Source organism: Tubulanus polymorphus, chromosome 11 (genome assembly GCF_964204645.1).
Source record: "Tubulanus polymorphus chromosome 11, tnTubPoly1.2, whole genome shotgun sequence".
NCBI lineage: Eukaryota > Metazoa > Nemertea > Palaeonemertea > Tubulaniformes > Tubulanidae > Tubulanus > Tubulanus polymorphus.
In genome coordinates, this window is record NC_134035.1 from 9,933,278 (window position 1) to 10,073,884 (window position 140,607).

The 140,607-nt window shown below is 38.3% G+C and overlaps 16 protein-coding genes and 1 long non-coding RNA gene across 26 annotated transcripts in view; 9 read left to right on the plus strand and 8 right to left on the minus strand.

Annotated features, from left to right (window-relative positions):
• Positions 1-915: 915 nt before the first annotated feature.
• LOC141913054 (monocarboxylate transporter 13-like) lies at positions 916-13,364 on the minus strand. The gene is made up of 7 exons (XM_074804492.1): positions 12,959-13,364; positions 3,284-3,586; positions 2,590-2,903; positions 2,200-2,305; positions 1,950-2,069; positions 1,310-1,456; positions 916-1,199 (listed from the first exon to the last, which is right to left on the minus strand). Exons 1-7 carry the CDS (start codon positions 13,119-13,121, stop codon positions 916-918), a joined length of 1,437 nt encoding a protein of 478 aa, XP_074660593.1. The 5' UTR covers positions 13,122-13,364.
• Positions 13,365-15,601: 2,237 nt separating this feature from the next.
• LOC141912770 (uncharacterized) lies at positions 15,602-20,672 on the plus strand. The gene is made up of 5 exons (XM_074804157.1): positions 15,602-15,707; positions 15,949-17,366; positions 17,569-19,010; positions 19,367-19,424; positions 20,172-20,672. The coding sequence occupies exons 2-4, from the start codon at positions 15,954-15,956 to the stop codon at positions 19,389-19,391; spliced, it is 2,880 nt and encodes a 959-aa protein (XP_074660258.1). The 5' UTR covers positions 15,602-15,707; positions 15,949-15,953; the 3' UTR covers positions 19,392-19,424; positions 20,172-20,672.
• A 3,751-nt stretch (positions 20,673-24,423) lies between these two features.
• On the plus strand, positions 24,424-30,569 carry LOC141913056 (uncharacterized). Its single transcript, XM_074804495.1, has 12 exons — positions 24,424-24,610; positions 24,701-24,868; positions 25,174-25,392; positions 25,803-26,053; positions 26,149-26,435; positions 26,519-26,780; positions 28,165-28,360; positions 28,553-28,720; positions 29,006-29,224; positions 29,314-29,564; positions 29,651-29,937; positions 30,016-30,569. The coding sequence occupies exons 1-12, from the start codon at positions 24,439-24,441 to the stop codon at positions 30,296-30,298; spliced, it is 2,763 nt and encodes a 920-aa protein (XP_074660596.1). The 5' UTR covers positions 24,424-24,438; the 3' UTR covers positions 30,299-30,569.
• Positions 30,570-30,830: 261 nt separating this feature from the next.
• On the plus strand, positions 30,831-34,008 carry LOC141912848 (trimethylamine monooxygenase-like). Its single transcript, XM_074804265.1, has 7 exons — positions 30,831-31,069; positions 31,367-31,559; positions 31,706-31,873; positions 32,239-32,457; positions 32,539-32,789; positions 32,885-33,171; positions 33,252-34,008. Exons 2-7 carry the CDS (start codon positions 31,388-31,390, stop codon positions 33,532-33,534), a joined length of 1,380 nt encoding a protein of 459 aa, XP_074660366.1. The 5' UTR covers positions 30,831-31,069; positions 31,367-31,387; the 3' UTR covers positions 33,535-34,008.
• A 692-nt stretch (positions 34,009-34,700) lies between these two features.
• LOC141913320 (trimethylamine monooxygenase-like) lies at positions 34,701-37,019 on the plus strand. Its single transcript, XM_074804824.1, has 6 exons — positions 34,701-34,872; positions 35,290-35,457; positions 35,732-35,950; positions 36,042-36,292; positions 36,377-36,663; positions 36,737-37,019. Exons 1-6 carry the CDS (start codon positions 34,701-34,703, stop codon positions 37,017-37,019), a joined length of 1,380 nt encoding a protein of 459 aa, XP_074660925.1.
• Positions 37,020-40,880: 3,861 nt separating this feature from the next.
• LOC141913174 (trimethylamine monooxygenase-like) lies at positions 40,881-44,151 on the plus strand. Its single transcript, XM_074804641.1, has 7 exons — positions 40,881-40,896; positions 41,257-41,407; positions 42,183-42,350; positions 42,735-42,953; positions 43,033-43,283; positions 43,379-43,665; positions 43,740-44,151. The coding sequence occupies exons 2-7, from the start codon at positions 41,278-41,280 to the stop codon at positions 44,020-44,022; spliced, it is 1,338 nt and encodes a 445-aa protein (XP_074660742.1). The 5' UTR covers positions 40,881-40,896; positions 41,257-41,277; the 3' UTR covers positions 44,023-44,151.
• A 2,808-nt stretch (positions 44,152-46,959) lies between these two features.
• LOC141913321 (trimethylamine monooxygenase-like) lies at positions 46,960-47,917 on the plus strand. The gene is made up of 3 exons (XM_074804825.1): positions 46,960-47,178; positions 47,265-47,551; positions 47,635-47,917. The coding sequence occupies exons 1-3, from the start codon at positions 46,960-46,962 to the stop codon at positions 47,915-47,917; spliced, it is 789 nt and encodes a 262-aa protein (XP_074660926.1).
• A 6,697-nt stretch (positions 47,918-54,614) lies between these two features.
• Positions 54,615-58,539, minus strand: LOC141913322 (tubulin beta-4B chain-like). Its single transcript, XM_074804826.1, has 8 exons — positions 58,483-58,539; positions 57,791-57,899; positions 56,939-57,049; positions 56,470-56,714; positions 55,748-55,955; positions 55,367-55,609; positions 55,069-55,254; positions 54,615-54,808 (listed from the first exon to the last, which is right to left on the minus strand). Exons 1-8 carry the CDS (start codon positions 58,537-58,539, stop codon positions 54,615-54,617), a joined length of 1,353 nt encoding a protein of 450 aa, XP_074660927.1.
• Positions 58,540-61,557: 3,018 nt separating this feature from the next.
• On the minus strand, positions 61,558-64,046 carry LOC141912709 (protein BTG2-like). Its single transcript, XM_074804056.1, has one exon. The coding sequence runs from the start codon at positions 63,803-63,805 to the stop codon at positions 63,272-63,274; it is 534 nt and encodes a 177-aa protein (XP_074660157.1). The 5' UTR covers positions 63,806-64,046; the 3' UTR covers positions 61,558-63,271.
• Positions 64,047-66,660: 2,614 nt separating this feature from the next.
• Positions 66,661-69,600, plus strand: LOC141912746 (uncharacterized). The gene is made up of 3 exons (XM_074804119.1): positions 66,661-66,859; positions 68,092-68,213; positions 68,315-69,600. Exons 1-3 carry the CDS (start codon positions 66,808-66,810, stop codon positions 68,561-68,563), a joined length of 423 nt encoding a protein of 140 aa, XP_074660220.1. The 5' UTR covers positions 66,661-66,807; the 3' UTR covers positions 68,564-69,600.
• Positions 69,601-73,193: 3,593 nt separating this feature from the next.
• Positions 73,194-87,178, minus strand: LOC141912539 (uncharacterized). 6 transcript variants are annotated; one of them, XM_074803801.1, is made up of 16 exons: positions 87,043-87,174; positions 83,914-83,959; positions 83,405-83,443; positions 82,097-82,126; positions 81,469-81,501; positions 80,183-80,206; positions 77,424-77,472; positions 77,164-77,280; positions 76,910-76,996; positions 76,615-76,761; positions 75,093-75,305; positions 74,823-74,863; positions 74,585-74,623; positions 74,449-74,485; positions 74,048-74,257; positions 73,194-73,622 (listed from the first exon to the last, which is right to left on the minus strand). In XM_074803801.1, exons 2-15 carry the CDS (start codon positions 83,937-83,939, stop codon positions 74,051-74,053), a joined length of 1,089 nt encoding a protein of 362 aa, XP_074659902.1. In that variant the 5' UTR covers positions 83,940-83,959; positions 87,043-87,174; the 3' UTR covers positions 73,194-73,622; positions 74,048-74,050. The 6 variants fall into 6 exon arrangements, with proteins under 6 accessions (XP_074659902.1, XP_074659903.1, XP_074659904.1 ...); XM_074803802.1 differs by lacking the exon at positions 81,469-81,501; XM_074803803.1 differs by lacking the exon at positions 83,405-83,443 and having other exon boundaries at positions 87,043-87,170.
• Positions 87,179-88,788: 1,610 nt separating this feature from the next.
• On the minus strand, positions 88,789-89,254 carry LOC141912451 (uncharacterized). The gene is made up of 3 exons (XR_012620172.1): positions 89,217-89,254; positions 88,908-88,988; positions 88,789-88,819 (listed from the first exon to the last, which is right to left on the minus strand). It is a non-coding gene; the product is annotated as an uncharacterized LOC141912451 (long non-coding RNA).
• Positions 89,255-99,750: 10,496 nt separating this feature from the next.
• On the plus strand, positions 99,751-111,641 carry LOC141912683 (secreted frizzled-related protein 5-like). 2 transcript variants are annotated; one of them, XM_074804013.1, is made up of 3 exons: positions 99,751-100,655; positions 103,943-104,020; positions 109,609-111,641. In XM_074804013.1, the coding sequence occupies exons 1-3, from the start codon at positions 100,097-100,099 to the stop codon at positions 110,325-110,327; spliced, it is 1,356 nt and encodes a 451-aa protein (XP_074660114.1). In that variant the 5' UTR covers positions 99,751-100,096; the 3' UTR covers positions 110,328-111,641. The 2 variants fall into 2 exon arrangements, with proteins under 2 accessions (XP_074660114.1, XP_074660115.1); XM_074804014.1 differs by having other exon boundaries at positions 99,751-100,637.
• A 1,669-nt stretch (positions 111,642-113,310) lies between these two features.
• Positions 113,311-116,241, minus strand: LOC141912908 (glycerol-3-phosphate phosphatase-like). 2 transcript variants are annotated; one of them, XR_012620208.1, is made up of 8 exons: positions 116,132-116,241; positions 115,746-115,813; positions 115,567-115,659; positions 115,309-115,452; positions 114,759-114,972; positions 114,406-114,547; positions 114,116-114,182; positions 113,846-113,881 (listed from the first exon to the last, which is right to left on the minus strand). XR_012620208.1 is itself a non-coding variant. In XM_074804335.1 (7 exons), the coding sequence occupies exons 1-7, from the start codon at positions 116,235-116,237 to the stop codon at positions 113,701-113,703; spliced, it is 948 nt and encodes a 315-aa protein (XP_074660436.1). In that variant the 5' UTR covers positions 116,238-116,241; the 3' UTR covers positions 113,311-113,700. The 2 variants fall into 2 exon arrangements, 1 of the variants encoding a protein (XP_074660436.1); XM_074804335.1 differs by lacking the exon at positions 114,116-114,182 and having other exon boundaries at positions 113,311-113,881.
• A 509-nt stretch (positions 116,242-116,750) lies between these two features.
• Positions 116,751-122,443, minus strand: LOC141913323 (uncharacterized). Its single transcript, XM_074804828.1, has 14 exons — positions 122,335-122,443; positions 121,989-122,056; positions 121,813-121,905; positions 121,565-121,708; positions 120,972-121,185; positions 120,560-120,692; positions 119,778-119,904; positions 119,097-119,172; positions 118,631-118,698; positions 118,468-118,560; positions 118,247-118,390; positions 117,729-117,942; positions 117,375-117,516; positions 116,751-116,991 (listed from the first exon to the last, which is right to left on the minus strand). Exons 1-14 carry the CDS (start codon positions 122,423-122,425, stop codon positions 116,811-116,813), a joined length of 1,788 nt encoding a protein of 595 aa, XP_074660929.1. The 5' UTR covers positions 122,426-122,443; the 3' UTR covers positions 116,751-116,810.
• Positions 122,444-123,096: 653 nt separating this feature from the next.
• Positions 123,097-128,409, minus strand: LOC141912707 (protein arginine N-methyltransferase 1-B-like). 2 transcript variants are annotated; one of them, XM_074804053.1, is made up of 10 exons: positions 128,348-128,399; positions 127,412-127,564; positions 126,887-127,042; positions 126,345-126,408; positions 126,022-126,170; positions 125,617-125,704; positions 125,408-125,523; positions 124,658-124,808; positions 124,188-124,309; positions 123,097-123,791 (listed from the first exon to the last, which is right to left on the minus strand). In XM_074804053.1, exons 1-10 carry the CDS (start codon positions 128,384-128,386, stop codon positions 123,708-123,710), a joined length of 1,122 nt encoding a protein of 373 aa, XP_074660154.1. In that variant the 5' UTR covers positions 128,387-128,399; the 3' UTR covers positions 123,097-123,707. The 2 variants fall into 2 exon arrangements, with proteins under 2 accessions (XP_074660154.1, XP_074660153.1); XM_074804052.1 differs by having other exon boundaries at positions 123,098-123,791; positions 127,412-127,567; positions 128,348-128,409.
• A 663-nt stretch (positions 128,410-129,072) lies between these two features.
• LOC141912562 (rho family-interacting cell polarization regulator 2-like) overlaps positions 129,073-140,607 on the plus strand; it is a 19,384-nt gene continuing 7,849 nt past the window's right edge. Inside the window, exons 1-12 of one of the 2 annotated variants that reach the window (XM_074803843.1) lie at positions 129,073-129,249; positions 130,216-130,434; positions 133,489-133,561; positions 134,671-134,773; positions 135,123-135,284; positions 135,886-136,055; positions 136,715-136,863; positions 137,337-137,469; positions 138,113-138,565; positions 139,056-139,207; positions 139,692-139,893; positions 140,393-140,525. In XM_074803843.1, coding sequence (XP_074659944.1) covers positions 130,217-130,434; positions 133,489-133,561; positions 134,671-134,773; positions 135,123-135,284; positions 135,886-136,055; positions 136,715-136,863; positions 137,337-137,469; positions 138,113-138,565; positions 139,056-139,207; positions 139,692-139,893; positions 140,393-140,525 — 1,948 coding nt within the window. In that variant the 5' untranslated portion in view covers positions 129,073-129,249; position 130,216. Of the gene's footprint in view, positions 129,250-129,463; positions 129,521-130,215; positions 130,435-133,488; positions 133,562-134,670; positions 134,774-135,122; positions 135,285-135,885; positions 136,056-136,714; positions 136,864-137,336; positions 137,470-138,112; positions 138,566-139,055; positions 139,208-139,691; positions 139,894-140,392; positions 140,526-140,607 lie in introns of those variants that run through there. The other variant, XM_074803844.1, reaches the window with a different exon arrangement.

Below are 140,607 nucleotides of genomic sequence, written 5' to 3' on the forward strand. Positions count from 1 at the left end.
ATTTTGAGGAATAGTGATTCCCCAGAAGCGACGTAGCTGTATGGAAATTGTCTTTCTATATATGGAAGTGGATAGTGACGTCAATGACCAATCGACCAATCAGAATTTACGCCAGGTCTCATTCGAGAGGGTTTCGCTCTGATCATGGCATATAATTGTTCACATACGCTCGAATGCGATTTAATTTTCATAGTGGAAATATTTTTACTCATGAATATTTCGAAGGCGATTTATTTTCACATAACAAAACTATTTCTAGGTAATGAACCCGATTCTTTTTTCATAGCGGAACTATTTTCACTTATATTTTTCGATGGAAATCCATTTTTTTATGACGAAATAATTTTTTGTCAAGAAATATGGCTTGACCAAATATTAAAAGGCGAACTTCTGTTCGTTTTCAGTGGTCGGAACTAATAACCGAACCGAACGCACTATAGTTCGATCGTAACACATTTCACCGTGTCGGCCATCTTGGTACTAGGTGTGATATTCTACAACTACAGTACAATGCCATGATCGCTTTTTCCGGACCACAGTTCTAACTAACACTCGGTTTCACATATAAATAATCGACTTAATCCGATAACCAAGAAAGTTCGCCCGAGTCACCAGACGGCTTTGGCAGCCGATATGGACGCCGTCACATTCTAGTTCTCTGAACGAAAATAGCAGGGCACAGTTTCATAAAAAAGTGAAACTCAAATTTTTGCTGTAATTACCATTGGTTACTTCATGTTTTCAATGTGGACAATAATTCAAACTTGACCGTCTTAAGCTTACACTTGTTCCTGAAACCGGCTTCTGGACCCTCAAATAAATACAAAAACCGATGAATTTCAGATAAACTCAACCACGGAAAAACGGAGTATTATTGAGAAAGAATTACAATTACAAGTATACATTATAACGATGCTATGATTCACTTTCAAGAGTTGTAACTACCGAATCGGTCTCGGTCTTGTCCGTCTGCGATTGGTCATTTGTTTCGATGTCGTCGTTTTGTTTTTCGCCAGCGTCTGCGGGTGCTGTATTAGCGGTCGGCGATTCCGGGTCGGCGCCGGAAGTCGTTGTTTGTTGTCGCCGTTTGACCAGATATCCGATGAAGACGATGACGATTAGGATTAGAGCGATGAGGAACAACACGGAAGCCACGATGAAAGTTGGACGGTAAGATTTCAGCTGGTCGTACATCATACCTATGAAATATATATTTCAGAATTTACAGAATGACAAAAAATGTTATTCGAATAACATAGATACCCGATCTATTTTCTTTTGTTAAGAATATCGTGTAATTTTCATGTACCCGTCATTGGTAAGCCGATTAGCTGACCCATTCCGATAGCGAATTGAGTCATTCCGTAAACGTAGGGTTTGTGTTCGTTCATCTCCACGACCGAAGATATAACAGGATAGGTGAGAGTCATAAGAAAACCGTCCATAGCTCCGTGAACTGAAATCAAGCATACCATGAAAAAAAAAAATTAAAAAAATTTGATTTACAAAATATTCAAAATATGTGTTAATTATGAACATTAGTTAGAACATTTTATTAATATGTTAGTTGATAAAATAAAGATCATACTATGAAAATATTATAATAAGATTATCAGAAGAATCAAATCACAAAATGCCGAGCATTTTACCTAATCTTTAGAGCGTAGGTACAGAGCTTCTATAAATCAATAGATGAAGTCAACTACGGAAACGAGGATATCTAAAAAGTCTATTTATACTCTCGACATATCTCGAAAGAAAAATGATTTAAACAAAACAAAATTGGAAATGAACTAATACTACTGGCGTACGCTCAAAATGTGAACCATTTTTGAAGAACGTTTGTTCTCGGGTTTTCGCGTGATTCAACTGCAAGATGTGTTGTTCGTTGAAGGGACGTAGAAGATACCGTGATTTAATGGAAATTCCTTCATGCTGCAATAACTTACCGATGCAATAAATAGTAACTTGATAAAGTTGACTCGCCAGACTGAGTAAACCGTTAGCCACAGCAAGTGTTCCAGCTCCAAATATATAAAACCACAATAATTTCGATGACATCAATGTACCTAAAAAAGAATATTTCTTAGAAGTTTTTACGCCGATGCGGCTATCGATAGATGGCGCAAGAGTTGCTAATAAAATAATCCAACATTACGATTTCAACATTTGCTTCAACGTATCCGATAGTCAACTAACCTAATATAGAAACAACAAAAGTAGCTAGGGTTTCAGCTATTCCTTCGTAACTGAGAACCATTGAAGCTGTTTTATCGTCGATCCCCAATGTTCCCATGTATTTTATCTGAAAATGAAATATATACACTAATACGGAATACGACATCGGCAAAAGGTGCGTTGATTCGGGAAAATGTGTATGCGTAGTTAAAAAGTGTTGACGAGGCAAAATTGTTTTAAATCTGAGTTGAGTATTGATATATTCTTGTTCACCAATCTGTAAAGGATAACGGTGCCTGTTTTGGCAGATGTCGAGTCATCCGTCAATATATCATTTTTGGATCCATCAAACGTTTTGAAATTTATTCTAGCGCTGGGATAATAAACCTTGATTCGTTGGGCGTAACTTACAAAATGTATTTTCGGTATGAATATACCGTAGCTAATCAACAAAATGGCGAGTATCCAAGGCGATGTCAGACCACTGAGTGAGTTCACATAATTTCCGATGTTCTCAAGGCACGTTGGATTCTTTTTCTGGGCAGACGCTTCGCCGTCGAGATCTTCGTAGTCGCGCTGTTTTTTGCCGCCAGAGCGGCGCATTATGATCGCCGGCAAGATACCGACGACGCCGATGATCACCGCGAATATGCGGTAGGTGTCGCGCCAGTCGGCCGTCTCGTGTTGGTCGAGATACACGGCGACTGGGTTCACGACCAACACCCCTAGAAAAATGCGAAAAAAATATAACGTATTTCATTCGAAAATTTAGATGTATTTCTATTCATTTTTATATATTTAAGTTAATAAGTAGTGAAAAATTGTTGTTTTGGGCGTAAGTTGCTAGAATCAAAGGTTACTTATGGTACGGAGCCTCGGTAGGTGATATGGTGAAAAATATCCTTTTTTCTTGAGGTAACGAAATAATCGATTATGGCACCACGTCGCACGCGACCAAAAACATTTCGTTCCCACGAGAAAAATCGTCGTCTCGTAAAGAAAAATCAGTTCGAGCGAAAAGTTTTTCGTTTTTCCCACGGAATGAAAAATAGAAAATAAAAAAAAAGTTCGATGATTGGGAATTCGACGTATTTTTTTGACGTACCTATCGGAGGACCGATTGTCACGAAACTCGTGGCCAGCACGTGATGCGGGTGAGTTTCGGGGAAGTAGCTCTCGATGACACCGAACGGAATGTACATCACGAAACTGGAACCGATGCCGTACAGAACGCAATAAGTGAAAAACATCCAACTCAACCCGTGCAGGTATGACGTCGACACGAGGCTAACCGTGCATATCAGTATGCCGATAATGAACGGCCATCGGTCGCCCATTTTCTTCTGGGTTCGAATCACGATCGGTGTCATCAGCAGATTCAGCGCGTACGGTAGAGCGGCCATCCATCCTGAAAAGGCAATTTGAATTAGATTAACTACGAAAACATTTAGAATCGTCTGTTGAGATTGAGGTATACTAGTTTGTTCTAATGTGAGATAGCTTCTTAGAATGTTATGTGTAATGAATAAACGTAATGTCGTTATTGTGTTAGTTGTTGAACTCGAGATCTATCGAGATGGTGTCGTGTGGAAAACCGACTTAACAAATTGAATTAAGCTCGATTCGGAGCTTTGGAGATCATTCCGTTCATAAAAAATAAATAAATATGTCGCTCCCTCGAAGATTAAGTACATGTTCTTTATCGCGCAAGACCCAAAAGGTTTATTCATGTTTAGTTTCTGCATTGACTAATCAACTAAGTTAGTTTATAGGTCCATGATTATAGCTGATAGCTGATAGCTGTTGTAATATTCACATTTATCGCTGTTTAATATTCGAATCGTTCTGATATTAGACGTAATACGATATTATTGTATGTTATGCATGGATGTTCATTAATGGTTTCAGGCGATCATTAATTACCCGATTTGCTTCGAATTTATACATACATTTCTGCGTGCGCACACACACGTGTTTTTCAAGCACGCTCGTTCGCAGCTGATGCTGTTTGACCGATATGTTATAGAGAACCGTGATTTATTCAATGAATGAATCGAGCTGACAAAGAGATTTTTGTGTGCAAAATTTGGTATGATATATATCCTAACTATTTTTGCTGGCCCTCGCTTCACACAAGCTACTTTATATATCGATACATATGAATATATATGTGAACATGAAATGTAAAAAGTTTTAGGCTTTTAGCTTGATTGTTTTGTAATGGATATGAATTAAAATCCATTTCATCTATGTTGGATAATGGACTCGATGGACTTGAAATAATTGTGGAGGGGAATTTAAAAAAAAATATCATGAAAATATCTTGAAACATTTAATTCGTTACTAATTAAGTGATCGGGGGAGGGGAATTTGAAAAAAAAAAACTTTATTTCGGAGATCTTTTTGGTTAATAATACTCGAATATAGTCTATTGCTCCCTACACACCTAACTGACGCCGCCATTTTTGCTAGTCATGCTATTTATTGAATTTACTGACAAACACATCCATTAGAACACTAGCCATGGCGAATGTTTTTGTGTATGATATCAAAAGATGATCTAGCAGTGAAAAAAAACTATATATGATTATTTCTATTTTCATATCTATGCTTAGAAATAAGGTGGGGGAGCAGGAAAAAGAATAGAAATATGTTTTTTTAATCCCAGATATAGGAAAAGTTCGTTGGCGGATCCGTAATACAACTACCGGTGATAAAAGAATCCGCCTTACTGGAAAAAAGAAACGATAGAACATTAACGTCAATACGATCAACTAGACCGGGAAATCTCGTATGTAACATTCGCTACCACGATGTTTTATCGGGTGCAACAACTTTGTTATCGTTTGCCGTGCTATAAATTATTTAAACTCAGTCGTCGTTTTATTCGACATAATGTTGTTTAAGTGTCAGGTCGTAATACGACGGACGACGACGTTTCAGCGCTCTCTACCAGAATATTGCCCAGTCGTCTGTACATACATAAGCCATGAGATCATGAAATACCTCGATTTTGCAGGGGTGGATCCAGGTAGGAGCACAAGGAGCACGTGCCCTTTTGAAAATGCGATGGTAATTCTTTCACGGCACAATTCCACCTCCAACTAATGGAATAGCGACTCGCAGCACAAAATTCAGCTTATATTCTCTTTAAAGGACATATGCTATCTGAATAGAACATTGTGAAAAAAAGTTTTTTTTGCTAATATCAAATGCTACCGGTTCGAATTTTATTTTAGCTATTATTGAGAAAAATGACTCTCAAGTGCCCAGAAATTGCACGAAAATTCACTGAAATTCAAAAACTTTCCACACCCTTGTTTTGGTTTGACGCTCGCTCGGCGTGGAATTGTCCATTTTAACTGTATGCTTGTGTTCCTGTCCCTGTATCCGCCCCTGATCCAACGAAATGAAAGACTCCCCTAGCGCTTGTCGTTGATATCGAGCGCACTATGGTAAATTTTCAAAAAGCTGTGCATATTATCGTGTAATCACCCTGTAGGGAGTAACCAACAAACGGCTCGAATTCACCCCTGAAGTAGAACTTCTGCTTGTTTATATGTTCCACGTGTATCAGCACTAATTTCGTCTTGTTTTATTGATACGCGGAATGACACATTTGAGTAAGGCTACAATTTCTGTGTATGAACGCGACTATTAATAACTTAGTTTAAAAAATTTACGAAAAACGATGAAATGATATTATGAAAAGCAGGTGTTCCATTAGGGATGATACGACGATTACTGTGAATAACGACATAATATTCTGGATCCAATCTGTCCGGAAGAAATTATCTCCTCAAAAGTTTCCCAAGTCGTTTCTTCAAGTAGGGCACTTTAGGTTTTTTAAATTCTGGATCCAATTCCACAGTCGTGAGTTAGAGTTAACTCTGAGTTTAAGTCAGTTCACTTGAGTTAACTCAAATCTGATCTCGGTGGAACTGGGTCCTGGATGAGTACCAAAATAACGTTTTTCTAATCGTGGTCGAGCCCCCATTTCTTTCTTCAGCGAAAACATGGCATATGGATTTTCTTTTTTCTTTGCTGACATTTTTCCGATCTTCTTAAAATCAGTTGCAGCTGAATTCGATTCGTTGAGCGATACTGTTTCCGACAAGTGAACGCTAATCGATTTCATTCGAAAACAGCTGGACCACGTCGTATTCAGCTATTTACATAAGAATTATTTGAAATTACGCCTACACAAGAATATATCGCTTGAATTCAGCAGTAAATTAACTTTCTAATTGACGCATGGTGTTAATAATGTATTCCGGTTCGATTAGATAGAGTTATAATAATCCGAACGAGGTTGATTTCAATTTTCAAAACAGCTACGAAAGAAAGGGAAATAAATTAAATTGAGCAATTACGTAAAAACGATTAATTTCAATTTCCGAAATTCTCGACGGGAAAGAAATGAATCTGTCGATGTTTGATAACGAGGTGACGTTAACGACCTTGTAGATATCGACACAAAGACGTTTACTAAAAGCTCATTTCCCTCGTGGTTGTACACAGCTTAATAATCAAATCGTATATCGAATACGCGATGGTTTTAAATAATTCATAAACAGCAATAATAGAAGGGGATAGAAGGAGAAATATGATGGTCGAGTCACGCCATGTCAGTCGCGTTTACAGCGAGAACTTCTCCATTACATCGTTGACGAGCAATTTAGTCGTTGGGAATTTCTCTTTGAGTCACTATATACGTGTCTCTAGAGGTTGACAATGATTTGATAGTATAAGTTGAGTACTTTATCTCGAAGCGTATATGCATATTTTGATATCTTAGCGGATCGGCTGGATAGTAAGAATAGTGGAGGAAAGTCTGCAATTCGATGGGTATTTGACGTGTTGAATAAAGGTTGATACCTACGAAAACTATGGCCTAAATTTCAGATTACTGGTTCAAATGTAGAAAATGTGCATTTTCAAGTAATGCGTTTTAGATATTTCCTTTTCCAATTCTCCACGATGTGAGTTTTCATCCTAAGTGTATCAAAGGCACTCGAAAGTCTGGAATTTGATACGTGGACTGAATTAAGGTTGATGACCACGAAACTTTTGGCCAAAAATCAGATGGGATTGTGCCAAGACATTTCCTCCTCCACTTTTCTGAGATGTATGTTTTTCACATCTAAATGCACTTGAAAATCTACAGGACTACGGAATTTCACATATCAACCAAGGGATGAGTTCCCGAAAAAATGGACCAGGTTGTTGCTTGAATTTAGATATAGAATCCGATCGTTTTGATGGCGATACACAGAGATAGACCATGGAACCTGACCCTCTCTCGCTCTCTCTCTCTCTATTCTTACAAAACCTACGAATCATTAATTAAATTCTATCGTCAACATTTCCCATGTGAAAACCGAGTCGTGTGTTACATGTCCGCGATAATTTGATTGATAAATCGCTTCGTGTTTTCGGTAAACATTTCGTCGACATAAATTACTCATAAAACGCAAATGCGAACCGCGTATGGAAAACGCGCACCGTTCAGTCATACGTCCTCCGCATAAATCCATTACGTAGACACCGATTTTTTCTTTAAGTCAGCCGGTACCAAATTTATGTATCAGTCGGTATTTGTCCAGTTTTGTGGGGTTTTTCTGCGCGAGAAGATACGCGAGTTCACTGGGCGGTGTCTATATCGCCGTGGCGTAAATGATGTATTGATTTTTTTCGTAGGCAGACGAAAGCCGCAAAACGCGGTTGATGTTCGACGATATCAAACGACCCGACGATACAGTCGTTATTGTTTTTTTTTCTGTGTGATAATGAACATTTTTGGGTGGATACTGGGCGGTGGCTATAATGAGTTTTATATATCTATAATATCATGGACGTATAAACTAGATTTATACATTTTATACGTATATTTTTCTAGTTTTTACGTCCATGATTGTATCTATCAAATTCAACGTAACACATGTTTGGTGGTATTTCAAATGACTCCAAACGTGGACTAGCTGAAGTCGCCGCGGTACCATATGCAATTTTCGACTCCGGGATACTGACATTGTATTGTATGATTAGTATGATTGCATACATAACGAGATTGTGACATCAAAGTATACATATAGCTCTTGAATAGTTAATGAACGACAGAAGTGTAGTATACCAGAAGTCACTAGGGTCATTAGCGGAGTGTCAAGATAACTCAATGATTTCATTTCAGTCATTGGAAATAAACCGGCCGCTTAAAGTAGGCCTACGAGGTTATAAGCTATGAATAAAGAGCTTTACAGTAATGTTATATATATTTTCGTACATCTATATATTTTCGCCGATAGACAGGGCTGGATCCGGGGTTCAGTTTTGACAACTTCTGGCCAATGAAAAAGGGCAGGTGTTTAAAAAATTGCACATTAGGGAATCAACAACCCGAATTCACGGGAATACAGACTGCTCATTCAGGTTCCCGAAGGGGTACAGCGGGATACCCTCAACCCACACCCAAAACACATCGGATCATGTGTGTTCCTTGAAATCTACTCCGGAAGAAATTATCTCCTCAAAAGTTTCCCAAGTCGTTTCTTCAAGTAGGGCATTTTAGATTTTTTGACGAGTACTTCGCATGAGGCATGTGAGGCATCATGAATCAACCCCTGTTAGATTTTTTCTCAATAATCCTCTGCAGTTTATTATTGTAAAAATTACCACCGCACCTGTTCGTGAAAATAATCTCCATCGATATATTGAATTCCACTGTTATTTCATCATTCTTTATATATATAATACCGTGTATGTATGTAACATTCGATGTCAATACGTTGCATTTCGGAGATGTAACGCAAGGGGGAGAGGGATTTTCAGGTTGATATCCACATCAAAAAATATCTTTTTCTTGCAACACTGCTATTCCAAATGGTTCTTAAAAAAGCAGTAGTAACTCCTTCGTCACTGATTGTGAAATTTCAGAAAATGCATCTGGAGGCTTCAATTTTTCGTAGAAAAATAATTTCGCACTTGGCACTTGCTACACTGCTGATAATCTTAACCTTTGAATCCCCCCCCCCCCCATGTCTAAACCCGGATCAGCCCCTGTAATGGTAATGTGTTTGCGGTTCTATCCTCAAAATGGCTACGATTGCATTCGAAATGGTTTGAATTTCAATAATCATCGCCCATTTTACCGCGAAACGTAAAATGATCGTACTAGATGAATACGACTTTACATTAAAAATTTATCAGTAAAGAGAAAACCGACGCGGTGTAGTTCATTTGTAGTTCATTTTTTCACGATGCGTCATTGCTTGTAATCGATAATATCTAGAATTTCAAGTACTCTTAATTGAAACCAACCAGCACGAATACAACTAGTTGCACTCTATCTGAGGACGATGATAATAACGGGAACAAAGCTGTAGCTATATAGAAACCGGTTAAAATGATGACTAGTTTGGAGAGATTGAAATGAACGTAGATACCGTTTATTTCCAATTGCATTTGTTGTCATTCATAGCAGAACGAACTAATCGGGGTCTGTCGTATAGAATATGGGTAAATCATAAAGGTACTTCAAAGAGATTGAAGCATAGTTCTCTCAATTAAATCATACACGGGAAATACCAATCAGTCGTAATTTCTATGAGTTTGTATGAGCTTAATTCTACGCTTTCCACGGAAATGTCACAGGCATCAAGGGATAAGCCCTCCGTTCCTCATTTCCCCCATTCCGACATAAAAACCATCGCGACCACGATACTCAGTCAATGAACTCAGTGAATTCATGATGCCGACCAACCACTCATCCAGCACACCAACAGTAGTTTTTACGCAGATTTTGGGGGTAAAAATCATCGAATTTAAGCAGACATCTAAACGCGACGAAATTCGCTTTTCTCTTGCACCTGAACAAATACGACATATTGTCGTATATACATTTGTATGATATCGATTCAGCGTTTTGGAGACTACTATAGTAGTACATGAGTACATATGTAAACGATATATCAGTCCACATTTTCATCGACATTTCATCAATACAAATATTTGACAATGTATTTTCCGATATTGTCTCGTTCACCGATACTTGCTTACCGCCTTCTACACCGCAGTACCGCCACTGAATTCATTTTCACGATATAATTAGTATTCGCTTTCTTTAAAAACGATTTCAAATGTTATACGTAACGTAACGTTTTTACCCAGTCCCTATATACGATGATTTGGCAATATTCGAACTTTCAAATTTATGATGTCGATTAAGTATCGAATTTGTCAATTGTAAACTGTATATTTATTCAATAGTATTCGTCAGGCATATGCCTCGATTTTCACGCCAAATCATCGCCGATGCTCCGGGCGGATGTCGGGTTGTAATGTATACATATACTTCATTTATAATACATTTAATATGTTTTGCCTCGATTGAATTTTTAGGGGGCACTCCCCGAGTTGAATTATCTCCTAGTATGAATAGAGTTTACACTAAGGGATAATTCATTTTCTAGTTATGAGTGCCTACAGGTTATTTCTATCTTAAGAAAATAGAAAAAAATGAAAATATTGGTACAAACAAAATATTTTTCAAACAGAAACGAGAAAACTAACTAGAAAGATTGTCGCCTTGAAAAATAATATATAAATATTGTTTAATTATTGTCGCGATAGTTTAGATTATATACTATTAAGGATCAATAAACTTATTTCGGATTTGAATAAATCAATAATTGAATTGACCGGAAATCATGACGTAGTGCACCTCAACCTCTCAATCCTCTCAAATATAATCATCAAGATTTATCAAAAATAAAATAAGAGTTATGAAATATATTCAATTACAAGATAAGCGCCTAATTCACAGTTTTAGTTGTTATTTTGAAACGCCAAAATTGATGACGTAGTGCGCATCGACTATCACAGAACCCCTTAAATAACGCATACTAGCTATCAATATATGTATATACCAACATTATTGTAACGGTTTTTACGGAGTCAAGAAAACTTCGTATCAAAATTTATCGGTGATGTAACGCTGGATCTTCAATTCTTTTTTAAAAATATAAAACTTTGTTACATTTCCTTAGGGTCTGTGAAGACTTTCGCTTTCGTTTGCGACCATATTTTCTAATGCGTCGTATATTACGTAAGTGCACAGTGTTTAAGATAACGCAGGTGCCAGCGACAGCGCTCAGGTCGTTGTTGTTGATGTAATCCGGTAAAACGCGAGAGTGCACACATCTTACTTTCCTTGTCTACGAATGAATGTTGGGCAAACATTTCGCCCACAGTAACGCTATCGTTGATGTGTGTTTTTTTCTGTTGCTGCAGCGATGAGTCAGAGTTACATGTGTTATCCGCTGTTTTGTGTTTTCATTTGACGACTCAATATACCCCATGGCGGTATTTGGCTCGTGACGGAGCTCAGGAACACAATTTACCGCCGTATTTTATTTGTGTGTTAATTTCGTTCATAATTGTGTTTACCCCACACAGATATCTTTGATTCAATTGCAAAACCATATCCGATTTTTCTGTTATATATAGAATTTTTTCGAATGATTTTAAGAAACGGTCGTGGGTATTGCTTATTCAATTCACTTTAATTCAATCCAATATTCACTTCACGGAAAAGGAGTTTAATAAAATCAGGAGAAGAATAAACAACGAAAGAAAAGCCATTTTACGTTGTTAACGCAGTACCAAAATGAAAGAGAGATAATTCAAAAAAATATCCCAGAAGTATTCATCGTATTGAAAAATGAAAAATATGAAGATGATGTTATCATTGCCTATTTCGTTCTCGGCAGGTGTGGTAGGTTTGTGAGGGACACCATAACAAAAAGACAATCAAACGCAATCTACCAATCAAATAAGAACAGGGTCAATCCCTATTTTAGAATTTAAAAAAAAGATCGTTCGAACTATTGTTCGAGTGTAGATTTTGGCTTTCGCTCCATACAGAATCGAGAACAGATCAAAGAACGGTGCTCGTTTCATCAAACAGATCACGTTATCAGCGAATGGTCATTAAAGCCTCCCCTATTTCGAGAACAGATGCGTAACATGAAGAGCGACGCATTAAACGATAATTCCATAGTCAATATACCATATAGTAGGGAGAGGGTATCAGCGATATCAAAGTAGCATTTCTATCGACATTTCAAAGTCGTTCTCGAAGTATCACCCGAACACCGGTAGTAAAATCGAAACCCCTGTTTCGCTCCCGTCAGATGTGGTGGTGGTTTTGAAAGGGACACCAAATAAAGACAAATCAAACGAAATCTACCAATCGAATAAATAACAGGGACAATCCCTATGTTCAGATCAAAAATAGTGAAAATCAAACAATTCGTCGTTATAACCCACAACTGTTGTAACAACTACTGTTCAATTGATAAGATTTTGAAAATGGCTCATAGATTTGTGTCGAACATCAGATTCTCTCCTAGTTTTTCCTATCTTACTGCGGGTTTATAGTTTCACTTTATAGTTGTTATATTGTTTACTTCACGTTTTAATCAAGCCAAGCAATCGAAACTTTATGCCGTTCAGTCGCTGATAAAACTAGCACGAGCATGATAATAATTTTTATCAATTTTCATCCGTAGCAATTATTGGATCAAATCATTAATTCGATGAAATATGGATTGTTCAAATATTGTTACAGCCGCGGTTACGATATAAATGCATTCTTATCAATGACAACGTTTGCTTGAATTACAAATTACAAATATCCCTGTTTTTTTTCAAAACGTATTATTAGCACGTACTATACCGCACAGACGAGATATAAAACGATACATAAAGTTTTAAAACGTACCTAAAAGTTGTAGGCAATCCCCCGGGCAGAATAGATCATCAAAACGTTTGACGAACACGCCGAAACTTTGCAGGAACCCGGCGACTGGGATGTTGATCAGAGTCGTACAGAACACGACCACCCAGCCGATGATGGCGTCCGTGTTCAGGTCGCTAAACAGCATATTTACACCTGTCTGTTCTTCGCCGATTTCTTTTAATTCTCGTTCTTCTCTATTAAGATCGGTCGACTTGCCGATTATCCATGATGGGTATTATGATTGTTGTTGTCATTGCAAACAGTTCCAGCGCTGCCCGCTATCACCAGGTCGCTCACAGTCAACTGTTTTTATGCGTTGAATGTAACGCGGCGGCCAACAACGTGTTCACTTAATAAGAATAGATGTTACTAATCGTAACGATTTACCATAAATCTGCCGCACGTTCGCACATTGTGCACCAACTGCGCTTGGTTTTTGAAAGGTCGACATCGCCGTCGCCGTCGCGAATACGTGACGTCATATTGGCCGTCAGTTTTATAGAATATTTCGAATCTATAATATTTCTTCGACAGCGTAACACCCGCCAGTTATAACAGCTTCCTTTTTACGATACGTATACGAAATACCGCTTCATTCGTTTTACTGGTTTTTTTTTTCGAATTCGCCAAATAAAGATATAGTTAATTCGCTGTTAATAAAAACCGGCTATATACACGCCTTAATACGAAATCGAAGTTAAATCCAAATGTTCGTGTAATGTATATGTATAAAACAGAGCGAACATCCATTAAACCAGCTGTTTCTCGGCGCGTAGTTCAGGGCAATCATGCGCGTTTTCAATATTTTGGTCGATACTCGGGCGACTTTTACGACTAAGAGACGACCGGAGGTTTCTGTCGCGTCGTATCAGCGCAGACCTTTTACGTGGTGTCACGCTTGGGTTTGCAGGTGGCCGTTATTCATTTCCTGCGGTTTTCTATCGATTCGCGCGGCGGCGCTTTTAATCATTGTTATATATATTCACGAAAATACGCACCACTTTATCATCATCTTCCTCATCATCATCACGGCGGATCTATACGAGAATATAGTCGTTGTTTTTCTATACCCCGCAGCCGGTGACGACTGTGCCGTGAACTCGACGACGCGAAACGACAACGTTTTATTTTGCCAACTGTTAATTCGTTCAAAGCATCGACCGCGCGATTTGAAGATGACGATGATTATTGACATCAGGATTTGGCAACGGGTTCAACATAACCACGAGGGCGGGCGGGGTCTCGTTGAACTTCGTAAACAATAATAATCTACAAATGGTCTTGCATCGGTGATACGATGGCGTTTGATTAGAGAAACAGAATTAAAGAAAAAAAATTGGGTGGAGCCGGGTGAAAAGTGTAGCATTTCACCGATACTTCAATCATTTTTCTGCGAAATATTTTTGTTGAATATTGAATCAACCACACGCTGGCGAAGTTATGACTGATTATATCGTCATTATCCTCACCGTATAGAGAATGCCGCACTAATAAGACGAGGAAATCCGATAAGTTTCGTTTAAGCTAATATTGACCCGACGTTTCGACTATAATTAATAGTCATCTTCAGGAAAAACAATAACCCAATATAATAGCCGTCTTTATTCCTGGAGATGACTTTTTATTAGGTTATAGTCGAAACGCCGAATCAATATTAGCTTAAAGGGAACTTTTCGGACTTAATCTTTCTCGTATTATTACAGTGGGATTCTCGTCACAACAAGGACATAACGCGTCGTCATCAACGGTCATCATCTTTATCGTTTTTACATAATTTCTATCAGACATTTTTCACCGAAAACTCGTTAATCTCTTTGTGTTTCCTCGAAATGAACCCACGAGTTTCTTTTATCGTAGTCGTTCGTCGGTAACAATCATATATTCATAAGTTATTTCCGAGATTTTCCTATTTTGCGTGTATGCAGAAAAAGTGATAGTTAAGTGCTGATGAATATTGATGTTATTGTTATGTCCTTTGACTTGCTTATGACGATGTGAAACCGGATCTCGCACTGATCATCGACGTATTGTATCAGCGCGAACCAAATTACAAACTTGAAGCCATGCCGTGTCGAATCTTACGCCATCTCTCGTTGGTGAGTTTACTCATAACCGATGCAATAACACAATGTATTTCTCTCCAAGGGACGTAAGACGCGACGGCTTGTCATAAACTCAGAAAAAATCAGAACACTCCTTTTTATCCTTTGCGGATGAGCACGATTGTTTCCAAAACATTCTACTCGGAATAATCATTTCTTTTTCAAAAAATTATATAATCATTGGCCCTGCTAATCTTATGCTTGAACTATGCCTCAAGGGCAGCCGCGGTCATTAACAAGACCTCACCACCGAAGCAAGAAAGTCATGTTTACGTTAAACCCCTCTTTATCCCCCGTGAAAGCCGTAGCCATAGTCGGAAAGCTAACACAATCAGACACCTAATTTAGTACGCCGTCTTATGTTCGATCTTGTCCTGCTGTATTACTGGTTTATTTTGGCGATCCCGTACGTATATGTGCGTTCGGCAAACAAAACGCCGTGTCATCGACGTTTTGAATGGAGCGTTTTTATTACATTCAACTACAGGTTTTAGGTGAACTCGATCAATTATATGATCAGTAGGGCAAACTGGTGGTGAGATCATGGGAATTCGTCTTCGTCGTCAACGCCTTGTAGAAAATGTCGTTATCGGGGATAGTCAGACGGATATATAGATAGGAAGTGAACGGTAAGTTGTGTAATCGGGTTATTCTTTCAACTAAAGATTCACCGATCGTTATATGTCGTGAAATGTTTGATAGCGTTCCAAAAAACCGTACAAGAACTCTGGAATTTACGCGAATGTGTGAAGACTTAACAGTGATTTTCAATAAAGGCCTTCCTTCATCATCCGAGGCGGACATTTTCATACTCGCTCATTCAGACTATAGATACAGACATTTTGATAATCGATTAGCATATCATTTCAGGCAAAATGGGCAACAACCTCGGACCAGGAGAGCACAGTCCCGAGTTTGAATTCTCCAGCAGGACGCGGGCTCCTCCGGCCCCGCCCGCTCCACCCGCCTACAAGATTCCCAGCAATCTCGTTTTGCCGAGCGAGATACCGACGAAACCGCTGAAACGCGTGCAAAAACCGAGGACGATCAGCGAGGCGGACGGCTGGATGACCGACGAAGAGCTACAAAACGTGTACGATGGCAAGAATATAGATGCCTACAGGGACGTATACTTCCAGAAGGTTTATCAGACCTACCGGCAAAATGGCGGTGAACCGCAAGCTGACGTTAAGTTCGCCGCCGATTCGACGGGTATTTCGAGAAACGCGAATGGCGCGATAAGAGCGAGGGGTGAAGCGAATGTCGCTGGCAGAAAGAAATATCGGGCACCCCCTCCACCTAGCGGTAAAAGCCCCGCTCCCAAGCGACCACCCCCTCCGCGGGCTAATAGTCGAACGTATGAAAATCCGACGCTACTGAAAGAAAACGTCGCTACTTCGTCGAATTTGAAAAATGTTGAACGGTTAAAAGACTACGGATACGAAACACCGAATAGAGATTACTTTCGACCAGAGACTGCGCATAATCGATCTGATATACGGCAGAATGTCCAACCTGTACCGAGGCCTCCGCCTTTGGATGGGCCTACAGCGGCGCAATTACAAAATCATAACGTTTTTCAATCACCGCAAAGCTTTACCGTCAACAACGAAAGCCCGAAAATAAATTCGACGACGAATAAATCGCGCGATTCGCGAAAATTAAGCGCGGATTTACAATCGGAGATACTCGAAGCGGTGAAGACACGAAGCAGACGACCATCGGTTGTAGTCGCTCCGAAACCGAAGGTATCCACCGATCCGCACGATCTGTTCCGTGAGGAGCTGGCGCAGGCCTGCCGCGGAAAAGATAAACGCAAAAGCAGCGACCAAATCGACGACCACGTTAAATTGTTCAAAAACAAAACATTGATCGAAAAACTCGAGACGGTGAAGCAACAACTCGCCGAAATAAAAGGGAAACGCGCCGAAAAATCGTCCGAAAAAACGCCAGGAGATATTCACGATGCCAATAACGTAGAAATGAACGGAAAGCATGAACAACGAAAGCAGAATCTGATTTCGGAAACGCCAAAAGATGCGGAGGTGACATCATCCAAAACCAGCAGCGCAGACAACGGGGAATTAGGCACGGTTATCAATTTGATAGACATTGCGAAACCAGCCGCGAAGCCAACAGTAACCGATCATCGAGATGAACCAGACAACGACTGGACACCGGATGACGTACTTCAGAAACTCGATGATGATATATCGTACGGCGAAGAAAGGGCGGATTATGAAAGATACAGTCAACCGCATACACCACGCTCCAATTCCGTCGAAGAAGTAAGTACAAAACTAAATGTACTAATAGCGTATTAGTAAACATTATAAGAATACAATGGCGAAGACCAGTCGAGCAAAGTTTTGTTTGTTTCTGCCCAAATGAATCTTTAAGGGTAGAACTGTCTTTATGATTTATTTGTCAGGTAATAGTTGTCCAGTTAAGTAAACTAATGCTAATGTTAATGTGTCGTTTTGTTGTCAGGTAATGTACACTCCCGGTGTTAAGATAAAGACCGCAGAGGCTAGTTTCGGCAGTTTACGTCATTGTCGCAGTAAAAGCCAAGAAAGCATGGTTTCGGAGGGCGGCGCTTCGACGACCAGCAAACGGAAATCCAGCGTCTCGAAAGCCGCTTCGAGTCTCCGCGCGTTGAAACGGTCGGTGAAGAACGCGTTCAACTCCCTCGGTAAAGGAACTCTCGGCTCGAAAGAGAGGAGATCGGTACGCGGGGTTTTTAGCAGCGGCGACGGTAGCGACAGCGAGAGCCGGAGTCGAAGAGTCCAGTTCGCGACGCCTCACGACCATCGCTATCACCCGCATTCAGACGTGGACAACTACTACTACAACCACAGAGCAATTCCCGCTCATGTACCGGGCGTCATGATCGACAAGATATACAAATCCATACCGGTTCATTTGGCCAACGAAGGTCAAGTGATTTACGGGCAACCTCCGCGACCGGTTATGTACCCGATGACCTCGGATTATCCGTACGAATATTTCCTACCGCCCGCTGCGGCTGTACAGTACGGGCACAGACCGTACGTGAACGCGAATCGACAGTTCATAATGCCCGCTGAAGACGGTGGCAGGTCCGACCGTCATAGGAGGCGCCACCGACGAAAACCCGACGATCAAGAAATTTATCACCGTAAGATGAAAAGTCGCAGCGATCCGAATTACGTGCACAACTGGAACTCACTGAAACACGATATACAATACGATAGAGGATTTCCTTCTAGTAGAATTTCATCGTTCTCGTCCGGTTCCGAAGAGTACGAGGAATACTTGACCGACCGCGCAGGCGCCGAGTGGGTCGACGATTCGGAACCGGATTATTTGAGGGCGACCGACACTAGACGACAGCAAAACACACCCGTCTCAAGCCGCCGCGCTAAACACCAGCAACACTCCGCTCCCGATGGCCATTACATACGAAATCAAAGAAGAAAGTACAGACAACGAACTATAAGCGCGGATGAGAATAAGAATTTGCCGCGAACTCCAAACCTGTCTCGATCGGTACCCGAAACCCTGCATATTGAGCCAGAATTGGCCGTACCGCAAAAAGAGCCGCGGTCAGCCGACCCGGTTACTGGTAACAACAGATCCACCGTGTTTGCCTATTCGAACTCGTTAATGAGAGCAATGGCGAACAACGATAAACCCGTGTTACAGGTTCTACCGACGAATCTAACCATCGAATCGACGAACAACGTCAACATCGAACCGGCATTGGCGCCTGCGAGGGATGCGAACACTTTCAGGGAATATCTATCTAACGGCCAAGTGTTGCCTCCCGCCGACTACGCAGCCGCAAATACAAGACAGATCGCCGCTGGTAATGGTAACCTGTACAGTAAGAACTATCGCCCGATAAGATACAGTCCACCAATATCACAACATAACATCAAACAAGAACCATGGTAAGTATACTCAGTCATATGATTGATAACATACTTGAAAGCATCGGAAGGGTAGACCTGCAAATTGGCAAGGGCACTTTATTTGAAAAGGGCAGACTTGGCAATGCGAGGGCTGTGAGAGGGACATTGGTGAAGGTTTTGGTGGATCTCCCTCAGATATTTAAGGACAAATAAGGACCTAAGGGCCTGTTTGGATTCACTTTTCGTTTTTTTTCAAAATCTAATTTCTAAATTCCAGACTTTTTAAAAGACACATTCGAATAGTGAGGGGAGTGGAGCAGTCCACCCAGTCCACTCCCCTAATTCCGCCGACTGGAATATGTTTTACAATGATTCTTATCTATTTTTTCTGCTAGGAATGAAGATCTCGTGGCATTGTAGAACAAAAAGACTGACTTGAGAACATTTTTGTGGGTAAGCGAAACCGCTGTTAGCGGTTTTATACCGAACAGCATTTCAAAAAACTTGAATACTGTATTCAATGCGATAATATGGTTGGCCCATTTTTTTTCTTTTTTATTACACGTTCATTCCCTGAAGCTATGATCAGCGGTTTCCACTTAAATCGAGTGAGATTAAACATAATGAGATCTGGAAGGCGATCCTTTACTGTGGTTTCATTCACTTATATATTCATTCATCGTGTAAAAATACACGCATACTTATGAACATAATCAGCGCCATTCGCCATACAAGTCTCTGATAATAAGGTGACGAGGTATAGACAACATGATTTGGACATCGATGAAAGAAATTAGTTCTAAAAAAGCCCTCGATATGAAACCATTCATGTTCACAATCGAGAACACGCCACTAACTAGAAAGTTCAAATTAACGATTCTCCGAATTGGCTGGCAATCTTTCAGATTTATACTCATTAGCCGTTTTATTCTTCGCTCTAAATTCCGTACGTACGATTTATTTGAACAAGGAACTCGAGAAAACACGTATCGTTATTGTCGAAGAAAGGCGTTTTTTTCGGTACGCTCCACCTTTGATGGGATTGACCTATAACCCAGTGATTAAACTTCAAAGAATCGAAACACAATTTTCTTTTATCAAATTATGATTTACGTTTACTTTGAGTTTGTCTCTTTGCGTCTATATTTAAGTACGTACACGGAGGCTTTCATGTAAGATTCTATTCTTTTATAATTTCAGCATTTTTCAAGCGAAGCAATAAACTGCGGAGGACTGTGAGGGGCGTACTAACACATCACCGCGCGTTATAGCTAGAATACGGATTCGGAAGAGAATATTTCATTTTCCGAAATAAATCCATCATTTTCATTTTCATGTGGATGCCGGGAAATTCCGATTGGCCGAAAAATGAATAAACTTCGCAGAAATGTGGAGATCATTTTTACTGGAAGAAATCGATTTTTCTTTCGCTTTCGAACAAAACAAGTCGGATATTAGTGAAAAGCAAATAGTTGGGACGGGACTTCCACCACTGTTTCATGAAGAAGAATGTTTGAGCTTGAAAAAGTTATGTAGATATAAACTATGAAGTTTTTACGTTTGACTTTTTATTAATTTTCGAAAATTCTTTTGGGAAATAGACCGCTTCTATTTCCTATCTGGAATAAACATATAGGAAGCGTGACATGGAATGCGTTTATTTGGGTTGATTTCTAGTAGAAACCCCTTTATGTAACAATATCGTCGTTATATATATATATATATATATATATATATATATATATATATATATATATATATATATATATATATATATATATATATATATATATATATATATATATATATATATATATATATATATATATATATATATATATATATATATATATATATATATATATATATATATATATATATATATATATATATAACATTATATGGGTATATTATGTATGTATCATGTATCATTATTGTTAATAAAAAATGGACCATCGAGAGGTTCGTCGTGTCTTATCTTGAAAATACAGAATCATATAATCATAAAAATGCAAGAGGAGTGTTCGCTTTAGTCATAAAAGACCCCCGCGCGTCTTAAATTGGTGCCACAAGTTAGGATGTTAGATTAGTGTCCATATGCAAAACAAAACATGTGGTCTTGGCCGCGGAGGATACGAGCGTCCTACAGATGTGAACAAGATCGGATGTCGTTTGATTTTTTAATTTCATCATGTTTAATATCGCTTTTTGTTTGAATAGCTGACGATCGCAAACACGCTCGCGTGTCGTGCCGCGTGTCTATAATTTATAATTTCTACTGATGAAAAGATAAAATGTAGACGAATAAGAAATGAAGAATATGATGAATCTTGTTTGATATCATGACATCTTTCGTTGATCATCTTTGACCGTTTCATATTTTCAAAATAGTATAGAAGAAATAACAACTAGGTTATGTACTACAGTAGAACCTCGTTGATATAAGAATTTTGTGGGCAAAAGTGAAATTGTCGTGTTTAACGGGTTTCGCATTATCGAAAGCTTGATTGATATAAATATATTAGCTGGTAAATGCTGGAAATAATCTTAATAAACGGGTTTCGACCTAAACAGAATCGCGTTAACCAGGTGCAAATGCATAATCATCGAACACTTGAACTTCGTCTAACAGTCTAACGGTCTTTGAATTTTGATGGCGGGGATTTTTATTATTCCTTTTTAAATGATCGTTGTATTTCAGATGTCGGGTATCACGGGCCAGCTGCATTTGATGTGTTGAACATTATTTTTTTTTGCTACGAAGATCAATTTTTCTCATTTGAGTAGTCACGCAAAATCTAACGGCGAAATATAATGCTCGTCAAATATCACTCCTTTTGTCCGCATATGTTTTGTTTCTGCGGAGAAATCGATCATCGTTTTTACGCGATTACGTGATGATAAAACCATGATTTGTCTCATTAATCTCCGAACCGATCAGGCGAACTCATTCGATTCAGAAGAATGGCCGCGTCGTTTTTACTGAGCTCTCTGACCATCGTCTTGTGCACGTTTTATTTCGCGAATGGATACGTTTACATTTTAGACAAAAGTAAGTAGTTTCAAATTTAAGATTTGATAAAATGCGTAAACTTATCACGATTGAAGATATTCGTTCGGAAATCATTGTGCCGTATAGATTTTCAATAGGAAAGCGATGATCTCATTGCGTAGCTTTAATGCGATTTCTAGTTATCCATACACTAAGAGACGCCTGATAGAACCCTATTTGAGGGCCGGGGCATCTCTGTCTCAATGCTTCCTATATAGGCTAGCGTCGTATCATGAACATAAATCCGTGTTCCTGTGTACTATACAAATTAACTTGGCATCAAATAGAAACACGATCAGTCAATGAGGTATTATTCAATTGCCAAATCGTTTGATTAGGCAATTAATAAATGATACCTTTGTTCTGCTAATCTACCGCGTCATTTTATGAATCGCGATATGAATTTGTGATCAGTTCATTTCTATAGCTGCCGGGTCTGTTATTGTTAGCTTTAATATTTTAGAAGAAGGTAATGTACGCAGGGTAGATAGGTGGCCGGCCGGGTCAACTTTAAGCTCAGCTGAAATGAGAAACAAGGTATCAATGTTTCTAGCCTAAGACTAAAAAACGTATATTCTATTTGCATTTTTGTAGAGGGTTGCAAATCCATTTTCCCGGATGAAACGCACCGAAAACGAAATGAATACAGTAGGTTTGTCAACGAGAATTGTGAAGATTGTACCTGTGAGCTAGATAGAAAATCCGGTCAATGCGCTGGGTAAGTTTCTTCTTGCTTTTCTACAAACTCAGATATCAGTCGCTTGTCGGTTTAGTCTAGTTAGTTGGAAGATTGCGTTTACACGAACCGGAACAAACGTGATTTCAATTTATGTACCGCTACTTCAATAAAGGAAAAAGTGTATATATGTTAAATGTATATATGTATATATATTACTTCAAAATCACTGGATTTATTTCAAAATCAAACCCCTGCTTGGTTCTCGGCAGGTGTAGTGTGTTTGTACGGGACAGAATTAATCAATGAATCATGCGAGGAATAATTTCTTATTTCAACATCAAAACGTTCCCTGCACCCTGACCATTATTGTCTTCCATCTTCGCATTTTAAAATATGACGAATCCTTTTACAAAATCAACCGTGAAGATAGCGACACTCAGGAATGCGCATACCACTGAGAGAGATGCGATTCACAATCGAGTGTATTCTAACGGTTAATCATTTGAATCGATTCTATTTAGATGTTCCGCCTTCGCAATGGACATGGGCCATCCGTGCCTCGTCGCAGCAACACTTAAGAAAAACCAGAAGAATCACTGCCACAAGGTCGACTCGTTCGTCATCAAAGAATCTTACGAATCGTGTTGTCAACCGCAGGTCGTCTGCAAGAAAAGCGGCAAATACAGAAAATATTTCGACGAGAAATCGTACGGAAAAGATAGTTCGAGATTGGAAAGTGCGAAGCGAATGTGCCAAGAATTCATATCCATGTCAAAAAAGCACAAGAAACACGACTAGTCGTGGTTGAAATATAAGCGTTAAATCGTCAGTTTTGCAACTTTCGATTGAAATTCCAATGAAATTTTGTCGTCGTTGTTCAATCATTTATCGTAATATTCATTCCGTTACGTTATGAGAGAGGGTGGTGAGAGTAGAATAGCGCGTACTACCGTCGATAGAACAGATGCATAAATACGGCAGTGCAAACCCTCTTTGCCTCTACACACAAAATTTCTTCAAAACTCGTTTATGATTATGCGTGAGTTGCACTATTAGGGTTGAAACTGATTCCGATCGTTAATGGCTATTTTTGCTATTTTTGCCTGATTTCCACAACAATCTCTCAGGAGATATCATTGAACGAGCAACAGTTGGTTTCGTGCAGTCTGCACAGATTGGGACTCCTCCGATAATTTACAAAACGGTAAGACAATTGAACGTACACACACTTTTCATATACAAGTTATAGATTCATCGACATCACTCACGAATACTGATTTGAGAAGAATGCATGTAATGCTATGACATGATTGAGGGTTTGCAGTGAATCTGCTCTGTTCCTGATTACGATATGTAATGCCTAAATGCAAGATTTCCAATAATTTTTGATAGCACATCTGCATGATGTGCAAGAACTAGTTTCTAGGCTTATATTAGGCCTAACCCATCAGAAATCCAATATTTTTTTCTGCCGACTTTTGTCGCCACTTCAAAATCGTTTTTGGCAGAATTTAGGGGAGCTGGATTGTGTTCCGAGTATTCAAAAGGAGGGGCTTCAATGCGATAACCTACATTTGCTTGTTCCTATAAGCGTTGATATAAGTACAAGAAAACTAGTTTTTATCGAAGTCTAGCAATTACAACGGCTATTCGCGCTTCAATCCATTGCGTGTTCGACAAAGGGTTCTTTTGAATCGTATGTTTCCATTCTATACAGACAGTCGTATTACAGTAATATGAGCTCCTCGAAGAAACGAGTTTGCGTCATCGGCGCTGGACCTTCTGGAATGAGTTTTCTGTGCCATTTGGAGAAACCTCGTCTTGAAGGAGTCGATGTACCCGATGTAGTTTGCATTGAGAAACAAAGTAACTGGGGTGGATTGTGGAACACTACCACTTGGAGAACAGGTCGGTGAATTATCTTGATGATGAATTATAATATTGTTCAACAGAATGCATGAATTAACACAATGACTGGAGGTATGATCTATCTATCAGGTCTCGATGAGAACGGTGAAAACGTCCACAGTCCGATGTACAAGCAGCTTATCACAAACAGCCCAAAAGAAGTTTCGTGTGAATTTCACGATTACTCATTCGAAGAACATTTCGGTAAACCAGTTCCATCATTCGTACCCAGGGAATTAATGTTCGACTATTTGAACGGTAAGAAGATATTGCAGATATTCGGCTTGTTTTCCAATTATACAGCCTAACTATCAGAATAGAATAGTCAGCTGATTAGCTTCTGGGTTTATTACGTCAACTGATTTTCCAATTAATACCTATTGGTTTTCATTAAGTCACTAATTAGATGCAGTTCTTTTCAATAAAATTCAAGTACATCCTATTTATCTTTGTGTACATTAAATATATGAAATACATTTTGTATGAATTATTTATATATGGACCTTCATGATATGAAGCAAATAGATAAATGAATCAATACATTACAGAACTTTCTATTGTAGGTCGATGGAGCATGAAAAACGTGCGTCGTTTCATCAAATTTGAAACAGTTGCTCACACGGTTACATACAATCCGAACTCAGATGATTTTACGGTTGTGATGAGAGATGTGTCCAATGATTTATTGTTACCCGCTCAAACATTCGACTTCGTCATCAACGCCACCGGTCATTTTTCATATCCAAATATACCTCATTACGAAGGATTCGAAACTTTCCCTGGTAAAGCTATACCATTGTTTGCTTACTTCAATTTCTTCAGTTATATACTAGAGATTTACCCATCCTCTAGGCGAATAGTGGTATCAATACACGAGAAATTGAAGCAAATGAAGCTGTGATAACGAGGATTGGCACTGTCTACTAAACGCTTGTTACAACATCGCATTGGGTAGTCTTACAACCGACTCATGTGCGGCAGCGAACCCAAAGCTTTAAAAATCATTTCTACCAAACAAAGCTTAGATGCCGTTCAAACCTACAATTGGACCATTCAGAGTTTCAACGTTAAATGTTTTGAGTCGCTTGTAAAGTATATCCGCGGTGGCACCGGCGACCAATAAATGTTTTCAGTGTATATATGTTGTACATTGCAGCGACAACTCACCTGCGTTTCACCATATTTTCATTAGGTCGCATTATACACACAGTTGAAATGCGTGATATGACACACTTCAAGGACCAAAACGTCCTCATAGTCGGAAACAGTCGATCGGCTGTTGACACTTCTCTGCAGTTGTACAAGTACGGAGCAAACAGTATTATCATTTCCTATCGTCATTACAAAAAAGATCTGATATTGCCTGAAAATATTACTACAAGACCAATTCGGACTAAAGTCGTCGGGAAAACTGTTCATTTCAAAGATGGAACAACCGCTGATGTAGGTGTTATGTCTAACTGTCTCGATGCGAGTTATAATGTATGATTCTCAAAATCTAAATGCATTCGATCCTGGCTAAATTCATTTTCTTGTAGGTCGACACGATTATTCTAGCAACTGGGTACAAACACCACTACCCTTATATGGATAATGATCTGAAATTAAAAAGCGCAAATCTGTATTATCCTGATAATTTGTACAAGGGTATTTTGTGGATGAAAAGTGCCAATAATAGGCTGTTCTATATCGGTGCCCAAGATCAGATGTACACATTTACGATGTTCGACGCCCAAGCATTGTGGGCTCTACGAGTTATCATTGGCGACGTCAAATTACCTTCACGCGAAGCCATGCAAGCGGACATTAAATATTGGCGAGACAGGTTAATTTATCGCTGCATCTTCTGATATTTGAATGATTAGTTTTTGGATGATAATGTTTTTTCCTTGGTTTGTTATGTTGCAGAATGGAAGCGGGATTGTCACCGCCGAACTGTACATTTTACAGCATTCTCGAGTTCCAAACGGAATACACACTTGATGTAGCAGATGAAGCTAAATACGGCTATAATCTGGACGGCAGGGGAATTATGTTGAAATATCTACCACATTTGCTAGAAAAGCCATTCACTGACTCGAAGGACTTTCAGGCCCGTAGCAATGTAACTGGGAGAATAGCACCTCCACATCACACTCATTTCTTACAGAACTTCGATCTATCATTGCAATCATACCTTAATTCTAAATAACAAAATGTACGTACGTATCTAAAAATAGTGAGAGTTACCCTTCTTTTCAGTATGAATGAATTAGTTTTTATGTAGTAGAAGTAGATTACGGTTAGTGGATATTTCTCGTTGCTGTATCGTGGTCTGTAAGTAAATCCTTTTCAGTTTAATCATCGCGTTTTTCATATTTCATAAGTTATGATATAATGGACGCTGCGCGTCGGCGAATGGTGTAGAAACAGACATGAATTTACGGCTAATAAACAAACGATGAAGTCGAGTTTACAGTGTCAACCGGCGACGATACCAGTCTGATAAATCCTTGATCTATGAAATTGGTCCGAAATGAAAAAATGTACAAACTGATAAAAAAGTAGATGAATACTATATAACGCAGTACAAGGATCGCAATCTATCGCATACCCCTGAGAGATGCGATTCACAATCGACTGTATTTCAACGGTTAATCATTTGAATCGATTCTATTTAGATGTCCCGCCTTCGCAATGGACATGGACCATCCGTGTAACGTCGCAGCAACACTTAAGAAAAACCAGAAGAATCACTGTCACATGGTCGACTCGTTCATCATCAAAGAATCTTACCAATCGTGTTGTCAACCGCAGGTCGTCTGCAAGAAAAGCGGCAAATACAGAAACTATTTCGACGAGAAATCGTACGGAAAAGATAGTTCGAGATTGGAATGTGCCAAGCGGAATTCACATCCATGTCAAAAAAGCACAAGAAACACGACTAGTCGTGGTTGAAATATAAGCGTTAAATCGTCAGTTTTGCAACTTTCGATTGAAATTCAAATCTAATTTTGTCATCGTTGTTCAATCATTTATTATAATATTCGTTCCGTTACATTAGGAGAGAGGGTGGTAAGAATAGAATAGCGCCTTGATAACCGATAAATAGACTAATAGATACATAAGTACGGCTGTACAAACACTCTTTGCCTACAGACAGATTTCTGCAAAGTTCGTTTGTTACTTTGCGTGTCTTATGAAACTGATGCCGATCGTTTAAAGCTAGTTTTACCATTTTTGCCTGATTTCCACAACAAATGATTGAACGAGTAACAGTTGATTTCGTGCAGTCTGCACAGATTGGGACTCCTCCGATAATTTCCAAAACGGTAAGACATTTGTATGAAATTACCTTACACACTTTCCATACAAAATTGTAGATTCGGCCTCGCAATCATGAATGCGATAACCTACATTTGCTTGTTCCTATAAGTGTTGATATGAGTACAAGAACTAGTTTTTATCGAGGCTTAGATCACGAATCCTATCACGAATAATATCTACGGCTATTCGCGCTTCAATCCAATGCGTGTTCATCATAGAGTTCTTTTGAATCGGTTTCCATCCTTTAGAGACAGTCCTTTTGCAGTATTATGAGCTCCTCGAAGAAACGAGTTTGCGTCATCGGCGCTGGACCTTCTGGAATGAGTTTTCTGTGTCATTTGGAGAAACTTCGTCGTCTTGAAGGAGTCGATGTACCCGATGTAGTTTGCATTGAGAAACAAAGTAACTGGGGTGGATTGTGGAACACTACCACTTGGAGAACAGGTCCGTGAATTATCTTTTCGATATCCTTTTTGGTCGAATACGTACCTCTTACATAGAGGAACTAGTTCTAAAATATTGCAGAGTCTCCTTCCATATTTGAGAGCAGGAAGTTGTCCCCTGATTATTGTTTAATTCAGATAAAATAACCTGAGTGACTTGCGTAAACTATTTTATCGATCTGCTTTTTATCAGGTCTTGATGAGAATGGTGAAAATGTCCACAGTCCGATGTACAAACAGCTTATAACAAACATTCCGAAAGAATGTACATGTGAATTCCATGATTATTCATTTGAAGGACATTTCGGTAAACCAGTTCCATCATTCGTACCCAGGGAATTGATGTTCGACTATTTGAACGGTGAGAAAATGGTTGAATATCGGTTTACCATCTAAGTATAATCAGTTGATAATCTACTTCGTGAATAGTCTGAAAGAAAATGAAAGATTGGAAGCAAATTCACTGGTAAAAATTACCGATAGGATTGGATTAGTTAAAAAAGAATCGGGACCGACTTTTCTGAAAATAAATATCTTTATATCGCGTTTCCTTCTCAAAAAAGTATTTTCCTATAAGAAAATTGTTCAATATTATACTGTAGATTATACGTGAGTATGTCTATAATGTATATATGTTTAATTGTAGGTCGATGGAGCATGAAAAACGTGCGTCGTTTCATTAAATTTGAAACGGTAGCTCACACGGTTACATACAATCCGAACTCAGATGATTTTACGGTTGTGATGAGAGATGTGTCCAATGATTTATTGTTACGCGTTCAAACATTTGATTTCGTCATCAACGCGACCGGTCATTATTCATATCCAAATATACCTCATTACGAAGGATTTGAAACTTTCCCTGGTAAAGCTACCATTATTCGCTTACTTCAATTATTTCAGTTGTTTGAAGCGATACCTGCTGAGAGATGATTTTTATCGTCTTTTTATTAGGTCGTATTCTACACACAGTTGAAATGCGTGATATGACACACTTTAAAGGCCAAAACGTCCTTATTATTGGAGGCAGTGCATCGGCAGATGACACTTCTCTGCAGCTGCACAAGTACGGAGCGAATAGTATCATCATTTCCTATCGTCATTACAAACAAGAACTGATAGTACCTGAAAATATTACTACAAAACCTATTCTGACTAAAGTCATTGGGAAAACTGTTCATTTCAAAGATGGAACGACCGCTGATGTAGGTGTGATGTCTAACTCTCTCGAGTTATAATGTATGATTCTGTCAATCTAAATGTATTCAATATAGACTAAATTCCTTTTCAGGTCGACACGATCATTCTAGCAACTGGCTACAAACACCATTACCCTTATATGGACAACGATCTGAAATTGAAAAGCGCAAATCTGTTTTATCCTGATAATTTGTACAAGGGTATTTTGTGGATGAAAAGTGCCAATAATAGGCTGTTCTATATCGGTGCCCAAGATCAGATGTACACATTTACGATGTTCGACGCCCAAGCTTTGTGGGCTCTACGAGTTATCAGTGGTGACGTCAAATTACCTTCACGCGAAGCCATGCAAGCGGACATTAAACATTGGCGAGATAGGTAAATTTTCGGTGCATCTACGATTTGAATGATTAGTTTTGGATGACAACGTTTTTTCCTCGGTTTGTTATATTGCAGAATGGAAGCGGAATTGTCACCGCCGAAATGTTCATTATACAACGTCCTTGAATTCCAAACGGAATATATACTTGATGTAGCAGATGAAGCTAAATACGGCTATAATCTGGACGGCCGAGAAATGTTATTGAAATATCTACCACATTTGCTAGAAAAGCCATACACTGACTCGAAGGACTTCCAGGCCCGTAGTATTGTAACTGGGAAAATAACACCCCCCCATCACACTCATTTCTTACAGAACTTCGACCTATCGTTGCAATCATACCTCAATTCTAAATAACAAAAACATCCAGAAATACATAGTCGGAGTGACCCTTCTTAGTATCGATCGGTTAGATTTTATCGCGAAGTAGATTACATGATGAAATATGATCGATATTATCATTTACAAATAAATTATTCAGTTTATCTCTTGCGTTTCTCATATTCAATGCGTTGTGACATAATGGATGCTGCTTAGAAATAGTTAGAGTTACTTCTTTTCAGTATGGATGAATTCGTTTTTTATGTAGAAGTAGATTACGGGTTGTTAGTTGATATTTTTTGTTACTGTATCGTGGTCTGTAAATAGATCATATTCAGTTATTTCATGCATTTTTCATATTTCATCATAAGTCATAAATTAAATATAATGGATGCTGCTGCTTGTTGGTGAATGAGAAACAGACACGAATTTATGGCTAATAAACAAACGATGATGTCGAGTTTATTGCGTCTACCGGTGACGATACAAGTAAGATAAGTTCTTGATCTATGAAATTGCACCGAAATAAAATAATGTACATACTGATAAAACGTAGATAAATACTATATAGGGCAGTGCAAGGATTGGAATCTATCTAAAAAATTGGCATGTAATAAAACCAGACAGATTTCCTCGAAGCTCAATTCACGCATTCTATGGTGAGGGCAGTACTATTCTTTCGAAATTGATATAAATCAACTTTTTGTCAACCTATTTTTGCTCATTTTATGCCTAGTTTATATGACATAATATAGCACCGAATCGTGTTCGTGCAGTCTACAGGAGATCTCTGATACTTTCCAAACGGTAAGAGAATTGAAGCAAGCTTACTTTAATTTTTCAGTAAAAATTAAACTTTGTATATGTGAACCCAATTTTGACCGAAGGCCTTTTTTCAATTGGAGTACGGACCTTTGGAGAAAAAAATGGAGAAGGGAATGAATTGAAAAATCTGAAGAAAAAAAATCCTATTGTAGGTTTTGAAATTGGAAGGGAAAAAGGGGAAAATAAGGAGATTTTTTTCCTGCTTTCGAGGTTTTCGTGCTTCAATCCATTACGTGTTCGTCAAAGGGTTCTTTTGAATCGTATGTTTCCATTCTATAGAGACAGTCGTATTACAGTAATATGAGCTCCTCGAAGAAACGAGTTTGCGTCATCGGCGCTGGACCTTCTGGAATGTGTTTTCTGTGTCAATTGGAGAAACTTCGTCTTGAAGGAGTCGATGTACCCGATGTAGTTTGCATTGAGAAACAAAGTAACTGGGGTGGATTGTGGAACTCTACCACTTGGAGAACAGGTCGGTGAATTATCGTTTTCATATCCTCTATTGGTCGAATACCTTATTGTTTATCTGTTTCATCATACATCCGACCTGTGGAACTCTGACCTGATTGAGAATCATTTGAATTCCCCTTCATCTGTAACGTGTCTAAACTAATTCAGGTCTCGATGAGAACGGCGAAAATGTCCACAGTCCGATGTACAAGCAGCTTGTTGCAAACAGCCCGAAAGAACTTTCGTTTGAGTTCCATGATTATTCTTTTGAAGAACATTTTGGTAAACCAGTTCCATCGTTTCTACCCAGAGAAGTAGTCTTCGACTATTTGAACGGTAAGAAACTGGTTGAAATTAGGTTTAGCACCTAAGTATAATCAGTTGATTAACTTCTGGGTTGCTGATGATTTACTCCGTGAATTGAATACAAGAAAATGAAAGATTTTAGGAAAATTCACCGCTTAAAGTAACTGATAGGATTGAATTAGTTAAAAAAGAATCGGGTCGAACGTAACTGGAAATAAAAGAGTTAGCGTAATCTTAATTTGAGGTGTCCTGGGAATACAATTCAAAAGGTTTGGGCGACTTTGTTACGAATGTCCTTCTCACAAAAAAAAGTAATTTCCTATTAGAAAATTGTTCAATATTATACTGTAGATTACACGTGAATATGTCTATAATGTATGTATATTTAATTGTAGGTCGATGGAACATGAAAAACGTGCGTCGTTTCATTAAATTTGAAACGGTAGCTCACACAGTTACATACAATCCGAACTCAGATGATTTTACGGTTGTGATGAGAGATGTGTCCATTGATTTATTGTTACCCGCTCAAACATTTGATTTCGTCATCAACGCCACCGGTCATTATTCATATCCAAATATACCTCATTACGAAGGATTCGAAACTTTCCCTGGTAAAGCTATACCATTGCTTCAATTATTTCAGTTGTTTGAAGCGACACCTGCTTAAAGATGTTTCATTATTTTTCTATTAGGTCGAATTCTGCATACAGTTGAAATGCGTGATATGACACACTTTAAAGACCAAAACGTTCTTATTATTGGGGGTAATTTCTCAGCAGATGATACTTCTCTGCAGTTGTACAAGTACGGAGCGAAAGATATCATCATATCCTATCGTCATTACAAACTAGAACTGATAGTACCTGAAAATATTACTACGAAACCTATTCCGACTAAAGTCGTCGGGAAAACTGTTCATTTCAAAGATGGAACAACCGCTGATGTAGGTGTAATGTCTAACTGTCTCGATGCGAGTTATAATGTATGATTCTGTTAATCTAAATGTATTCAATATTGACTAAATTGGTTTTCTTATAGGTCGACACGATTATTCTAGCAACTGGGTACAAACACCATTACCCTTATATGGATAATGATCTCAAATTGAAAAGCGCGAATCTGTTTTATCCTGATAATTTATACAAGGGTATTTTGTGGATGAAAAGTGCCAATAATAGGCTGTTCTATATCGGCGCTCAAGATATTCTGTATTCGTTTACGATGTTCGACGCCCAAGCTTTGTGGGCTCTACGAGTTATAATTGGTGACGTCAAATTACCTTCACGCGAAGCCATGCAAGCGGATATTAAACATTGGCGAGATAGGTAAATTTTCAGTGAATCTTCTAAGATTTAAATGTTTAGTTTTTGGACGATACTAATTTTCTTGGGCTCATATATTGCAGAATGGAAGCGGAATTGTCACCGCCGAAGCGTTCATTTTACAGCATTCTCGAGTTCCAAACGGAATACACACTTGATGTAGCAGATGAAGCTAAATACGGCTATAATCTGGACGGCCGAGAAATGATGTTGGAATATCTACCACATTTTCTAGAAAAGCCATACACGGGCTCGAAAGACTTCCAGGCCCGTAGTATCGTAACTGGGAAAATAGCACCCCTGCATCACACCGATTTCCTACAGAACTACGACCTATCGTTGCAATCATACCTCAATTCTAAATAACAAAAATGTCAAGAAATAGTTGAAGTTGCCCTTCTTTTGACAATGGATGAATTCGTCTTTATGTAGAAGTAGAAGTAGATTACGGTTAGCGAAATTCTCTCGTACTGTACGATGGTCGTTGCTATCCTTTAGAAAAAAATACTAATGTATAATGTCATTACATGTATTCAGTTTATTAATTGAATTTACCATATTTCATAAGTTATGATATAATGGATGACACTGCTTGTTGATGAATGATGTAAAAACAGACATGAATTTACGGATAATTAACAAACGATGATATCGAGTTTGATAGTGTCAGCCGGCGGTGATCTCAGTCTGTTTAATCCTTAAACCATGACACGGGGCTAACATAGAATAATGTACATTCCGATAAAAAGTAGATAAATACAATATACGGCATATGTATATATCATATATATACAAATATCGGAATCTCTTTATCTGACATATTGGCTTATAATAAAACAAGACAGATTTCCTCGAAGCTCAGTTCACGCATTTCATTTTCGCTGTTCCATTGAAATTGATATTGAATCAACTTTTGTCCACCTATTTGTGCTATTTTTATGCCTGATATTGAAGAAGTAACTCGTATTCGTGCAATCTACACTGGATCTTCTCTGTGATACTTTCCAAACGGTAAGACGATTGAAGTATGCTTATATTGAACATTCTGTAGAAATCAAACTTTATGTTAATTGAAGTGGGAGAAGGCCTTTTTTGCATTGGAGTATGGACCTTTCGAAAAAAAGGATAAGGGATTTAACTTAAAAGTTCAAAGAAATTCCTACTGTACGGTTTTAAATGGAAGGGAACGACGGAAAAATGGAAAGGATTATTTTTGTGCGCGTATTTTCGATAAGTATTAGATAAATAAAGGAGTAAACCTTCTGTTGGATTGAATTCAAATGATAAGAGAAATTAAGAAAACTAACTTGTTGCTAATAGTTATATCGGAAATTTAAACAAAAACACAACGAACAAATTTTCGTGAAAATCTATCCAATTAACCTACATAAGCTGAAAACAGTAGCTCGGTTCAAGGCCTAGTTCATGGATAATTAGGACAGCTATTCGCGCTTCGATCCAATGCGTGTTCATCATAGAGTTCTCTTGAATCGTATGTTTCCATCCTATAGAGACAGTCCTATTACAGTAATATGAGCTCCTCGAAGAAACGAGTTTGCGTCATCGGCGCTGGACCTTCTGGAATGAGTTTTCTGTGTCATTTGGAGAAACTTCGTCTTGAAGGAGTTGATGTACCCGATGTAGTTTGCATTGAGAAACAAAGTAACTGGGGTGGATTGTGGAACACTACCACTTGGAGAACAGGTCGGTGAATTATCTTTTCATATCCTCTAATGGTCGAACCCCTCATCAAGAGGAACCAATTCCATAATTTAATGGGTGTCTTCGTCCTTAATTAACGCTTACTTTATCGACAAACTTAAGTTCATAGTGTTGACATTCAAGAGCGGTATATCGAACCTTTTCCACAGTTTTCACAAATCCACAGTAGGATTTGACCTAAATTTGAACTTAAGTGAAATCAAACCATACAATATACAACTGGTTCCATGGTGAATGATTCAATCTGAGATAAATCATTGATTAAATGAACTGTCTGACTCGAAATATAATATCTATCCGTCTATTTCATCATACCTTCGACCAATGGAACTATGGCTTGATGATTATCCAGTTGAAAATCAACGAATTGCTCTTCATTTGTATCACGTTTCCACTCAGGTCTCGATGAGAACGGTGAAAATGTCCACAGTCCGATGTACAAACAGCTTGTTGCAAACAGCCCGAAAGAACTTTCGTTTGAATTCCACGATTATTCTTTTGAAGAACATTTCGGTAAACCAGTTCCATCATTTCTACCTAGGGACGCAATCTTTGACTATTTGAACGGTAAGGAAATCCAGTTTTACACCAACTTAGCATACCTATTAATTCTGGTTATTAATAATTTACTTCGTGAATTATACACGAGAAAATTCCGCTGGTAAAAATTACCGATAGGTTTGGATTTAATGAGAAAATCGGGACATTCGCATAATAGAAATTTTGAAGTGGCCGGGGCATATTGAGTTGAAAAGTTCCGCCAACTTTGTTGCGTATTTCCTTCTCACAAAAAAGTAATTTCCTATCAGTTTGTTGTTCAATATAATGTCTTTAATTGTAGGTCGATGGAACATGAAAAGCGTGCGTCGTTTCATTAAATTCGAAACGGTAGCTCACACAGTTACATACAATCCGAACTCAGATGATTTTACGGTTGTGATGAGAGATGTGTCCAATGATTTATTGTTACCCGTTCAAACATTTGATTTCGTCATCAACGCCACCGGTCATTTTTCATATCCAAATATACCTCATTACGAAGGATTCGAAACTTTTCCTGGTAAAGCTATACCATTGATTCCATGCTTCAATTATTTCAGTTGTTTGAAGCGATTCCTGCTTAAAGATGGTTTCTATCGTCTTCATATTAGGTCGAATTCTGCATACTGTTGAAATGCGTGATATGACACACCTTAAAGACCAAAACGTCCTCATTGTCGGAGGCAATCTGTCGGCAGATGACACTTCTCTGCAGCTGCACAAGTACGGAGCGAGCAGTATCATCATTTCCTATCGTCATTACAAACAAGAACTGATAGTGCCTGAAAATATTACTACAAGACCTATTCTGACTAAAGTCGTCGGGAAAACTGTTCATTTCAAAGATGGAACAACCGCTGATGTAGGTGTTATGTCTAACTCTCTCCATGCGAGTTAGGTTTCTGCCAATCTAAATGTATTCAATATAGACTAAATTCATTTTCAGGTCGACACGATTATTCTAGCAACTGGCTACAAACACCATTACCCTTATATGGATAATGATCTAAAATTGAAAAGCGCGAATCTGTTTTATCCTGATAATCTATACAAGGGAACTTTGTGGATGAAAAGTGCCAATAATAGGCTGTTCTATATCGGTGCTCAAGATCAGCTGTACTCATTTACGATGTTTGACGCCCAAGCTTTGTGGGCTCTACGAGTTATCATTGGCGACATCAAATTACCTACACGCGAAGCCATGCAAGCGGACATTAAACATTGGCGAGATAGGTAAATTTTCGGTGCATTTTCTAAGATTTGAGTGAATAAGTTTTGGATGATAATATGTTTCCTTGTATTGCAGAATGGAAGCGGAATTGTCACCGCCGAAGTGTACATTTTACAGCGTCCTTGAATTCCAAACGGAATATATACTCGACATTGCAGATGAAGCTAAATACGGCTATAATCTGGACGGCAGGGGAATTATGTTGAAATATCTACCACATTTTCTAGAAAAGCCATACACGGGCTCGAAAGACTACCAGGCTCGTAGCAATGTTACTGGGAAAATAGCACCTCCACATCACACTGATTTCTTACAGAACTTCGATCTATCGTTACAATCATACCTCAATTCTAGATAACACAATTATTAAGAAATAGTTGGAGTTACCCTTCTTTTCAATATGGATTACCTCGTTTCTATGTACAAGTACATTACGGTTAGAGAATATTTCTCGTACTGTACCATGGTTGTTATTATTATTTAGAATAAATACAAACACATTATAGATCATATTCAGTTTATCATTGCATTTTTTCATATTACATGAGTTGTTATATTTTAGTGCGATGATATTTTGAGTAAATCACTGCGTGACCTGGAAATCCAATAGCACAACAAGAATGAATCGTAGGCCTAAGTTGTAGATTTAGTTTATCAGGTGAAAACCACCGAAGACAAACTGACTCATCTAGGCCTAAGCTGGACCTTGACGACTCTAGTTCCACCTATAAATCCAGCTAGGAGAATGTGATTGGAGGATCCAGGCGCACTAGGGCTCTGACAAGGGAAGCGATGATGACGATGATGATATATATATATGAGGAATTTTAACATTTTGAACCAAATAATTCTTCGGATTTACGCAGGGAGTTTAGTGTTATGATTATCGCTAGTTGATGATCGATATAAATTTTAATGATGTAAGAAATATTTCTACCGGGGAAAATGAGGATCATATTTAACGAGAGGAGATCTCTTTCCGATTTAATGAGGAATAATATTCATAACTACTGCAGCAGTTTTCAGACGTCACTCACAGTTAGAGATGAACGCGACTTTCAGTGTGAATTGGACCGCAGTCGCTACGACAACCATCAAAGGATTCAGACCGCATTCTAGATGCAAATTCATCCATCATTCCGACTACAAACCGTTTAACTTGAACCTGTTTTACCAGATCAAGAACTGGGTCGTCGCTAGCGTCGCTGTGTTCGGCGTTATCGGAAACATTTTGTCGTTCGTGATTCTGCGCAAGGAAAAACGGAAAAATACGAGTATTTTTTATCTGAAATATCTGGCTATTCTTGACGTGTGTATGTGTGCGTCTTATCTTGTATTTGATTTCCAGAATGAATTGTACAGTCACACGTTATTACTCGACCATACCTTACAATTCAACCACTTTATGAAGAGACTCTACCCGTACACGCAACAAGTAAGGTTCCGTTTTTCTGGTGTGGCTGATTTGTTAATTCTGGTGATTGCTGTGGACAGATTGATCGTAGTTCGGTGGCCTCTGAAAGCCAGCACACTGATTTCAATGAAACGAGCTTGTATCAATGTAGTAGCTATAACTTTATTTATTGCCTTGATGTCGGTGCAGTCGTTTTTTCTTAAATGGACTCGTAGGTCTATCAATCCGTGCACTGGACACGAAAGATGGGCAATGAAGATAACTGCTTTCAGTAAAAACACTTACTATCGTTATTACATGTTATTCGTTTATGCACCAATTTTTCATATAATTCCATCCGTCACCATTTTCATTATTACCATAAATATAATTGTAATTCTGAAATGTACAAGATTAGCCAGAGAACACATTACGTCATCAACAGTTCCTTCTAGGAATAAACACGATCGAAGTTTGACGATTTCTTTAGTTATTATTTGCTATATACATTTGATAAAACGCTCTCTACTTTTGTCCGGTGCGATTAACAACTTCTTAGTGTTTATATACGGCAAGAACGTTCTGCTGTTACCCGATACTGGGCCTTATTTGGACGGCGTAAAAGACTTGATGAGGAAAATTTCAGCATCCGCGAATTTATTTATTTATGTCGCGATGAGAAAAAGTTTTCGTCACCGACTTCGCGAAATGTTTTGTAATCAGAAGAAATGACAGCAATTAGCGGAAATACTGAAAATGCTTCATTACTTAGAGAGTTACTGGGGGGTGGCGTGCTGGAATAGCAACCCTGAAACTCAGTGACCAGCTGGGGGAGCCAATTGAGTCAGAGAAAGGTCAATTTTCAAAAGAAAAAGCTCAAATTAGTTGGATCTAATGGGAACAAAGGTTTTGCACGAAGATCGTCAATCGCTCTATTCATTCTCATCAGGAAGATGAGTCTGCTTGATGTGACAGGAAAATCGACAGTGTTTAAAAGTAGTAGCTGGAAATGCAGATGTGACCTGCATCACTATTCAAGAGTAGTTACTATTCTTTTAAGAGCTCAGTTACGACCAATGTTATCAACATGCTCACGAAGTCAGGGTCATTTCTAGTTAATTTTCAATTCAGCTTCGATTTTCGATGTCTCAATGTGGTGAAAACTAAACACATAAATTTGCGTAGTTGCATAAATTTGTGCAGTGAATTGCAGAGGAAACGTGAAGCCTTAATGGTCGTTTATAAAAAAACTATAGCAATCAGAATATCTATACTATAAGCGGCTAGGCGTCTTAACTTTGTAACGCGTAATTTCTGTTTGTGTGGCTTCGATTACGCGTTGAGTGGTATGAATTGAAAGAGGTTGGTCTGATCTGTGTTTTAGGATCGATTTCGTGCCGATACGATAAAGTTTAGGTACACTTTTGGACCATTTAAGTTTGGACGCTCCGCGTAACGTCACTGCGCGCGCTGATCGAAACAAACATTTGAGCGTCGGTTTTTGTATAGTGTGCTTGACTACAGAGACGCGGGTGACCTCAATTCTGGGGATCTAATACACGTAGTGGAGATTACTGCGATGCGATGAGCATCAGCTGTTGCTTGGCTTTTGACTACAGAGACGCCTGGAATCTAATAGTGGAGACTATATGTATTCGAGCTCACCACAGCGCCTCTTCCCAAAGAAAAGCATGCCAATCCATTCTTCTAAGAATCACCGAGATTTAATAGCCGGATCTGTTATTGTTTTCGGATTGAAAGGTATGAAAGAGTAATTCCAGTTACGTCCCTGTTTTGCCATGACATGCAGTTAACAAAGCACAGGGCCAAACATTCAGGTACATTGGACTGGACTTCCGGAATTCACCATTCACACATTGCATTCACCATGTTTCCATTTCCAGAGTACCCAGTACTCACCCAAACAAACCAAAAACATAGTTTACAGCGAAATATTTAATACTTTTCCTCTTCTTTGATATTTTTTTCTAATGCCAGACTTATAGTGTGTATTTCATATCGATAAATAAATATATAAATATGATATTATATTACATATTACTATATATTATATTATTTTTATCCGCACCTTAGTGATTCATTATAATCTACCCGTCCGCCAGGACGGGTAGGGGGATCTATTACATGTGGTGGAGATTACTGCAGATGCGGTGAGCATCAGCTGTTGCTTGGCTTTTGACTACAGAGACGCCGGTGACCTCCTCTCTCTGCCTGGAATCTAATAGTGGAGACTGTATGTATTCGAGCTCACCACAGCGCCACTTCCCAAAGAAAAGCATGCCAATCCATTCTTCTAAGAATCACCGAGATTAAATAGCCGGATCTGTTATTGTTTTCGGATTGAAAGGTATGAAAGAGTAATTCCAGTTACGCCCCTGTTTTGCCATGACATGCAGTTAACAAAGCACAGGGCCAAACATTCAGATACATTGGCGGACTGGACTTCCGTTCACACGTGGCTTGCACTATGTTTCCCTTTCCAGAGTTGGTACCCAGTACTATATATATATATATATATATATATATATATATATATATATATATATATAAATATATAAATATATATATATATATATATATATATATATATATATATATATATATATATATATATATATATATATATTATACGGTAATACCCGAAATTCAGTTCACGCATTTTATGGTGACGGCAGTGCTATTCTTCTGAAATTGATATAAATCCACCTTTTTCCCAACCTATGTTCACTTCCTTTTATGCCTGGCTGGTTTATATGACACAATAGCAGTACTGACTCGTATTCGTGCAGTCTACACAATCTTCTCTGATACTTTCCAAACGGTAAGAGGATTGAAGCAATCATACCTAAAATATTCAGTATAGATTGAACTATATATATTCAAATAACATTAGTGAAGGCGGCGAAGGCCTATAACTTGCAGTGCGGGAAGCAGAATCCGTACACTAACCATTTGAAAATGGGCTTTCGGTTGGTTTGCAGTGAATGCGATATGTTCAATTAACCTACATAAGCTTGTTCTTTTAAGTGTTGATATCATACATTTTATATATACGCTACAAGAACTGTTGCTCGTTTCAAGGCCTAAGGGCACGAATAATTGCTACGGCTATTCGTGCTTCAATCCATTGCATGTTCATCATAATAGGGTAATTTTAAAATCGTATGTTTCCATCCTTTAGAGACAGTCGTATTACAGTAATATGAGCTCCTCGAAGAAACGAGTTTGCGTCATCGGCGCTGGACCTTCTGGAATGAGTTTTCTGTGTCATTTGGAGAAACTTCGTCTAGAAGGAGTCGATGTACCCGATGTAGTTTGCATTGAGAAACAAAGTAACTGGGGTGGATTGTGGAACACTACCACTTGGAGAACAGGCCGGTGAATTATCTTATATCCTTGATTGGTCGAATCCCTTCTCAAGAAGAATCAAATGACATATTTTGAGGGGGTCTCCATCCTTAGACTTAAAATTCTAACTACTACTTTATTGACAAAATCAAATTCGCAGTGATGACAATCAAGTGCGGTGTAATGAACCTCTTCAAAAGTTTTGAGTAAGATTTGACGTAATTAAGCAAAGTAAAATGGAAACAGGAAATATAGAGCTGGCCCTTAATGGATGATTGACACTGGTGGTAAATCACATCCTCCCACGGCAGGGATTCGAACCTAATGACATCGCTACACCCAGCCACGGCACAAACCCCTGCCACAGTAGACCGGGTGCGCAGGTACATACCCAGTTTTGCTGCTCGAAAACGTGCGGCACCAATCAGTTTGCTCGTTGTATAATCGCCGAGGTAAATTTTACGGAAGAACTATGAATAGGAAAACCCGGGCTAAAATAAAACGGGATTATCTGATTGGCTGATAATGACATCTAAGTCTAAGCTGCGCGTGTAGCTTAGCTGCGCACTCGGTCTAGTGTGGCAGGGTTTCGTCCCGTGGCAATCTTGATGCCATCAGGTTCGAATCCCAGCCGGGGGAGGATGGGTAAATCATTGATTAAATCAATTTCGTCATACATCCGACCTGAAATAGGACTCAATTATCCAATTGAAAATCAACAAAATTCCCTTCACCTGTATCATGGTTCGACTTATCCAGGTCTCGATGAGAACGGTGAAAATGTCCACAGTCCGATGTACAAGCAACTGATAACAAACAGCCCGAAAGAACTTTCAGTTGAATTCCGGGATTATTCTTTTGAAGAACATTTTGGTAAACCAGTTCCATCGTTGGTACCCAGGGAATTAATCTTCGACTATTTGAACGGTAAGAAACTGGTTGAAATTAGGTTTGAAACCATCCGAGCATACCTGTATCATCAGTTGATTAACTTCTGGGTTGCTGTTGATTTACTCCGTGAATTATACACGCGAAAATGAAACATTGTCAGATAATTCGTAGCAAAAACTACCGATATAATTGGATTAGTTAAAAATGAATCGGATCTGACTTATCTGTGAATAAAAGAGTTAGCATAATCTTAATTTGAGGTGTCCTGGGCATAAAATTTATAAGGTTTGGGCAACTTTGTTGCGAGTGTCCTTCTCACAAAAAAAATGTCCTAGTGTGTAGAAAAGTGTTCAATATTATACTGTTGATTAAACGTGAATATGTCCATAATGTATTGTAATGCAATGTCTGCAATTGTAGTTCGATGGAACATGAAAAATGTGCGTCGATTCATCAAATTTGAAACGGTAGTTCACACAGTTACATACAATCCGAACTCAGATGATTTTACGGTTGTGATGAGAGATGTGTCCAATGATTTGTTGTTACCCGCTCAAACATTTGATTTCGTCATCAACGCCACCGGTCATTATTCATATCCAAATATACCTCATTACGAAGGATTCGAAACTTTCCCTGGTAAAGCTACCATTGCTTCAATTATTTCAGTTGTTTGAAGCGACACCTGCTTAAAGATGTTTCATTATCTTCCTGTTAGGTCGAATTCTACATACAGTTGAAATGCGTGATATGACACACTTTAAAGACCAAAACGTCCTTATTATCGGAGGCAGTCTCTCGGCAGATGACACTTCTCTGCAGTTGTACAAGCACGGAGCGAAAAATATCATCATTTCCTATCGTCATTACAAACAAGAACTGATAGTACCTGAAAATATTACTACAAGACCTATTCTGACTAAAGTCGTCGGGAAGACTGTTCATTTCAAAGATGGAACAACCGCTGATGTAGGTGTATTGTCTAACTCTCTCGATGCGAGTTATAATGTATGATTCTGTCAATCTAAATGTATTCAATATAGACTAAATTCGTTTTATTATAGGTCGACACGATCATTCTAGCAACTGGGTACAAACACCACTACCCTTATATGGATAATGATCTGAAATTGAAAAGCGCAAATCTGTTTTATCCTGATAATTTGTACAAAGGAACTTTGTGGATGAAAAGTGCCAATAATAGGCTGTTCTATATCGGCGCTCATGATCAGATGTATTCATTTACGATGTTCGACGCCCAAGCTTTGTGGGCTCTACGAGTTATAATTGGCGACGTCAAATTACCTTCACGCGAAGCCATGCAAGCGGACATTAAACATTGGCGAGATAGGTAAATTTTCGCTGCAATTTGAACGATTATTTGTTTGGATGAATATATGTTTTCCTTGATCTATTATATTGCAGAATGGAAGCGGAATTGTCACCGCCGAAGTGTACATTATTCAACATTCTCGAATTCCAAACAGAATACATACTCGACGTAGCAGATGAGGCTAAATACGGTTATAATCTGGACGGCAGGGGAATTATGTCAGAATATCTACATCATGTACTTGAAAACCCATTCACAGAGTCGAAAGACTTTCAGGCCCGTAGCAATGTAACTGGGAACATAGCACCTCCACATCACACTCATTTCTTACAAAACTTTGACCTATCGTTGCAATCATACCTCAATTCTAAATAGCAAAACAAAATAATATCTAGAAATAGTTGGAGTTACTCTTCTTTTCAGTATCGATAAATTAGGTTATATCTAGAAGTAGATTACTGTTAGTGGATATTTTTAGTTTCTGTACGGTCGGTATTATTATTTACAAATAGATCAGTTTATTATATTTATTGCGTTTCTCATATTTCATTAGTAATTATATAATGGATACTGCTTCTTGGTGAATGACGTAGAAACGGACACGAATTTATGCGGCTAAACAAAATATGACGTCGAGTTTAATAGTCAACTGGCGGCGATCGCAGTCTGATAAATCCTTAAACTATTACACTGGGCTAAAAAAAGATAATGTACATTCTGTTAAAAAAAATAGATTAATACAATATATGGCAGTTTTACACAAAGATTTGACTCTCATTATCTGACCTATTCGCTTAAAATAAAACAGATTTCCTCGAAGCTTGGTTCACGCATTTTTCGGTGTAGGTAGTGCTATTCTTTTGAAATTGATATAAATCAACTTTGAGTCAACATATTTTTGACCTTTTCTACGCCTGTTTCATGCGACACATATAGTAGCAGTGACTCGCGTTCGTCCAGTATACACAGTGGATCTTCTCTGATCATTTTCAAACGGTAAGAGGATTGCAGAGCGCATACATGTACTTAGATTATTCAGTAGAAAAAGGGGGAAAAATTAAAAGGATTTTATTTTACTATTCGAGAGTTTTTCACATAAAAAATCTTAGATAATAAAAAGGGTGAACATTGGATTTAATTCAAATTAAAAGAAAAACGTAGAAATATAACTTGTTGCTAATAATTAAACGAATGAAAATTGAAACGATAATATCAAGACAATAAAAAATATGATGAAAACGCGACAGAAGACTAAAAAACCCTTTTGTTTTATATTATGTATTTGGTAGAATTCAGTGGAAGTTTGAATCGTGCTCCGAATATTGAAAAAGGGCCTTGATTTGGTGTGCAGTGAATGCGATATAATCAATTAACCTACATAAGCTTGTTCTTATAAGTTTTGATTCTATTTAAAGTGTAAGTTTAGGTTTATTGAGACTTGAACTGAAACAGTACAAGGAATGTAGCTTGTATCAAGGCCTAGGCCACCGATAATGGGGTACCGGCACACACCAGATGGCGTCATTTCAATCAGTTATACGTACTGACAATTTATCTCATTTTCGATTAATTTTGAACTGGTCTTTAAAGCTCCCAAATAGCCGTCAAACAAGTCATCAAATAGATATAAGATTGATGTTCCGAAAGAGTGTCTGGTATAGTTTTACTGGAAATTGATTTCGGTATGGTCGATAACTTTTCTGATGAAAGCAACATATTATTGTGTTAGCCGAAACATGTCGACATTATTTTTTTATGTATGTAAATATAACAGAAAAAGGGTCTAAAATGTTCGCCTGGGCGTTTGTTTTAATTATTGACACTCAAGACTTTTTCATTACCGGAAATTAAGGTTGATTCGAACTTAAAAATTGAAATGTAGAAGCAATTGAAGCGCAGTAAACGAGTAACCACTAGCGAGCCTGGCGGATCATCGCCTGCCATATACGGGGAATCCTCGATTGCCACAGTAGCGGTGCCGGTATTCCATTAATACAGCAATTCGTGCTTCAATCCATTGCGTGTTCGTCAAAGGGTTCTTTTGAATCGTATGTTTCCATCCTATAGAGACAGTCGTATTACAGTAATATGAGCTCCTCGAAGAAACGAGTTTGCGTCATCGGCGCTGGACCTTCTGGAATGAGTTTTCTTTGCCATTTGGAGAAACTTCGTCTTGAAGGAGTCGATGTACCCGATGTAGTTTGCATTGAGAAACAAAGTAACTGGGGTGGATTGTGGAACACTACCACTTGGAGAACAGGTCGGTGAATTATCTTTTCGATATCCTTCATTGGTCGAATGAATCCCTCATCAGGAGATACCGTTCTACAATATCGTGCCATCACCTTCCTTAAACCATAACTTTAATTCAAACATTATTGATTGACAAATCCTAGTTCACAATGTTGAAAATCATGAGCGGTATAGCGAACCTCTTCAAATGTTTTGCATAAGATTTGACATGATTGAACTAGTGTAAAATCAAACCATTGAATATATGAAATAAACCATATAATATACAACTGGCATTTAATGAATGATTGACTCTAGTGTTAAATCCATGATTAAATGAAATGTTTGACTCAAAATAAAAAATGTCTGTATATTTTCATCATAATTTCCGACCAGTAGATCGACCACCTGATTATGCAATTGAGAATCAACAAATTCCCCTGTATCTGTATCATGTTTAAACTAATTCAGGTCTCGATGAGAACGGTGAAAGTGTTCAGAGTCCGATGTACAAACAGCTTATAACAAACAGCCCGAAAGAACTTTCGTGTGAATTCCACGATTATTCATTTGAAGAACATTTCGGTAAACCAGTTCCATCATTCGTGCCCAGGGAATTAATGTTCGACTATTTGAACGGTAAGAAACCGGTTGCTTTACAATCTTACTATACCTGTGTCAGTTGATTGACTTCTGGGTGAACGTGAATATGTCTATAATATTGTATGTTTAATAATTGTAGGTCGATGGAGCATGAAAAACGTGCGTCGTTTCATCAAATTTGAAACGGTAGCTCACACGGTTACATACAATCCGAACTCAGATGATTTTACGGTTGTGATGAGAGATGTGTCCAATGATTTATTGTTACCCGCTCAAACATTTGACTTCGTCATCAACGCCACCGGTCATTTTTCATATCCAAATATACCTCATTACGAAGGATTCGAAACTTTCCCTGGTAAGCCTACCATTGTTTGTTTGCTTTAATCATTTCAGTTGTTTGAAGCGACACCTGCTAAAAGATGTTTCATTATCTTCCTATTAGGTCGAATTCTGCATACAGTTGAAATGCGTGATATGACACACTTTAAAGACCAAAACGTCCTTATTATCGGAGGCAATCTCTCAGCAGATGACACTTCACTGCAGTTGTACAAGTACGGAGCGAAAAATATCATCATTTCCTATCGTCATTACAAACAAGAACTGATAGTACCTGAAAATATTACTACAAAACCTATTCTGACTAAAGTCGTCGGGAAAACTGTTCATTTCAAAGATGGAACAACCGCTGATGTAGGTGTAATGTATAGCTTTCTCGATATGAGTTATGATTCTGCCAATTTAAAATTCAATTTTAGCTAAATTCATTTTCTTATTAGGTCGAAACGATTATTCTAGCAACTGGGTACAAACACCATTACCCTTTTATGGATAATGATCTCAAATTGAAAAGCGCGAATCTGTTTTATCCTGATAATTTGTACAAGGGTATTTTGTGGATGAAAAGTGCCAACAATAGGCTGTTCTATATCGGCGCTCAAGATCTGATGTACTCATTTACGATGTTCGACGCCCAAGCTTTGTGGGCTCTTCGAGTTATCATTGGTGACGTCAAATTACCTTCACGCGAAGCCATGCAAGCGGATATTAAACATTGGCGAGATAGGTAAATTCTCGGTCCTTCTTTCAAAAAGATTTGAAAGATTACTTTTTGATAATTCTCTTCTGCCTTGGTCTAATATATTGCAGAATGGAAGCGGAGTTGACACCGCCGAAGTGTACATTTTACAGCGTCCTTGAATTCCAAACGGAATATATACTCGACGTAGCAGATGAAGCTAAATACGGCTATGATCTGGACGGCAGGGGAATCATGCTGAAATATCTACCTCATATACTTGAAAAGTCATACACGGGCTCGAAAGACTTCCAGGCCCGTAGCAATGTAACTGGGAAAATAGCACCTCCACATCACACTCATTTTTTACAGAACTTCGATCTATCGTTGCAATCATACCTCCATTCTAAATAATAATAATTCGTTTTATTTACGAATCAAATTACAATTAGTACAAAATATTGTAAAATAGCAAAGAATATTAATAAAGATACATAGTCGGAGTCACCTTTCATCTCAGTATGGATAAATTCTTTATCATTTAGGAATAGATGACGGGTTTTGTGGCTATTTTTATTACTGTATGATGGTGTGTTTTATTGTTTAGATGGAATAAATACAAATATATAATCGATTTTTATTGAGTTGTATTCATTGCTGATTTCATCAGTTGTAATATACTGGATGCTGCTCTTGGTGAATGACGTAGAAACGGACACGAATTTATACGGCTAAACGAAATATGACGTCGAGTTTAATAGTGTCAACTGGCGGCGATCGCAGTCTGATAAATCCTTAAACTATTAGCCTAAGTAGGATTTAATCCAGTTCATGAATACATAATTAAATACTTATGCATCAGTGACCTCTCGGCAATTTGGTATTACGGGTCTGGAAACGTATAGGTCATATAAAGAGTAAGTATATGCTAGGCATATTATGATAATATATGCAATGTTTTGAAGGCGCTTGAACGAATGTTCGCACTTTGTCAATAGTATTCAATATACCATTTGAGGACCGAGGGAGTCATCATCTTGGAGAAAGTTTTATAGCAAAACCTGTTCAGAAAAAGGTATCAAATCAACTGCGGTTCTCACAATAGTACTATAATTATAACTATTTTATTCTATATGATTTACGCAACTTCTAGGCCTATTGGTTAATTATTCTTATAACGAATAGGCAAAATGGATAAATTGATGCGGGAAACACTAATGCCAAAAGACGAGGTAAAACAGTGGTCCAAAGATATTCGACAACGTCAAAAAGCGCTTGTCAAGGCAGAAAAACGACTAGTTAAACGAAGGTAACTAAACGACACTCCGCATGTATTGAGAGAATAACGGTTGATTGAATGCTTGATAATTGTTTCTCTTTATAAGGACGCAGTTTGCCGAGAAAAGGGCCGAATTGCGAAAACGCCAGGAGGCGATTCTAAATTGCCGAGGCGCGCTCATTCACAACGTGAATTCCAAGGGAAACGGCGCTTCGAGTGAAATCGTTTCCAAGACATCAACTACCACGGCTGAATTTCCAACCGTAAGCGCGAATAGCACGAGAAGCGAAAACCTGTCATCCTCTCATTATTCGGATAACAGTATCACTGCAGGAATAGACCAAACACACTCTTTATCTGCAAGTTCATCCAGCCAGGACTCCAGAAAAGATTCTCGACGTGAAAGCAGTTCAGACGCATCGATTACAAAATGCCGTAGTGCCGATGAAGGTATTGTACTCGTGACGGCTACGATTGAACTTGGCGAAGAACTTCTGCCGCCGGTAAAACCGATGACAGCGCATTTCGATACGGAATGCGTTACTTACGCGCTACCACTTGCGGCCACGATAGAACAGGGCGTCGAAATCATCGGTCCCGTTTCGCGAGCACCGAATACCGATGATGTAGACGGCATAGAACAGAACGATACGGACAAAAATCACCCGGCAATTGCCGATCCCGATCGTACGGCCGAGGAATATGGTTCAGATATGTTGAAAATTGACAATGTCGATGGTGGCGATACAGGTCAGATCGATGGTAAAATAAGTGGCCAGCTGGTTGACTCAACTGGTTCCGATAATGAAATCGAATCAGTTGAAAAACAGTGAAATAACAGATATCCGTCTAATATCAAAACTGTAACATGTTTAATCGAAATATTCTTTCTTAATAAAAAAAAGCAACGATTATTGTCTGACTAATGAATACGAAGTATTCGGCTAGAAGTTGTATTCGAAATTGTTATACACGAGGCTTTGAAATACATTTACAATATTCAATAGTCAATTCTTGACTATCATATCTATAGTCATATCTAGTTGGTTGATGTACAAATCTAGGCAACGATTGAATCATATGTTTGAATCCGAATCTGACGTCATATCCCAAAGGCCAGCCGATACATTCCTCGATGCAACAAGGCAATTAAACTAATGAGCGGTTAACATTTTGAAAAAACGATCCACGAGTGCGTCACAAGTGAAAACATAACCACTACATCTATTCGGACTATGAGAAAGCGATGAGCAAGTCTACCATGTTTGAACAACAGAAGTGAGCACTTTCAGTGAACACGGGGTAAGTCTTTAGAATTTTTATCTTTGATCTCATTACACCAAATTGTTACCCGAGTTTTATAGGGGTATTTGCCCGACTTTTATTGCAGTATTTGCCCGGTTGGTAGGTCGAGTAGATTTGTTCGGAATCTGTAGGCCTTCTCAAACACAATAACGGCCGAGTCCTTCATTCGATCTTAAAGGTTTCAAACCCCATTCGAAGATCATCCTCGAAGAGGTTTTAGTAGATGGAAAATTATGGATATACTTAAAAACAGTATACCTTTGTAACCATGGGAATGTAGAGGGTTTTGGGGAAAATCACATAAATATCGAGAAATAACTATTAGGTTTCTTTTCATTCGAGTTTCTCTACTTTTATCTTAATCGACTTTTATGAAAAATTCAAATACAATATTCTTCAATTCCATAAGATAGAAATGAAATGATGGAATGTTAATGGCCAATTAGTATACATATTTGTTTAAAGTGCAGCTGTTTCCAAATTTGAATATCTGTTCTGAATTGATTTTTTTAACGACACCATTTTATTTTGCATAGAAATTTTCAATTTCAAATTTCATTTCTTTTTTCTAGTAATGGAATCGGACCGTACCGCTATCACCACCGAATCGGTGTCTTCGCGAAAGAGTTTGTCTTACTCAAATAAAGGCTACCAGGACAACCTGTACGATGATTCGATCAACCGACGCGGCACCGCTGAGCCGGTCATCATCAAACCAGCTTCGTACGGCAAACCATCACCAGCCACACGTCAATGCCGGCCCAACATCAACTCAAGGGCCTTCAGCGCCTTGGGCATCATTTCTATATTGATCGCTGTCATCCTTTTCATCATCGCCGTCACAGAAATCGGCATGCGCGTACCAAACATGTTCTTGTACGGGTTTTGGGGCAGCGTTTTCTTCTTGGTGGCCGGCATTCTGGCGCTGTGCGTGGCTAGATACCGTAACGACGCTACGCTCATCGCTTGTCTGGTTTTCAGCATCGTGTCCGCCATATTAGCCTTCATAGCAGGCTGTATGGCCGGACTGGCGACGGCTGCATTCGGCGAACTGACAGCCGTCTGCTCACAAGCAACCGGGGCCGCGGCCGCTCAGTACTCTATCAACTGCGGAACTATGTTTCGAAGTGTTAAACCCATCATGATGTTTGCTTTGTTCTGCGTAGATATAGTCTGCATAGTTGTCGAATTTGTGGCGATGGTCGTCCTCAGCACCCTATCGGCCAGTGGGGCGTGCAGACCTCGACGAAGGCGTTAAACAATTCGGGTTTTTTTTAGATACCAGCACACACAAACTATTTCACGGACATGACCGCTTCTTATACTTAGCAGACACGGAACTGTAGAGAAATCAAATATATGAATATCAAACTTTTCTATTCTTAAGTGTTAAACGTGATGTATATAAAACGCTTTGCTGCTCGGAGTTTTTGTGTCTTTTCCTTTATTTTACATTTTGAAAAAAATCATTGTGTCTTTATACTCACGAGTATAATGTATTATGTCGAGTGACAAATTGAATGCACATCGGTGGCTTATGGCGAATTTGTCCAACCAATTGCAACGGGCCTGAATGGTTTGGACTATCCGTTATTTGACGTTCATTTTATTTCATATTATATTTGAAGTCAATAATTGAATTATTTACTGTGTATGAAATATCTATGTAATTAATATCTTCAATGTCGAATTAAAACTTATCAAAAAATAAGTATAAACCATTCATCATGAGATGAATATGGACGAATCAATGTTTCAAGTATATATTCTATTTTCATTATTCTGTGCTACTATATGATTCAACCAATGAAGCTTCGTTTTTGTTCAATGTTCTATGGATTGTTTGTGTTATAACGAAAATGACTGAATTGTACATGAACGAAAACTATCTACGGATTCAAAAACAATACATAAGATATATATATATATAAATGCTACAAGACTGAAATTGTTTATTCTTTTCTCAATGGATAAAGGCTCGCATCATTTTCTGCACTGGGTGAACTTCGAAATGGAAACATAATTAGCAAGATATACATTTTCGGAACCATCTGCCGTTTCTGCTTCACTTGACTCAATTATGAAGTTGACGCTAAACAAAATGACGCGTATCATTTTGTTCAGCGGTGTCTTGTGAAAAGGAAGATTGATTGGATTAAAATAATCTAATGCAACAATAATTTTGAAAGTAACGTTTTTGACGTAATACAATTCGAATATAATACATCCTCTATATCAAATTTCATAGCACGACTTTTATTTCATGTATACTATAGGTTAAGTACAATATCAATTACATACATAAATTCAATGATTGCATATCGCATTTTTGTTTCATGCAGGCTCAATATTATTATCGTTCAGATTTCCATCAGAAAAGTACCCGTTTCTAGTTCTAAGACGAGTCTTTAGGTGACACGGAGTAACAGCAGAAGCAGCACAAACTCGCTTGAATCGTCACCACGATTCCCGATATGAAATAGATCGCAGCCTGCGCTATGCTGATCAGATACAGATCTCTGGAATTTTGTACGTTCAAACCGGTTAACAGGGTTGAATCGGGAGGTATAGGTACGTCGGGATTCAGAAACTCGGCGATACCGGCCGCGAAGAAAAATGCCATGCAATCGACGACCATAGCGAACGCTGAAACGAACATGCACAACATGATGAAACAGCGAGCACGAGTTCGAAACGATTTGATGCCGCAAAATCCGGCCACGAAATGCCCGAACGCGGCCCAAAAACCCGTATAGAATAATCCTTCGGCGTATAAAGTAATCGATAGCGTTCCGATAGCGGCCGAGAGAACTCCGAATATGATTTGCGCGATGCCAGTCGCTAGTAGGAAATGTGCGCGAACCCTCAAAACTCTGATTCTCGGCGGCGCGTCGTCGTAATAAGTCGTCGGCGGTAAAGTGGTAACGATCGTCGAAGCCGATGTCGACGGTAACGACGAAGCGACCGCCACGGATTTCTTGCTGCTGCTGATGTCGTCGGTTTCATTCTCGCTGGAAAAGCCCTGGTTCACATGGGCCATCTGGAAGCGCTGAAATGGAATGAAGTGACCGATATATTAACCGTATAATGACGCGCTGATAAATTTGCGATATGTATATAGTGCGCGAGTTGCCATTTGTAAATGATATCCGGGGTGATGCATTTAGAGCAGGAATATGAAATAGAATCATAAAATTCCCGAAACATACATAATTCATAACAAAAGTGTCATAAAGACCGTCGCTATATTCTCATAAAATAACAAAATGGTTTGTTTTAGGATTTTTATTCCAAATGCCACAGAATACGAATGAAATAGAATCTACTCACATGAAACACGAAAAACGACGGTTCCAGTCGACCACGCGTATTGTAGTAGAGCCGGGCGGCGATTTTTCAGTTTATACCGAGCGGATTCCGATCGTGCGCAGCAGCGCAGTGGTATCAAATTGGAAGCGAAACGATAACGAATTAAACCCGATACAGCGCGGGAATATCGCGTGCGTAACGTGAACGTATGCGACGCCGCATTCTGCCTATGCGTGACACCTGTTCACGTCAACGATGTGCACAGGATGATTATATCATCATCGCTAAAAAAACGATGGCGTTTATACGTGTCCATATATAATTCGAAAAACCGTTAATTATTTAAAATCGAGACGAACCGCCATCGTCGTCGTAGTCGCCGTCGTATTCTGGACTCCTAGTTTAACGACCCGGTGTGACTACCTGTCAGCGCAATGACCCGGCCACACGTTAGTCATAGTACACCACCGCGCCACAAAAAAAAAACTTACAGTGATGATGTAAATTATCGCAGTATTGAAAGTCATCTAACAATCGTCGAAAACTGATAACTCCTATTCTCTCCATTCCTCTGCACGCTCTAATATCCTATGTACATATTTCGCCTCTACAAAGTTTTCCGCAAATAAACAGGTTGTCGCTTGTCTCTCCGTACGAAGACCCCGATTTGAAATTATTTGTCAGATTGTCCGACGATTAAATGGGCTCAACGACGGCGTTGGCGCTTCTCCAAATACTTACTATTCGATATGATATGATATGCAAAGCGAGACACATTTATATAGAAAATAAAAAGATAATTTTTCAGTTTCTATTTCATTTCATGATTCAAACGTCATTCGTACTGCATGGCCCATGTAACGCGCCCGCCCTCATAACTAGTTGTACAGCTGATAAAACCGCTAAAGCCCAGTCTTATGGGGCCGGTTCCATAGTGGTGGCTTTATGTCCATAAGGCGGTCTTAAACTTAAGACTGGTCTTACTTTGTCGGATTGTTTCAAGAACTAAGATTCGATTCAGTTCAATATTTATTTCACGAAAAAGCAGAACAATAAAATCAGAGGAAAGCTAAGCAATTTTAAAGATAGAAAAAAACAAATTTACAAAGCTTTGACGATCTTAGACTGGTCTAAACCGTGGGAGCCGGCTTCAGATTTCAAAACCAATTTACGAATTTGAAACCGGATGGTCTTAGACTGGTCCCAAGTCCCAGATGTTTACACCGCTAGTTCCGACTCGTCGTCTTCTTCGGAATCTTCATCGAATTCGACCTCGTCGTCGAGAGTTGCGTCCTGATATTGCTGGTATTCGGACACTAGATCGTTCATGTTCGACTCGGCCTCCGTGAATTCTAACTCGTCCATACCTTCCCCCGTGTACCAGTGCAGAAATGCCTTGCGACGAAACATAGCTGAAAAAAAATCAAAAGTCGGTTTTCAGTCAGAGTAACGAGAACGGTGCTGAAAATTCAACCAACATTTCACATTAAGAAATTGTATTAAGCACGAAATCATTGTCTTTAAAAGTACATTGTTTTCTGTATTTGTTCAATTCACTTTTTTTTCTTTTGATATAAAAGAAAACCTTTTATTTTTGGAAGTAAAATCGCTTCGGACGATAGATTCTCCCCTTATGTGAGAAAAAGAAACGCGAATAAAAGGTTCAAATCACCGGTAAATTGTTCGGATATTCGTTTGAAGAGTTCTTGTATGGCGGTCGTGTTTCCCACAAATGTGGCCGACATTTTCAAGCCCTTTGGCGCTATGTCGCATACTGCTGTTTTCACATTGTTCGGTATCCATTCCACGAAATAACTGCTGTTCTTATTTTGAATATTCAACATTTGTTCGTCGACGTCTGAATGGAAAAATAGAACAAAAACGACGCGTAAAGTGAAGCATTCTCGGGAATCATAAGCGGACGACAGGTTTTTGATTAATGGAACTTCCGTTTTAAGTCGATTACTTGCCTTTCATCGACATACGACCCCTGAACAGCGCGCTACATGTCAGATATCGACCGTGGCGAGGATCGCAGGCGGCCATCATGTTTTTAGCGTCGAATATTTGTTGGGTCAGTTCGGAAACGGTGAGAGCGCGGTACTGCTGGCTACCCCTGGCCGTCAACGGGGCGAATCCCGGCATGAAGAAATGAAGTCTGGGGAACGGTACCATGTTGACAGCTATCTTACGTAAATCGGCATTTAGCTGACCTGCAATAATTGAATATTGTCCCGAACATCAGTTATTCACACGACAAAAAAAGCTTTTTCCGATGGATATCTAATACTGAAGTGTTTTAGCTGGGCTTTGTACGTACTCAATTATGCAGTTGTCTTTGGAAAACCTACCAGGAAATCTGAGGCAAGCTGTAACGCCTGACATCGTGGCCGAAATAAGATGATTCAGGTCTCCGTAGGTCGGCGTCGATAGCTTCAACGATCGGAAACAAATATCATAAAGCGCTTCGTTATCGATGCAGTAGCTTTCGTCTGTGTTCTCCACCAGCTGGTGCACGGATAGAGTGGCGTTGTACGGCTCAACGACTGTATCAGAAACCTGCAATATTGGAAATACATTTACAGTAATCCCCACGTTTGAAATTAAAATCTGAATGTTGCCTTGAAAAATAAAGTGATTATAGATTTGATTGCGTGAAAAATTCAAATCTTCTTTGGTTAATCGAAGTTCATATTTAGGCACAAGAAAACTAACTTGAAAGTTTAATGACGCCTCGAAGAATAACACATATTGTTTGATATTACCGACAATAATGAAATATAGTATCAACTATGAACAAGTTACCTTGAATTTGAATATATAGATAATCAAATTGTATATTTAGGATCAATACCGTTATTTTGGATGTGAATATCGAAAATTGAATTTAATTGACCGGCAACCAGTCTAGGCCCGATATATTGATGACGTAGTGCACATCCTCTCAAAAGTAATTATTAGAATCTATCAATCATAAACTAAGAGTTATAAAATATATTCAATAACAAAATTTTTTAGAATAGATATTGAGAACAGTAGCTGTGAACATTATCATTTCTAGTGTTAAAACAACCTTTGGTGATGGAACGACGCTGAATGTACACATGATTCTGTCAGGATATTCTTCTCTGATCTTGCTCGTCAGAAGTGTGCCCATTCCCGCTCCGGTGCCTCCACCTAGCGAGTGCGCCATCTGAAACCCCTGCAGACAGTCGCAGTTTTCCGCCTCTTTGCGAATGACGTCCAAAGCCTGCTCGATCAGCTCGGCGCCTTCCGTATAGTGTCCTTTCGCCCAGTTATTGCCAGCACCACTGTGGCCTGAAAATATGAATTTGACGAAAACAGTCGATTCACTTCATCCTTTGACATAAGATCTGCGGCGCTAAGGCCTTTTTAATTATTCTGAGTACGGATTCGTTTTCAAGAAAAAAGTGGGAGGGCGAGGGGAAAACATTTTTTTTTGAATCATTTTTATTTGATGATTTTTGCAGAATTCCGGGAAGCGGATCCGTACTCCAAGTGATTAATCAAGTTCAACTTACCGAATACGAAGTTATCAGGTCGAAAGATGCTTCCGTATTGACTGGAACGGACCGAGTCCATCGTGCCCGGCTCTAAGTCGATTAGAACACATCTCGGCACGTACGACCCTCCTGTAAAAGATACACACAAGTCATATACTATTCATTTTCATCTTTTCGAAGATGGAACGCTTGGGTCCAGTTCTATAGTTCTGAGTTGAATTCGGTTCTAGAGTTAGAAAATTGAAAAGGAACTTATTTCAAATCTAAGTTAACTTTAACTCACAGCTGTAGATAGCTCAAATAACGTAGTTTAATGGGCTTATACTGATGTGGAGGACTTGAAGCGATTTATAGATCTGTCTGTTGGCCATTGGCAATTTGTTTTTCGATCTCGCGACATCATCTGATATTTTTTGATTGATTGACACATTATTAGGCCTAGGGAATTGAAATAACCGAATGTCTGAAAACTGATCAAGCATTCTTAGTCCGTAAAGACAATATGAAACAAAAAGAGGAATAAAAAGAGTACAAAAATGTTCCCATGAGCTAAAAATCTTTTTTCGACGCCCCGACTATCCTCATCGAGAATACCGAATAAATTGTTAGCTCAAGGAAAACATTTTTGAGTGTTTTTTCTATTCCTAGTGTGGAATCTTATATTACGAATGTCTGGAAATTCGGAATTCTGGAATTTGGAATAAGCAGAAGAAGTGTTTTGTACAGTTTCTTTGTATACAATCATTGAGGCCGCGGTTATTTATGTGTATTAACGTTACTAAATCCTAGCTATGCTCTCGTGTGTTGTATCGATCTGGCGCCGATAATATCGGTTATCGATGACGTCATATCGAGTTTGTTTCCCCTTACCGGCGGCTTCGTTATAATAGACATTGATTCGTTCGATCTGTTGTGTAGAATTTCCGCGATAAATTCCGCTAGAACTGACGCCGTGCTCTTCGGATATCACTTCCCAGAACTGAAACAAAAGGCTAATAAATCATGAAAGGAAAACCGACGCACACACAACACAACATTGGTTCACTGTTGACATAATACATGTACTATGAAGAATTTCTACTGGACATAACTGTACATCTCTCTAATGTAATAAATCTACAATAATCTCGTCTCACTCGGACGTGGCCAACTCAAAATTTTGACTGTGAAATTACGGCTTCCTAACGTATTTTCTATCCTGAACTCGGATTTCGGTTACCTCCGACCGGTTTTGGTCCCGGTTTGTCTGGGTTAGGCGAGGTTTAGTGTATTTCTAAAATATAAAGTGTATATATCTCAACGAATCCCCAACTGTGGAACTGCGAACCCAGGGTTCGTTTCCTAGTTCTAGCGTTAGAAGCTAAATCCATACTGTGAAACAGGGCCATGTGTTCAGTTCATTTCCTATTTCTAGCATAAAAACCGTTAACTCTTCGCAAAAAGAGCGTTTGATGTTAAATGTAGAAACAGTCGGTGACTATTATTCACGGTGGATTTGATGTAAAATGTGTTTCCAGTGAGTAATTATGTTTACGGTCTATTAGTGTTACTTCTACGCATACCTTTGAACCTATTTGATTACCGCACTGTCCGGCTTGCAGGTGCACTATTTCCCTCATCGCGCGGATATAAAGATACAAAAGGGCGAAATGATAGAAAGATGTTTCAAGAACCACTACGAGAACGACCGCGCAGAGAAGAGATCACAATCGGCGAGGTGGTTGGGGCGATACTGACTCGATTGACTCTAGTTGCGTATTCCTAATTAAGGCATCTATATCGCATAAACATACGTTATATCCGTATATTATGGTTAATACTCATCAATGATATATCGACATATAAAATCGATGTTTACAGATACGTGATCAACTAATGAATGAATTTCCTTATGACGTCTTGACGCCATTGGATTATATACATTTTAATGAAGCTCGCTTCACTAGAAACACAATTTGCATAATGATGACATTTAAGTTAGATATCGCCAGTTTGAAAGGCCGGAGTCCAGAAGAAAAGAAAATGCGTTTTTCAGATAAAGTAGCCATGTCACAGTATAGGCTACAATCGGGTCGCACCCTCGTTGATAGGTATATATGAAGAAATACGTCCGAAAAATATGCAATTTCCGAAAGTATGATTGTCAAAATTGCAGTTTTCGACGATCTTTGGCTTGATGAAAAGGGCAACCTCAATAGGAAGAATGTTACGTTGAATAAGAAACAGAATTTTCACATCATACGCGCCGGGGGGGGGGGGCATTTTCTCATTTTGGGTGCGATGCCGAGTCCTCGCTAATGACAGCAAAGAAACGACCGTATGACCTCAAATAAAAACTACAATTGAATTCATCGGTGAACGGAAAAATGGCCAACGAAAATGACTCCCATCTCCTTAATTCAAACAAATTAAATGCATAGATCTTTGACACGTCATTTTTAGATGATTGGGCCAATTCCTAAATTAGTATAGGTAAATTAGTTTGCTTTGGGAAGAGCTGGGAACGCATACAAGTTCTTCCACTCGGCCAGCTAAACGAATGTTAAAGGACATTGATCGATGCCGACGAACGATTACAAAATCTATGTAAAAACTGAATGTGACGCTGGTAATCGTGATATGGATGATCTCCTTCGTGGTGTTGCACATAACATCCATTCCTTTTGAACACGATGGTTTATAGAGTACCGTAACTCAGCTTGATCTGTATTGTGTATAGTGTCCAAATTTACCGTGTTATTCCGAATGCATTGTATGTAATCTACGTCTTGTTTAACTTAGAGACTATATATTATTATGATAACCTCGCGAAAAATAAGTTGATGTCATTAGATATCATAAAGATCAACGTTGATATCAAATGAATGTCGATATGAATTTTCCTTGGCCTTTTTTACCTTCGTCGTTTTTCCCTACATTCGAATACACTATGAATTTGCACGCGGAAGTAAATCTTAACTTCCTCTTCCAAAATGATAGACCATAAAATGAATTAGACAATATAGGATATATAAACCTTAAACAATAGGATATGTATTTGCTAAAGTCTTTATTCGGACAAAATCATAACTCGTGAACATAGGTCTCTTCATGCGTTTACGTTACAGCTGCTGCAATTATTAAAAACACAACGCATTCAATGTATTGTATTATTCGTAATTTACATTTATGTGTACTTGGAAAACACTGGATGATGAAAGACAAATAAATGATATGACGAATAGCGAGTTACTAGTTTGATAGAGAGATGTTTTGTCTGATATAATCAACATTTTTATCGAGCTGGAACTAGCATTATAGCGGCGATTAATGCGATATTGTTGAGAGCGGATTATTCTAACGGACACATTGCTATGTGGCAGCTGTAAATTGTGGGCTATTATAATTGACGACGATTATGTCACATAAATTAGTGTGTAACGTTAGCAACACACTCGTCGCATCGCCGGTGTAGTGTAGGTAGATGTTATATTTGTCGGCGCTAAAATCATGATGTTGCTCACAATGCGCGCGTACTCTTGCACGTGCTATTAGAATGCGGAACTATTGTTCCGACAGAACAATGCACCGGGAATAAAAAGACATCCTGCCGGGGTATTTAGACAAGAGCCGCGCCTAAATTGGGTCATAGTTTCCATGGTGAAAGACACGAGCCATTATGAGCTCTTTTATTGTCGATCGCTGTGAATAGCTGCATGATTTCACTCGCTTCGCTCGGTGTTTTTCTAGCACGCGTTGAGAGCAATCTTTTCGCTCATCTCCCCGTGGCGGCCTGAGGGTTCTCATCGAACTAACACAAAGAACACAAAGCCTTTTTGCCAGGAAGTTGACAAGACAAAGGGGACTTTGCGGAAAATACGACAGGTTGTGGCACGCTCGCAGAGTTGTAAACCTATGCAAAATTGGCCCATAGCGCTAGAAATCAAAAATAGACAGTGGTCTATTGAAAATCATTATACATACATTGGACATTTTAAGTCCTTTTTCAATCATTCATAACAATGAACTCCTACCAGAGAATTAACCTTTTATTCTTACTGTAGCATGTAGTATGATAAACTCCAGTTTGGTAAAAAGAGGTTACTAATATTTAGGAAGGGATTGATTAGCTTTTCATTGACTTGTGGTTAGTGAGTTTTACCGGCACCAAAACGTTTTTGACTCCATGATCCAGTTCCACTGTACAGTTGTGAGTTAGTCGAAGTAGAAATGAGTTCATTTTCGATGAGTTAATTCTAGAGTCAAATCAACTGTGGCACTGGGGCCATTGTTCACGCGGTCGGTTTGTTTTGTCAGCGGAAATGGATAAATTTCACGGTTTTTCTTCTGATATACATGTACTATCAACTATTTCCTCGATTCTCGACTAGGAACGCAAACTGTGGTCAATTTGTATACAGTGTTTATTACAACACGTTTCCGTGCTACTGCCAGTCAACTTCTCAGTCACTAATTGGGTGTGGGTGTTTGTATCGCATGTAAATACCATTCGTCTGAATGTGCAAATAAATTCCGAATAAGCCATGAAACCATATTTGGTACCTGAAATCCTCGTACCGAATTCATAGAGTCATTTGAACTGCCACAAAACTCCTCGTTTAAGAAAGGCTGATAAAAAAAGAACGAACACGTTTGCGTTTATATTATAGATCCTCTACAAATTGGACATTTTTATTGCGAAAAAATGTATTTCTACACATGTTTTTTTTTATAAATGCAAAAAATGCCATTGGAGTAAAGGCCAAAAATAGCTTCTTTCAATATCATCAATAATATTTCATGTATATTTTATATAATATGATACACTTTGCACAATAACCTAGTGAAATGTACAGATACGTTTAAAAACCTGCGTTTCAAGTCAAGTTTCGGTATAGTCACACCTAAAATACTATCTTATATATATATATTATACAAATAAAACTGAAATTTACATTCTGAAAGTTTAAGTTTAGTTATGTATATTACATGACTAAAAAGAGCGTATTTCATATACATATCACCGCGGCCGGAAGGATATTGCACCGAACTATTTTTGACAATAGATTCTCTGATATCATTGTTATCCCCTTCAAACCTTTTTACATTTACAACTCGATAATATGCATACATACATACATATATATATATATAATATACTACATCGACAAATAAAATCTAGGAGATCCATGGTCCCGGTTACACACTCGATGAATGAATGGAAATTAAGAATACGTTTCATTCAAAGAACAAGAATGTGCACGTTACTCGTCATTTACATGTCGACAAATCTAGAAAATTCAGCAAATCTGTGATGAGATCAATTCTATCATATGATTATGTGTGATATTAAACGATCGATACTTTAATAATAAAGTGATTTCATCCGAGGAAAAGTGCTCCCTAAAATACGTAATAAATAAATATATTCTTCACTCTGTTGTCCATTTTCGTTTGTTTTTTTTTTGGTAGTTAAGTTATGCAAAATTATTTCATTAGAGATACAAGTTAACCAAAAGGAAAAAAAATATTTTCTTATTTTATAAATATATAGATTTTCAATCGAGATTATTAGCAAGGCGTTGCAAAATAATAAAACAGTAATGTAAATATCAAATTTAAAAAAAAAAAAAAAACGAAGTTCAACTTTAATCTGCAGTTTTTTTTTATCGGTGAAATGAAAAAGCACATTCAAAAACAAACGCAATCATCCGGAACGGAAAAACAAGTTCCGGGCTTAGTCATCACAGTTTATCACATATTCGTTCGTTCGTTCGTTCGTTCGTCAAAGGAGGCTTCGCAGTACCTGCCTGTTTATTTATGTAGATCGTTCATGCGAACACCAACTCGCGCACGTATACATTCACGTTGACCTTGGCACTACATTGTGCGTTGTTGTTATTCGTCTGTACATGATATATCGATTGAATCACTACTCTCTCACACACACACAGGTAGGGGAGCTATTTTCTCCCCCAATTTGCTGCCTATGTTTGCGTCACTATCTAAAACAAGTTCACGCTAGTCTTCTTGGTTAGTCGTCGAAACAAAGAAGACTCTTTCTCACACAAACAATCCATTTAACCAGCTAGAAATTGAAATTAATCACACGATTTGTCCCGCATATGCGTTCTTCTATAGCACCGATATTTGTAATCAACTGCAAACGTTCAGTCACTCGAAATCATTATGGTTCTGAAAGTTAGGTATTTCTTTCACAACAACAAAAACTGATCACAATATAGGTAGACACTTTGAGCTTTTCCGAAACGAAAGAATTGAAATGCCGCAGAAATGTTAAATATTGAAGTTTGAACACATGTAAAGGTCGATCTAGGAAAACATGGCGAATATGCTTCTTGTCGGAGCAGATCAACTAGATACGAAAGCTGCCAACTGTCGGATGTTGATATTATGATGATGGTGGTCAGAGCTATTGTAGAACTGTTGATTACAGGATCTGGAAGTTGTGGTATTTGATGCGCTCGTTTGATTTCGGTTCGTTTTCTCCGCTACCGGAGCCGTTTCGTTGCCGTTCTTCTTGTCCAGTTCGTCCTCACCCGAATACAACACGCCAATGCTTCCATCTTCACCAATTCGATACGATACCTCTTTAGGGTCGACCCAAATCGTCAGCTCGTTCGGTAAATTGTTCAGAAAGTTTACGCCGAGCCCGCTCTCGTCTGCGGCTCGCTTCAGAAGCGGTTCGACGCTATGATTAATACGAATACATCTATAACCACTACCTCTAAATGGACGTTCTGGAAACCAATGATTTTGATACCTCTCGGTTAGAATTCTCTGTAGACATCTATCGAAATTGTCGACATCGACCAGTTCTCCTCTGCTACAGCGTTTCAGCAAATTACAGAGAAATCCAGTCGCAGCATTTATTTCTTTGTTCATGGTGGTTTACTTGTAAACAACAACACTACCGTTCATTAACGCCCAAAGTATGAGTCAGATTCAAGCTTCTGCTGACTAAAAGTATAGCTTACACTATCGGTATATATCTGCCGAGGTAGTTGAGACCCAGTTGGTATCACAGTTCGTTTTATAATGATTAATATCGCCCAGATATCAGCACTTTTTGGCAATTCCTGCTCGCTCGATCACAGAAGCGCTTCTCTCAGCAAAAACCTTTGTGCATAATTTATTTACATGAGCCATACGCCCTGACGTCACGATGATAGCGTCATATCGCACCAATCAACGCTGCCGGCACGATCGCCGTGTTCCAAATATGGGTGATTCGCCATTGTGTCTTTCTTCGGAATTAACTGCGGTACTAGAAACGAGTGCACAATGGATCATGATGTACCCGATGAATCAAATTATTCGATATGATTTAACATATTTTCTTGCTTTCAAACCTAACCTCAATCCGTATGATAAAAATATTGAATTTTCGATCTGAAATACCATATTTTCTACGCAGATTGGTTTTTCCTTTTAAATGTTGTCTACGCTAGATGCGTTGGTACATCATGCTTGTTATTGTGTGGGTTTCCCTAGCAGTGACGTCAAGCCATTTCCCCTACCGTCCTCCATCAATGGTTCCAGAAATAACTGTAGGCCACACAGAGAGCAATTATACTAGAGCGTGTGTATCAAAGCAGGTGTGCCCTATATCATCCTCTGAGAGATGGCCATACTCATGGCATACTGTAGAAAAAGAGGAAATATTGTCGCACATTAGTATATTCAGAAAAGTATATTCATCACACTTCCCTGGTATATTGTATCGTCGTGTACAGCGACAGATATTTTCGAATGGAAATTTACAAGTCGTTGAGATCAGGCATTCATTATGCATACATGTAGTTTATTTATTCTAGAACACACGGCATAGTCATGTGCGCATAGGAACATGAGCTGAGGGTTTTTTTCTTATCGTGACAATGATAATTTATTACGTGTACTTGATCTCGTCGAGGCACTTGAAATTTTGTTGACATCGTTATCGTAATATAATTAAAACTTGAATATCGGAGTTCAGGTCGCTGCTTGTTCCAGAAAAACAAACTGATAACGCACAAAGCGCAGACATTTCGCAATATATGTATATATTTATTTATAAGTTTACCGTACTCAGTTTACACTTGGTTGATTCACATGTAAACACTTACTTAGAACATAACTACACAAACACCTCAGAATAAAGCGATCGAACCTAATTCGACCTTTAATTAAATACTCTCGGGAATAATGGAGTGAAAATAGTTTCCACTTTTGACACGTATACAAAGAAATTTGGTCTTTAAGTATAGTTTGAACAATATACGATAAAATAATCTTAGATGAACTTGTAACATCCATACGGTTAATAAGATAAAATCCCACTATTTACAGATTAAAAGAATTTAAAAACCAGAATTTATTTATTCAATCAAAAATATATAAGAGACACGACGTTTCGATCACACCTGACGATGATCTCTAGGGTGAGATCGAAACGTCGTGTCTGTTATATATTTTTGATTGAATAAATAAATTCTGGTTTTTAAATTCTTTTAATCTGTTAATAGTGGGATTTTATCTTATTATCCGTTCACCATGTTTGAGTGTGGTTATCGTTCTACACATACGGTACTTGTAGTATTTCTTCGCACCTGCAGGTTTGTACATGTTTTTCATACTTGAGCGCTGAACTAGAAATGTATTGTCTCACAGTCGCGCTATCGTAGATTTTTAACGAAACGAACTCCCGTATCTAAACGAATGGCTTATTGCTATTCCTGGATGGTATTAATAGATGATAAAATACTTGTGATTATGAATATGATGTAGACGAGTGAGTCGATGATGATTGCGATATAAAACCAGGCAACCGGTGTTAAGTGCCTCGCGTCTAACTCTCGATCCGATACTTTTCTTTTTTCCATAATATCTTTAAGGTAATCATTAATTTTCCCTCCGGTTATTTTCCCTACAGTCAATTTCCCTCAAGTCATTATCCAACTGATCGTTTTCCCTCCTAAAATGATCGTTTTCCCTCCAAAAAAATATAATGTAATAAAAAGAAGCGACTTTTGTAGAACGTTCACTTTTCTAAACTTGACAGAAGAACGAATAGTTTACGAGTCCAATATAGATAAATTCTATGCATATAACAAATGACAGTGATTCCATCTGCAAGCCCTCGCTATGTCGTTTTTAGTCTGCAGAACATGTGATTTCTGCGACCAAAAACCTAAGAGCAGAGCCGTTTAAAACAACTAATGAGTAATGGATTTTGTCACCGTCTATCTAGTTTATACGTCCATGGTCTAACTAAGTAGGCTGTTAGTAGTTGAATAAAACACTCTGATCCGTGTCAACTGAAGACGTTCCGCAATAGAATTTTATGATAAATTCTATTAAAACGAAATAACTTTTCACCGTGGGCCTACACAGGGCCTACATATTACAAGTTTACCGCAATAAGTTTAAACCTGTGGTTTCGTTTTGATAAATTCTAAAATATGAAATTCTACTGTGGGACTTCTTCATCCATCTAAGTCGGCTATGCATTCTTAAAATAGAATGATACGATATTCCATATAAACCCGTTTTCATACGCACCCATATTATAATCAGTAGGCCATATGTTTCAATCATTTTATTCTAAAACTGACCAATAATACCGTTTGTGATGCCGCATATACTAGCCACGATACGTATGATATGACACAAGGGACTATTATATACAAAGTGCAGAAACCATGGCGCTTTAAAACGCATTCTTGTAGTACATTCGTGGACAAAAAACTGCCACAAAGACTAGTCGCTAGGGGATCAATCACATACTGCAGCGCAACATACGTATACGTAGGAGCGTTTTACGACGTACAAGGCGTAGCGCACACGTGATCTCGGAACTATCATTCTAGTTCTTCCATTACCGCAATTAGTAGAATATCACCACTATGGATGTAATGGCTTTGACACTGCTTGTTCTGGTAGCATCGTGTTTACTCGGTAAGTTTACCAACCGATCATATTATCATCGATTAAAATTGATTTTAAGCACTGATCCTCGTCCTTCATTTAACCGTTCATTACGTTGAGTCCCCTTGGACCGGATTCCAATATCTGGGAAGGTTATTTATCATACGTGGAATTTTTGGAGTATCGATTCTAAACGGGTATTTGTGGATATACGTATCGATCATTTTGTGTCCGCTGTCTCGCGCTGTCTGGTAGATACCAACAACACGATGTCTCTGGACTGCAAAATGGTTGCAATACACTCTCCTCTCGTTTATCGATCGCAGTTTCCGTGATATCCATATTCCGAAGTTTCCGTGCAAATAAAAACGTATTACTATTTTTGGAATGCCAACTTGTCTACAAATTGTTGGTGATTTTCTTTCGGATAAAAATGTTTGCAAGGCACGTCATATTGCACTACGGAGCCCCGGGATATGAACACATAATCCCCAAGCATTCATGCACGTAATGAATTTGAATAAGCTAAACATTCGTTCAAAAGCGCGATCGAAATTTTCATATTCTATTTTGTTCATTCATTTTCCTGCATGAATTACGCCATTCATCCACCATCTAAACTGATACACACATTAATGTTTTACATTCGTGTTAACTAATTCAGTATTTGTATAATGATAGAAACTCTATCGTCAAACTTTTATGCCGAAATTACATAACAATATTTAGAACAAAGATGAGACGGTTAACCGTATACGAAGATGATAGTATGGGTGTTAGCACGGATAGCATATAGCTCAAAGAGTTCTTTCTACTATCCTGGAATAGTATCAGTAGAGTTATAAATGAACAGACTCACGTGCTGAAGGATGTTACATGAATTACTTAAAAAATCTGACGCATTTGAAAATGGATTACCGCGTACATTTCTCGGAATGAATTTCTTCCGCTCTTCTCTGTAGAAAAGGCAGCTTAAAAATACGTGAAATTCGTCTTTTCGTTTACATTCATGTTACAATAACTGGCAAAATCTATCATTTGCGGAATTGTGGAGGGGGCTGGGGGCGTGTTTTGTTTCGACAGAAAAGGTATGACTTGAACATCCAAATCAGCACATGAAATCATCATATCATACTTTTATACATAAAAGATACCATACCTATTCAGTTTTTATTTCTTTTTAGAACATCATACGATATATTAAGTAATTGGAGCTATATTTCAACGGACAAATATATCATTTCACAATTTTCTTTTCACAGGAACATCGCGGGCATTTGAGTGTTACTCGTGTTCGTCTGAAACTGATTCTAAATGCGGCAACGTAGTTGGAGTGCTGATGTCAAAAAAGGAAACATGCGGAAATCTTGTTAACACTTGCGAGGTGAGACCTAAGCACTAGGCTTTTTTTCTAGATAAGTACCGCTTTTCAAATTGCAATAACCTCACGAAGGAATTTTCGTGTGTGTGTGTGTGTACTCATAGGTTTTCAAATGGAAAAATCCCGCTGGAACTGAGATCATCGAAAGAAGATGCAGCGCGATCGCCATAGGTATTAACCAAGGCACGTGTGAAGCCGGTTTGCTGATGGAGAAAGCTAAACGCAGCAGTTCATGGGTGAGCGGTGCTTGCTGCTCGAGCAGTAGTCTCTGTAACAGCGCCAGATCGCTCGCATTCTCCTCGTCCGCGTTTCTCATAACTGCTGTTCTTATGGCAAAACTAAGCCTTTTCTAATTTTGATAAGTTTGGCTCAATTCGTGACCTAGGATTTAGTTTTTTGGTAACGGATACACATGTTCATTGTAAACATATGCTATCAACCATATAGTTAAACGATTAACATTCATATAATACATATTATAAGCAAAACCATATATTGATGTTGCGATTGTTTCGGCTTCGAAACACAAACGCCACTTATTAAGCACCAGCTATCAATGCGCGAATTCCTTATGATGAAACTTCCAACTCATTTTCTTAGGTTGCTATTGATATCGCGTCGATCTCGTTCAGTGAAGGCGAACAGACCGCGCGGGATATAAAAATACGGATAAACAAATCATTAACTAATATCTTAGTCGTCTCTTTCCCCCTCTTTCTTGAGTCCGAATCAAGTCCAATCTTTTCTGATTTTTTTTTTCTTTGCCATATGACATCTACGATGTATTAGGAACATTTCCGTTATGAATAAATTCAAATTGTATATTATCCAGCCAACCTATTTTTAAGTACAGGATGCGCTACAAAAATCGATGTAAAACAATAATTATCGTTGCAATAATCGCGGTCATCGCCGCTATTCGTGCCGACACTATTAGCCAATCGGGAGCGAGGTTTTCCATATTGCAAAAATCCTCGTCGCAACAGTAGATGCATTCCGATGGCGTCGTTTTGCAAATGCGAACGTCATTTAACCCCGCGAGTGCTTTACAATAAGCCGAAGCAACGCAACCCTACAAAATAAGATTATCATATAAATCGGCGTTCATCTCGTTGGTAACGGACTATTCCAGATACTGAAAATAAATGTGTTATCAAAAATACCCTTTTATGTATTTTTGAAGTTACGCGTATGTATCTTTTTTCTAAACGTTCATTCTTGTTTTTCAAATTAACCGAAGACTTGTTGGACGATTTATAATCTGTAAATATGTATTTCGCGTGACTCCGTGTTAAAAATGTTGTATAACACGACTGATGCGTTGTAGCGAGTGACTTTTCAATTCTTTTCGTTTATGTTTGTAAACTATAAATAAAATTTCTATTGGATAGGTAAATGTGTTCATAACGTTCATTTTTGATTCGGTTGTTTTATCGATAGGTCGGGAAAATCAGGGAAACTTCTCAGCGAGAAAATTTGAGTTACATGGATTTTGAACTGGATCCTGCAGATCAAATTGAGGAATTGATTTTGAGATGCTTTAAAGGTATCGTAGATAGAATTGAAACTGTCTCACAGTCGCGCTTACTTCTAGCGAGACGTGTGAGCTACGAATGGCGATTTTCATATTCACATCTATTCAACAGGCTTATGACAATGCCGAGAAAAGGTAAGGCAGAGGACAAGAGGAACGGTAAACCAAGTGAATCGTAAGATCATAATCCACAATCTACAAATTAGAAGAATTTAAAAATAAGAAATTCATTTATTCGAACAATCTAAAATATATAAAATACACGATGTTTCGATCTTACCCTATAGATCATCGTCAGGTGTCAGGTGTGATGCTGACGATCTCTATAGGGTGAGATCGAAACGTCGTGTATTTTATATATTTTAGATTGTTCGAATGAATAAATTTCTAGTTTTTAAATACTTTTAATTTGTAGATAGTGGGTTTTTATCTTACCATCCGTTCCTCACGTTTGAGTGTGGTTATCGTTCAAGTGAATCGTATTTCAGTTCATGCTCAAAGACTTTGCGACAGCTCACGGGCAAAAATCGTCGCAAACAAAGACGCGTCAACGAAAGGATCAGGCCACATGTTGCTGCGCAACAAAGGCAGGCGGAGCTCGCGGATGATCTTGATCTTTTAGTTGAAATACTACCATTATCGATATCATGTTTTTGACACTGATTGTTATAATAGCATCGTGTATACTCGGTAAGTTTATCATCGCCCAGCCCTTCGCACTATCTCTTTGAGTTTGATTAAATCTCATTTGAAAGGGGTGGTTTATGCACAGTATGCGCACAGTTGCTGAAACGTTTGTAAATTTTCGAACGTTGTTCAAAAGATAACGAACTTCAAAGTATAGAGAAGCCTAAATTTGTACTTAAGTGGCCAAAGTTTTGTATGTCGCTTTCGTGTCGCGTTATTGTATATTTGTGAAATACATTTTGCATATATAACTAAAAACTAAAAACTAGAGATTTATTCTATATGGTTAGAAGTTGTCAAAATCCATCTCAGGACCAGTGAAATATAAAACATGCATCGCAAATAGTTTTTAGTAAAGGGAAAAACGATCAAACAGTACCCCAACAAAATGGCGGCTTCATTCATATTTTTCTTATTTTCATAGGACCGTCGCAGGCACTGCAATGTTATACATGTTCATCTGAGATTGATCCCAATTGTGGCAAGCCGAATGCAGTGCTGATGGCACATAAAACAGACTGCGAGAAGACAGTTGAAACATGCGAGGTGAGCAAGCATCAAAATAACAGAGTAGTTGTGTAGACGCCATCCTAGCAAAAACTCCAACATCGCATTTTAACAACGTACTCGCAATCTTACAACAAACTCGCAATCTTACGACCAGCTCCCAATCTTAAAACCAACGTTGGATTTCTTACAACCAACTCGCAATCTTACAACCAAACGCGTATCGTTGATTTTACGACAATTTGTAGGTCAGCGCCACGTGGTGCACGATGACGGCATACTAAAAGAACTACAGCGCCACCTGGTGTACGATGATGGCATACTGTAAGAAATACAACGCTGGTTGTAAGATTGCGAGATGGTTGTATGAGATTGCGATTACGTTGTTAAAATGCGATGTAGAGTATTTGCTAGGATGGCGTTCCATACGCGCCCATTGCTTTCTAGAAAGACTTTCTTACCGATCGTTGATTCCCTATAGATGTTCAAATGGAAAAACGACGCTGGAACTGAGATCACAGAAAGGAAGTGTACTGCTGTGGCCACGGGTACGACCAAAAAGGCGTGTGAAACCAGTTTATCGCTGGCAAAAATTGAGCATGGCAGTCAATGGGTCAGCGGTTCTTGTTGTTCGGGAAAGAGTCTTTGTAACAGCGCTACGTCGCTTAAACTCCCCACGTCCATCTTCATTTTAATGGCAACACTAACCCTTTTTATGTCTTAGAATAACGTATATACCGGTACTCATTTTAACAACAGAGTCTGTAACACGACAAATATGTTTATTAAGTTAGTTATATCTCAAAAGCAACGATTTACATAATATGCAGAGGGTAATTTTCTTCAGATACTGTATTACATGCAAATGTAATGTTGGTGCTTTTTTCATTAGGGATATTAATTTTCTATTATAGAATATTCATACTTTTTCAAAACTGATTGACTATCTGCAAATTTCATACATTCCTCTCATAACTCATCACTTTCATGCCAGGGCCATGTTTTATGGTTACGAGTTTTTAACTTCTCCTGGTATCCATCGACTTATATTACATTACCATATTATCATCTGTAATTTTCTAATGTAATTTAATTCGTAAATACAGAATGATAATAATAAATGATGATAATATAATAATCAACCTATTACGTTACGTTACGTTACGTTGTATAATCAGTGCTTTCAATGGGTGAAAAGGGTTTCAGTTGTTTTTTTGTTGAGAGCTTTGTTATTTATAAATGTCTATTAAAGAAGTTCATGTATAGTATGTGTTTGAATTATATCGATGTTTGATAACCAGATAGCGGATCTTCTAATGTCTATCGTCTTTAACACGTGTGATCTGTTCATCCCATGATCCTATATCATACGTACCTTTTCAAAACGAATTCCGTAGACTGGCGAACGGGAAATCGAAGTGTAACATCCATGATCGGAACTGTTACAGGAAACCGTCCAGCTCTCGTTGTTGCAACGTTCGTTCGTAAGGCCAGATTTACAGAAATAGCACCGCAAACAGTTAACACCTGAAAAGTTTATGATCTAAAAATGTGAAATTTTTTTTCACGCGGTATTCAGATGAATCCATCTATCGCAAAATCTATCTACCTGTTACGAGAAAGACGATCAGTATTGTACCGTACATCATAGAATTCATCTTGTCTCGCGAGTAATGGCATTCATGAAAACATTTCAGTTCGGGCATTTACCAGTTTGTTGAAACTGTGCGTTTGATATTGTTTAATGTAGACATTTCATATTAATATTGACGCAATGCGCTTTATACGCGGCATTTTATTATAGGCTATAGTCAGCCAGCCAACCTTAAAATAGAAATTTCATATAATACTATATCACGAACAGATTACGGCGATTTTTCGGTATTTCTTCTCTGTATAAGCAGCGCCTATGTTTTTAAGAAAAGCTTTATCCGCAGAAAAGCCGGCTGTTACACTATTAAGAGCGAACACTGACACAATCACTGCATTGTCAGTGAAAAAAAATCCATTCCAATATTGCATATGCGTTATAATGCACAGTGTGAATGAAGTTCCAAGATTTTCCTAAGTAGCAGATTGAGAGAAATTACCTCGCACCTCATTGATTGCTGATGACGTTAATGTGTGTCTGTTGTATTCTAGAAATTCGCATTTCGATTCAGTCCTCCCAAATACGAACAATTCAATGAATCCGATTCTTGAAAGGCAGCTGTATTGTGAGATTTTGGTGCAAGATATGTCGAACAAAACGCCTGTTTTAGAGATTAAGCAATTTTATTTGCAACTGAATTCACATTTTTTTTTACGATATTACATAAGTATCTCGTCAATTATACTACTCAATCGTTATGCTTTTACACCACACGATTGAGTAAAATGATTGTGCAACGGTAATTTCGTAAAATAGGAAAAATCTGAGACAAAAAATCTGTTCATTTTTCTTTCAATAACGATAATAATATAACTCTTTGAACATTCGCGGTTCTCAAAGAATACAGAAATTCGAAACTTGCTGATGACATGGCCGGCACTTGAACAAGGATTCCTTAATGGTTTTGTGGTTTTTCTCAATTCTCGGTCATAAGTTTGAAAGTATAGAAGCACGTTCTCCGGTTGAATATATAATTATATACAAATACACTACTAACAGTCGTCAAATTTCCGCATTTTCTGTTGTGCATTTCCTGCAAAGTAGAATACGTACATCGTATAAAGAAAAGGACTTTCCGATTTAAACGATATATTTCTACAGTAGACTCCTTCTCGCTATAGGGCCACCGCCAACCCCGAAAACCATCTCAATTCGGTGAATCAGAAACGAATAAAATTTTTAGAATTACTTTCGAAAATACTGCGGAATCTCGTTACAGCGCACTTGACAGGACCAGAAGTTATGTTCGTTATAACCGATAGTTCATTATATCCAGTATGAAATTAATCAAATCGTCTTACTTTGGACGAAATTCTATATTATTTGTATCCGATGAATCGTTGTATCTGAGTTCGTTATAACGAGGTTCTACTGTATTTCAGTCACCAGTAAGTTTTGAGAATGCGTTAGTTGAGGATTGAGACGGCATTTAATAGACGATGCATAAAATGAACTTACAGTTTATTCGGCGGCTTCTCGTGCTGCTTCCTCGGCCGCTGCCTCCTTAGCTGCTTCTTCGAAAGGATTCGGCAAGCCTTCTTTTTCCCAGGACGGTAAAATTCGCGCCGTTTCTTCGGCGAATATTGGGCCTGTAAAAACGTCTTTTCGTTCGCCGTAATTTCGTCTATCCGTGTGCCGTTCGTATTTGCTGCATAATTGGATCTTCGGCTTTAAATGGATCGGGTTTTACATACATTATCATGACGTATACTCGAGGAAGAATTAGATCGAGTAAAAATAACCGAAAAATGCACTTTTGTCTTCGTTCGTATTTCTGGAGCTATGTATTTCATTATGGAAGTTTGATTCGAAAAATCGAACTTGAAAATCGACATCAGTATCAAAAGTTGATTACTTACTGGAGCTCCGGCAAATCTTTGAGACATTGGATCCTCACTGGAGTGAAAAGAAATGTTGTTTGATATATGACAAAATTCTGTGAGTTAGTAAAACTACAACTTTTATATCATTTTCGAGAAGCGAACTTGTACTTACTCGTCGCCTCCTTCACCGCCAACGACCTTTTGTTTTTGTCTGAAAAAGACAAAGATGATTATTTAAAAAACCGCCATGCTCATATGGAATATATCGATCGATAAGGCTGGTGTGTTGGTCTAACAAACGTGTGTACTGGGACGAATTCTCAACCTGTTGTTCGCTTTGTCTCTTTGTCAGTAAAGCCCGTTACTGCTGCAAAGACGGGCGCCGAATATAACCACGACTCGAAACTTACCCTTTGTTCATCTGTCTAGCGCGTTCGGCAAGTTCCGACATCTAAAAAGTAGATTGCGTACTCATTTCATATTCACTAAAGTCCATTTCAAACAAAATGCGCTTCGGGTCGAGCCCCGAAAGATTCGATGCTAACAGAAGTAGGCTAGCAGTAGAAGACATAATAAGGAAAGCCCCTTCCAATATTAATATTAAGGAACATCACCCCTGGAAATAAGAAGGGAGTCACACATTCTGAAGACCTGATCGAACAACAGCACTAACAACTCACCTCGACATTCTTCGTCTTACACTGGTTCTCCAAATCGTATTTGTCACCGACCAAAGCAATCAACCGGTCGTGCAGTTCCTTGGCTTTCTCTTTCAACTGATCTACTCCTAAACCAGAGATATCCAATGGCTGCACTCTCTGGGCCAGGATGGCTTGTTTCTCGGCTTCCAACTGTTCTTTTGATTTAGTGACCTCCTCCTTTGAAACGTCAGCCTGTATCGAACAAAGCAGAGATGAAAATCAATATAAGCATCTCATGGATGAAGCGTTCATATTTTTGTCTTTGCTCCTCAAACATTTTGTCACACGACCTAGATGATAATAATGTCGCGGAAAGAGATATTCGTGACAATTTGTATGAATCCTGGAATAAAAAGAGAATTTTTATGAACACAAAGCGCTTGGAGCAAGGCGCGTAGCATAGCGTGGAGATATCGAGAGGGCACGAATATTGTTTCAGAGAGTTTGAATTAACGGTTTTTGTTCTATCGATGTTAGAAGAGCTAATAGAGACATTAATTATTAGGACACTTAGTTGTTTAACTGAATCTTTAAAAACAACGAACTGGATCGAAACAGTTGGGTATAATGAACTACGTAACAACTCATCCGAAACGAAATAAATCACGGACTTTCCACAGAAATTGTACAAAATTATGGATAGAACACAAAGATAATCAATTCGCTAATACAAACATTTTACGATTTTAGTTTTAAATTGAAAATGTTCTTCAACATTTTCTGATATTTCTGATGATACTTTATCGCTCTCCCGTCGAAGCGGTTGTTTTCAACTTATTGAAATATGAAAGGAAAACAACTAAAATTCTCGATTATTTAGAAAGACTAAAGGCGCATATTGCCAACGCAGCGCTGCGTGGGATGATCCCAGGTACTCAAATACTATCACTGAAATAAAACGGAAATGAAACTCAGTCGGTTTACACCGGGTAGGATGTATATGGAACAACAACTGAATTACAGAGGGCGAAACATGGTCACTTCTATGTCTATGGTTCAGCTATACTGGTCATGCATTGATCTTTGGAAATTCAGCCCAAGAATCTTCTACGATCGACTTTTCCGTTAGATTAGATATAAAGGTTCCGTATACTAAAACGTTAAACAGAACAGCGGTGCCACCAAGTGCTAATCAATAAATTCTTGGACTGAGTTTCGCTGCTATGGATTTTTCACCTGATAGTCATCATATGACCGGTTTGCTACCTGAATCAACTCGCTGGAATATTTCGGATCGTCCTGTAAGAGAGATTATCGAAATATCCGGCTCATTTCTAGCGACTATACACGCAGACGATGGTCTGAACTCAGCGGCGCTATCAGAGGCGACAGCAGATTAAAGCGCAGCGATTACAAGCAATAAAGCACATGCTAAAGCACATATTATTATAATTTTCTTTAAATACATATCCAACTACATATCCATTTCTAGATTACGTTTTCGTAAAGATTTGATGATTAATCATAACCACGACGTATCCAGACAAAGATTTTCACTTACATCTTGAGCCCCACTTCCAGATTTCTTTGTGATTGAGAAGTTCCTCTTGCCAAGATTTTTTGTACGTTCTTCGGCTTCCATGCGTTGCTGTTCTCGGGCAGCCCATTTGGCTGCTTCTTTCTCCGCCTTTACCCTCTGTCGCTCTTCCTTTTAAAAACATAGCATAATTTTTTCTTGTGAAGGACATGCTTTTTGAATATTGTAAATTTGTGTAATATCTTCGCTGTGTATTATTGTGATTTTAAGAGCCGCGAATCGGAACTGACGGTTATGGTTTTTCAGATTTACTATTTACCTCCTCGGCACGTCTTTTCTGATCATCGGCTTGACGCTTCTCGGCCAGAAGACGCTCCTCTTCCAGACGTTCTTGCTTGCGAACCTCCTAGTTAACAGAACATGAACAATTTGTTTATGAACATGCCGCGTCGAATCAAAGCTAGCAAAGAACGAACTTTGTACAATCATGATTGGCTTGATTATTTAATCTTTTTCTATGATATCATGAAATAAAAACGTGGCCTAGTCATTCCAAATTAAGAAACGCATTACCCTTTTCTCCCTTAATTCAGCGATCTCTCGTTCCATAGTTTCTCTTTCTTCTTTTCTCATTTCTTCATATTCACGGATTTCTTCCTCCATCTTAGCCTTGTCTTTTTCCTTCTTTTCCTAGGATGACAAAGCAATGAAAATTTTGTATCAAAACCGTAGCATTTCTTTGATATCGTTTGAATTATCCTAGTTATCTGTATCTACAATAGCATAGAAGAGTATACACAAAAAGAGAGAATTTCTAAAATAATCCAACTTACGTCCATCATCATCTGTGCCTCAGAACGTCCACTATCATCAGCCTGAGGTCTGAAAATCAACAGTTAAATGTTGTTTTATGAATATAACACGAATTGATGATTTTCACTGTCGAGGATCGATGTTATATTATAAAGCGTGTATTCATACTTTTATATTACTTGGGTTGTCTATCAGTTACTTTGATTTAACTGTTTTATCTATTTTCATTGATCAAACGTGAACTAAACTATATAAACTAAACTAAAGTTAAACTTATTATTTTCATAGAATCTTTAGTGAACTATAAGGGGCCAGTCGACGGTTGTTGTTGTTTTTTCTTTTTTCTTTTAGAACTGAATTGTTTTTTCAAGCGAAGTAAATTCATCCTATTTTTTCGAGATATGATGTTAGATACCACGAACACAAATATTAGAATCCTTAATGAAGGTTTTAGGGATTTTATAGAACTATTCTACAATCTAGAAACCTACACTAAAAGCTTTGCCAACTATAGCATTAATATCATTTGAACAAGATGAATTAAGACATCAACACGCAAGATGTTTTGTTTATCCAATTAGGAATCCATTAATGTTTCGTGTAAACGCTTTTAGCATTTTCATAGAAAGAAACATGTCTTTATGTTTATAATAAGTTTCATTTAATTCTATAACGTTTTAAAACTCTTTTGTAAATACTCTTGTACAATAACGTCATTCCATTCCGTGGTTTCGTGGAATTTGTTTTAGAAATACACATGATATGCAAACCGACAAGTAGAGAAAATAGAAAAAGAAAACATGCCCAGGCATTTTACAGTTAAATGCAATCAATGCCTGATACAGAACATCTATGGCTGGACTCATCAACGAGCGGTTCACGTCGGTTTTGAGTCCACGGGATTCTAAATAGTTCGCTATATCTTTCAACAAGTATTCGACCTTGCGATGTGGGTCATTCGAAGTCTTCGAAAACGAAGTTTGTCCAAAGGGCTACATGTATTTATTTAGAGAATGACTCTCCGCTAGGTTTTTATCATTCGGAACCTGATAAGGTAGGCCTACAATTTACGACGTTTTTCCTCAATAGAGGTCTCGTATAGTATGCTTGTCAATCAGTGCTGGAGACTTTCCAGATCAGGGAGTTTACAGATTTCGAGCGTCCGTCATCGTAAATCACCTATTGGGTTTGACCACCAATATGGCGTTTGTCATTTGGAAAAAAGCGCATGTCCGCAAAGGCTGACTGCAAGAGCTTTATAACGGGGTGTATCCCAGACTCATGAACGGACGAAGACCCGCTCGCTTTATAAGCATTGATGAAGAACATGACGTAAATGCGAGTGGACGAGTAGCCAATCAGCGACAGCCGGCTCACCGGAAACGGCGGATGCTAAACGAAAATGAAAAAAAAGAAAATAACGGGGAGAGACACATCTTCTGAAAAGCATTTGATTAATCGAAAGTAGTTATTGAAGCGATCGAAACCCAGTTCATACGAAGTCGCAAGTGGTGTTTCCGAAGCGTGACGATTTGACCATCGCTGGTTTGAAGTGGGTTTCTTGACATGCGCGTGAAGAGATGAATAGAATGTATTATAGCTGTCATTATTCTGTCTCTCAGATTTTATGTTTGCTCAGATGAATACAGTGGTAAATAGAAATTTTGAAACCACCACAGTCGACCTAAAAGTAAAGATAGCGTTTCACCTGCCTAAGACGAGACAAGCTGCTCATATTGTAATTCGTCGAAACATAACCGTATATGAATTGGCGTCGAATTTCCAGGGAGAATTAATTCCATTTATTGATTATATGACGGACAATGTTTCATGCATTTTTGATGCATTTGTTTGAACGATACGTTATTGTTCGTGTTAGTTTTTTTTTTTGAATGAACTCCATTACAGAAATGCTCCATGCATAAAACGGTGTCAAGAATCTCCCGCATCGTCATGTGAATCGTCCGTCATTTAATGAAAATAATAAATGTAATTTTAAAGAAGGAAATAGTTCTGCATTAATGGTCATTCGTGAAACGATAGAGAAAAGAAGGTTTGCACTGACATCATGACGTTTTGATCCATTATGGCCGGTCGTCAGTTATGACTTTCTAATTTCAGTGACTTTCTAACCTATTTGGACATACGGACGAGACCTCCATAAGCCCAACGACCGTGGGAAGATTTTTTTCCGATCTAAGCTCGCGAATTGTTCGCGATAGTGAAGCACGATGATTTGAGCAACGGATCCTGGTGTCGTATGTCAAGTTAGTGGAAAGCGAAAAAAAATCTTCCCAAAGCGTATAGCGTATAGAACGTCAGTAGATGAAACGTGGAAGGTCTCTCTTCAATGTGACGAAACGATGACAAGCCTGGTGTAAGTAATGACGGAGGTCGGCGCGTACGACACAAAATGATAGCGCAGCAGCTGTTGTGGTTGTTGTTGTTGTAATGTTTGCTGGAGAATGCTCGCAGTAAGGAAACAATGACATGATAAAAACTATTATAGCGTGCATTCAACTGTTTTTGAGTTTCACTGGAATAGCCAGTTTGACATTCCGACAAGCAAGCCTACATATCTACCAGTCGTATTTCAATTGAAAACTTTTTAGCTGTTAGCCAGGAAGCTCATTGAGAATTTTCAGATTCTACGATTTATGATCGGGATTGAGCGACTATTCGTTGTACTGGTAGACACGTAGCGGATTGGTTTTATTAATACGAAGAGAAAGAATATATGAACGAGGCTCCATCATCCGCAGTCAGAATGAACCCTTACATTGGCTTAGGTCGTGGCGGCTCCCTGAAAGGTAGATGAAATAAAGAATTAATTAAAATCACTTCAAAATAATCATTTTCACGAAAACGTTGGAAAATGTCGTGTGTCACTTCGGTAAAAAGTTGTCAATTTCAGTATTATACGATAGTTATCGTATTGTACGGTTTTGGTTACCGCAATCCATTTTCTTTTTTAATCTTATTATCATCATCATCTCTTAATTAGATTTAAATTAGACTCAATACAAAGCGCGCTGTTTTTTAAGGCTGGTTTTATTCGATGAAATGCCACAAGCGACGACATGACGAAACAGTTTATTACAAGCGGAGTTGTGTGCATTCCCGTGAAAACGTACGATAAAAAAAGAACGATTTATTTCGATTTGTGGAACAACGTGATTCGTGTCCGCAATGCGTCGTGGACTTTATCAAATATTCTGATTTCGTAGACCAAATTCAAGCTATTTAAGTAAAACAATATTTTTGACGACGAAATCTGTGAATTTGAAAACTATGAAAAGATTAGTTTTTGTGTTTAAATCCCCTTACATTTCGTTCATGGAATCGTAAAAATTTGAAACGTTTAAAGAACTATGAAAAGATTAGTTTTTGTGTTTAAATCCCCTCAAATTTCATTCATAGAATCGTAGAAATTTGAAGTATTTGAGAATTCTAAGATTTGGATGAATTATATATTATATCGAGTTAATTGAATCAAATACTGACAAAATATCGTTAAATATCTAAACCAAAACAAATCATTTGAGACTTTTTCTTTGTTGTTCCGCGCCGAGTGAGTTGAAAATGATGATTATTTATAAACATACACGTAAGAATGGAAATGCAACCTGACAACACAATTTTTTTACATGATTTTCAACGCGTGATTAGAGAATTGTCAATGGACGTATATTACGTGAACGCGTACTGATAAGCTGAGAATGCGGCGACGTAAGGCACATGAAATACACCACGAAAAGATGCTGAAATATTACGAAGAGTTTTTTACGTGTAAAGTAATAAGCGACTAAGGAAAAGCATGCGCAACTCGGAGTAGTATTTTCCTCCCGTAGATAAAGCGACGAACAGTATTTGATCTAGAAATCATGATTATACGGCAATTGGAATCAGATATGGATATTTAATTCATCAAAAAGATCTTCAAAATTTTCCTTGGCCTAAATTACGATACAACATTCGTATTCTAACGATACATTTTCCATATCTTCTTCTCAAAGTGCCGTTCGTGTTAGGTGCAAAGAGCCAACGGACAAATAAATGCCTTACTTCTTCGGTGGTGGGGTCGGTTCCCTCTGCTCGCTGTTTCGAATAAAACAAATGGTAAGCGTCTAGTTCACAAAATATGGTGAAAATCGATCGGATCCACACTCAAAATAAGCAAACGAAATATAAGGCAAGAATATATTGCTGCTAACTATGTTTCAATTTAAAATATAAGATTAAATAGATATATCTCCTTCAAGTGCCAAATATAATAGCTGACCAAAAACACAAATATAGTGAGTTTTTAGTACTAGAATAGAAGTTTATAGCTAGTGCTAGATGCCTAGACCGTCTACAAGCTTCGCTACTCTAATTTCCACGGAGCTCAGATTCTCTTTCGCTTAGTAATTATCTAAAATTTTAAACCAGATTTCGGGTGTTTTTTAATCGAGTTTAAGGTTGAAAATTTGGAAAAAAAAACAATATAACCACACGCTGGGGAATGAAAAATAAATGTTTTCTGGAGCTGTGCACTGTGTTAAAAAGTGCGTACGCGAATGATCTTTGGGGTTCCTTTTCTTACTACTATTATTTCGGTATGAAATTCAAGGGTCACCACACACACCACGCACACAATATTATTATTATGAACAGGATTGGAAAAAAACGATGTGCAAAAAAAAACACTCACGGTGTAGGATCCCGAACTGGCGAATCGTCCCTATACGCAGCGACGCGAAAGAAGTAAAGAAAGAAGAAGACAGAAGAAACGAGATAAGATTCAAGATAAGACACAAGGCAACGATATAAACTAAGACGCCATTACGTAATCGGCAGCCAATGCGAGAAACAAGAAGTCAAAATGTTGCATTTTTTGTCTTGAAATAAAAATGTTAAAGAAACTGCTACGAATTGGCCACCGATGAAAATGGCACCAGTGAATAGAGCGATAGATTGACAAAGGGATAGATAGCTAGATTTCAATATTTTTGAATAGCTTACAAGTAGAATAACAACAATATTGCAAGAAAGATTTTGTCAACACATGTGCACAATATCTAGGCAACTGATGCATTTTACTCATATCTATATTTATATTTTTACGAGGCAGTATAGCTCAGAACACATACTTTTAATGATATACAACAAACCTTTTGCTGTTTATAATAAAAAAAAGCACAAAAAGACACAGTTTTCGTTTCAGAATATAAAAGTTACAGGTATCACACAGCATTGCGTTGTAATGCGTGTTTTCAACAAATCCGGATTCGAACCCACTACGCTTGACTGACGTAACGTGTCTAGATTCGAATCGCGGACTTGTAAGGACAGATATAGGTAAATATTTCTTTTATAGAAATACATTTCCATAAAGTTCAAAGCGAGCGGCGTTCGTTTACAAAGCTCACAGCAAAGATCACTCACATATATGACACATAAGACATGCATTTATCGTGAGATAGAAAATAATATGTGACGTAATATTGATATGGGATGAGTTGTGATTTGCTGTTTGGGTTTCTTTAGATTTACAGAAGTAAATTCGTAGTGCGGGTTGTTTAATGTGTTTGGGGGTGTTTCATATGTGATAAATAGATTATCAAATTGAGCGAACACTCATTTGACGTTTTACATTGTGCTGGGTTTGCATCTAAAATTATGCATTGAATTATTGGAAATCTATGTTTAAGAAGGTATTAGTAACAGAGGTTGAGGTGATTTTAATCGTGAGGTTTTTACGAGGTAAGAAATATACATAAATTTTAATCAGGTTTTTAAAAGTTAACATCATTTCATCACAAATTATTACATCTAATTATCAATACATTTCGATATAATTCGGTAAAACAAACTTTATCTTCTCAGAGGTTATATGAAAATCACAAAAACTGGAAAAAACCTACAGTTTTATTATTTCAAAAACTTCAAAAGCGATCTTTAAAAAGCGGCATATTTTAATCAAGCGACAACAAAAGCGCACTCTGATAGGAATACGTACCGCACTGGGGTTGAGGCTCTCTCCTCCTCTGGTTCAGGGCTATATATATATACACATTATATACAGTTCATGAAATTGAATTTAGCATTTTAATTGAAAAAAAGCCGAAAAATATCTCACTGCTTTCCCGAGATCGCGATCAACATATTTCAAAGCATAGCGTGGCGTATAGCGGAGAACAAGATAGAATTCTGCGCCAATACAAGAAAATAACTGCCAGAAAAGTTGAATAAGGATGATAATGAGAGGCGTTTTAATGGAAGTTCCAGAAAGAAAAAGCCCCGTTTGTCATCCATATTGATAAGACGAAGTTATATATGTATATACAACTAGATCGTTGCTGCATAAAATAGGGTTTTAAATGATAGGAAAAAATGATGATGATGATATAAAATCAGAATTCGTTCATCACGGACAGAAATTGAAAATGAACGTAGAATAGAATGAGAATGAGAATGAGAATGAGAATAAATGAGAAAACGTTAGATAAAGGTTAGGTAGAATGTTACCTGAAAGTTTGTTCGTCGTCAGACATGATGATGATTGACTAAATATCTGAAATAAACAGAAATCGTAGGAATAGAAATAATGACGAGGTAAACAAAAATGTGGTGTGGAACGGTTTGCGGTATCTCTGTATAGGGGTTGGGTTTCACAAACAAACGGTTGGTATACGTTGGTCGGGCTCCAACGGACACGAATAAGCCATTCTAGCGACTGAGTATGAATTTTTGGTATACGGCTTTTTGATAGGGTAGTCCATCAGTTGCCGTGTGAATGGATTAACTTGAAATAAAATGAAAAAACTTTTTGTAATAGGTATTATCTTAGCTATAAGATAGTCAGTTGAGATTGCGTGAATGTGGTTTGGTATGAAGGGAGAAAGAGGTATGTAAAATCTACGTCGATACAACGCCGCGTGTTGTTACGAAGGATATTGTTCTAAACGCGGTAAAGTGTCTATTTTTGAGTTAACGGCAATGATGTTATATTCGCGCTGTTCGATACCATAGAGAAAATACGATTCAGACAGCGAATGTAAAACCAAAGCTATCTGAGAAAAAGAGAGTATCAGCAGTACTTTTAGAAATTGAGATTTTCCAACATAAATCGCACATCTTGATATCTGAAATACTATTTTAAGAACGCTTTATTTTTTTTTTTAGAGAAAATACTATTCAGACTGCGAATTTTTAAAACCTGAGATATCCGAGAAAAAGAAAGTACCAGCAGTACTCCTAGAAATGTAAACTTTTTAAACATGAATTGCACATCTTGATATCGGAAGTACTTCTAAATTTTTTGGGAGAAAATGTTTCAAGCTTCTTATTTATTCAGATGAATCAACGACAGCCTTAGTTCATGGGGGTCGTAGAAAAACATTTCACTCTTCAAATCAAGAAGTGATTTTGATCTTAAAACGTCGTCCGACAACCGATTTCAAATAGTATTTTCACTGATATGTATATGACTGCCCTTCTGCGCCCATCCGTAACTGGTACCGCGGTTATGACCGCACCCGTGGATGCGAGTTATTTAGGTTCTACATTCCTAATTGATGTTACGTTTGCACACATATACATATACACGAAGCATACGTTTGCGCATAGAACGGGTTAGTTAAGTACCGGGTAGGTATAATATCCATAGAGTTTCTGAAGAAAAGGTGTTCATCATCCAGTGAGAGTTATATATAAACACCTGGAAAGATTTACAGTTGTGGAATGTTACCGAGAGCTGAATAGCTGTTGTCTATCTCACCACCGGTATCTTCTCATACCCAGGCGCTATATGCGATTCACCGCGTCTGACATTTCGAAAATTATCTCATACATTATTTTCAGAAGCTGGGATTGCTTCGGATTCTATCGGGGTTATCCGATAGTGATGATAACAATAACCTTCCCTTCAACCAGTGGTTCGCGAAGGAAGGAAGACTCGCCTGGCTATTACATTGAAACATTTTTCGGTTTGAGAGTTATTGCTAATAGATAATGAAAAAGGGTTCTGACAAAACTTTACTTAAAAGCGGCTTTGAATTTAGGATAAGAGAAACTTGGTTTCCATGTAGACAAGATATTGAGTGACTCATATTAATGAAGTAAAATCCCACACAATATAATGAAAAACTAGATGAGAGTTTGACGTTTCGTTCCAATTCTGTGGGCCATTTAAAAAAAAACAGTCCGATGTTTCTGAAAATTACCCATAGAATTGGACCGAAACGTCGGAAATTATCATTGTTTTTACTTTCAAGAGAACTTATTTTACATTTCAAAATTACATTTCGTGTATGATAGAAAAATTCGCAGGGTTTTCGTATGAATTGTTTTTACGATATATATACATCGAGAAATCCAGGAGACCCGGAAAAGTCAAACAGTGACTTATGAGAATACGAGCCCCCCCACCCTTACAGAGTCACTCGTAACCATTTTGAGAAAAGCCTTTTTATGAATATCTTATAAACATTTTAAGATGTATCTGTTGTATCTGAAAGATACAGTGTGGTAAAAACATGGCGATAATAAGTATCGTTAAAATATATGACTAGTCACTTTCTTTTCGCATTAAATCATTTGAAGTGAATGTAAGAAAATCTTTGATATGGTTTAAGATGTAACAGATAATACCCGCATATATCTATCAGCGAAGATAAAAGTAATGTTACCGTATAACTAATACACGCTAAGCGCTATATACTAAGAGTTATAAATACCTAATGATCTCTGATGTAACGGGATACGCGCTTATACTCTCTGAGCTGGCTCTACATCGAAATGTTTACCTCATTTCTTTAGCCGAGGTTAAAACCGACAACTTACATCGGTAACTTTCGAATTTAGAAAATAAAAATCTTTAAATCGTGTGTGTGTGTCATGCAGTCGGATAATTATAAAGTTATGATTTACTATTTCAAAAATACTCCGCCCTGGTTAAACTATGTAAATTCCTGAAAGCAGCTTTTGATCCTCGATAAAGTATCCTCCCAAATTTGTAAATCATTGTTATTGCTGCTTTTATGTATCGCCATGATTGTATTACATAAGTATATTTGTATTTAAACAAACTTACAATAAAAAAACAAATGGATGAATGAAGTCTATTTTTGTAGTGTGATGTAATACTGCGAAATTCGATTTGCATTTAAATTGTAAAAATGAATATAGATAGATTTAATGCGAATGAATAACTTAAAACCATCTCTGAGAAAGCATCCGAAACAAGGACATAGCTACAATCAGATAAGGTCATCGGTTGATAATAAGGACCAATGTTATCAAGGTGTCTTCACGGTATAAACCCATATGGGTTTCGACAACTTGTTAGTTAGTACAAAAGAAAATCCAGTAAATCTAAAACTTTTGTTAAAACTTGTGCATACGAAAGCGTTGATAAAACTTTGGAAGTTAAGAATTAGGAGAATGAACAATATTCCAAACCAAAGCTAATCTATGTGGTAATTTCACAAAACGTAATGAACAGGTGGCGCGGCATTATCTTCTAGGGTGGGACCTTCTAGAATTTAGAAGTAACTTATCAAGCAACGAAATTCAAAATTTACTTTCAAATGATGAACAGGTTTAACATTGAGAAATTAAAATTACTCTAAAACGTCGAAATTAAGAAAAAATTACCTGAATTAATCCACAAAACTCTGATCGCTGGCACCGAAGGCAAGGAGGAATGTCAAACCGCTAGGGACGACGGGAATGATATCAAATCCAAGCAACTTCCGGTGTTCTCGGCCGCTGATTGGTTCGTCTCGCGCAGGGGAAGTTCACGATTTGAACTCTTCCGTATCGAAAAATCTAATAGAAAGTTCTAAATCGCTCGAAAATTACGCTTCAAATCTTCGGAATATAGGTTTCATAAGCTTTATTCGACCAAAGCGCTGTTGAGAATGCGATGTAGCCGGTTTGAAGCTGCCGGATAGATTCGTACGTTCGTGATTTGCTTTCACCCCCGCCTAGAAAACTTCGCTAGCATGATATTCTAATTCTGGATTCAGCCTCCTCGCAGTTTAACGTTCACCAGTAGTTGCCCGACTTGCAACCATTTATAGCATCTATGAAACGCGAACCTCTAGGTATATTTATGTCGTGCATGATTGAATGTTGAGGTAGGTTACTGGCGCGGCTGAACGAATGCAACGATAAGTCAGTGTTTGTATTTCGCTTCTAGATAGAGATAGAGGATGTGGACCGGTGAACAGATAGAAAATATTGCTATTCTGTGTATCCAAGATACATCCACGTATACCCTCTTAATCTTGTATACCTCGTGTATATCTAGGTAGGTGAGGTGCAAATCGGGTACTGGCAGTGGAAAAATAATACATATACTTATACATATCTTTTTTATCCGCTGCGTTACAGATTAACCAAACGATTGATCCTTCTCAGATACAGATAAATGGACCTATGGAGTGCAGTTTACCTCCAGGTGAACAGTTATTTTTGCGATTTTAACTCCACAGTGTTGTCAAACAACGTAACAATCTCCACAATTTCCTCTGTGTTTTCCATAATTCTATCACAGTCTTTTATTTACTCGAATAGATGATCAAATATTTTCTACTTCAAAACCACAAAATATTGATAGTGGTTCGTGTGTTATCGAAAATCATAGAATCTTTGACAACTTGATTATTATTTCCCTTTAGTTTCCCATATATTATTTCTAACCAATTCGATGATACTACTATTTGTTAAATCAACAAAGTAAATATACAGATAACATGAACTTGGATATATCATTAATTGAAATGTCTTCTACGTAATATCTTGATATGTTTAACATTTATTTGTCAGAAAAATATATATCCTTAAACACGAATTTTTCGTTTATTCTATCATACAATGTTCTCACGAAATGTGATGTAGCACAGTACATTAGGTTTTTTCGAAAACTCTATCTCATAGGGCGAGTAAACGATCTTTAGATTTCCAAGCCTTTGCAGACGCAGTACCAGCAACGATTCTTCTTATTTCTCTTCCAAAGTCGGCCGCTAGGACATCGCTTGTAACATTGGGGACGCGGGCAGACTGCAAGGCGAAATAGATAACTATCAGTGTATTACCAGGACAACGACTTGCAAAGCCGGTGCTTATATTACCCCGAGTAAACTATAGAAAATACCGACTGGTTTATAACAACAACAGCACAAACAATAATCACGTAGGAGGTGTTTAGAGAAAAAGGTTGAAAAGGTCGAACAGGGCATGGACCCCGAACATCATATCTGCATATTTTTCATGGAGCTTCTTTCTACAGATATGCGTCAGAGTATATTACATTATTTCGTTATACAAACGAGACACGTACGTCGGTTACAACTGCATGTTTTACAGCCCTTGCTATCCCTGTAGTAGCCGAATATACAACGCTTCTCACATTTCACTGGTGGACATTCTATCATGAAAAAAGGCATGATAAATAAATAGAGCAAGAGTTATGATGGCGATTCATTTAGTGTCTGTAGTTATAGTAAGGTACGTACTGTTGCAGATGCAGACAATGCAACCACATGCCTTTCTGTAACCGTATTTACATTTCTTCGTGCAATGCAACGGAGGACATTCTGAAAACGCACAATGCATATATATTACACTTTCACGAGAGCACTGATGATAATTTATAGCATATAATGTTGTATAAGAATATTCTCCGTAAATTTATTCGTGGATTATTATTATTGTGGACTGGCTTGTTTGCACCCAAAGCTGTGATAGTTGAAGATGTTTCAGGCATATTGAGGATGTAATCATAAACAAACATTTTTATCGTTGTGTTTCTCGTATGTTTTTACCTCTTCTGCACATGATACCGTTGCCTTTGTACGGCCAGTTACACACGCACACCCTCTTTCCGGAACGTACGGCGCAATGTGCCGCCTCGTCGCACGAGATCGCATTCGAAACGATCTTGAATCGTCCGTTCTTTCTGACGCATTTCCGTAGACTTTTACATCCCGGACCAAGCCATCTGTGACCTTGCTACAATTCGATGAAACATAAACGGTTCTCAACATGTCAGAACCGTATTGAAAACGACGAAGGTTTTTGTATAATTTTAGGGCATGTTTGCAATATGTATTTTCTCTCGCGATTCATTGCGTAGTTTTACCGCGTGATGTATTTGTATATTTGTATAGGCGTTGATAACTATCAACTTATCAATATCTGCTTATGTAAACCGCACTAATTCTTTTAATTATAGTAATTTTTATTCTATCTTTATTCTCTGAGCAATTGTATTTTTTTCGAGCAATAAATTTCTATTCTATTCTACAAGTTCTAAACGCTCTTACTCTGTAGTAATCGCCGTCCTCGTCGACGCAGCCGCACTTACTCGCTCTGACACATCTGTTCGGTCCGTCCAGGTAATACCCTTCTTTACAAACGCACGCCTCCATCGTCGGTTTCTCGCAGTTTTCCGAAGCTCGCTTGTCCGTACAAGTGTTCGGGCATCCACTGGCGAGTGGGTTAAACCACATGTTGCGTTTGCAACGTTGCACTGAAATGAACAGAAATGCCGGGATCTTGATTTTCTTGTTTTGATAGGATATTTATTTCTCCTTGATCCAATGAATCTTTTACAAAAAAGATTTTTACATAATCTCGGAGGGGACTGCAAATGGGATTTAAGACTGTAATCTATGGGACATAGACATCTGAAGCCAGTTGCAAAGTCACGCCTTAGACTTAGGACCAGTCCAAAACCGACCTAGTTCTAAAGCCAGTCTTAAGATTAAAGACCAATTTTGGACTTAAGTCACTACTGTGCGACCAGCTTATAGTTGAATATTCTATTTCATCTATTCATTTGGCTTTCAGAAATTTGTAGAAATAAAACGCCAATTCTTGTCAATAATAGTTTTGTCTCTCAACGTACTTACTACAGAAATTTTTGCTGCGCCATTGATGCGAAATGTAATGCGCAGCTGCGCAAGCCTCGGCGAAGTTTCCCAACGCCCGACAGATGGCGCCTTTCGGGTACTTGTATCCCCGCGCGGCTGCGCACACGTCGTAACCACACATCCTGTAGTAGGTTTTGTGATCAACCTCCCCGCTTAGGATACACTCTCTAAAAGGTCCGTTGATGTCGATGATTTTACCGCAATAGTATTTGGTTTTGATCAGCCTGTGCACGTGTTTCTTACACTTCGGGTCGAAGAACGTGTATTTACATCTGCAAGAGTTGATAACAAGTTTATGCCGAAACTTCAACATTTCCGAAATTGGGGTCGATGTACCTTTGGCCATAGTGCCCTTTTTGTGAAATTTCTACTTCGCGTAGACACTAACATCTAGCCACAGAATATTTTCCAGTCATTTTTTTCATTTTAAAAACCCGACGGCAGTGTGTGGAAGAAAGAGTCTAACGGATTTGGCCCCTTTAGAGAGAAATTCGACCCTTTGAATTCCTGGGGACGACCATACAACCAAGCTCAGCTTTCTATTTATTCGTTTACCCCGCGGCCAAAAACGATAACAATCCTGGTGACGCCGATGCAATCAAGACTGGCACTCTATACATATCTTTAACCGCAACGCCCCAAAAACACTTTTTTTAGAATTACCGTTCCTCAGGTTTATCCGAATCGTCCGGAACCAGGTAACTGTCTCCGACTAACGCCACCTTGCGGCGTCGATGAGCAACGTTAAAACCTTCGCGCACGTTCCAGTCGTTTGCTTTCTTCTCGTCGCAATTGCCGCACAGGCCGAACACTTTTGATCCCCAGGTTACTCTGTCCAGAGAAATCTACAATGACACTTATTGAATTAAGAACTGCGGAGATCTTTCAAACCCGTAGGTCTAGAGGACCGCTAATAGCAACATTGATCTTTAAGTAGAAAATTATCCCTCTTAATCATTTGATTGATTGATTTGATTTCTAAATCATCGGTTGTGTCCCCTACAAACCGTCCACACACCTACCGGATATGAAAAGTGGGTGCTTTTACAACTTCAACCAAAATTTATTCAGAAATCGATTAAAAGGATTATCGTTTATCTTACAGAATCTGAAGAGTACATTTTGTACATTTTGTACATTTTGTAATATCCCTAACACCAGCTTGCTTTTACGAGTATACAAGCTGCCACTGTCCACAATGTCATTAGATCAACAAATGACGTCACTTTTCTAAATAATGTTCATTATACGATCTCGAAAATACAGAAGCCGCCATGTACTAATGACCGAGAGTATTAATATCGCATAGTTAAGGAGTGTTAGAAATATATACGTTACCGGGTCACGGATTATTGTCCTTTTTTATTAGGATTTTAGTTGTTGTAGTCATTTCATCCTTATAACCGACGTTTTTACAAATTGATTCTAACAAAACTCGTTATTCCGCCCGGATTAAACAGCGCGATCTTTTACTTACTTTCATCGTACTTTCCATATCGAACAGGATCGAAAATCCGCACATCTCAGCTCTGGCCTCCAACCACTTCCCGAAACAGGCGATTCTTAAGCCCGGTATGCTGGTGACGGGAATATCCCTGTTCACGCCGTCGATCTTGCAAAATATATAAGGATGGAAATTAATTGAGAAGAGAAGTTGTGACGTAAAGGAATGAGCATGGAACTCTTTGAATTTTACTCCTAAAACGGGCCTGGGAACCTGGGAGATATCATATTGACAAATTTATCCTTTCCATGATTTTCGCTTAGATTTTCTAGTTGTTAGATATTTTCGAGCTATGAAAATCAATATCTCAAGATGTTTTTTCAGCTATAAACGATTCTCAGAAAGAATAAACAAGATTATCAAACTCCTAGAATTCTTCCGTACAGTTTTTGTACTCTAATCAGAGTATCAGATATTGAAACCAAATTAGATCTGACCTCGTATCAAAACCTTGAGCCTTCGACCCTTGGCTTTACCGACTTGGTTTAGGTTCACTTGTAGTTTATATGGCACCGCCCCCCCCCCTTGGAGGGCCCTGAATGCGGGTCTGATCTTCAGCAGATTTTTGTATCCGCTAAAACTATTAGCGCGCTGTATCATAACTCAATGTACTTTTCTATATAATAAACTAATAATGCTTCAATCGCTGCAACTCACTTTCAGCTCGTCTTTTGGACCCATCCGTATTTTGTGACCCTTGAACTTCAGGTCGACCAGTCTAGCGTACGTCAATTTGCCACTGCCTTTTATCGGATACTTCTTCACTTCGACGTCGAAAGCGCATTGCCCCCTCCTGTCTATGCTTCTGGTCACCGTGTATTTGCATTTCCCCTGATGATCCATTTTCAGCCCGTCGTACGTCAAATAGTGCGACGACGCCACGCAAACGCACGGAGGCAAATTCAGAAACTCTGCCAAAAGAATGTTATACAGGGCAATTGCTGATTAAAGGACATTTAAGACATCAAACGTCGAAGTTTTCCACTTCAACACAACAAAAGCCTCGTTTTTTCACTGCGAGATAGGTATTGACCCTGCTATCAATTTAATTGGCAGATTTCGTTTGATTTGTTTTGTTTGGTCTCCATTACAAACCAACGCCACACCCGATGGAAGCGAAACAGGGGTTTGATTTTGAAGTCAGAATTCGAAGTACAAATATAGTAGTGTGATCGGTGGTCGAATTTACAGAATTTTTTGTTTAAATCGAAAATCTCGGTTCCGGTTCACTCAAACATACAACAGTATCGTTTTAACAAATTTGTGCAACCGAAAAAAGTACCGAACATTGCTATCAAGTAAAACGAATTCATACAAAAAGGTCTCAGTAGGTATAGTTAGCTTACCGACGCACGTTTTTCTGCATTCCTTTTTGGTCTTGAAGTTGTTTGAATTTCCTTTGCAGCCTCCGTACTTAAAAGGCTTACAGTCGCCCTTTTCGTCGTCGAAATACCAGCGTCGTTTGTTTTTGCTGCACGGGCCACGTTTCTTTAGTTCCAAACACTGGTGCATCGCTCCTCCTAGAAAATGAAAAACACTTCTTTGAGTGTATTGTTGAATAGGAACTGATCTTAATCAATTGACAAAAAATGGAAAATTAACTAATGCTTGATAATTACTGTTTTTACAGAAAATGAAATAATCGAAAAGATTACCTACAAAAATTAATAGATTCCTTTTCTTTTCTTAGAATTTGTGACCGCATTAAAATGTGATTGAAATCCCTGTTAGAATTCTATATATCGTAAGACATTTTTCTAGATATTTGTTTTCATTCTATACTTATTAAAATATCTCAGGTCTTAGGTTTAGTTTGCCGTCCTCGGATTCAGTATATACGTATCTCAGGGGCGTTGCGTCATTATCACGTTTCTCATAAAACATACCTTCCATTCCTATGTCGGAATCCCAGTCGCCTCCACCATCCGTCGTCCATCCTCCATTATCATTGGGATCAATGGTCCACCCGCCGTCATTACTATAATCACCACCTCCTAAATCACCCATGTTATCATCGAAACCGGCTACAATCGCAACCAGATAAAACGTCGCACAAATAAGGGCCACGCGGACCCGATTTGACGACGACATTTTAGAGAAATGGAGAAAAGAGAATATCTATCCTCGCGCCAACGACCGCCACTTGCTGAATGAATAATTAATTATCTCGGGCACAATTAAAGAACTCATTATGTCAAAGGCATGAATAGTCGTTCTGAAACAGCTTGACTATAGATCACGTTCTTTTTAACATGATGAACTCTATACCGATGCGTGTTACATGTCATCGCATCAGATAATTCGGGCACCTTGACAACAAAGAATATTTACGAAAATTTTAAGATTCATGTTATTTGATTTTGGACGCTGTGCATTTATTTGGAAAATGTCGAAAGAAGACTGATAAAGATCTTTTTGAATTATGAAAAATGCGTTGCATTTGTTTTTGTATTCAGGCAATACTTGGTTTTAATCAAAAGACATGGCTGGGAGTTACATATGCCTATAAATAAGTACCGTACTGGAAACCTGTAGGTATGAATGGAGTATGAATATGCGTGAATGTGAGAGTGTGGGCGACTGGGCCCTTCAATAAGTTTATTTTAACTTCGTCCAGCGTCTTATATTACATTATTTTGTATCTGCCTCTACTTCATATTGTAATTTAAATCGCGAATAAAACATGTATATATAACCTTAAGTGTTTATATTGTCTCTTTCATAAAGTGCTACGGTTTTGGATTTGGTAAAATTGTTGAAAAAAAACTGGCAATGTTCATGTCTTGTAGCCCGCACTTTCGAAAGCTTTCTCAACAAATCTACGTCGACTTCAGAATGATACAGGAAATGAATAGAAATCAATAATGAGTAATATTACAAGAACCTGGTTTAAGATCCGCTTGGATAACTGAAGAAAAAAGCCAAAATTATGAAAAAATGAGAGGATTGTTGTTTCGGCTGAATATGAGCCATTTTCAAAACCAGTTTTTTCATTTTTGAAAATGGTTCAATGAGTCGAAACATCAATTGTTTTCTTAGTTTTTCTTCATTTTGATTTCTTCGATTCAATGAGAGACAGTCACTGCCTATGGAAACCCGACCAGGAAATCTTTTAAACGATTACCAGAAAACATTCGTCGAATTTGGAAATTTAGTTGAGACGTCTGCGACTTTTGTTGAGAACTATAAAAAAAATCGTGTAGGAAAAAGCAATCAATTATAAACGTTGATAGATGAATAGAAATGTCGCGACTGACATCATGTATTTACCAGCTGGTGAAAACCTTTCCGTAAAGGGCGACACTTTGTTTCTGAACCACCTTTAGACGAGAAAACATTGAGATAAGAAAGGCAAATACTTAAGCTTCGAAACATGTGCGTCGTGGTAGATGGTAAAATGTCGAACGGCGGTTAATAGATGGATATCTCAATAATTGGCAATAAATTCTTTATTTTTGGCGCACCAAAACACATTTTTGAAGTAAATTCGACGTTCTTTTTTTCGTTATGGCGTTCTGTCGCCCTCACTAACATATCAGGGATTTTACATTATGGCCCGAATCAACCACTATACTTTCTCACTCAGTGTATGATATCTATTTCACTGAAATTTGGAGAAAAGCTAATTAGCAATCAACTGAAATGTAGAAGAACTTGAAGCGTGCTAATTGAGTAACCACTAGCGAACCTGGCGAATGGATCGTTTCAGATCCCTGGCTTGCCACAGCAGCGGTGCCGGTACGATACTTACAATGAACAATAACTTTTTTTTCGATGGAATATTGATTTATAATCTATAATTTCTTGTCAATTGTCAATATTGATTAATGAATGTCTTGCGTAAGATTAATAGTCCACTAATGCGACGGATGTTAACGAATGGTTGCTTGCCATAGGTAAACGTTTTAAGCGAAGTCCAAATAACGTGTCCGATCTATATTTCCTATTATACACGTTACAGCTGGCACATGGCGACACATAGTCGCTTACAAGCACACATATATTGTCTTTTGTAAGATACTGATTTTTAACGAAACGCATATCAGGAGTCGGTGTTAACGACCTCTAATCGTATTTAGAGAAATGCTGAAATCGCGCGGCATCATCGTTCACTAAGCTAAAGAAACGACTGTCGAACCTCATCAAACTAGTTATGCGGCAAATGAGAGTTGATGCCAAGCGCGTTGAAAGTATTTGATAGAATCGCCAAAATAATTCTAATCTTCTTCATATACTTATAGACTATTGATGAGTAACATAAGCGTAGTGCCAATCACCGGATAGCGTGAGTAAGGAACGAACGCTTGTCTCAGCAGTGACCATGAATTGAGCCGGTGCATCTCACATCATCACACTCTACTTGTTGCATCGAATAACTCCAAAATCGTGAAAAAAAGGAGTAATGGACTCGTGAATACTGGACGGGAGAGTGATTGGGGAGATTTGATAATACCTCGGACGAGAAGAAGGATTCAGCGTATAATCACGAGCGTCAAATATCTCGGTTCGAGGTTCACCGCGTAACTAGTCTCAATCTACCGTGTCGTTAGGCAGCAAAATGTCCACTTACCCCCTAACAGTCCTTTTTGGCTTGTCACTTAAGCGTAAGGAGCTAACAGGCTCGAAACATTTCGGATGAGAAACATGGATGAATGGTACACGACCCTCTCTACAAAATATAGCTCGTCGAGCTATTGCCAGACATTGTTGCTTTGATTATCTCGCGAAAGTGACAATTTCTCCGATGAATATCTGCAGTGATACAGAAACATACATATTACACGCCATATCGAACGAGCAATATCAAAATCAATTGAATCTAATTAAGAAAGTGAAAGAGAGAGAGAGGGAGAGGGAGAGAAGTCAGTGCATTTTGTACATACTGTCGGCTGTCTGCATCAAAATAATCGGTTCCTTTGCGTTAGGATCTTATATGTCAAGTAAGCTTAATACACTGTCAAACGTTTGTATCCTCAGCGGCACTCTGTCATCGTTAACGTTATGAGCCTGATCGACCAGTTCCTTTGATCTCGCCGCCTGTGTTATGTTCGTCGGGTTGCGGCGCAGCCTCCACCTTCATCTGGAAACGTCAAAATTAGGCTCGTCGTCTCGCGGGATCGAGGGTTGTTTCCCAAGTAGCAGACGCGTCTGAAAAGTTTACCCTCGCGCGGCGGTCGAGGACGTTATCAATCAAATAAAGTTCGCATGCTTGTTTATATGGTGTATAATATGTATATATCTATAAAAACTCCATAAAAACTGTTATTTCTCGGAGTCACGTATTTTTGCGGAGATTTAATCGGATTTGACATAATCGCCTGGTACCGGTTGCATATAGTCAGGGCTTAGACTTACGACCGGTCTAAGACCGACTAAGATCTATAGCCAATCTAACAACTTAAGACCAGGGCCGGTTGCATAGTCATGGCTTAGACTTGAGACCAGTCTAAGAACAACTTAGTTCTATAGCCAGTCGAACAACTTAAGACCAATCTTAAGATTTAAGACCACTTTTGTATTTAAGTCATGACTGTGCAACTGGCCCCCTGTTAGATGATTTAAGACCACTTTTGGTCTTTAGTTTCGACTATGGAATCGGTTCCTGATGGTTAAAAAGACACTATATAAGAAATCCAATCTGCATTCACTCCCTGCAGTGAGTGCCCATATTTTAACGAGCTTGCGGTTGCTTTTAGTTGATATTTTCTGCGAATTTCACTCAATGCGATGCATGTATGTCGTCATGTTAGACATGTTTTTCCCGATATTTCTCCTGTATTTTGTCATCCGTCCCTGTGACACAATCGAAATATCAGCCCTACCATATAAAGACACAAAAGATTAAAACTGTAGCCAGTTCGAAAGTTGTCACGATTGAATAGATTTCTTGAGACACTTTGTACGTACATGAATTTCCCGTCGAAAACGCTTCTTCGAATAAAAGATTCGCATCTCGTTAGGTTCTGAGTCGGGTGTGAATAGAGAATAGACGTCATGAGAAGAGAACAACAAATGAGAAGAGAATAATATTCAAGTAGTTGAGGCGTTTAGAACCCGTTTCCGTTCTATCGCCCCACTCAGAAATCACGGTGGTGGTAGTAGTGGTGGTGACATGATTGACGTTTTTGTGAGAATGCGGATCGCAGTAAACCCATCGCAGCGTGTGTCTCGACTGTTTTGTCTGTCTGAGAGATTGTTTGGGAAAATACGACCGAGTTCATTCGGTGCTTATCGGCGACGCGGGAAGACTCGGTTTTTTAATCCTTCGGCGTCGATATTCATCATCGAGAGGCTTGCGCCGATTCGTTCGAGCGTGTGGGTCCCGACCGAGGGTCAACGCCCATATTCATACTATAGTCTTATAGATATTTTTGAAGAGTATGGATTTTCTACAAAATCGGTTTGGTTACCAACGTGAAATATATGTAAACTTATTCATCTCAGAATTTCACCAAAATGTATCAATACACGTATCAATCTATATAGTATTATTTCATATGGGTGGTTTGAATAAGCAAATCCGCGTTAGATTTTCCAACTGTTAGATATTATGTTGACACATTATTTGAACTACAAAATTGACGGCGTTGGAAGTTCCGCGGTCGACTGGACAGCCGACGACAGGTCACGGGGTTGTCGAAGGATGGGCCGGGGTAACTCGGGTACACTCCTGAAAGGTCGGATTTGACCGATGGCCACTGATTCAAATCCTCCCGCATGTCTTGGCCTTTACAAGTCGATAATAAACGGCGTTAATTATATTGAAGGCGGCTCTTTTTAAGTATAATGGATTAACGACGAGAAGCCCTATCCCTCAATGATCTGGAAAATCAAAATAACGCCGTGTGTATATACGCGTTGAGACAAAGCTTGATGTCGTTGACAAATTTCAAGCGTCTTTAGAATCGTCCGCGACACACGAGAGAAAAAGACCGATCGCCGAATGGAAACAAGTCGATCATTTAAAAATTCATATCCTTCATTGTATCCGGTTGAAAATATTGACAGCCAGTCGGTAAGAATTCGCCGCGCTGGCGGTAACTTCAAAAAGGTTCCGTCGACAAAAGAAACGACGACGTTGTCGCGTTCGGTGAATTCATTTACAATGTGTCAACTGCGTTTTGTGCCACTGACTGTACGTACATATAGAATTCGGAAGATATCTTTCATAAAAGAATATTTTCTTTTTTTCGAAAATGTATTTACGTGTGTAAACATATGAATCTATGATTTCGAGAATTGGAAGTATTGAGAAAGAATTTAGACAAAACGCCTTGTCCCAGAAACTCGTCCAAGAAAACAGCGATTACTGAAACATTAGACCATTGCCGGGTGGTTTAGTCTTATAAGGTTTGTTAATACAAAATAGATGTGGATAAAGTTTCGAGTGAGAAAGAGCCTCACACCACAATTCAGTTCTGGCCTCAAAAATTACTTTTTAAGAACAGTTTTTGACAAGGAAGGAAAAGCCTTCTTGTAGTTCAGTTCTTTTGTCAACACGTTTGAAAAGTGTCTTATTAAGAGACTGCCGTCAATTGAATAAAGTCGCAGCGGATATCCCCACTCAGGTGGTCAGGATACATCCCTATTCACACACACACACACACAAGACCACCGCCTTTGCAAACCGTTGATACTTTCTCATATACAAAGCGAATTCGATTTTGGGTGAATAATATCATTCTCATTCGCTTCATAATCCATTCCACGAAGAAGCCTACGTCACAGCTTTAAATAAAAATATATACAAGCCCGTTGACGCGGTCTAAATGATGATATCGGTTGTTAATTCCCGAAAGTAAATCAACTCTCTTGCGCCGAATCCGCGAAATCTGGCTAAAAATTCAGCGAGGCGTTTGATTGGCAGGCGCGCAAACCCTCAGCAGTGGTGGCGAGACTTATAATACGCGAACGCACTGACTGGTTGAGTATAGTCGTAGTGAATACTCGCGCAATTCAACAGTTCTCCGTAAACTCAGTCGAAAACTATGGCGCTCTGAACGATCGTTTTACGCGCGATGTTTTGATCTACCGATGGAATTTGACGCCAGTTTCGGATTAACGTCATAATAAACTGAATCAGCCAACGGATAACGATTCGCCGCGCATTCGAAGACGCCTCGGCTGAAAAGATGCATATTTTGTGAACGTCTCGAACAGCCAAACGACGAAGTCTTTTTAGAAAAAAAAATATCGGCGGTTTTGTTGTACATATATATTTACTTTCTCATCAAGAATTAGGACTCGGAAAAGGCGAAACGGCAAAATGGAGAATATATTCGATATATACTACGTTTTCGTGTTGATAATCGGGGTTTGCGCGGCAGCCACGCAGCCAGATCCTTACGAATTCAACTATCCATCGTCGTCGTCGTATATGGCCGATTTTGCCGAGCGCACTCCCGAAGATGACTGGGCCATGCTTAACGGCGGTCGATCTCAGCAACCGAAATGCGTCGACATTCCCAAGAATTTAACGCTGTGTCAAAACGTCGGATACCCTCGGATGCGGCTGCCGAATCTACTCGGCCACGACAGTCTGATGGAGGTTACCCAGCAAGCCGGCTCGTGGAATGCTCTGTCGAATATAAAATGTCACGGCGACACCGAACTGTTTTTGTGTTCGTTGTTCTCGCCAGTTTGTCTGGACCGCGAAATCTGGCCGTGTCGGTCGCTGTGCGAGAGCGTCAAATCGGGCTGCGAGGCCCGCATGAACTCTTACGGGTTTCCGTGGCCTGAGATGGTGCACTGCGACAAGTTCACGGACAACGACCTGTGCATACAGGCGCAGACCGGGAACAAAATAGGTAATTCGACCAAAATCGGTGAGCTATACATTTATTTATTTCTCCGCGTGCTGGCCTGGTTGACGTTTGATATAACACGTGTGAGATGCAAATAACGCATGGCTAACAAGTATATCATATTCATGGTAACATATTCGAAAACAATCTTTGTTATTATATGCTCTATGTGCAGATTTGAATCCTATGCTATTTCTTATACGGAGATAGAAGTCGGTTAAAGGTATAATATACACAAGGTTGTTTTCGAATTGACGGTAAATATTTCAAATGCAGTTATCAGATCGATCCATGAACGTATCGCAGCTTTAAACCTTTAGTCCCGAAACGCGCTAATCCACCCGATATCTAAAAATAACCAGTTCGATAATTTCATGTATATTCTACATAGAACGGCTTCGAATATTTTGATCCACGGGGGTAGATCTATAGGTAACCAGACGGGGCGAATTATCCCGGGCATTATTAGAGTACTAATGATCGGTCCAGAAGGTACGGGGTGGCACTAAGCCGGGATTATACACGCAAACCGTATTGAAAAATACAGTCAGGGACATGCCCGACACCGCAAGCGGTCGTTACGCTAATTAACACGGATTTAACCGTGGAACAAGTGTTAAAATTAAAGCGTAAAAGAGGATTAACGTTGTGAGAGTCGTTAGTATTAATGGACATGTCAAAGTCTAATTCTCGTTATGTAATTATTAAAACAGGTGAACGTTAAGATTTAATTACGCACCGATTACAATAGAATTACGTACGTACGTAATTACGCAGTTCATTAGAGAGATATAATCCGCGAAAAGTTCCACGGTTTTAAGTTATTATTCCTTCTCTCTTCGGCGATGTGGGCGTTACGAGAAAGGTGACCGTTTTCATCTAGAATCAAATCCATGCACAAAGTCTATTCCTGATGCATCGAATAAGTGTGATGCATATACTCGACTATACTGTTCTTGACTATATAGCGCGTATAGGCCCGGTATAAGCTTACAGATAACTGCATTTTCAATTTTCAGTTCAATTTTATAACGTTGTAATCATGTATTATTTGTCTTTAACCGTTTGTGTTGTCTATTTGTTTATGTTGTTATTGTTGTAACTGTTGTCGTGTTCTGTTTTAATTCCTTAATTTTCTGTATTGTGTACGCGTTATAAAAGTTCCTAATCCGTTTCTTGTTTTTTCTAGTCCATTACCATCATATCTATCGTTATCGTTTACGTTTTTTTTTTCAGTTGAAACATTTCGCAATTTGAATGGATTGATAAGCTCTAGCACGATTATTGCAAATTGTTTATACAATCACTAAAATCGTATTATGAACTATACGTAACTTAGTTAACGAATCGAAACACATGAAAAAAGACGCGTTTAAAAAGTCTTCTGAGGGCCCAGTTGCTCAGTCGTGACTTAAGTCCGAAAGTGGTCTTAAATCTTATGACTGGTCTTAAGTTGTTAGATTGGCTAAAGAACTGAGTTGGCCTTAGACTGGTATTGAGTCTAAGCCACGACTATGCAACCGGCCCCTGAAACGAGTCTTCGATAAGGCGTGCCTAACAATAGCGCGGTGCTAGGATGGGTGTCCCCGTTTTCGTGCGCAAAAATCCCACGGAAACCGATGAATGCGGCGGCCACCAACTGATTACAAAAATACGTCATTTTTCCATATCATAATAATAAACTATCCGCGTATTATTTCGTCATACGCGTTTTGAATTGATCGACTCCGACGGTGCACCAAATTGAACCCGGTGTTCATCAACCGATGTTCTGGTTATCCGTGTCGAATTGACTTGTATTATCGATAAACACGCGCCAGCCGATGAAACCCGGTGTTTGTACCTGCATACAACGGCTCCATCTCCCCCCGATCGATCGATAGAAAATTATACGACGATTGATGATGAAAAAATGAGAAACGTTATACGGTACCGACCGCAGAAAGTGTAAAGGTTATTATGTGTGATAAAACCTCACTACGTACAAATTTAGGAACAAAATTCATTTTTTCAAAAAAGATTTTAAAATCTAGAATTAAAAGAAAATCAAATTGTTTTTGAATGATAAATTTTGTCTTAAATTTCTACGTAGTGGGTTTTTATCATAAAAGCTATTCCCACGTCTAAGTGCACGGGCTATTCTTCCTAAGTGTAAATTTCCATTACGTCTTGTATTCTTCGCATTTCAGAAGAATACGCACGTCGCTATACATTAGCTCCGTATTCGTTTCGAGTACCCCAACCCAGTTACCGAATTGTGACGTTTAAAAAGTAACTAAAATTCGGACGCGTCAAATCTAACGCGTAGCGCGACACCCTTGTACCTACAGGCCCGCATACCTCGTACGTCATCGAAACGCGAGATCGGGGCCAATTTTTGTCTACCTACTTATCGTTTTCTAAAACACCGACAAAACCGACAAACACCGTCGCGTACACACCGCATTGAGAAATAATCCGGTACGGTTAAATCGAAATGTAAGAAAAGGTCAAGAACGAATACTCGATCTAAAATGTGGTGACAAGCGACGACCACGATGTTTGAATTCCTACGCAATAAACGAGAACGAGCTCGCAACTAAAAACCGCGTTTTATGTAGCTTAAAAAAGAGAAAATCTTTGAAAAAAGTAATCCAACTTGACGCAAACATGATCAACAAATGTAAGCTTCAATCATTAATCTAACGACATAGTACATCTAGGAAACTTGATTTACAATATTGCTTCGTGATTTGTGTTGGTTGCGAATGCTTCACGAAATATCTCTAATTTAAATCGCTAAATTCATCATATGCATATTAGTATGTTTTTAACAAATATTTACCCTAATACCTTATTCTATATCACGTACGTTATTATATGACTTGATCGTTACGTATTGAATCGAATGAAACTATTACGAACTAAGAAAGTAAAATCTAGTTTTTTTTTAATTACCATAAATCATATTCGTACTCTAGCACACAGAAATGGATGTATTGCGCGTACATTATTTGTATATTCATGTGGCGTGACGACCCTCCCAACATTGTCTGTCCTGTGAACCTCTCTCTGTACAGTATTCTTCAATCGTCCTCTATTCTTTTCACGTTAATAAACGTACGATTGTTCGTTCACCCCCTGTGTCTGCTATAGCTCCGCGGGTCTGTAAGGATAATCGCCGTGAAATCTTGCGGCCAAGATTTACGAAGTGTTAATTTTCGCGACAGACACACTCATACACAGACAATCGTTCGTTTCTATGTATTGTTTCGCGTTCGTGTGAGCGATTATAACTTTAAAGACTTCTTATTCGAACTTCTTTTCAGACGATCGAATATGTGCGCCATGTCGGGAACCGGATACGTTCGAAGGCATAGTAGACAATTATTGTCGCGCGGAATTCGGTAAGTTCAGCCGACTGTGATGACTGACAGTCCTGTCCACGAGGGGGCCTCTCTAAAACCATTCCCATACACTACACCTGCGCGCCTCGCATAGGGACGGTGCGGGTTTTTTGTAGAATGAAACATGCCGGTAGCACGGAAACAAGGGAATTAAATTAAAAGTTTATTGATGCCTTGAGAAATAACACACGGCTTGCATATAAAACGCTTGGTATTGTCGATAATGAATATCATCATGAATAAAGGATCAATGAACTTATCTTGAATTTGAATACATTGACGATTGAATTGAATTGAATTTATTTGATTCCACTGGCAACCAGTCCCAATATTGGCAACGGAGTGTATACGTCCACTCACGCAATAATTAAAATTGCACGAAAATCAATTAGATAGAAGATAAGAGTCATGAAATCTAATTGATTACAAAGTAAACGCCAATGTTCAGCTTTTGTATCTAATCGTTATTTTGGAACGCCAATATTGACGACGTAGTGCACATCGACTCACAAAATACCCTTGAATAACGATTTAGAGAGTTATCAATATATACATTATTTCAACGGTTTTCACGGCGTCGTAAATACGTTTGGGATTCATACTGCGTAATGATGGACGCATAGATCCATGCATAAAAGACATATTACTTGAACAACCTACTATACCATCACCGTGGGACTCAAATGATGATACCGGAGACGCCCTTAGTGTCAAGAATGTTAAAACATTTTTCCTCTTCGTGTTTCAAAAATGTTCACATCCAAAACGTAGTTTTGCGTCCACCCAAGGCGTCAACAAAGCACCGCAATCGCACCATACACAGTGAAGTGTATGTGTTAATTATATTTTATAGCGAATTCAAGACCCTCGAAAAACATCCTCTTTAATCACTGAAAACCAGGTTAATAACACTTCACCAAATACTAAATGAATGTCGAACGCGTTCACTCCTCTATAGTCATTTCATTGTTCATTTTTTTGAATAAGCTTCGACAAACTGGGTTTTAGAGGATTTTTTTAGACTCGACGAAAGATGATTTCCATAACAGGTCAACAGGCATTTGAATTAGATTTCCAACGAATCAACCACAGCAGACACGGCAGTACAGAAAACTAGAGACATATAACCGTGTTTTCCTTTTTGTCAAATACGATCCATAGAAAAGATTTTTTTAAACTGCCAAGTAGAGTTTATTATTAAGAATATAAAAAAGTGGTACCAATGGTATGGGAAATTCGTCAAAAGATTAGTTTTCATTACCCTAACCCCGTCCAAAATACCCGTTGATGGAAAAGCTATTTATTCAGTTACGTTAAACTCATCTGCATTCGGTGGCCAGAATTGAAGTAGGAATTTGTGAGCTGATTAGTAATGATTCAAGAATTTCTGATTTCTCTTTTTAATCGACCCAATCGACAATTTTGCAATACGTTGTTTAGAGAGAGAGAGAGAGAATATGGTAATTTTTTCTATACGTTTTTTATTATCAAGACGTGTAAGGTGGCACTTAAACGGAAAACTTTACGGGGTTTAGTTCGAGAATGAGTAGTTGTCGATGTACTTAAAGTTCCCCCGATGCTGTCTTGTTGTACGTGGATTTATTGGCGCACGATATTGCCTAGACAGCGGGATAGTCGAGAACGTTTACAGGTGTTCCATTCGTGAGAACGAAATTAATGGAATACGTCAGCAAAACGTAAATTTTCACCGTTGGATAATAACTGACAACACAAATCAAATCGACCGTACGAACAAGCTTCCGTCGTTTTCAAAGAAAAACCGCGCCGAACACGCGTTCCTTCCACTGGATATAGGATCTCCGATATAAATAATTACAATTAAGATACATTCGCGTATCATTTCGTGTGATACAGTCACTCAGGAAAACGAAAAAAAAACAGTTCTCTTATTTTTCGACGCAATGTACCCAGTGTTGCAGTTCACGTGGTTAGGTTCGATTCTATCTTCGGTTCCACAGTCATGGCTTAGACTTAAGGCCAGTCTTGGGCCATCTTAGTTCTAGTAAATCTTACAACCAGCGTTTAGTCAAACCCCATCCTAGTTCTATAGTCAATCTTACAGCCTGAGACCAGTTTAAGCCCATCTAAAAACCTGAGACTAGTCTTAAAATTTAGACTTGAACTGGTTTAAGATTAAGACTTTTGGACTTAAGTTTCGACTATATTGAGCTGACCAGTTTATGATAAATTCGTAAATTTATCAAACTGTAAAAATACTTTATCTACGCTTATTCTAAATTTTCTTTTAAGTTAAATACTTATAGCGTATGCAGGGAAAGCTAAATTTCGTTAGAGCGTTTGAAATGTTTGATGAAATTCGAGTGTTTGAGGATACATCGGTTCTGAGAACTAACGCGTACCGAATGGATTCGTTCGGTAACGATATTCGCGTATAGAGCCAGAGGTTTAACCGGTGCCTGATTGGGCTAATTATCACCAACGCTACGAGGAGGAGGCTTGTGTACCGGATCTGCCCCCACTGCGTCCAACATCGACGCAAAGACTGCGGAGATAATCGCGCGCAAAATCCGTGCCGCCGATTATTCCCCGGTTACTCGACGAAACGCTGCGCAATTTAGAAGAATGTTTCCCGAAAGGTTAGTTTTAAGTCGGGGGGATTATCATCGGCGGAGAAATCCGAGATAACAAACTCGGCGCACGTCATCATAGCGGCAAAATATTCCGCATCTGAAAAATGTAGCGAAGACTTAACGCTTCAAGATTTCGAGTTTAAAAAAATGTTAATTTCTTTTGTAAGAAAACACGGCTAGAATCGAACCGTTACTTGCAACACAGAACGAAGTTTATCACAATGGAAATGATAATCTATTCCATACAATTGATATGTACAATTTTGATTTGAGAAATAAGGTTGCTGACGGCGGACGGCCCAGTGCACGCCGGTAGGCTTATAGGCATTAGATTCTCATTCGTTCGAAAAGTATTCATTCAGTCATTGTTGAAAATGCGATGCCGTTGTTAAAAGCGAATATATGTAGTTTCGGAAAAGTGATCGGTTTCGTGAAAATTGTTGAATTGGTGAGAGGTGCTATCGTGGAGGTTATTCGGGTGTAGACGTCTGCGAGACAAGGCAAGAAGCTGCGCGCTCGGCCTGTGATGTTAGCCGCTTCAACCGTATCAATAGCTGACTGTTTGACGGCAAGCAGGTGTCCGGGTTATGTCTGTACAACTTTTCATTAGTTTTACCGCAGAGAAAGAGAACGAAACGATCGAACGATTGTGTTTTTGTTTCTCTGCTTGTACGGGATACAGTTCCTCGGAGAATACACAGGATCGGGCTGTATTGTGCGGTTGAGGTTATAATTGATTCGATGGAATGCATCGAAATAATCGATGTAAAAATTCGAAAAGTTCAAATATTCTACCTTAGCCAGCCCGACCACTGTTGCACAGTCGTGACCTAAGTCTAAAAATGGTGTTAGATCTTAAGACTAAAGTTGTTATATCGGTAATAGAACTAAGACCATGGTCTTAAATCTAAGCCATGGCTAAGTAACCGACCTTAAAGTCTCAAATTGAAACCACCAATTTTAGGTTTTCAGACTGATGTTGCAGAGACATTCGTCCAGCTTTGGTATCTGGAAAATTCAGGGGCAGATCTAGGAAAATTAGAAGGCCGGGGTCTAGAAGAAAATGAAATGCATTTCTCGGATAAGCGGCCAAGTCGACGACCTCCATCGAGGTTCTACGTGGTTCCGCCCTCGGTTTTAGATAATTTTGAAGAAAGGTTGCAACTTTCGAGAAGATGAGTCTCGAATGTTCAGAGTTCAACGATAAGGGCTTCCTCAATGGGAAAGCAAGGGTCCGGATCCCCGATACCTGCCCCTAAATCCGCCCCTGGAGATGAGTCAGTTCTAATCCCATCTGAAGATTTATTATACTCAAACCAGGTAATCATTGTTCTGAAGAATTAGTATAGAAAGATCTAACCCATAGAAAAGCCTGCATTAGAAAATATAGAATTTGACACGAACGGGAAGCTTTGGCCTCTGCTGACTAACATTTAAACTCGAGGTTGATACACAGCGATCGGTGTATTTAACGTTTCAAACTTGATTGATTGATCTCAGCTCAACGTGAAATCTCTGAAAACTTTTTCTATACCTTCGTTTTCTCGCTCGGAGCGCTTACATTAGTTTTTGTCAGCTGATAAGATTCTGATAAGGGATCACACCGGATCGTAGTCTATAGAACACAGAGACTAGACGGGTGGAAAAAGTAGCCGCCTTACTTAACCCCATAGAAGTTAAATTGAGATTCCAGTTTTGACCTCTCTCTCTCTCTCTCTCTCCCTCGTTCGTAAAAGCAACAAACACGACGATAGCAAATCATAAATAGCGTCGATCTTATTTTCAATAGAAAAAAACCTACTTCACTCGAAAACTAAGTTCGCTATTTCATACGTTGAATCTGTTACGGCACATAATAACCTTAGATAATTTACCTGCATACAGTAAATGGGAGTTAGAAAAGAAAATGTCATAGAATAGCATCATATGTATTTTCTTAACATGTTACTTTAGCCCTAGTTTAAACGTGCACATGGATTTTCACACTACTGAGTTAACTTATTAAACTTAGTTAGTACCTCAGAAGTTAGGAAGAATCAAAATCAATAAAGAACTGACGGAGATGGTCGTTTTTGTTAATTTCAAAATTTCCATAAAGTATTCTTGTAGTGGTGCGTTTATTGTGGTTTATCGCACATTAATAACTATTTTGGAATTAAAATGTGTATAATTGTATTGGATCGTGTCATTATTTCGAATATCTCTTTCTTAATAGTTTCTAACGAATAAAACCTGTATCTATGTAAAGACCCGACTCTCGAGACGTAGCACGCTTAACACTCGTAACACTTATACTTTTTTTCGTATAATGAAATGTTTTCGTTTCGTAGTAATATGATAGTAAATTTTCCCGAGGAGATTAATGCCTGAAAAAGTGTCCATAAACTGCGCGTTCGGGAAATTACAAGTCGTGTACAGTAGCTGTAACGAAGGCTATAAATCGGACGGGATTTTTTCTACGCAGAATGTACGAAAATCTCGTTATACTCGCTGAATAGGTTCTTTATATGTAGGGATACGTCTTCGCCGAGACGGAGCTTTTACTTATTACTGGTGAAAAAAAGTTAAATATCTTGCCTGAACTTGATTTATAGACTTAGAATAGGCGAAAATATATCGGTTTGGGAATATCGTGGTTAGAAATTCATTGAACTATCATTAGAAATACGTGAAAATGGTAACACACTCCATATCCGTGTTGTGACGAAAATATGTAGAGAATCCATCAATAATAATGAAAAAAAAATTATATAAAGTCCGAAAATGTTTCCTTGAGCTAGTAGTTTATTCAATGAAGATGACTATAAGAATAAAGTCGAAACGTTTAATAAACTAGCCCCAGGAAACATTTCTGACTTAATGTTATTTTTTCGTTATTATTGTGGGGTTCTCTACTTATCGAATAAGGATAGTTTTTTATGAATACAAGAGATATTTTGATTCATGTTTTCAATGTTATTCGTTTCTTATTTTTAGTTTTGAAAGTACGAATACAAAAGACGACGACGGAAGGGGAAGATTCCGTGATCAACATCAAGAAAAAGAAGAAATGGTTCAAAAAGGAGAACATGGCGAAAAACGACCTCAAAAGAACGGCATTCCATCTGAAAGCGGGCACGAAATGCGAGTGCAACCGTCTTCAAGGTCAGATCAGAGATAACTATCTCATCATGGGCAAAAAAGTGGACGATAAATTAGTTTTGTCCTACGCCCTGAAGTGGGATAAGAAGAGTCGACCTCTGAAGAGAGCGATGAAGGCGGCGCGAAAGAAATCGATATGCAAAGGTGGGGTGGAAGTACTGAAGGCGACCGATTCGCAAGATGTACAGGACAAAGGCAACCAGGGTAAAGGCAAGGGCAAAAAGGGAAAAGGAAAGGGCAAAGGGAAAAAGGGCAAAGGTAAAGGAGGAAAGGGTAGGAAGGGAAAGAAGGGAAAGAAGGGCAAGAAGGGTAAAAAATCGAGACGGAACAAGAACAGGAAGACGACGCCGAGACCGACATTACAGGATGTTGTTTTTCGACGGAAAAGAGACACTTTCTCAGTCGAGCGAGTTTCCGATCTTGACGAGGATAACGATAATAATATAAACATCGATGACGAAGATATTCGCGTGAAGAGAGACGTTTCCATCGATAAATCGGAATTCGTCGATGACGTCGACGACGAAGATGTCGCCGAACATGATGAAGAATAAAATGACTAAACCGTTGTACACGTGCATCGAACTCGACTCGGACAACGGGTGAACTATGAGAATTCTTTTTAAGATTTTGTACAAATCGTTTTAAACTTTACCAACGCGTTGATATATTATTGATCACGATCGGATTCGAAGCAGCTTGAAATAGAAGAAATCGTGTGGCGAACTAAAACAGATCGATTCGAGGTTGAAAGTGTCTTATTGCTGAATGAGAAAATGGTCAGTAACTGTTTAATGTTTATCGTTGGTTTTTGAGTTTCGTGTAAACGCGCTTCAAACGCGTAGTCCTTGTTTGTGACAATCATTTTTGGGCCGGACTGTGGCTTACGGGTGAACGGGCGTGATAGCTCGAGATTTTTACGAGATCTCGGCTCCCATTGTCGGCTGTGCTATCAATCGTCGTTTTATTATACGAATTTATACAAATTTAAAAACGTAGATCTAAATAACATGTTCATGAGTTTCATTTGATCATTTTTGGTAAGAAAGGTTACGTATGTAATAATTATGTTGATGATATCGATATAAATTAGAATCCAGAAAAAAAGAATTTTTTTACACGTAGTTAGTGTATTCCAGTTATGATGTATTCTACCTCCTAAAATTGCATGAAAATCAATTGACAATATCAAATATCCTACTGATATTTGCCTCCGTTATTCGTCGATGAGTTACCGAGTTTCCAAATAGCTATATTAACCCAACTATACCCCGGATCATTGACTATTCACATGATCTTTTGGCGGTAATCACAAATTCTTGATGACAATATTTCTAGATTTTCCGGTAGATGCTCGTTTTCAATGGGTCCATAACGATCACGTCGTTAATGGTTAAACTCGATCGGAGGCAAAAACAGTCGAGGGTCCTGTAGAAATAAGCTGTTATTGTCGAACAAATTATTGCTATGCGGAAAATTCTGATATAATCTAATCCAAAAAAATTATTAAACGTACCGTTAAGAGGCTTTAGCAATTTTTAGACGAGTGTAGAATAATTTTATTTCTCAAATTGAATCCCTTTGCTGGGATTCGAACCTGATAGTAAAGATTCATTGATGTCACATCCGGTTCGAATCCATGCGAGGGAATGTATTTCGATGATCGTCGATGTTTTTGATAGTAGTTTCAAGAAGTAAAAATAAATTAAAAACTAATTGTTTACAAATTTCAATTGCTTTAATCACGGTTGAAAATAGGTTAACGGAATAATGAGGGTGAAAATTGCTATTATATTATGATTATCATTACTATGATTATTATCATTATTGTAAATACTGTATTTAGTAATGTTGTTAAATTGTGTAAAATTCGATGAACAATATTATAATTACGAATAATCATAAAAAGAAATAAATCGTGCATTTATAGAACGAAAATATGCACATTCACACGATAAGAAAAATAACTATTTTTCATTCAAATAATTCTCAGAATGTCGAAAAGGAAGGATATCGGAAAGGACTTGAAATCGTCTGCAATCTACGCAGTTTTTCCCGAAATAGGGGTGCCGTAATTTTCTGAAGAAAACCTCAACAGCATTTCAGAAAATGAAGTCATATCAATGTGGGTGTTTTAATCAGAAAGTCTCCAACTGTTTCGGGCAGGTGTAGTGAGTTTGTACGGGGTAATACGAGTAAGTATGAATCAAATCAACCGACCAAATAGATAAGAGTAAGAGGGACAGCATCCCTTTATCAGGATGCGAAAAAAGCCTGCAACGGAAAATATCGGCAATGCTAGGAAGAAAAGTAACCAACTAGATTGAAAAAAATCAAATTCGTTAAATACATATATGAGTCATATTGGGATGATACGTGAATATGAATTGTATATATTGGCTTAGTCGAGGATTTAGTCAGTTTTAATTCGGTGAAATGTTACTCATTCGCAAGAACACGACACGACAGGAGAAAAGTAACAACAAGATTGCAAAAAATCTAATTCTGTAAAAATGAGTCATATTCCGATTTGTATGTATCGTCAATTTTAGTCAGTTTTATTTCAGTGAAAAATCTTTCGTTCGCAAGAACACGACACCAGTAACAAGTTCAGCCGCCGCTGCATTGTGTGTTGGGTTACTCTTCACCGCGGCGAGAGATGTAAATTGAATTCACCTTTTTACCAGCTCTCTCCTTCCTCTTCCCCTCGAACATGCATGTTTAACGACCTGTACAGATTACGAACACTTTAAGACATATATACATACAAAAACATCCCGACACCGAAACGCTTTGATGTTCGCCGACGTTCGCACCGGAGCGTGATTGCAAAATACCATTCGCATCCGCATTGTTCATTAACTATCAACTTTCAACAACGTCGATGATTCGTTTTCGAGTAAAAAATAGCCGTTTCAAAAATTCTTTTTTCACGATTAGTTCCTTTGTTTTTGCTTACCGCGAACGCGAAATAACGGCGGATCGTTAACGCTAGGCGTAGCTGCCGCTAAAGGAGGTAAATTCCAGAAGGAAATTAGTTCATCATTAGCGCGTTCGTAAATCGTTCGAGTTCCGGAAAAATCTTGAAATAGGTAAATTTTTCGAATAATATCGAAAAGTTGAAGTGATGGTATGTAGAAGATTGTGTTTGCATTATTGGAACCTGGAAGAAGCTAAATCACCCTGGGGCTTAAATTCGGTGTTAAAGTTAGTTAGATACCAACATTCACCATTAAACGTTTAACTTAAACCAACTTTTGGGCTGGTCACAAAAATCAAGTCAATCGAGGAAACGAAATCCATTTAGAAAATAGAAATATGACTTCATTCAACATGGCTTTTCAATCTATATTGAGTTTGGTTCATTTCAACATAAAGAATACGAGTACACGTTTAAGTTTTTATATTATATTATTGAAAAAAAAGGCGAATGTATGTGGTTTCAGCTAGCAATCTCAGGAACGCCAGTAGCTTCGAACTGCGTCGAGAAAATTGGGAAAACTAACTTAACAAAACACGTTTCATTTACTTATTGATTTCGATGTATTTCGTATCAAATGACGCATAACAAATTAATACATGTAATAATAAAATTCACGAAAGTAAAAATGATTTGTAAAATCATTGGTAGCTTAACACGATTGCCTCAACAGATACCTTCCACTGGAAAATAGATTAGTTCGTCGGTAAAGATTATCGGGGACTTTTGAATGAGAGATCTTAGCGGATTTACTCAGCAAAAACAAGATAAATCTTTGACACAATTATTTTTCAGATCGCTTTTAACACTAGTTCTGAGATATCTCGTATTGAAGACAAACAATAGCACGAAAATGGGAAATAAAATCATACTTTGATATTTTAAACGGACTAACAAAAAAAAATTACAATCAAATCAACTAAAGAATTGACTATCATTCACGCTAGTCATGTTAACAGCTTGGTGAAGTCGCCGATACATGGCATGTAGAAATCTGGAACCATATTACGGTCGTTTTGATCGTCGCTGTTAGCGCAGCGTTCCACGTCGTCTAACTGATGAACACCGGTTAAAACTAGTAATGAGGTACAGTTGATGTTGTGCGCGAACAGTATATCAGTCGACATTCTAAAAATATACAATATAGTAACGTATGTTATGCATTTATTTGATACGGGTACAATAGGAAATGTATATTTCATTTCACAAAATTACTCAGATGGCAGATACTCAATGTCTCCTGAGAGCGGCGGAATAGAGTGTGAGAATTTGAAACACTAATACAATATATAATGACCATTGAAATTTGTTAGATAATCAGGGTTCGGAAATCCGAGAAGGATCTTTCAAAATTTGTCTTACTTTTTCCTAGAAATATCTTTTAAAGTCATCCTTATTTGTTATGTCGATTATTAAAGCGAGCCGTTAGCTAGAAAATAGAAGGATTGTCCGTGTACCTGACAGAAAAGTCGTCCTTTAAGAGTCTCGTAAAATCTTAACTCCATTTATACGTGTAAGTGATCTTTGATATGTAAACATGAAATAGTTCCCCAGCTTATCTGATCAAGTAGGGGGGAAAGATGTCACCTAAGAACGGGCGGTTCTATTGGAACTAGAATTCAGTCTCGATGTCCACACGATCATTTACGTACCTATCACCGACCATCACAGTGCGTTTTGGATCGATGTGGTCCAAGTGTTCCAACACCTCGAACAAGTGTTTACTCGGTTTGCCGACGATGATCGGTTCTCGTTCGCACGGCGTTTTCACGAAGCTTACGATGCTACCCGTACCTACAATCGAGCATCATAAAAAGTAAATAATTGTTTGCGCGCATAACCGCGGGCGTTTAAAACATTTCCAAAAAGCGTTATTATAATTAATTCTAGTATAATAATCAACTGCCAATATAGGGTGGTTTGAGAAATTAGAACCTCTCGGCATCGAGACTCGCCTCAGCACGAAACCCTGACACACTAGACTAGGTATTTTTTTAATCAGTACCTGGAAGACTAAATCCGCCATTAGAGGGTAACATTTCATCCGCATTCGTAGCGATGAAAAGTACGTCCGGTTTCTTGTATAAATACGTCGTCGTTTTGATGACCTTTGAAAAGTTTACGCACGGATCAAAACCGACCAGAACACAATTTATATCCGGGTCTTTTTCGAAGGTCCAAGAAGCGTCGAATGTGAAGTTTTCGGGAACTGGATCCGGCTTAAAAAGCAACATCGATAAGATTAAAATTCACTGCGACTTCTGTCCTAACGATGGTGTTAATAGTGTTAATATAGAGGGTCCGAAAGGTTGTCTTCTGATTTTATTTTCTGATAAATAAAATTAGTTTTTAATTCAATTAATCTATCATTTTAAATTTTTTTCGTAAATGGGGTTTTGATTTTTTCACGTCTTTGTGTGGCAATTCTGTTACGATATTTAATTGATGCCACGGTATTTGTCCACCAATTAACTCTTAACATTTGAGAAACTGGTACCTGTACTAATAAACATGCAAATAAAATCCTCATGTTTTGCTACTTTTCTATGCCTTACCTGTACACCCCCGGTATACTTAATGCCGACTTCATCCAACTCATCACACATTGCCTTGTTTCCAATCATGTAAACTTTTCCTTTGAAGTCTAGTATATTCTTCAGGTAATGCGCAGCGATGTAAGACGAAGTCAACGCTTCATCCTAGGAATAAAATCGAAGTTTGAATACAAATACAAAGAGACTTATAATATATCAAGTATTTCCAAAAATTCTTAATTTTCCTCAATTGCTCAAAATTGAAATATTTGTACCTACCAGTTCTGCTTGGATGCCTAATTTCTGCATTTTTTCTAGCAACATCGCTCGCGACTTTGTGCTGTTATTCGTGATGAAATATACGTGTTTTCCCTATTAAACAAAGCAATTATGATTTAAGATTTTTGAATGGTTCTCACATTGAATATCATAGCAATAGTAGTATAATCAAGAATTACCAATTTTCTGAGAATATTCAAGAATTCAACAACCCCAGGGAATGGCGTAGATCCATGCCATAGAACACCTGCAAGAATTTTGTAATAAATGTAAATAAAATTACGGTTTTACATGTTCTATATCTATTTTCAAGTTCTCACTAAAATCTTTTTTTCATTTCGAATGAACATTTTTACCATCGATGGCTCGTCGATTCGTTGGTTCAAATTCAGCGCGCGAACTATGAATGCGCATGACGTCACATGATTATATCTCATACGTTTCGAATCCCGATATATCAAAATTCTACTCAGCTGAGCGGTGATCTGGTTCAATGACCGACCCCTCGCAATTCGATGCAGACTTTTCGAAAACAATATCATAATTTGAAAGGAATGATATTTACCGTCACAATCGAATAAAAAAGTATCGTGGTCATCCATGAAACGCTGAGCATTTTCACTCGTTATTTGATGAGTTTGCTTCGCGACCTTTACCCGAACAGCGGCCATTGTGCATTACCGTCAACTGCTGCCACCTGGTTTATCGGAGTCCGATATTTGGACGAAGACACGGACTATATCATTTTATTAGAACCACCCTAAACGTCACGGTGATATCAGGCGGGGCTCGTATCAGATCAGAGTTGTATGTACTGTAAAACGTTAATCGGTTAATCCAATGCCAATAATAAATATGAAGTAAATGTTTTAAGATAATATTTTTTATATCATAGACACTATATTAACAGATTATCGTCTTACAGGTGCCGCGGCCACAACCTTTCCGCGGAGCGGGCGCACTATGCGGATATTCGTTGCGGTTTATAAGCCCATCGATAATAATAGCTTACCATCAATGATAAGGTAACTATCTACAGTGATACAAGCCCCTGGAAAATCCATCAAATGTAAAAATCACTCAAATTATTCATTCAAGTGAAGTTTTATTGAAAATCTGACCACCGCGTTACGGAGAAAAACGACGATAAGAAATTGGTAGATAAAAATCATACTTTGATATTCAATGGACTAACAAAAGGTTACAATCAAATTATCTTAAGAATTGACTATCATTCACGCTAGTCATGTTAACAACTTGGTGAAGTCGCCGATACAAGGCATGTAGAAATCTGGAACCATATTACGGTCGTTTTGATCGTCGCTGTTAGCGCAGCGTTCCACGTCGTCTAACTGATGAACACCGGTTAAAACTAGTAATGAGGTACAGTTGATGTTGTGCGCGAACAGTATATCAGTCGACAAACTGAAAATATATAGCATCAGCATCACGGTGTAATATAAGTATAGATTGTCTTGAAGTCTACATATCACAGTTACACAAACTCAACCGGTCTGATAGGAAAATAATTCCATTGTATACAGAATTTACAAGACGATGAGTTAATCGAAAAAATAATATAATTAATATTCAGAGATCCCGACAAGAATCTTAACACATTTTGAATATTTTCATTTTGAATATATCTCAGCTTTAGGCGGGAAAGATGTCGCCAAATGACACGATTTAAGAACTGGTTGTTCTTTTCAGGCCCGTGGCCAGTCATGTCTTTGGGGGGGGGGGGGCGATTTTCATGTCAGTGGAACTTTCTTCGTGGAGATATGGGTCTTTTTTCTTTAATTACTTACTTATCACCGACCATCACAGTGCGTTTTGGATCGATGTGGTCAAAATGTTTCAACACCTCGAACAAGTGTCTACTCGGTTTGCCGACAATGATCGGTTCTCGTCTACACGGCGTTTTCACGAAGCTTACGATACTACCCGTACCTACAATAATGCGTTACTAATTGATAACGTTATAACCGCGAGTTGTATCAGAAAAAAAATATTTTCGCAGGGATACAGTCGACTCTGCTTTATTCGGAGCTGATTTACTCGTGTTTTCACATATTTTTTAGTAACAATATTACCGGGTTTGCGAATTGAGAGGCAAAATCTAAGTTTTTAAAACATAGTTCCGAAGCTTTTTAAATCAGTACCTGGAAAACTAAATTCGCCATTAGAGGGTAACATTTCATCTGCATCTGTAGCGATGAAAAGTACATCCGGTTTCTTGTATAGATACGTCGTCGTTTTGATGACCTTTGGAAAGGTTACGCCAGGATCGAAACCGACAAGAACGCAGTTTATATCCGGATCTTTTTCGAAGGTCCAAGAAGTGTCGAAGGTGAAGTTCTCGAGAACTGGATCCGGCTTAAAAATCAACGAAAATTTAAGACGATGGTCTCTAGAGAAAGGGAAGAGAAAAGGGGTCGAAACGTTGTGTCTTGATTTTAGATTTTGATCAATAGAATTCATTTCAATCTATTAGATTTGCGTATAGTTGGTTTCAATCTAACCTATCCTATCTCCACGTCAGAGGTGGTTATTCAAATATTGATATTGCAGTCGGTATTTATCCACCGGTTAAATCTTAACTAACTTTCGAGGAACTGGTTACGGCAAAACCATATGCAATTATACAATCCTCACAATCAGCACCTTTTCTATCACTTACCTGTCCATCCCCGATATACTTAATGCCGACTTCATCCAACTCATCACACATTGCCTTGTTTCCAATCATGAAAACTTTTCCTTTGAAGTCTAGTACATTTTTCAGGTAATGCGCGGCGATGTAAGACGACGTCAATGCTTCATCCTAGAAATAAAATCGCCGGAATATCACAGAATCCTTAATTTTCTTCAATTTTCAAAAAGAACAAAATATGCAACTACCAGTTTTGCTTGGATGCCGAATTTCTGCATTTTTTCGAGCAACATCGCTCGCGACTTTGTGCTGTTATTCGTGATGAAATAAATGTGTTTTCCCTGTTAAAAAAATTATTTCAAATGTCTCTCAGAATGAATATCATAGCAATAGTAGTTAATTAAGAATTACCAATTTCCTGAGAATATTCAAGAATTCAACAACCCCAGGGAATGGCGTAGATTCATGCCAAAGAACACCTGCAAGAAATTCGAAACAAATGGGATTCATGGTTTTACATGTTTTATATTTATTTTGAATTTGTCATTAAAATCTTTTTTCAAGAACTAAATAAATAACAGGGTCAATCCTTATTCTAAGATAAAAAAAGAATGTTTTTTTCTGTTTCAATTGATCGTATCCGTGAATCGATCAACGATTATGGGCGTGATCATTCTAGCTCGATTCAAACATACCGCGTGAACTATAAAATGCGCATGACCTTATCGCATCATCTTGTTAAGACGGTTCGAATCCCAATATATTGACAATTAAATTATTCTCAGTTGAGCGGTGATTTTGTTCAATGCCCAACCCCTCGCAATCAAAAGCGGGATTTTCAAAAACAACATCATATTTTGAAAGTTATGATATTTACCGTCACAATCGAATAAAAAAGTATCGTGGTCATCCATGAAACGCTGAGCATTTTCACTCGTTATTTGATCAGTTTGCTTCGCGACCTCCATTGTGCATTACCGTCTACTGCTGCCACCTGGTTTATCGGAGTCCGATATTTGGACGAAGACACGGACTGTAACATTTTATGGGAGCTAGTGAGTCCCGGTGAGGGAGCCATCGAGTGTAAAAAGGATAATCTGTTAATCCAGTGTTTATAATACGTGGGTTAGGTTTCGAATTGTGATAAATGATTTATTCTTACAGATCCAGGGAAACTTAAAATTCTCTAAGCTTTGACCTGACGACGTTATGACCGAAAACTTGAATGGAAACAGCTCCAGACGGTCCTTCACCAGTGTCCTCGAAGTGGTCCGTCGCTAACCCTAGTGTAAACATCAGTCCCTTTCAAGAAATCCAATCAAATGAAACTAATCAATCAATCGATTATTCATGATTCATAAAGTAAAGTTTTATTCGAAATTCTGACCCGCAGATCTCTAAAGAAACGACTCGACCGTACGAAAATGCTATATAAAATCATACTTTCGGATATCGATCGGACTGACAAAAAATTATTTAAAGAATTGACTATCATTGACGCTAGTCACGTTAACAACTTGGTGAAGTCGCCGATACAAGGCATGTAGAAATCTGGAACCATATTACGGTCGTTTTGATCGTCGCTGTTAGCGCAGCGTTCCACGTCGTCTAACTGATGAACACCGGTTAAAACCAGTAATGAGGTACAGTTGATGTTGTGCGCAAACAGTATATCAGTCGACAAACTGAAAATATATAGCATCAGCATCACGGTGTAATATATAAGTATAGATTGATTTTACATATATCACAATTATACACAAACTAAACTGTTCTGATAGAAAAATAATTCCATTGTACACCAAAATTTACACGATGGCATCGTGCGAATTATGAAAATTAATTCGAAAAAAGTATTAATGACCAGGGCTGTATTTAACAGAGGAAACGGGGCCAGAAATTTTGAAAAAGTGCCCCATTTGGTAAATACGATTGTTATATCCTAGAAGTGTCCTCTTTCGGGTTTCTCTGCCCCCTTAAAATTCAAATATTGCTAGGTACGGCCTTGATAAACTAAAAGTTAGATCATCAAGGTTCTATGACCCGAGAAGGAATTGTTACTCTGTTTTGAATAAAGGCATCCTAATTTTTTGCATTAATTTAGCGAGTCGTTTACTAGGAGACTAATAATTTGTAAATAGAGGAATTGCCCGTGTACCTGACAGAACGGTCATTCTTAGTCTCATAAAATCGAAAATATTGATCTTTATATCATCATGAAACAGTTTCCCAGCTAAGGTGGAAAAAATGTCGCCAAAAAATGACACCGATTTAAGAACGGGCGGTTCTACTGAAACATGAATTCACAATCTCAAATGTTCACACGCATCAGTTACGTACTTATCACCGACCATCACAGTGCGTTTTGGATCGACGTGGTCCAAGTGTTTCAACACCTCGAACAAGTGTTTACTCGGTTTGCCGACGATGATCGGCTCTCGTTTACACGGCGTTTTCACGAAGCTGTCCGTACCTACAATCATGCATAAAAACTAACTGTTACGAGCATAATAACCGCGAGCTGTGGGTACGTTAGATCGACGAACATTCTTTCACAATTGACTTTTTTCACAAGGAGATACAAGTACATTATTTTCTTTTCAGAATCTGGACGGATAAGGATAAGATTTCCGAAATTGTATATTCATATTGATATCCCGCGAAACAAACTCAACGGCATTGCAGATTTTGCAAATTGAGAGGCAAAATCTAAGTTTCAAAAGATTTTCCGAAGCGTTGCTTTAATCAGTACCTGGAATACTAACTGCAACATTAGAGTGTGACATTTCATAAGCAGTTGTAGCGATGAAAAGTACATCCGGTTTCTCGTTTAGATATTTCGTCTTTTTGAAGACCTTTAAAAAGTTTAGGCAAGGATCGAAACCGACGAGAACGCAGTTTATATCAGGGTCTTTTTCGAAGGTCCAAGAAGCGTCGAAAGTGAAGTTCTCGGGAACTGGATCCGGCTTAAAAATCAACGAAGAATTAAGACGAATTAGTAAATCATAAACATGTCCATTACTTTTAGGGAGAGATCGGTAAATTAAGGAATTTCTGAATGAGTAGCTGAGCGGTGGGCAAGGTCCGAAACGTTATGTCTTTAGATTCCAATTCTTGATGAATAATATTCATTTCTAAATCTATTAGATTTGCATTTTAATTGAGTTTTAATCTTATCTACCCTAACTCCATGTCCGAGTGTGGTTGTTCTACTCAATTGCATTGTTGCCACGGTATTTGTCTACCAGTTAATTCTTAACTAACTTTTGAGAAACTGGCTCCTGTACTAATAAATATACACATGCACTTAAAATCCTCATAATCAGCACCTTTTCTTTGCCTTACCTGTACACCCCCGATATACTTAATGCCGACATCATCCAACTCATCACACATTGCCTTGTTTCCAATCATGTAAACTTTTCCTTTGAAGTCTAATACATTCTTCAGGTAATGCGCAGCGATGAAAGACGACGTCAACGCTTCATCCTATCAATCGAAGTTTGAATACAACTAATACGAAAAGATACTCAGGAATATCCCGTTATGCTTAATTTTCTTTAATTTCTAAAAAATACAAAATTTGCAACTACCAGTTTTGCTTGGATGCCGAATTTCTGCATTTTTGCAAGCAACATCGCTCGCGACTTAGAGCTGTTATTCGTGACGAAATATACGTGTTTTCCCTGTTAAACAAAGCAATCATGATTTAAGAATTTTGAATGGCTCTCACATATCAGAGCAACAGTAGTTTGTTAAGACGAATTACCAGTTTTCTGAGACTATTCAAGAATTCAACAACCCCAGGGATTGGCGTAGATCCATGCCAAAGAACACCTGCAAGAATTACATTCATGGTTTTACATGTTCTATATTTATTTTCAATTTCTTATTAACATCTTTTTCTGTTTCAATTGATGATTTGTATCCGACTGAGCGCGCGAACTGTGAATGCGCATGACGTCACGTCATTTTATCGAACACGGTTCGAATCCCGATATATTGACAATTAAATTCTACTCAACTGAGTGGTGATTTTGTTCAATGCCCACCCCTCGCAATTCAAAGTGGAATTCTAAAAAACAACTTTAAAATTTGAAAGAAATGATATTTACCGTCACAATCGAATAAAAAAGTATCGTGGTCATCAATGAAACACTGAGCATTTTCACTCGTTATTTGATGAGTTTGCTTCGCGATCTCCATTGTGCATTACCGGCTACTGCTGCCACCTGGTTTACCGGAGTCCGATATTTGGACGAAGACACGGACTGTAACATTTTATGGGAGCTACCCTCCCCACAGTAAAATAAATTATCGGACTTCGATATTTTATTCAATACAGATCCGGGAAGCTAGAATTCTCTGACCAGATGACGTAGCTTTCCTAGGGTCGTTTCTTCCAGAGAGACGCTTCTTGTGCCACTGGTCGCCCACCACATGCCAAGCAGCCATAACACTGAAAAAACCAGGTCCAAATTGCCCTTTCATGAAGAAAAGAGTCCTCAAACTAAAAACTATTTTGCAAAAAGGTTTTAACATGAAACAAAAAACCAAATAGGTCATATAATGTGGCCAGAAAAGCCCTTATTGACCTTAATTTTCCGTGGGAGGTTCACGAGCAGCCTCCACATTGCCAACTTTCAAATTAAGTGGTCATCAAATTTTCAGGTCCACCCCATCAAAAAATTCTAGATCCACCCTTGGAACTATGGAGTTAGCTTGAAATCTCTCCCACAGTCCTGGAAGCGGTTGTTTTTACAATGATGATCCCTGTCGCTCTACAATCGGAGTGTGAACTTGGAAAATCCCTTCTTTCAGAAGAATGAAAATAATCCATCAAATGAAAACCAATTCATCAAATTATTATTCATAAAGTTTTATTAAAAAATTTGACCACCAAAGTTTGCAGCGTGTTTATACACAAACAATTTCGGACACATAATTTCTTTTTGAAATCATAAGTTCATAAGTTTTTTTTTGCAGAGAGACGCGGTCAGTCAGTTTTACACAATGACAGGTTACGAGCAGTATAAAATGCATGTTTACAAAACAAATTACGAGAGAACAAATGGCGGCCAGAACATTGAACACCATGCACTGTCTATAAAGTACAGTTTGAACGCATGCTGAACAAACAAATGTGGCATATAAATCATGAGGTTTACTTTGAATACAAATAATCGTCCCCAATGATTTCTCGGAAAAAAAGCAGACCCCACATTTTAAATCTTTTTCTTGACACTTTACTTAAATTTTGTTCACAAAAGTCATTCAAAAATCACAATCACCAGCAACTTCTTTATTGTCAGAAGTTCAATGCGACTGACATCTTTTTTTTTCTTTACTAAAATAAAACGCGCAAGAGATTTTTAAAATGATGAATGATGTCGTTCTGATTTCAATAATACAGCAGGAATTGCGCCGACTTACGCAGCGGACACAGACATCACCCATTTATTACTGAACCAACTATCGTTTCTTTTCTCTAATGCATCTTGTACGTCAACGTTTCCGACAAACTACTCAGTTCACCTTCGATGGCGATGTCGATTTTGAAGTCGAGGTCTCGCTGAAAAAAAGAGAAAATTTAATCAAATTGAACTCCGGTTTAAACATTGGACAAGAGAACCCGGTTCCACAGTTGAGCCTTTTGCGAAAAAGTAGAACCCAGATTTTAGGTTTTAATTACTATTGGTTACTGGATGTTTTCCTTGAAGACAATAATATAGCTTTAACCTTCACGTTAAGACTTGATGATAGATCCAGGATGATAAAACGAAATCACTATACGAAAGACTTAATGCTTATTGACTATAGTCATTTTTCATGGTGGAACTTTATCTAACTTGGGCGATATTTGAGTTGGATGTCCTAAAATTTACATAAAGTGTGTCACAAAAAGGTTGACTGGATCCAACTCGACCGCAATCTACTGTAGTGTACTATCTACTGGAGTGATATTTACGTTATTTCTGGAGTTTGGTTTCATTTCAAAAACGCCGGTCACTTCTTCATTCTGTTTCACCGTGACGTAATCGTCCAAATAGAATACCGTTTGTTTCCAATGAGTGTACGGAGCTTCGGGCGCTGAAATTATACATACAATATATCATTCACAAATCCTACCGAAAAACTGGTCAAATCAGTCATAACATGTTCCCTACAGATCCGCCATTCCTGGATATAAGGGGTTTAAATGGAGAAAATTTCATACTTCTAGGAAGCGTCTACATAACTTTCATATCCCAATTACAGTAGACTCTTGATTTGTAATTTTTTTACAAGTAAACCATTAATGTGGCAGTCTTGGAATCAAGTTGTTACAGGGACCCTGCATTTAAGATCCCAAAACGACTTTCCATTGATGTATTCAAATGAATTGGTAGCTAAAAATCTTCAAACAAAATGAAATCATAATTTCGTCCCAAACCTTACCGGTAGAAAATCCAGTTCGTTTGTGACACTTTGTGAATTCGATGTTGAAGAACGTCACCAACGCCTGCACATAGTCGTTACGTTTGATGGTCAGGTGGAATGGCGCCGTAAAACTCAGATCTTCGATTTTCACAGTGTACATGTCGACTTCCTGGAAATCAGACAACATACTACATGTCACCGTAGGATAGTTACTAAGGGATCATTCATTTATTACATACGCATAAAATTTGAATTTTTCAACCCCCCTCCCCCTCTGTACGCAAAATCGGCCATTTTTTCGTATACATTAAGCATTACAGTACGCAATTGCACTGACCCCTCCCCCTCCCCTAATGCGTACTTTATAAATGAATGACCCCTTAGTAGTAAGAGATACAACCTCACTAACTGGTTATTTCACAGTTCTCTTGACTATATCAGAAACGAAAGTCTTGCTCCATTTTTGGCTACAGAACTAAAATTGACAACTCCCGAACTCAAATCATTCGACTGACTTGCTTTATCCCTGACATGCACATCGTTTTCCCTGACTTGATCTGTTATCCGATCAATTAACACACAGAAACTATTTGATTTTACACCCAACAAATTTCCGTGACTTTCCCTCTTTTTAGCTTTTTAAAACAAAATTCGCGGACTATTATTTCCTAACCGTGTAACACATTTGTTAAAGCAATCTTTTACTGCCCTTATAATTTTTCTGGAAACGTCATTTCGACTGACAGCAAATAAAACAATCATACATACCTTTAAGAGACATGAATTAGAGACAACTTGTTTCGGATCGACGACGTCAACGAGCGGTTCAGTGATCGCTACTGAACGAATACAACTCATATCAAAACCATAAACCGTATCCCACCCTGAAATACATACATCACACAAACATATAAACCTCATAGTACTGTGAATTTAAAGAGACAGTTTGTAGGCATCAGGACACTAGGATTACTCACAGTTGATTTTCTCATCTTTATACTGTCGGTCTTCGATTGCGGTCACGTATAACGTGGCTCGGTCGGGGAAGATCATACCATTAGGACCCTAAAATAGAAGCATAAGTGATTCACGAGAGAAGTGCCGGGAAGGATTAACAAGTTGTCAAGATCATAGGCCTTATGCCATAGAGGGATACCATATATACGGGGTTCTAACAGATCAGGGAACACAAAATTACCCAGCATTTCCCTTACCCTTGAGAAAAATTCCTAGATTAAATAGCAACTGATGCACATCATACAAGCAGAATAGTAGAATCATTGACCCCAGATTGTAGCAGGCCGAAAACTGATGATTGATTGCAGCCAGCTGATATGAAACGAGGGCTACTACAATACTTGATGATTACTATGAATACTCACCAGCCACTTGTCTCTGGCGAATAGCACTGTGTTCAACATTGACTCATAGAACAGACAATAGCCCATCCATTCACTGATGATAATATCTACTTTTTCGATTCCCTCCGGTAATGTCACCTCTTCAACCTTTCCTTTCACTAATTTGATCACTGAAACAATGAAATAGATAACACATTAGCTATAATAAATCTCTTGTAACTAAATCTCTAGTATCATAGATTTAGTATATCCCATCACGAGTTCAATCAAACCCTATTGAACAACCGTGTCCGACACAATGGACGTGAAATTTTGATGAGTAATACATTGTTTAAAGCACATACCGTCGGTGAACTTGTTCGCGTCGATGATCTTCTGTGCGTGTTCAACAATTCCCGAACATTCAATCTGTAACAGACAAATAGATATAGATATTCAAATATCATGTTTTTGAGAGTTCATTTGTGATTTCATACGCAGGGATGAGACGCAAGATTCTGAAGTTTTCACATTTTTTTTTCACACCTAACTTTTCAAAAGAGTCATATATATCATATCATATCTAACGCCACTCCTTCATTTTAGATGAGGTCATATGCAATCAGCAAGAATTGCATAGTTAAACAACAAAAACTATGAATGGCTTGTTTTCTCATTGCATACTGTAGCGGAGCTGCAATATCAGAGTCCGGGAACATAACTCATGTAGTTTTCCTTATGATATTAGGAAAACTACATAAACATTTCTTTTAGACAAGAATTCTTTTTTACTTTTCATAATTTTGTCTCGTTTTTTTTCACATTTATTACATGGGTCTCATCCCTGCACACGTCCCATTAACTATTACCATGAAAACGAATTTTCTGCGCTTTCTAATATACTTACTCCTATTACTTTCTTAGCACCAGCTTTAGCGGCAAACATGCACAGAATTCCAGTTCCGCAACCGACATCGAGAACAGTTTTACCTCGGAATAGGTGTCTGTTGTGATACATCGAGTTTCGATACGTCAACGTACGAACTTCATCTTTCAACATTTCCTAAATTTTTTTTGAAAATACAAAAAAATTATTCGTTTTTGTAAGTACAGGGAAAATTGAGGTAACAAATTGACCCTGCTTGCCTCTGATCTCACATGACATATTTATCAAATATCAAATTAGATTCATTCCCTCTGACCTACGCAGATTCTGGGGCTATTGGAGCAGGGATGGGTCATTACCCAGGACTGAAGTAAATTTGTCCCCCAGGAAATGCGATAATTCGAGGTTAACAAAGATTACTGTATCAACCTCCCAGCCGAGGCACCGGGAAGCAAGGCTGACCGGGCATGGAACTTCTGAGTAACCACCCGAGTTCATCTGAACCCACCATTACTGTATAGAGATATGATACCATTAAATACAAACCTCATGAATACCAAAATGCGCGTACGAATCAAAGTAGTAATCTTTAGACGTCATTTCGGAAATGTTGTTTGGCTTGTCATCTTCGCATGACTTGCTAACTTTCACAGCCGGTTCCGTCGGGCCGTTTGAAGTGCTGGTTGATGTGGGTGAGGTCTGCTGAAATATTGGGATAAGACAGAAACATGAAAATCAGGAAGAAAGGAAGATTCTAATAATCTTATTTACAAGATTCCCTTCAACCCCATCCGACTGCAGTCAGCCGTCGTATGTCAACCATCCGATTATCTGGCACCTAGCTTTCAAGCCAAAAATCTTAAACCCTTGATTACAAAAGTTCATCATTGTCGATTAACAGGATGATCAGTTATCCGAGACCCTTCTTCAACAAAAATTCCCTGATGAAATTATCTGTAAGATATCCTCAGCGTGGGCCGTTTCTTCTGAAAAGGTTCTTTGTGCCCATATCACCAACCAGAAATCAGTGAGAGCAACAATATAGCCCAAAAATTTAAATTCCCTTGAAGTGACTTTGTGAGTCAGAAAGAATTAATTACTCATCAAACCCTCTTCTCTTGCAATTCAACACTGAACAGTGGAAGGACTTATTTCGCTGCATCCTATAGGATCAAGACATAGTCGTGCTATTTGACAATACTTAACTAAAAACTAACAAAGAAAAAAATACCGAATGCGCCGTTCTTCCCAAACACTCAAGATCCCTTGTTGTAATTTGCCGCCGGCGGCCGGCGTATCTATTAAAAAGTACTACTACTTCTCTCATCTTTGGCCGTAAAAATCATAAAAACCCCACCCGACTTCTTCACAGCGTACGCTGAAAGTGTGTTGTACTTATTGAATATATTTCTTGGTTAATGATTATACAAAAAGTCGTAGTAAAATCACTTTATTTCAACGCGTTTCGCACAATAACCTCACCTCCATTTGTTCTGCCATGATTTTCCGTCTTTTCCACATGTGGCCGCGTATTACGTCATCGATTCGTGTGTACCAGGACAAAAACGTTCGGACTTAGCCCCGGACCTGCCTCAGTCAATTAATTCGCTCTATTGTCACTTAAACAAATCAGCAGATACATGACAATAAATTATGAAATAAATAATACATAATACATTAGGCCTGTTACCTATTTAACACTCAAACAGATTTTGAAATGAGGATTAATTAAATCATAGAAGTGTGGTGACTCCTCTGGGGAAAGTCTAATCGAGTAAAATACTGGAAATTGAGAATTTACGTACAGAGGTAGAATGGTTTTTTATACAATAAATTGTGGTTTTGTGCTAGATCAAGGCAGACCCAAAGGACACACCAGTGTGAGGGGTAGACTCGAGGAGCGGATATCTTTATCCCGGTCTATTTTGCATACAGTCAGGTGCTGCCGCTATGCTCATCAATAGCGGAATTTTCATACACTAACACGAAGATGACCGAGGCAAGTGAGTAAAGTATTCCCACTTTTTGAAAGATAAATGAATACATAACTGTTGATTTTGTATTTTTCTAATCATCTGAACATAAGATATTATTTTAATATCGAAAAAAAAATTCAATTTTACCCCTATTCAATATTTACTGCCTACTACGTTTGCGGAATCGTCGTTCCAGCAACAGGTTTCTGAGTTAGATTGTCTCAACCAGGAAGTAAAAGATACGCACTGGTGATATTATTTTTGTAGGAAATTAATTGCCCCGAATTTATTTAAAGATTAATTACGATCTGGGGCCGTGGTTTCGTGGAGCAACTTGTTAGTGCACGTACTGACTGACGCCTGAAGATTTTGTGATGCATCGTATCTTTATTTTTGATGATTGAAAAAGTGAGTGGAACTGGAACGACGTGAAGATAAAAAACAACTTATGTGTTACTTGTCTTCTCGTCTTGGACTGGAGTTAAACTGTAGTCTTTTGGTTGTAATTTGCAGTCAGGCAGCGACTGCAGTTTATTTATCCATAATGGTTTAATGTGCCTAACCTAACCATCTGTTCTCTAACACTTCTATCTAGCGCTGCACAGCCTCAGTGGTAAGATAACCCTTATAAACTGTGAGTGCTAGAGTAGGTCGTAGCTTGTTACCTAAATCGCTGGTGGTAAGCTTTTTTAATCGAATAGACTTATGCCAACTGCGAAAAAGCTAAAGACAAGTTATTGACTATATTCTTGACTGTAGTTTATTAAAACTCCGTTTTAACAACTGTTTGATACATGTCATGATGATACACAGATGTCTTATCACTTGATTAAATGATTAATACTAGATAAGATCAGTATCAATGACCAACCCCAGTATCCCCGTAGTTGTAGCAGTACCTGTAGGGTATGATAAAGCAAACTCGCATTTTATACAGAGATACCGGGTTTGATCATTGGCATTTCTTAGGAAGTTCTGGTTTTATCCAAATCGCATGAATATATGGTCAGACCATATAATGGTTTCAAGCCTATTTCCAATGCTTACTCATACATGGATTCTCTGAACTATCGACTTAACTCTATACATAGTACAAGGAAGTGGAGTAGTTATTATGCGGCTTTATCCTATTCGTGATAAGAATTCAATAAAATTGCAGCATGGCAGATCCACGTTTGCCAGTTCCCATTAGAATGGGGAATATCACAGGGATAAGGGTGTGTTTGTAAGTAGCCTGACTGATTATAAAGGGTAATTCCAGTTGTAGTAGGTTTTCACGTTGGTAAGATGTAGTAAGATACCAATGCAATACGAATGTATATAAATTCAACTTGAGTAAAATCTGATATTGATTGTTTTTTTTTATTTTTGTAGAATGTCTTTGAAAGAAATTCGAAAGCCTGCACCCGCTTACGTATTAAACAGAAGTAAATCGTTCGGCGGACCCTTAAACCTGCAGGACTATCAGCTCGAGGTGCTCGGCCACGGGTCGAAGCCGGGTGCGTTCACATTCCGGCGGTCGCCGAAAGTTCCCCGCGCCCCCAGACCGGCAAGAGCTCAACTCGTATTCGAGTTCTTGAAGAAAGGGCTCAGGTAAGAATGCACAATTAGAGTACTACATGTAGTTATAGAAATTGACCTATCTGGCAGTGGAAGCTGCTGATTGAGGATGTCTGTGCTGCCCCTGTGGCAGTTGGCTAAGGACTATGAAGGTCTTACAGCCATAGTAACATGCTTTTTCCTCATGACCATGCCATATTGGTGGTAAAAACAATGTATGGTGAAAAAAGATTTTAAATCCTCTTATTATCATACCTTATTATGTATTGCAAGTCTACAGTTCTGGGGCAAGTTGCTTAATAGTTGGTTAAAGATAACCGGCGGATAAATACCGTAGTCCTAATTAAGTTTTTATCGTCACTAGGTCTACTATCCACTGGTAAACTGTAAACAACTTTTGAGCAAATGGTTGGGAAACGATCAATGACGCCATGCGCAAGACCTCTTTAGTTGTTTGAAATTAGGAATTTATTTACCGGTAGCCAGGGTATTTGCCTATTGTTTATGATAGGCCTACAAATACTAGGGAAGACCATCGTCCACATGTCCCTAAAAGACATCAACAACATTTCATAGAAAGTATAGAGTGAAACTCAAATTTTTGCTCTGGTTCCAATTCTTGCTGCATTTTAAACGTAATTATTCTTCAGTGAAACTAAATCATGAAAGCAATTCTCACATAAAATGGAATATCAGATAGATAGGCCTATAGTTATCTTGTGAACAAAAACATTCAATTCAATAAATAGTCCAGGTCTATGGTTCAGGCTGCCTGAAAAACGGAGACGACTTGTGCAGTAAACCACTGAGAACCACGGAAATAAAAATGACTATCATTTTTTTTTCGAGTTGTCTGTTTACTGGAGATGAAGTAATTGTACTAGTGCTACATAGATCCATAAATACACAAAACTTATTGAAACCGTCGATAAATTCCATAATGAAGAGTGAGTGCGCACTTCAGGAATTTCGATGCAGCTGTTGAATAAGTAGCAGTATCAGTGTTTATTCATTTGAATTACGTGTAACATTAATTATTACGTTAGCATTTTGATTGCAATAGTAGTGGAGTGGTATTCATAGTTCGTAGACCGCTGGAAATTGTCAAATTTAGACTATCGGTAGACTTCGCGTGCAATTTCACCCAAGGCGAGCCTGAAAAAAATCATTTACTTCCTTCTCTCCTGAAAATTCAGGACTAGAAAATGGGCCAAGGTTTTAAGTCGTTACTTAGGCTCTTAACGCGATATTCGGAATTTTTGGATAACCCATTTCTCATGTATAATACAGAGCACTCATTATAGGCGCAAGCGCATAGTTTTCATAAACGTTGTCTTCTATGGTATACTTAACGAGTACTCCTCTCATAGTGGAGGACCATTGTATATACCGGGTACCCCCACCAGTATATGTACCAGCACACTTCCTGTTTCATAGTGATGAGTCAGAAATATTATTATGATTTCTCTGCATCTCCTCGACACATCACCGAGATGTGTTGTGTTTTATATATATATATATATATATATATATATATATATATATATATATATATATATATATATATATATATATATATATATATATATATATATATATATATATATATATATATATATATATATATATATATATTTGATGTTTTTAGATTCTCGTTACGCTGTAGGGGCCTGCTGTTCTCTAGTTGCTTCTAACGTAGTATTTGAAGCTACGAATCTAGTTTTGATCGGAAAATTATGCATACGATGATAGATCTGTAGATACTCCGCGCTTTGATTTTATCCGCTTTTCAGTCATCAGACATTCAGTCTCTGTTTCTCTCTTCTCGATAACGTTCATCTCTCTGTGAATAAGTTTTGTCGCGAACGTTTCATTTTATCGAATGTCTCTTAAGCTCAAGTCGTACGATATAAAACAGATACTCTCTTAAAAGTCAAATTACGGTATTCATAAAGCATACATCAATATTTATTTATCAACTATAAAGTCGCAAGACTCTACATGTTTTGATTTTATCCGGCTTTCCCATTTTGTTATGTTCTATCTCATATATATTCAGTCGTCGAATATCCATTTGGGTCCAGTTTCGTGAAGAAGTATTACTCGAATTTTCGATTTATTTGCTAGGCTATTTTAAAATTATCTTTTTTGAACTTTTTTGAACTGGATTTTCAGGCTCCTGAATCCATAAACTATCACAGGACCAATGATTCATTTTTCACAGGATTCATTTTTCTACTCGGTGATTCGTTTAGTCTCCATTACTGATTGATTTATTCAAGAGAAAAGTTTGTTCGAATTTAACTGAAACGTGGAAAATATTGAAGACTACTTGAAACTACTAGCAAACCTGGTGGATCCTCACTTGCCATAAGTGGAATCCTCGATTGCCACAGTTGCGTTGGAGATTCCTCATTGGCGAATTCGAGTATTCAATATTGAGGACGACAATTCAATCTTAACTATTTTAAACTCAAACTTTTTCATGAAACTTAACCATCGTAATCTTTAAAACTACCGTGAAATTGTTAGGAATTTTAAGATTTTGACAATCAAATTAAGTGAAAATCTCGATAGCGGTAGAATACGCAGATTGTTAGGCGGGTCACACCTACCGGTATATAGATCTACTATTAGTAAAGTCGGTGGTATATGAATATATTGTGTAGATATAAATCACTAGGGATTATCAGAATCAATCTAATTGATCTAGATTCAAAGCGACTGATAATCAATACGTTATTCGTTGTTAATGCGGTTATTTCTGAAGAAAGACGAGACTCGTCGTCAAATTGATCGACATCGAAATAGATTTTCTATCGGTCATTATTGGTCGTTTACGGCAACTTTGTGTACGTTTACTCAAAGAAATGGGTTTCAATTTGTCGATGGCTGTTGACTATCATCAGCGTGCAGGAAAATATTTGAAATTTAGACTTAATGCCCAATTCCAGTTGTGCTTAAATCATCGGACTAAAATTTAAGCAACTATTATGGAACTGTTGTCGTCCTGTGGTCCTCGTAATGTTAACCGAGAGCAGAAATGTAGTGATTTAATTGATAAATGTTTCGGTTCTTGATTTTCAGAGATTTCATAAAAGCCACGGACACCGATATAAGATCGCTGAAATCCGAAAATGAAGCGGCCAAAGACGCGCAGGTATGTTGTAATATCAACGCCTGGCTGTATTCGGAAAAGGGTTTGTTACAGGGAGGGGTGCTCCCCAAAATAGGGTACATCATACAATTACAAGGGCACCCATTAACTCATTTTTGGAAATACGGAGGACACGCGTATGAATTATATATCTTTTTGCCATAAAATTTCTGGGCAATTTGACATTATCAAAGGGGCGCCCACCACCTGCACCCTCCCATCTCCCATTGGATCAGCCTCTGTCATAACACTGGTGTTACAGTATCGGGTACATACAACTGGCCCGACTCAAATGTCTTCTATTTCACCCCGACGCGACACTGACACACCCGTTTAGATTTAACTGCTGTCGTATTGTTGTTTTTCAAGACTACAGTTTGTTTGCAAGACGGCTCTCTGTACAAATTGACTTTGATATATAGCGCAGTCCTTTAGGTTATCTGCTTATCTGTGTGATTGTACAGTATACCTGCGCTTATTATTCTACTCTTATCGATACCGGTATTTATCGGCAGATGATTTCCGTCATTAATGTCCTCGAGAGGTCACAAGTCGTGAAATTGTCCGAATCTCTCAACACCATCAGTTAAAAAGAATGAAATCGCATGAAACTGCCCGTCAATCTATCAAGCAATCTATTACATCTCTTAAGTTTTAAAACCAGACTGTTTGATGCCAAATAAAGTTAATGTAGGCCTACCGGTACATAAATGAGAATAAAAGATACATATTATATCATACATTTCTGATTTTATTGCATTGAAAAGGGACATATTTTCACTTGAGCACCTACTTCTCCACTTTTGAGTTCAATCTAATGTTTATTCTAAACAGGGCTCGATTTTGCCAGTGCCCTGAGGGTATTAGATATTTTGTTGAGATATTAAAAATTGAAAAAAAATATCCCATATGGATACAAGAATTTCCGATTTCACCAATAGAAATTGTATGATTTAATGCCGTCATTGTATTTTCCGTCATAAATCAAAGGCAAACTGGGATTCTAAACTTTGATGCGGGATACTGACCACGGAGGATTTCATATCCCGAGAAAATACTGTCTAATATTGTATAAACCAAGCCTTGCTCTATTATCAAGCGTTCTTTTACAGCAACTTCAATCGGCAGAGAAGTTCAAGTCGTCGCTAGAGCTGAAATTGTCTCAAGTCGAAGCTTTAGAAGATGACTACGAACTTCATAAACAATTACGCGAAGGTAAAAACCGCGTTGATTACAACAACGGATATAAATCTAGTCGCGTTCTATGCTGCGTAGATAAAAGAACCGTAATAATATTGACGAATATCGATGAACATTTTGGACTGTCGTTTCGGGTATAGAATGTTTCCAGCCATTTTCAGATATCTATTTGAAATGAAAGAACAGTTAACATATACAGTTTTAAAGGAGGTTACTAAGTCACACTGGCAACCTCTTCAAAAAGGGATAGATGAATTCTGATAAAAGTTGTGTCAGTTTAACAAATTCTATGTTTCTAATCGTCAATATTGCGTTGTTTTTGTTCAGGAAAAATATTTTGAAACTTTTTCTATTGGTGTTGCAGGAGTTTTAAACATGGCGAAGGCTTACGTGTCGACGCCGGGGGCGAGTCAACGCGAATCGCTGTCTCACGTGAAAAACGGCTTCAAAGAATGTTCGTACAACATGTGCGCGATCGAAGCCCAACTCGAAAACATGATGGGTACATTCCACTGCAAAATCAAAGGTCGGTATTTATCGAATACAGTAAAACCTTTCTACAATGTGTAGAACTGTGGAGAGATGTTTACTATCGAGGGGTTTGAACCTTTGGCTTCAGGTCAAGTCAACGATTTCCCAAATTTCCCATTAATTAAGTAAATTAGTATCAAATACGTAATTGTTCAATAGAATTACGCAGTAATTGACCGTGAATGGTGTACGATGATTGTGAACTGGTTAATGGTAAATACTAACATAGTATGAAAAACATATTGATTAACAACTTCTGACAATGCAGCCATTCCGGCACACTGGCACTGTTAGCCATGGCGAGCTGGTTAAATGTTTGTTTAGTACCAGAAAAAGGTTTAACAGTTTGCTGTAGAAGGTTGTTCAGTGTTGAGAGGTTCTATTTGTTGAATTATCAACTAGAAAATTTTGGCCTTCGTTATGGGTGATGTCAAAAATTCATAAAGACTAGTCTTTATGAATTTTTGGTGATGTTCACTATGGAGAGGTGTTCAAGGACATTTCCGTTTCTGTATCTCATTCCCTTCTCTTTCCCCTTAACACTGTTCTCAATGATCAGTATATTTACTGTACCCTGTATTCATTTATTGTTGAAGGTATGGTTGGATTCGCGCGGATGTGTCCTGGGGATGTGTTCGAAGTTATCATCAAACACGGCTTCCAGAAGTGGAAGTCAAAGGGTAAAATCGGTCGTAATCAAACTCAACACTGGGACAATGACACGAAGACTATAAAGGCCGTCGTCGGTGACATACTTCATATCAAGGTTCGTTTATTTGTAATTTTTCGGATTTATGAATGTAAAAACTGCGCAAATTAACCCTTTCAGTGCTGGCTAATTAATACCCTATAGTGCTGAAGATAATTTGAAAATTCTGAAAAATTCCACCCTAGTGTGTTGAATGGGAATAGCACTATAGTGCGTCTACCCCCTGGTGCAGTATATTGTTAGTTACTAATATTTCACTATGTTTGACAGGTGCTGCCATCTTTCAAGAGAGATAATTAGTAATCACTAATTAAATCAATAACCGCAGTGCGGTGTACTAGCAAAATCCATCACTGATTCGTACACCGCACTGCGGTGTAGATGCACTGAAAGGGTTAAAGATTTGAGAATTGCTAAAGATCTTTGCTCAAGTCGCATAATTTTATACTGTCCGTCTTGAACGGTATATTCTCTATAGTATTTGAGTTGAACGGGTGTCTCCAAGTTGGACGAAGCCTACTCCAATAAATCGATAGTGATTATTTAGTATACCTTGCCAGGAACCGATTAATTTTACCAGGTTCAAATCTTGATTTAGTTTCTTCGTGGTTGGGTTTGTTCGAAATCGATTTAGCACCTGCTACTTTTCCGAAAACTGGACCCGAGCTGCCTGCCGCCGTGCGCTTAGATCAAGATTTCGCGTTTTTCAATTTCAGGCTAATGAATGTAAAGGATTCGGTAAATCGGTGCTGCTCGGACAGAAAAGTTGCGAAGTGAAGGATTTATATTCGTCGCATCCTCACATAATGACGGTCAGCGTCAACAGTAACGGTTCGCTGAAGTTCAGCATCATTATCACTTGGCAGTAAGTATTATTATACACTTCGACGGGAGCCATTTTAAACTTAAACCTGATCATTAGTTCAACTATAAAGTATCAATATCTACAAGCTGTGAAGAAGCTTATCTCTAACGTTATAATCCAAGGGCCGGTTTCATAGACTGGTATTACCTTTAACCCGAGGGCTAACTCAATTCATTATCAATTCAGTTAGCCCCCGGGTTAAAGGTAATACCAGTCTATAAAACCGGGCCAAGGGCTGGGTTTCATAGATGTGGAAGAAAAATAGTCCCTGGGAATATTTTTGAATTCATCGGTTATAACCATGGTTTCTCATTGTTACTATGGTGGTTGTCACCCAGATTGAGGATTTACCCCTAGGTATAACTTTGATACTCAGTCTATGAAACTGGCCCCTGAAGTTCAGGATGTATGTCTTTGGTTGATGATGGTTAAAGTTTGGACATCATTAATTTTTGTAATTTGTTATTTTCTAGTCCTTTGGAAGGCTGTGATGAGCGATTAGTTTATTATATGCCGAGTAAGAAACGTCACGAAGCGGCTCATTTACATAAAGCAAACGTTGGCCGGTTTCGCGATTCGATGCTTTCTTCAGTCTCAACTGATAGTGTAAGTGCTCTACTGCCTGAACTGCCCTTTTACAATTCATCAGTATTTCAATATCCAGGGTTCTTGGTAATTCAAAATTTATTTTCCCTGCTGGAAAGTCAGATGATTCTGACTCTTTTCTTAGAAAACCAAGGAATTTTGATATTTTGGTGTCTTTTTGCTGGTGACAAGTGGCCAAGGCACCTGTTGTGAAGAAACAACCCCCACCCGGCTTGCTATGAAAACAAACTCTGTGCCATTCTCAATGCTCATTGGTCAATTTTGAACAATGCCGGATTGTGTGATAGCTCTACTGCCAACTACGAGATAACTTGTAGTAGTGACGGCGGTAGCACATGGTAGCCACTGACTTGGAAAACTCAGAGAATCAGAAAGATCTAGAAGAAAATGAGGGAAAACTTATTGACAAATTTCGCAAAGACTTCAGGGGCCAGTTGCTCAATTGATGGTTAAAGATTACCGGCAGATTAATAACATAGTAACAATGAACTTCAAATTTTCACTATCCACTGTCCGCTATTGTCAACATTTGAGCAACTGCAGCCCCTGGAATGTAAATTCAGTGGCCACCATGTTTTAATTAAGCACACAGTGATTCGAGGGATAAAAATTGTCAGAATTATTTTTTCCAAAATTTATATAGGGTCATAGCGATGATGTGGATCATTCGAAGTCATACTCGGACACTGGTTCGAGTCGCCACAGCAATGAGGTGATAGCCGAAGACGTCACTGACTCCGACAAACGAAACGAGCCAAATTCGCCGATAATGTTGCGTCAAAAAGCGAACAAACCGATCGTGCCATCATCGCCGAAACAACCGCGCGATCGCAGTCAGTCTCCGTGCCAAATGAAAAAAGCGTCGTCGTCCCCGAGTCAAGCGAAGAAATCGACGACGCATCTATTACAAGTGAATAGTAGTTTATCGATGTACCGGCCGGGATATAACCCTCTACTACGCAGCAGTACGATCGAGCATTCGACGCTCGAGGAAGCGTTAGTCAGTCTGCAGACCGTTCTAGAGGATTACCGCGGCCAGTACAGCGAGCTGCAGAAACTCGAAGAACAAGTGGCTGCACTGGACATGTTACTCCGTGTAAGTAGTTTGAGTTTACGGATCTGGTTCCCAGTTACACAGTGCAGGTCCCTGTCACTCCTTGATTCCTTCAAAATCATTTTGAATTGGGAATTGGGATTTTTAAAGCTGCCTGAAACTCCTTAAAGTTTAGCAAAATGCCAGAAAATCCTTCATTTTTGACAAACAGGTGATTAGAAATTTTAGAGGTTATGCAGTAAAGATAGACTATGGCACAGTAAGAATTTGTACCAATTAGGTCGTTTCCAAAGAAAGGATAGGAATTTGCTTACAAATCCATGAAATTAATAGTTTACCGAGATAAACAGTACCAATTTAGGAGGAGTCTACAGTAATAGGAATATGAAAGCGATGCAGACACTTTAAATTTTCTCCTTTTCAGTCTTAGAACTTAAAACACTCTAAGACCATCTTAGAATGCTACAAAACGCTGCATGCTCATTGTACATCCGCAAACGATTTCAAATGTAAGGTATTTTGATACTTGCAGCGAACTAGTGGTGCTTTAAGTTCACGTTCGTCTAACGTTAGCATATCGATTGAAAGCGCGCTCGGAGCTTTCGATTTCCTCGAAGAAGAAGACGCCGGTATTGAAGACTTTGCACCGATAGAATCAAACTACAGCGAAACGGATACTCCCAGGTATCGTATATTATACGTCACCAGCACCGCGGGTCAGTTCTACAGTTGTGAGTTAAGATTTGAATGAACCAATTTTAACTCAGAGTAAACTCTAACTCATGACTGTGGAACTGGACCAAGGACCCAGTTCCAAAGTCGTGAGTTAGAGTAAACTCTTCAGTTAAAGGTAGTTCATTTTCAATGAGTTAACCCAGAGTCAAATCTTAACTCAGAACTGTGGAACTGGTCCCAGGGCATTATAGTTTAACTCAGGGTCAGTTATTCAAACACCAGTAAAACTCAGCGATTAGCTAAATACCCTGGATCCAGTTCCACAGTCGTGAGTTAAGATTTGACTCAGAGTTAACTTATTGAAAATGAACTAATTTTAACTCAGAGTTAACTCTAACTCACAACTGTGGAAATGGGTCCTGGTAGCAATGCAGTTTTAATTGTCATTCCATTGTTTTAATTGTTGCATTTAAACCGTTCTCTTTCTTTTTAGCGACAATCAATCGAGCAGCAATCTAGTCAGTCCCGAATCGACGAGTAAAACCTCCGATTCCGGAATTGAGTGTTTGGCTAGTCAGCTTCGTGAGGAATGTCGATTCAGTCTCGTGTCGACGCCCGAGCCGGTGAGCACGAAAAACGATGAAGTCGACGAAGCATTACTCATTCATCTGACTTACTGCGAACGTTTATTAGAGGTAAATTGCTCTCGCTCATTATTGTAGAATAGCTGCACTCAAACATATAACAGGGTGGCCATTGACCTGGAAAACTCTGCAAATCAGAAAAATCTAAGAAAAAATTGGGAACAACTTAGGGAATTTGACAAATTTTGCAAGAAACCTGGAAAATTGGAATTTGGATGTACTTGACCACACTTTTCTCAATCAATTTGGGATTCATGAAGGAATTTTAACGTTTTAAACCAAGAAATTTCTCGAATTTGGAAAAATCTGGGGGAAACTCAGGGAATTTGAAAATTGGTGAAAGGGATTATGATTTTTTCAAAAAATTATGTTCAAAAGGTTTCAAAAAGAATCAAAAGGCACAAAGTTTTGAACTCACTGAAGACCATTGTCAGGTTGAAATTTGTACATGTATATAGTGGGTTTTAATTCTGTCCTCTCTTGCTTCGTTAAAGATCTGGTTTCGATTCATTTTCATGTTTACAATTTCGATTTCGTTTCATCCATTCAGAATTTAGGCAATTTCGGTCCGTTGCGCAGCAGTGAACAGTACTCGTTGATGAAACTAGCAAAACAAGCAGAGGTACTGGAGAGTCTTCTCAATATCGTCAACTACGGCACCAAGGTTCGATCTACGATGGAAGGTACTTATTGAAGACTTGCTGAGAACTGAATGAAAATTTTACATAGCCGTACATTGACCCTTAAACTTTGTCATCTCATAGG

What these genes read in the sequence shown, in the direction of transcription:
- LOC141913321 (XM_074804825.1), top strand. Translation starts at nt 46,960, where the DNA reads ATGACACACTTTAAAGACCAAAACGTCCTTATTATCGGAGGCAATCTC. An exon ending in AAGATGGAACAACCGCTGAT is followed by an intron (nt 47,179 to 47,264) that starts GTAGGTGTAATG and finishes TTTTCTTATTAG; the next exon opens with GTCGAAACGATTATTCTAGC. An exon ending in ATTAAACATTGGCGAGATAG is followed by an intron (nt 47,552 to 47,634) that starts GTAAATTCTCGG and finishes AATATATTGCAG; the next exon opens with AATGGAAGCGGAGTTGACAC.
- LOC141913320 (XM_074804824.1), top strand. Translation starts at nt 34,701, where the DNA reads ATGAGCTCCTCGAAGAAACGAGTTTGCGTCATCGGCGCTGGACCTTCT. An exon ending in AATCTTTGACTATTTGAACG is followed by an intron (nt 35,458 to 35,731) that starts GTAAGGAAATCC and finishes CTTTAATTGTAG; the next exon opens with GTCGATGGAACATGAAAAGC. An exon ending in AAGATGGAACAACCGCTGAT is followed by an intron (nt 36,293 to 36,376) that starts GTAGGTGTTATG and finishes ATTCATTTTCAG; the next exon opens with GTCGACACGATTATTCTAGC.
- LOC141912539 (XM_074803801.1), bottom strand. Translation starts at nt 83,939, where the DNA reads ATGTCTGACGACGAACAAACTTTCAG. An exon ending in CCAGTTCGGGATCCTACACC is followed by an intron (nt 81,502 to 82,096) that starts GTGAGTGTTTTT and finishes TATTCGAAACAG; the next exon opens with CGAGCAGAGGGAACCGACCC. An exon ending in CTGGAAGTGGGGCTCAAGAT is followed by an intron (nt 75,306 to 76,614) that starts GTAAGTGAAAAT and finishes TGTTCGATACAG; the next exon opens with GCTGACGTTTCAAAGGAGGA.
- LOC141913054 (XM_074804492.1), bottom strand. Translation starts at nt 13,121, where the DNA reads ATGCTGTTTAGCGACCTGAACACGGACGCCATCATCGGCTGGGTGGTC. An exon ending in TCATACCGAAAATACATTTT is followed by an intron (nt 2,306 to 2,589) that starts GTAAGTTACGCC and finishes TTTCATTTTCAG; the next exon opens with ATAAAATACATGGGAACATT. An exon ending in AATCGGCTTACCAATGACGG is followed by an intron (nt 1,200 to 1,309) that starts GTACATGAAAAT and finishes TATATTTCATAG; the next exon opens with GTATGATGTACGACCAGCTG.
- LOC141912709 (XM_074804056.1), bottom strand. Translation starts at nt 63,805, where the DNA reads ATGAACAAAGAAATAAATGCTGCGACTGGATTTCTCTGTAATTTGCTG.
- LOC141912683 (XM_074804013.1), top strand. Translation starts at nt 100,097, where the DNA reads ATGGAGAATATATTCGATATATACTACGTTTTCGTGTTGATAATCGGG. An exon ending in AGGTAATTCGACCAAAATCG is followed by an intron (nt 100,656 to 103,942) that starts GTGAGCTATACA and finishes ACTTCTTTTCAG; the next exon opens with ACGATCGAATATGTGCGCCA. An exon ending in TTATTGTCGCGCGGAATTCG is followed by an intron (nt 104,021 to 109,608) that starts GTAAGTTCAGCC and finishes TCTTATTTTTAG; the next exon opens with TTTTGAAAGTACGAATACAA.
- LOC141912908 (XM_074804335.1), bottom strand. Translation starts at nt 116,237, where the DNA reads ATGGCCGCTGTTCGGGTAAAGGTCGCGAAGCAAACTCATCAAATAACG. An exon ending in TGAATATTCTCAGAAAATTG is followed by an intron (nt 115,660 to 115,745) that starts GTAATTCTTGAT and finishes TTTGTTTAATAG; the next exon opens with GGAAAACACGTATATTTCAT. An exon ending in TAGGCATCCAAGCAGAACTG is followed by an intron (nt 115,453 to 115,566) that starts GTAGGTACAAAT and finishes TTTTATTCCTAG; the next exon opens with GATGAAGCGTTGACTTCGTC.
- LOC141912746 (XM_074804119.1), top strand. Translation starts at nt 66,808, where the DNA reads ATGGATGTAATGGCTTTGACACTGCTTGTTCTGGTAGCATCGTGTTTA. An exon ending in GGTAGCATCGTGTTTACTCG is followed by an intron (nt 66,860 to 68,091) that starts GTAAGTTTACCA and finishes TTCTTTTCACAG; the next exon opens with GAACATCGCGGGCATTTGAG. An exon ending in ATCTTGTTAACACTTGCGAG is followed by an intron (nt 68,214 to 68,314) that starts GTGAGACCTAAG and finishes GTGTACTCATAG; the next exon opens with GTTTTCAAATGGAAAAATCC.
- LOC141913323 (XM_074804828.1), bottom strand. Translation starts at nt 122,425, where the DNA reads ATGGAGATCGCGAAGCAAACTCATCAAATAACGAGTGAAAATGCTCAG. An exon ending in TTTTTTATTCGATTGTGACG is followed by an intron (nt 122,057 to 122,334) that starts GTAAATATCATT and finishes TAATTCTTGCAG; the next exon opens with GTGTTCTTTGGCATGGATCT. An exon ending in TCGGCATCCAAGCAAAACTG is followed by an intron (nt 118,391 to 118,467) that starts GTAGTTGCATAT and finishes TTTTATTTCTAG; the next exon opens with GATGAAGCATTGACGTCGTC.
- LOC141913322 (XM_074804826.1), bottom strand. Translation starts at nt 58,539, where the DNA reads ATGAGGGAAATAGTGCACCTGCAAGCCGGACAGTGCGGTAATCAAATA. An exon ending in CTATTATAACGAAGCCGCCG is followed by an intron (nt 57,050 to 57,790) that starts GTAAGGGGAAAC and finishes TATCTTTTACAG; the next exon opens with GAGGGTCGTACGTGCCGAGA. An exon ending in AATATCCGAACAATTTACCG is followed by an intron (nt 54,809 to 55,068) that starts GTGATTTGAACC and finishes ATTTTTTTTCAG; the next exon opens with CTATGTTTCGTCGCAAGGCA.
- LOC141912770 (XM_074804157.1), top strand. Translation starts at nt 15,954, where the DNA reads ATGGGCAACAACCTCGGACCAGGAGAGCACAGTCCCGAGTTTGAATTC. An exon ending in GCTCCAATTCCGTCGAAGAA is followed by an intron (nt 17,367 to 17,568) that starts GTAAGTACAAAA and finishes TTTTGTTGTCAG; the next exon opens with GTAATGTACACTCCCGGTGT. An exon ending in AACATCAAACAAGAACCATG is followed by an intron (nt 19,011 to 19,366) that starts GTAAGTATACTC and finishes TTTTTCTGCTAG; the next exon opens with GAATGAAGATCTCGTGGCAT.
- LOC141912707 (XM_074804052.1), bottom strand. Translation starts at nt 128,386, where the DNA reads ATGTGGAAAAGACGGAAAATCATGGCAGAACAAATGGAG. An exon ending in TCGCCAGAGACAAGTGGCTG is followed by an intron (nt 125,705 to 126,021) that starts GTGAGTATTCAT and finishes CTTCTATTTTAG; the next exon opens with GGTCCTAATGGTATGATCTT. An exon ending in CTAATTCATGTCTCTTAAAG is followed by an intron (nt 124,809 to 125,407) that starts GTATGTATGATT and finishes TCTGATTTCCAG; the next exon opens with GAAGTCGACATGTACACTGT.
- LOC141913174 (XM_074804641.1), top strand. Translation starts at nt 41,278, where the DNA reads ATGAGCTCCTCGAAGAAACGAGTTTGCGTCATCGGCGCTGGACCTTCT. An exon ending in AGTTTGCATTGAGAAACAAA is followed by an intron (nt 41,408 to 42,182) that starts GTAACTGGGGTG and finishes CGACTTATCCAG; the next exon opens with GTCTCGATGAGAACGGTGAA. An exon ending in AAGATGGAACAACCGCTGAT is followed by an intron (nt 43,284 to 43,378) that starts GTAGGTGTATTG and finishes GTTTTATTATAG; the next exon opens with GTCGACACGATCATTCTAGC.
- LOC141912848 (XM_074804265.1), top strand. Translation starts at nt 31,388, where the DNA reads ATGAGCTCCTCGAAGAAACGAGTTTGCGTCATCGGCGCTGGACCTTCT. An exon ending in CTCTACCACTTGGAGAACAG is followed by an intron (nt 31,560 to 31,705) that starts GTCGGTGAATTA and finishes AAACTAATTCAG; the next exon opens with GTCTCGATGAGAACGGCGAA. An exon ending in AGTCTTCGACTATTTGAACG is followed by an intron (nt 31,874 to 32,238) that starts GTAAGAAACTGG and finishes ATTTAATTGTAG; the next exon opens with GTCGATGGAACATGAAAAAC.
- LOC141913056 (XM_074804495.1), top strand. Translation starts at nt 24,439, where the DNA reads ATGAGCTCCTCGAAGAAACGAGTTTGCGTCATCGGCGCTGGACCTTCT. An exon ending in ACTTCGATCTATCATTGCAA is followed by an intron (nt 26,781 to 28,164) that starts TCATACCTTAAT and finishes TCCATCCTTTAG; the next exon opens with AGACAGTCCTTTTGCAGTAT. An exon ending in GATGTTCGACTATTTGAACG is followed by an intron (nt 28,721 to 29,005) that starts GTGAGAAAATGG and finishes GTTTAATTGTAG; the next exon opens with GTCGATGGAGCATGAAAAAC.